Source organism: Hevea brasiliensis, chromosome 11 (genome assembly GCF_030052815.1).
Source record: "Hevea brasiliensis isolate MT/VB/25A 57/8 chromosome 11, ASM3005281v1, whole genome shotgun sequence".
In the NCBI taxonomy this organism is placed as follows: Eukaryota; Viridiplantae; Streptophyta; class Magnoliopsida; order Malpighiales; family Euphorbiaceae; genus Hevea; species Hevea brasiliensis.
Genome location: NC_079503.1, coordinates 72,711,287 through 72,836,312, shown reverse-complemented (window position 1 = coordinate 72,836,312; position 125,026 = coordinate 72,711,287). Strand labels below are relative to the sequence as shown.

The following is a 125,026-nucleotide window of genomic DNA, read 5'->3' as shown; positions in this document are numbered from 1 at the left end:
ACGCTTCTAATACTGGCGTCCATAGCTCGGGACACTACTAATAGTAGAGTGCAGACCTTAACGACTTTTCTCTAGCACATGGTCAGGTGCACTTTGGGACGCTTCTTATATTGGTGTTCAGAGCTCGGGACGCCACTAATAGTAGCGTGCAGAGGTCACATCCCTTCATGTCACAGTTGACCAAGCTTGCGTGCTGATGTCCTGGGACGCTACTTATAATCGCGTCCGAAGCTAGTTCATATTTCCCGCCCCACCTTCATCGTCTCTCTCACTAACCCCTCTCATCCCTGCGATTTTCTCATCCCTCTCATCCCTGTGATTCTCTCATCCCTCTCTTCTCCATTGTCCCTCTCCATTGTCGTGTGGAGTGCTGCTCGTTGAACCAGGTGGTGGAGTAAGCTTTTGCTCAATGGACCAATAACCAGAACGGAACCGTGGTGGACCAGCAAGATAAAAAAAAACTTTGTGCATTACCACAAATAGGTACATCGTACATTATTTATAAAAATAAACGTGTGTTTGTTTTAAATATGTTGAATTTTTTGAATTAAGTTGATAAAAAATTTTTTGTTTAAATGTTTTAGTGTGTAATTTATCTGTCTTAGTGTGTTATATTTTATATGTTTTTGTTATGTTTAGTGTGTTATATTTAGTGTCTTATATTTTAGTGTTTTAGATATGCTAATTTGTTTAAATATTTATCTGTTTTAGTATGTAATTTTTTTTTATATATTTTAGACTATAAGGTAATTTTTGTATACATAGGAGTAAAAAAGAAATTTAGTTTATAGGTTACTCGAAAAATGATAGGAAGTAATGTTAATAATATAAAAAAAATAGAAATATGTATATATATATATATATATATATATATATATATATATATAAGAAATATAGTAAATAGTTTGATAATTAGTAAATGTTATTAAAAATCTAAAATATATAATAGTAAACAATTTTGAGAAATTATAAAATGATTTCATAATATGAAGATAAAATTTTTAAAAAATAAAAAAATATAAGCTATGGACGACAATAAATTTAATCAAAATTAGAGATATAATTTTAACAAAATAGTTAGTTTAATGTAAAATAATATTTAATTTTCAAAAATTAGTAAAAGGTTAAGGAGCGAAATTACACTAAGTTAAAATTAAAAAATTATAAATAAATGTCCGAAAATAAAATTTATATTAATTAAAATGGAATATTTGTCATAAAAAAGTAAACAAATTAAGGCCAAAAATAACCCTTATATATATATATATATATATATATATATATTTATATATATATAGTAATTACATAATACTTTGAAAAATAGTAATAGATATATTAATTAAAATGTAATATTTGTCATAAAAAAGTAATTAAATTATGACCGAAAATAAGTTGTATATTAATTAAATTCTAAGTTTCATATAACATTTTAGTAAGTTAAATAAAAATATTTGAATATTTGTAGTAAACCCCACCGAATCTGAAAATTTGGAGTTGTAATATGAAATCAAACTGGATATTTAGTTTTCCAACAAATATAATTGAATGCTTTTTGTGAAGCCAATTGTTGATGTCGATAGTTGTAGCGATTCAAACCTACTGTGAAAATTTTGAGTTTTAATCTTAAATCGAATCGCATCGAATCGAATTGGATCGATTAATTTAAAATTTTTTTGTAGTAACAAATATAATGTTAAACAGAACTAGATCTTCATTTCGATCCTTTTTGTTTTTTTAGATGTTTAGTGAATACTATTAATGATAATTTTTTTGGAATGCCATTTAAGTAATTGAGCTTGTTCTTTGATCAGAAAATGTCAATTCCGTCTTTTGCTACTGTATATTGTGATGGAGATATTATTATGGATGACGAAGGCTATGACTATTGTGGGGGTTCATCAACAGTCATTACTATATGTAGACGTATGGATTTTGGTAATTTAGGTATGAAAATAGTCAAGGGATTTGGCCTTAAAGCTGGATGTGAATTTATATCGAGTATATGTTTCAGATAACCCATTGTAGGAGATGGTTCTGTCAAGTTGGAGTGCATGGGTTTGGCTAACGATGATAATGTCAACATTATGTTTAATTTTATTGATCAAATTGGAGGAATGTTATCGATTGAACTATATGTTGACATTTTTCGACCGAATGCATCCGCATGCGATGGTGATGAAGTGGGACCATCAAATGCTGGTTCCACTGATGCATATAATTGTCAAAGTCAATTGGAGAATGATTCAAAATCTACTAAAACTGATTATTGTCCAAATGATGATGAGACTGAAGATGATTGTGATGAGGACTGGATTGATAGTGACAACACGAACGTAAATGAGGATGCTGATCATGAAATTGACATGGTATTATATTTGCCTTTGTACTATAACACTCATATTACGAACCCAATAATGCCTGTTGTCCCTCCTCCACCTTACTCTAAAATAGATTTTTCATTATTGACGGTTGATCCATGGTCAAAACCGCCATGTACGTCAATGTGGGATCCATCAAAGGAGTTTGAAGTTGAAATGATATTCCCTTTTAGAGATGCTGTCCAAAAAGCTGCCAAAGAATATCATTTACTGAGGCAGCATGAGTTTTGTACCGATGAGACAAAGAGTAAAATATATGCCATCAGGTGCAAAGATACAAGGAGCAGTTGTAAGTAGAGAATGCGTGCATCACGATGGCAAGGATGTGATATATGAAAAATTACTAGATATGATGAACCCCATACATGTGTTAATCTATCACTGTCACAAGATCATGTGCAATTGGATAGTAGATTTGTATTCGAGTTCATCCAAGCTATAGTACGCAAACAACCAAGTGTCAAAATAGTTGCGTTATAAGCTAAAATTAAAGATAAGGTAGGATATATGCCGAGTTATCGGAAGATATGGAAGGCTAAACACGATGCAATTGTTAAGATCTTTAGTGGTTGGGAGGAATCTTATGGAAGATTGCGCCAATTCATGAATGCCTTGTGCAAACATAACCCTGAGTACTCGTTTCTGATTGAAGATGATCCTCTTTTTGTTAATAATAAGTTAAATCCCGAATATCGACTTTTTGATAGAATGTTTTGGGCATATAAACAAACAATTGAATGATTCAAGTACTGTAGACCGATTATTTTCATAGACTCGATATTTTTATATGAAAAGTACAAAAGGTGTTTTTTTGTGTGCAACGGTTCTAGACGATAATAATCATATTTTTCCAATTGTATGGGCAATAGTTGATTATGAAAACACAAGGAATTGAGATTGGTTTATGTCTTGTTTGAGGGTTTTTGTGACAGATCGGAAAGGTATTTGTGTTATATCAGATAGGCATATTGCTATAAAAAAGGTAATGTAGCAAGATTGGTGGCAGCCTCCAGATGGACATCATCGATACTACTTAAGACATATCCTCAGTAATTATAACACAAAATTTAAAAATACTTACATAAAAGAAGCTTTCCGAAAGGCAGGTTAGTTGTGTAAGATTATTACTTCTTTTCATTAACATTGAATTATCAATGTTATGTACTATAAACAATTGACATTGTTTTTTTATACAGCCCATAAAATTCAGAAAAAGAAATTTTATGAGGCCATAGAGACAATCAAGAGCGAGCATTCAGACACATATGAATGGGCCTTAAAGATACCATTGGAAAAATGGACACGTTCTCATGATGGGGGGAAATGGTATGGCTCGATGACAACCAACTCCGTTGAGTCAGTAAATGGAATGCTAAAGGGGATCCGTGCATTACTAATAACTGTTATGGTTGAGAAAATATTTTTCCAGTGTGTCGAATATTTTGAAACATTTTGCACGGTGTTCCGTGAGCAACTGAAACTGCAACTTGGCTTTAAATTTACACCAGCATGTCGTCAAGTTTTAATTGAAAATTTAAATGTAGCAAACTCACTTCATGTCCAGTTATTTAACCACGATTGTGGTGAATTTGAAGTTTGGAAGGGTGGATCTGGAAACAAGTATGTAGTGAAACTTGATGAAAGGACATGCACATGTGGAAAGTTTTAAGAGTATCAAATTCCATGTGGCCATGTGATTGCAGTATGCCAATCAATGTCTATTGATTATGAACAATATGTTTCAAATTATTATACATTGGAACGAATGCTTAAGTCATATGAGTGGAAATTTCATACACTTGGACATCATGATGATTGGCCGACAGACAATAATCCAATTCTAGTACCTGATCCAGCACATAAAAGGCCAAAAGGAACACTGAAGTCATCAAGAAAGAAGAATGAAATGGATTGGATGGTTAGTGGAAAAGTAGGAGAGACTTCTAAAATCAAATGTTCGCTCTGTCTTCAATAAGGGCACACATAAAAGAGTTATTCTGTGGGACAAACCACCAATAATTAATTTTACATTGTATTGAACAAATCATCTCATTATTTGTAATTTCCCGGTTATTTTGGCACAAATTGTTTATTGTTATGTTTTCTTTGTATGTGTGTAAATGTAACAGGATTAATGCAAAGGAAGATGAATTGTGTATCATCACATGAGAGACATCCAAACACTTGAAATAAAAAATCATATGAAAATATTGTGGACAAATATATAGACCCTAATGGATGCACATGGTATGGTCATAAGAGAACTTTTGTCAATCAAAAGTATTATGCATGTCTGTAACAAGGATTCGCAAATCATATATTTATAGGTAAGCATTCAAGGAATATTTCAGATTTCAGAAAAGTTAGAATTGCTGAAAAGCATGAATGGGATAGATTATGGGAGACACATTGTGAATTGGAAGCATATTGTATATTTCATGATTTACCCATCTAAGTTCGATCAGCTGAGATAGAAAGGAATTCAACCGATGGTATCCATAAAGTTAAAGCACAACTGTGTGTTGAGAATGAGATAATGAATAATCATCTTAACGTGTTTCACAAACAACAAATGGCATTCATAAATATGGATGAATTTAATATCATAGGTGAAGCTATCTTAAACATTGAGGATAATGACATTTCTGATTTCAGTGACGATGACGATAGTGATTTTATACATTATCTCCCTCGTTGCTTACTCCCTTGTTGCTAGGTATGGTACAATTCAATGTGAACTTCATCTTTATAATTTCTAATTGTGACATAATGTAAGGGATTTTTAATTATTAATTGTTTACTTTTGATGTATTTGTTTTTTTTATTGACTGTTAGTAATTTATTTATTTTTTTATTTACGTCTTGCAGTCGTGTTACATTAAATAATGGCTCGTATAATGCAAACTCCTAAAAGGATAGTCAGTCGAGCACAACGGGCAAGGGTGCATGCTATGATTAAGAATTTGGTTGATCTACCTATGGAAATAACAATCTCAACCACAGGGGATTACCTACTTTTCCTTGTGATGCATATGATAAGGGTGAACGAGCTAATTCAACAAATTATATGGAAAGGAGAGCTATTAACAAATAAATCTAGATATTTGGCTTTGAAGTTAGCTTTTAGTTCTATTCAACATAAGGGTATACTCGATCATGTATGGTGAAAATTGGAAGCGAACCGTACCCCATCATATTTACTACTACTTAGACACTTTGTGAAAGAGTATACTACTTGGGTTGCCAACAGGACTATGTTTCGGTCCACTAGTATAAAGATGCGTTATAGTAACAGATATAGTCTAGTGAAGCCTATGTTATCTAAAATCGATTATAAATTAGACAAAGACCTTTATGATGAACTAATTAAATCATGTCTAATGAAGAAAATAGTTAGACTGACCTAGTTAGTTATAATATCATGAACAATATGTACATATTTTGTTTATGTATGAAACTATATTTTTCATCTATGTTTGTATTACCTATGTATTGAATAGTTATAATTAACGCACGAAGTAAAATGTTTGTTTATAAAATTCCTTTATTAAATGTTTGAAACATTGTGCAATAGAAATATATGCATTGTTATAGTTGTGAAATTCTATATTTTTAAATGTATATTTGCCACAATGAATAGGTATAGCAAGAGAACAAGAAAGGAGAGATTACATAATGCCAGGTCCAATTGATCCACAACTTCTTCGTCTCCAGTCACAGCACCGTTCTGAAGCAATTTGGAATGGTAAACTTGAGCATGAAGTGCTTACTTGCAGGAGGCAAGGGAACATCTTACATGCTAACATTGATAATAGAATAATTCCCCATCTAACAAATTCTGGATTTATTGGAATTGCTCAACTAGGATTCTTCACTCTTGACTAGCACCTAAATAGTGCCTTTGTAGAGCGATGGTGACCAGATACCCATACATTCATGATGCCAAATGGTGAGTGTACAATCACTCTACAAAATGTAGGCATTATTTCTAGTTTGCCAGTTGATGGTTCTCCAGTTACTGGGAGGTGAAGGGCCGACTGGCCAGCAGTTTGTGAGATGCTTTTGGGCGTTAGACCACCCCGGCTATGATTAGAGGGCATACACTAAAATTATCATGGTTAGTTGATGAGTTTAGAGATATTCCACAGTTTGTAGATGACTTAACTGTTTTATGCCATGCACGAGCCTATATATTACGACTCATCGGTTCCATTTTTCCTAATAAAACAAACTCACGTGTGAACTTGATGTTCCTTCTGCTTTTAGAAGACTTGAGGGAAGCTGCAACATATAGTTAGGGGGAGAGCATGCTTAGCCTTTCTTTACCAGGAATTATGTCGTGCTGCAGTCATTGAAACAAAGGAGATTTCAGGGCCACTATTCCTGTTGCAGATCTGGGCTTGGGAGAGATTTAAAATAATATCTCCATCATTAAGAGATCCATCAACACCTGATGATGCACTACTAGGTGCTAGGTATGTCCCTATACTTTTATATTAATAACAATTAAGAAATGTTTCATTTCATTTTTATTTCATTACATCTAAATTTTTCTTTTCAACTAACAGGTGGAGTCGGGTTGGACAAATTACTGAAGTGACAACCCATTTACTACCACAAATCCAGTGCAACCTTGACCGGATGCGCCCTCAAGATGTAAACTACACTTCCATAATTATAGTTAAAACATTCGTTTGTTATATTTTTTCTTTACATTTATCCTTACTTAATGTGTTGTGACCATTAACTTGCAGATTACATGGGAACCATATACCAATGAATTGTTAGATGAGCTTCCAGACATTTGTGTTTAAGGCTATCCCATCTGGAAGGCAGTGGTGCCATTAGTTTGCTTTCATATTGTTGAATAGCACTAGTCTGATAGGGTGCTTCACCAGTTTGGATTGGTTCAACCTATTCCACGGCCACCGATGCAAACAAACGAGTTGCACAAGATTACTCTCTGATTGAGTGAGAGTAATTGGGAGCACCACTATGCCACCTACATTAATCGCTAGAATAGGCGACAACAATTTATTATTAAGGGGGCAACAAATGGTACAACCACTCCACCATCATTTTGAGCATATGGAGTGGTACTGTTGAGTTGCTAGACGTTGGATCTCAATCAGTGGAGTTGCTATTGGTTCTGCGATAATATTTTCAAACACATGTTACTATTATTCATTAAATAATTTTGTGCAATAAAATTTTATTTATTATATATATGTTTTTTTTTTAACAGGAGGATGAAATTGAGGATTGTTTGCTAAAATTATAGAACTCATTAACTAAAAAAGTGGAGGAAGTTAGGCATACACTGAGGAATATGATGAATGCTCTAGAGCAAAAAAGTTGCCTTTGTCAGATGTCTCCTCCTCAGCCTGCACCTCAAGTAGCAACTTTCATAGATGAATTAGAAGAGGAGCAACCAGTTGAGCAGCCTGAGCCCTCACATAGACGACGTCGATCACGTTCAGCTCGACGTCGACAATAGCCAGTTCATCCACAATTGGCACCTCGTGATGTTTTGCCCCCACCTTTTGCATTCCACCCTTATTGCCTTGATCCTTCTGATCCAGTTCCCATGCCACCTGCACCATCTGATCCTGGTCCGTCCACCATTTTCTAACCATATTCAGAAAGTATCCCAACACAATACAATGGTTGGGTGTCTGGCCCATCAGTCCCTAGCCCAACAGCTACATGGATGCCATACCAATCTCACATGCACAGTAAAACCATATTTGACTTCATTGAGAGTCAACAGCCGCAAACACCACCTAGCGGCTTATTTGCTCTTTTTGGCAGACCATCTAGTATTGGCCCATCATATTATATTTTCCCTCCATTTGGTGCATATGGTTCAGAACAATACTTTGCACCATATCACTCTGGTACCTTAGGCCATATTCCTTCTAGTGCGGGATTACTTGGAAATTATGAACAAAGTGGTTTGCATTCTACTGCAGGGGGGGAATCATCAAGACGAGAATAAGGAGAACCTAACCAACCCCAACATGCACAAGGTGATCCACCAGATCAGGAAGAAGGGGGACAACATCGAGTTCTTTGACCGAGTGACATATAAGGAGACTTGGCTGTGGAACATGACTTATTTTTATACTTGTCTTATTTAATATATTAAATATGTTGCTACTTTTATTTTTGTTTTATTATATTACATTTTTTAAACATTATGCTATTTTATATATTTCTCTTAATTTATATCTTCAATTTTTCTTTTATATCCATAACATTTGCTTCTTACTCGTACAATATGATGATGAAAATATTATTATTTAATAGTTGCAACTTATACAAATGTTTTATGGGAACGCTATTAAAAGTCACGTGCAGAACATATTGTGCAGTGTACCTAATTTGGTGTATGCAAAAAATTTAAATATTAAAATTTTCATTTATCATACTAAAATATTGAAATTTTAAAATAAAAAATATTCTTCATAAAAAACATACTGATTTTAATGTTATATATTTATATTTTTATTCAATAGAGAAAACATATTTTAATAATATTTAAAAATTTTCCCATATGTTAATAAGCCATTAATCTTTTTAACACAATTTTTTTTATCTGTAAATCTTTTTTTTAACAATATATAATTATACTTCAGAGATGTTATATTACCATTTAAAAAATAAATAATTATTAAAAAAATTGAAATACATATTTTCACAAATTTAAATTCAAATAAATATATTTACAATACGTTAATAAGCCATTAATCTTTTTTTTTTATCTATAATTTTTTTTATAATGTATAAATACAACATTTCACGAAAATATAATAAAAAAATTTTAAAAAATTTAAACCACCGGGACGTGTTTTACTGGAGGGACTGGAAAGAAATTTTGCAACCTGGGATGCTAATATCATTAGCGTCTTCATCTCACGAGGCCATGGAATTTGGCAGCGGACCTAGGACGTTACTTATAGTAGCGTCCTGCCTTTTGGACGCCACTATTGGTGGCTTTTTGGCACGGGAGCAGCTTTGGGACAACCAGGACGTTACTTATAGTAGTGTTCCTGTTCTGGACACCACTTATACTGGCATTTTTATGTCAATGCTCATCAACGCAGAATTTTTATCTCTGGACGCTACTAATACTAGCATTTTACTGTCCTCCCTTTTCATGTCATCCACATTTACACCGTTTTAATAAATAATTGAAACACAACACTTTTTTAATAATTTATTTGGTAGAATACCTTGTGTGGTCAATTCCCTTGTTATTCATTGTGCAAGATTCTCTTGTTTATTAACCATTAGTGATTTTCACACTTTTGGTCACTTTCTTTTCCTTTCTATATAACAAAACGAACACTAACACAAAACTCTGATTCTCTCATCTGTCTCTCTTTCTCTCTCTTGCGCACACCATGATCATCAACTTTCATGCTTCTTCTTCTTCTTCTTCTTCTTCTTCTTCTTCTTCTTCTTCTTCTTCTTTCTCTCAGCATCCTGATCAAAATCACTTGTTTCCTTGTTCTTCTGCTCCCTGTCATAGTTTCTAGTGTGTGCACATGTGACTTTTTTGAAGAAGCACAGCAAGAAGAAGGCCAAGCACTCAAGTATAAACTTGGTTCAGTAGCATCTATTCTTGTTGCTGGCGCCTTTGGTGTTAGCCTCCCATTTTTGGCAAACAAAATTCCAACTTTAAGACCTGAAAATGACATTTTCTTCATGATAAAGGCATTTGCTACTGGTATTATTCTGGCAAATAGGTTCATTCACATTCTGCCTGAGGCATTTGATGATCTGACATCTCCTTGCCTTGAGCAAAATCCATGCAGGAATTTTCCATTCACTGGTTTTGTTGCTATGATGTCTACAATTGGGACATTAATGGTGGATTCATTCACGACGGGTTTTTATAAGAGGCTTCACTTCAACAAGAATAAACATGCAAATGAGGATGAAGAGAGAGCTGAAGAAGATGAACATTCTGGTCATTTACATGTTCATACTTATGCTATTCATGTCATGCCCATGGTTCTGCTTCCCTTTCTAAGGATTTAGGTTTGCCACAGCTGATCAGACGCCGGATTACATCCCAAGTAAGCTTATTATTATTATTATTATTATTATTATTATTATTATTATTATTATTATTATTATTACTTTTGTTTCTCATCTAGATCAATTCTCTTCGAAATTCAAAAATGTGGGATGCTTGGTGCACTGATCATCATTTTTAATTTATGAAATGATAAAAATTGCAGGTATTGGAGGTCGGGATTGTAGTTCACTCAGTGATAATTGGAATATCTTTGGGTGCTTAGACTCCTGAAACTATAAAGCCTCTTTTGGTAGCCTTGTCTTTCCGTCAGTTCTTTGAGGGGATGGGACTTGTTGGTTGCATATTTGAGGTAGGAAAAATATGGATTTTTTTTGCCCCATTAAATTCACTTATTAAATACACCAAGTCTTATATAATTGTGCCTTCCATGAATTTAGGCATAGATATATATATAAAAATTCAAATTGAGGACTTATTTGTAATTTAGTCTTCATTTCAATTATTACAAATCCTCTCAAACAAAAAGAAGCATATATAAATGGATTAGGTACATTTCAAGATATATTATATAGAATTGGAAGTGTTGACACAGTGACAACATCCTGTTCTTTAATCAATTTAATTGCAAGAAATGCCAATTATATATAAAAAGCCCTATAATTAGGGTAGATCTACTAAAATATATTAAAATGATCTTTTCAATTTTTTTTTATTTTTATCCTTCTTTTAATTGCTGGAAATGTTATTTTTTTTAAAGAAAGGAAAATCTAAAGCACTATTAATTTTTTTTTATTAAGCTTAAGATATGGATGAACAATTTTTTTTTCTTGTTTAGGCAAAATTCAAATCCAGATGTACACCAATAATGGCAACATTTTTCTCTCTCACAACTCCACTAGGGATTGCAATTGGAATTGGCATATCAAGTTTTTACAAAGAGAATAATCCCACTTCACTAATTGCTGAGGGAATCTTCAACTCAGCCTCAGCTGGGATTTTGATTTATATGGCACTTGTTGATCTTCTAGCTGCAGATTTCAAGAGCCCAAGAATGCAAAACAGTTTCAGAATTCAATTAGGAGCTAATGCTTCTCTTTTCTTAGGAGCTGCTTGTATGTCTTTTCTAGCCGAATGGGCTTGAATTCTTTTGTATTTTATTGAATTACAATAACTCCTGGAGATTGCATATAAAGAGGATTTCAAGTTTTTTTTTTAAGGTTAATTTTGATATATTTTAAAGATGATTTCATTATCGTTGAATGGCACCAGTCTGATAGGGTGCTTCGCCGGTTTAGATTGGTTCAACCTATTCCACAGCCACCGATGCAAACAAACGAGTTGCACAAGATTACTCTCTGATTGAGTGAGAGTAATTGGGAGCACCACTATGCCACCTACATTAATTGCTAGAATAGGCGATAACAATTTATTATTCAGGGGGCAACAAATGGTACAACCACTCCACCATCATTTTGAGTATATAGAGTGGTACTGTTGAGTTGCTAGACGTTGGATCTCAATCAGTGGAGCTGCTATTGGTTCTGCGGTAATATTTTCAAACACATGTTACTATTATTCATTAAATAATTTTGTGCAATAAAATTTTATTTATTATATATATGTTTTTTTTTAACAGGAGAATGAAATTGAGGATTGTTTGCTAAAATTATAGAACTCATCAGCTAAAAATGTGGAGGAAGTTAGGCATACATTGAGGAATATGATGAATGCTCTAGAGCAAAAAGGTTGCCTTTGTCAGATGTCTCCTCCTCAGCCTGCACCTCAAGTAGCAACTTTCATAGATGAATTAGAAGAGGAGCAACCAGTTGAGCAGCCTGAGCCCTCACATAGACGACGTCGATCACGTTCTGCTCAACGTCGACAATAGCCAGTTCATCCACAATTGGCACCTCGTGATGTTTTGGCCCCACTTTTTGCATTCCACCCTTATTGCCTTGATCCTTCTGATCCAGTTCCCATGCCACCTGCACCATCTGATCCTGGTCTGTCCACCATTTTCTAACCATATTCAGAAAGTATCCCAACACAATACAATGGTTGGGTGTCTGGCCCATCAGTCCCTGGCCAACAGCTACATGGATGCCATACCAATCTCACATGCACAGCAGAACCATATTTTACTTCATTGAGAGTCAACAGCCGCAAACACCATCTAGCGGCTTATTTGCTCTTTTTGGCAGACCATCTAGTATTGGCCCATCACATTATATTTTCCCTCCATTTGGTGCATATGGTTCAGAACAATACTTTGCACCATATCACTCTAGTTCCTTAGGCCATATTCTTTCTAGTGCGGGATTACTTGGAAATTATGAACAAAGTGCTTTGCATTCTACTACAGGGGAGGGGGGGGGGGGGGGAATCATCAAGACGAAAATAAGAAGAACCTAACCAACCCCAAAATGCACAAGGTGATCCACCAGATCAGGAAGAAGGGGGACAACATCGAATTCTTTGACCGAGATGACATAGAAGGAGACCTGACTGTGGAACATGACTTATTTTTATACTTGTCTTATTTAATATATTAAATATGTTGCTACTTTTATTTTTGTTTTATTATATTACATCTTTTAAATGTTCTGCTATTTTATATATTTCTCTTAATTTATATCTTCAATTTTTCTTTTATATCTACAACATTTGCTTCTTACTCGTACAATATGATGATGAAAATATTATTATTTAATATTTGCAACTTATACAAATGTTTTATGGGAATGCTATTAAAAGTCACGTGCAGAACATATTGTGCAGTGTACCTAATTTGGTGTATGCAAAAAATTTAAATATTAAAATTTTCATTTATCATACTAAAATATTGAAATTTTAAAATAAAAAATATTCTTCATAAAAAACATACTGATTTAAATGTTATATATTTATATTTTTATTCAATAGAGAAAACATATTTTAATAATATTTAAAAATTTTCCAATATGTTAATAAGCCATTAATCTTTTTAACACAATTTTTTTATCTGTAAATCTTTTTTTTTTTTAACAATATATAATTACACTTCAGAGATGTTATATTACCATTTAAAAAATAAATAAGTATTAAAAAAATTGAAATACATATTTTCACAAATTTAAATTCAAATACATATATTTACAATACGTTAATAAGCCATTAATCTTTTTTTTTATCTATAATTTTTTTTTATAATGTATAAATACAACATTTCACGAAAATATAATAAAAAAATTTTAAAAAATTTAAACCACCGGGATGTGTTTTACTGGAGGGACTGGAAAGAAATTTTGCAACCTGGGACGCTAATATCATTAGCGTCTTCATCTCACGAGGTCATGGAATTTGGCGGCGGACCTAGGACGTTACTTATAGTAGCGTCTTGCCTTTTGGACACCACTATTAGTGGCTTTTTGGCACGGGAGCAGCTTTAGGACAACTAGGACGTTACTTATAGTAGCATTCCTGTTCTGGACACCACTTATACTCGCATTTTTATGTCAATGCTCATCAACGCAGAATTTTTATCTTTGGACGCTACTAATACTAGCATTTTACTGTCCTCCCTTTTCATGTCACCCACATTTACACCGTTTTGATAAATAACTGAAAACAACACTTTTTCAATAATTTATTTGGTAGAATGCCTTGTATGGTCAATTCCCTTGTTATTCATTGTGCAAGATTCTCTTGTTTATTAACCATCAGTGATTTTCACACTTTTGGTCACTTTCTTTTCCTTTCTATATAACAAAACGAACACTAACACAAAACTCTGATTCTCTCATTTGTCCCTCTTTCTCTCTCTTGCGCACACCATGATCATCAACTTTCATGCTTCTTCTTCTTCTTCTTTCTCTCAGCATCCTGATCAAAATCACTTGTCTTCTTGTTCTTCTGCTCCCTGTCATAGTTTCTAGTGCGTGCACATGTGACTTTTTTGAAGAAGCACAGCAAGAAGAAGGCCAAGCACTCAAGTATAAACTTGGTTCAGTAGCTTCTATTCTTGTTGCTAGCGCCTTTGGTGTTAGCCTCCCATTTTTGGCAAACAAAATTCCAACTTTAAGACCTGAAAATGACATTTTCTTCATGATAAAGGCATTTGCTGCTGATATTATTTTGGCAAATGGGTTCATTCACATTCTGCCTGAGGCATTTGATGATCTGACATCTCCTTGCCTTGAGCAAAATCCATGCAGGAATTTTCCATTCACTGGTTTTGTTGTTATGATGTCTACAATTGGGACATTAATGGTGGATTCATTCGTGACGGGTTTTTATAAGAGGCTTCACTTCAACAAGAATAAACATGCAAATGAGGATGAAGAGAGAGCTGAAGAAGATGAACATTCTGGTCGTTTACATGTTCATACTTATGCTATTCATGTCATGCCCATGGTTCTGCTTCCCTTTCTAAGGATTTAGGTTTGCCACAGCTGATCAGACGCCGGATTACATCCCAAGTAAGCTTATTATTATTATTATTATTATTATTATTATTATTATTATTATTATTATTATTATTATTAGTTTTGTTTCTCATCTAGATCAACTCTCTTCGGAATTCAAAAATGTGGGATGCTTGGTGCACTGATCATCATTTTAAATTTATAAAATGACAAAAATTGCAGGTATTGGAGGTCGGGATTGTAGTTCACTCAGTGATAATTGGAATATCTTTGGGTGCTTAGACTCCTGAAACTATAAAGCCTCTTTTGGTAGCCTTGTCTTTCCGTCAGTTCTTTGAATGGATGGGACTTGTTGGTTGCATATTTGAGGTAGGAAAAATATGGACTTTTTTTGCCCGATTAAATTCACTTGTTAAATACACTGAGTCTTATATAGTTGTGCCTTCCATGAATTTAGGCATAGATATATATATAAAAAGTCAAATTAAGGACTTATTTGTAATTTAGTCTTCATTTCAATTATTACAAATCCTCTCAAACAAAAAGAAGCATATATAAATGGATTAGGTACATTTCAAGATATATTATATAAAATTGGAAGTGTTGACACAATGACAACATCCTGTTTCTTTAATCAATTTAATTGCAAGAAATGCCAATTATATATATAAAGGGTAGATCTACTAAAATATATTAAAATGATCTTTTCAATTTTTTTATTTATTTTTATCCTTCTTTTAATTGCTGGAAATGTTATTTTTTTTAAAGAAAGGAAAATCTAAAGCACAATTAATGTTTTTTTTATTAAGCTTAAGATATGGATGAACAATTTTTTTTTTCTTGTTTAGGCAAAATTCAAATCCAGATGTATAGCAATAATGGCAACATTTTTCTCTCACAACTCCACTAGGGATTGCAATTGGAATTGGCATATCAAGTTTTTACAAAGAGAATAGTCCCACTTCACTAATTGCTGAGGGAATCTTCAACTCAGCCTCAGCTGGGGATTTTGATTTATATGGCACTTGTTGATCTTCTAGCTGTAGATTTCAAGAGCCCAAGAATGCAAAACAGTTTCAGAATTCAATTAGGAGCTAATGCTTCTCTTTTCTTAGAAGCTGCTTGTGCGTCTTTTCTAGCCGAATGGGCTTGAATTCTTTTGTATTTTATTGAATTACAATAACTCCTGGAGATTGCATATAAAGAGGATTTCAAGGTTTTTTTTTTGGGTTAATTTTGATATATATATATATAATTGATTGATATGATTTATTTTATTAAAATTAAATTATAATCAAACTATAAAATTAAATGGATGAGTAAAATATTGTAGAAGTTACTCTTATATTTTAAAATTATCGAATGCTTTCTCAAATTTAATGTGTTATGCATCAATTAATAGTCATATCTTATAGTAAACCTTATTTAAACATTTAATAGTTAACATAAATATAAATATGGTATGTGGACATATTTTATGACTTTCCAAAAAACATGTCATCATACTAAATTTTTTAAAAAACAAGTAAATTATAATTTAATTCTTAAGTTTAATAAAATCTATAACTTAATCCCTATATTTTCAAAACCATGCAATTTAAGTTATGAGATTTGATAAAACATACACTTTAATCCCAGTTATCATTAATTCTAACAAAAATGATCAAAATACTCTTAATTCTATCTTTAATTTAAAAATAAATTAATTTTAAAATTTTATTTTATTAGCAATTTAATCTCTGAAATAAAATGATGAAGTTTCATTTTATTAAAAATAAATAGTCAATTAGATGGAAAAGTTCAAACCTTTTCATATCTATGTTTGTAAATCACAACCCATTAATTATGTGTGAGTGTGATAAGACGCATTTAAAATTGAGAGAGTTCAAATAATTTTATCATAATTTTGTTTCATCATTTATAGCAAAATTTTGGGGTAAATATTATATTTATCAAATTAATAAAGAAACAAAGTCCAATTTTGCCTCTGAATTTCTGACTATGTTTAAATATGTCCACTTATAAATTTTTGTTCCAATTAATTTACAACTTCTTATTTTTTGCTAAAAAATTAAAATAATAATTTTCTAATTAGTTTTTATATTTTTACATTAATAATAATAATAATAATGTTTAATAAAAATATATTAATATTTATTATTACAAAATTAGAAAAATTATTACGTTAATTTTTTTTAAATTGAGCCTATTTGAATTTAAACAAAAAGTTATAGGTTAATTGGAATAAAAACTTAAAAAGTTGACATATTTAAACATAAGTTAAAAGTTCAGAATCAAAATTAAACTTCCTTCCAATTAATAAATTGCACAATATGATAATTTTATTTATATAATTTCATAAGAAAATATCCCATTCACACTATTTTGCTTTTTGAAATGCCAGTCACACTAATTTTTATTTTAACTATACAATGACAAATTGGGGTTTCAGTTGAAAAAACAGATGAAGAAAGAGCTATCATGCAACTTTATTTTATTTGCATGATAGCCCCTTTTTATATTGTGCAATTTATTAATTTGATTAATACAAATAAAAAAATAAATAGTATATTGTGCAATTTATTAATTTATTAATACAAATAAATAAACAAATATTATATTGTGCAATTTATAAATTTGATCCATATAATATTTACTTGTAAGATTTTTAGATAAATCATGAAATATTATGGTAAAATTATTTTGGCCCTCTTAATTTTAAATATGTATTATCACACTCATAAATTTTTAATGGTTCTATAAATTACAAACGTAAACACAAAATAAGTTTGCAATACGATATAAATATTTTAGCATAATTATTATTGAAAAAAACAAAGACACAAGACACAAAAGATATGTTAATAAAAATATATTTATTATATTTTAGACATAATATATGTATATATTATATTTTAAATACAAAATGTATAATTATTTAAAAATAAAATATATTTTTATTTAATTATAAAATTTGAATGGAGCTAATGACCATTTTGTTAATAGAATAAAATTTGAGAGTTGTAATTATTTTCAAATTGAATGGCGCAAAAAATTCAAATCTTTGCGAGTTTTAGCTTTTTAATTCAATTCTTCTAATTTTGAATCAAATTTTAAAAATTTGTTCAATTTTAAAATTGAGATTGGGAGAGTATTCCTAATTTGATATGGCAGCGACATAGCAGCATAGGTTTATTTTTTTTATTTTATATTGTGAGACCCGCATGACACAAGAAAAAATGTTACCATTAAATTTGTTATTTTTCATTGTTATACATTAGTATCCTTCACAAATGGTGAATCCACAAACGTAAACACAATGTTATCCGGTATTACAAACCTTTCGGGTTGCAAGGACGAGAACCTTGACCTTTTTACCCTGAATATGAAGCAAATATGTACTGTGAGATTGATAAAAGAAAATGATCACTGACTGCATTTCTAAAATAAAAAATAATCCATATATTTCCAAAATCTTTGTACTTTGGCAACAGCCATAAAATCCTCTGTTTAGGAAAGGATGATGACAAGTAATCATCATCCCGCTCGTTGAAGCCACAACCTTTGGTCGTTTTGAGAGCCTAGAGAGATGAAGAAAAACCTCTGATAATTATAGACTCGTTGGAGTGTGGATTGTGAAGAAGCTTAAGGTAACAGGAATGTTTGATTATTTGCAACTGGAAGGAGAAATGTTTGATTATTTGCAGCCGGAAGGAGAACTAAGGGGAAAAGAGAGAGGAGAGGGGAGACAAATTTGAAGTTGAGGAGAGAGAGAGAGAGAAAGAGAATTGTTATGTGGGTCTCACAATATAAAAACAAAAAAAAAAGGCTAATTATTAGGTGCACCCGGTGCACTAAAAAATAGTGCTCCCTCTCTCACAGAAAGTGGGTCCTTCCTATTATATAGGAAGTGGATCCTACATGATTGTGAGAGAAGGTGTATGTGCACCGGGTGCACCTAATAATTCCTCAAAAAAAAAAACCACATAAACTGCCATGTCACTACCATTTTAGATTGAGTACATACACTCCCCTTAATCTCATTTTCAAAATTGGATAAAATTTAACTAAAATTTTCAAAATTTGGTTAATTGATCCAAAATTAGAAGAATTCGATTAGAATGCCAAAGCTCGTAAAAGTTTGAATTTTTGGTGTCATTAGACTTAATAAATATTATTTTAGTCATTTAACATATAAATAATGACAAATTATATCAAATTAGGATGAAATTACCATTTCGTTTATAGAACAAAAATCTGAAAGACACATTTATTTCAAATGAAAAAAACGTGATTAACTTGTGTTTTTTGACAAACCCAAAAGTCTAACTTATAATGTACCCTTATAAGAATCACTTTAAGTGGAAACTAAAATGGTAAGCTTTTTGGAATGATGATCTTTCTTACATTAAAGGCTAAAACCAAGTTATATGGTGCTACTTTATAATTTCCCTTGAAACTAAATTTTGTTTGACCTAAGGTGTAGAAAAATCACCTATTCATTACGGTAGTTTAAGGTGGCATAATGGATTGCCCATCAATCAATTCTCAAAATCATATCAAAATACATCATATTAAATAGAAACCAAATATGTTGGAAGATCTCCACTCCCAACACATATGAGACATGATAAAGACTATCTCAACCTCTAAAGGCATACATAAAGGATGAGTAGCCACACACAATAGGTACTCCAACTTGGATGAGGGTTTGTCATGCCTCCAAGCAAAGGCGTGATTAATAATAAAATGTGTGGGATTGGGATTTCCTAGCACATATGCCTCAAGTCAACACACAAAAGGGATTTATCAAATAAAAGCACTAGAAGCATACATGTTTATATTGATGAGTTAGAGTGAACTCAAACTTGTCATTGACTTGACTAACCTAATCTTAGATAGAGATGACAATTATTTTTGAATCCAATGCAATCCGTTATAAATTTAATCAATTTTCTTTAATTTTGTCCTAACCTTAATTTTATGCAAGGTAGGAGTGGAAAGACTTCTCTTTACTCTAAATTCTTATAAATTACCCTACACAATAATATATTATTATTTTTATTAAAAATAATTTATTTTATGCATTTAAATATTATAATTTTAGTAAAAATATAAATATATTATTAAAATTATGTTTAAATTTTACATTTTATTTTTAATAAATAAATTTATATCATATAATAATAAATTAAAATGAATTTAAAAAGAAAGAAAAGTTTTTTACTTGAAAATCCATCTCGCCTCACTCCCATCGAGGAAATCCCTACCCTGATTCTGAACTTTTGTGAGATAAATACAGAGAGCAATCACCCTAACCCGCTCGTTGCGATTCATAATCTTAATTATGTCCTATGCCTCGTGCACCTTTATCTACAAAACATTGGCCTTGTTGGTCATTGAATCGATCACCTTCGTTTTTTTTTGGTATAATATGAGGATTCGAATCTTGAACTCTCAGGTTATTACAATAGTGCCATAGCCGTTGTATTATGTCCACTCCCACGTTTTTTTTTTTCAAAGGCAAAATAAACCATGCCGGATTGCCTTATTGAGATGCTTTAGGTGGGCTATAAGTGTATGGGCTTGACAACACTAACCATAGATCCTTGAGGATATGCCCTAAAACTAGAGATGGCAACGGGTCGAATTTTTATATGTATCTGATCCGATCGAACCCTAATAAGATGAATTTGGGTAGTATATAATCGGATTTGGGATGAATTCGAATTTTAAATTTAATAACCATGACGGATTCGGATTTTATATGTTGAGTATCTATTACCCGAACCTGTTTATATAAATATTTAATTAAATATAAAAAATATATATATTTTAATAATATTTATAAATTTTTATATATTTTATTTTATATAAAATAAAATTGAAAAATTTTATGAAGTTATTAAAATTTTAAAATATAAATTATTAATAAAAATAATTTTTTATATGGATTATTAATTAAATATATAAAATTAAATGGGTTCGAGTATTTTTTGGGTAATAATAATCGGACGAGTTCGGGTAGTTGAGAATAAATTTTAACTGGGTTTGAGACGGGTTCGAGTTTTGAGAATATTAATCGAATTCAGGTAGGGTGATTTTCGCAAGTACCTTACTCGTTGTCATCCCTTCTTGAAACTAATGGATGTCCTTGGAGAAGTCATCTACTTTTCCGCATTTTACTTTAAATAAGCTTTTGAAGCTAATAAGGAAGCAAACATTTTAATATTGCCCACACACTGTGTACTATTTTCTACTGTGCCCCAAAGTATAAGCTAGCTATTGCTTCAATACTAAACCTGACATTTTCTCTAGTTTTCTTTTATCCACCTATTAAGCCACCTTGCTCTAAAAATGTATTTTAAATTATTATAAAGTTAAATAATAATAATAATAATAATAATAATAATAATAATAATAATATGGAGATACCCTTCTTGTCCCACTTCCATTAATAATTTTTTTCTCTATCCAAATATATGATGAGATTATAAATATGAAAATAACAAAATATGCCCCTGTTTTATTTTATTTTTATTTCTATTATTGAATTAAAATTTATTATACATCACCAATAAGTGTTGGAGTGATAAAATTCATTATATTATTAAAAAGAAAACTCATAAAATTTAATTATTATAAAAAATATTATTAGAAAGGGCAATCACGAATTCAAAAAAATTAATTTTCTTTAAATCGTAAAATGGATATAAAGAAATATCTAATGAATTAAAAACTAATTCATTATTTGCCACCTTTACATATAGTTCATACGTTATAGGTGTCTAATCTAATTTCAATATCAACCAATTGAAAGAGTTCAAGGATACATTAAAATTGTGCTGGCTTTGTATCGCTTTATTGAATTATGCTCAATATTGCTACCTCATTTATTTATTATTATTATTATTATTATTATTATTATTATTATTATTATTGTTATTATTATTATTGATTTGATTCAAATTGAAATTTTAATTAAGAACCTAAAATTTTAAAGATAACTCCAAAATCATTGGATAGGAATAGCACTACCCAATTGAGAACTCATCCCGATCCCTTGTTGAATCCATAATCATGATATGTCCTGTTAGCCTCCCTGCCCTGACCCATTATCATCTTGCCCTGATTTTTATTTGATAAAAAATATAATATATTTTTTTTAAGTTGTAATATTATAGTATGCACTCAAAACATTAAAAAAAATAATATCTCTTATAAATATATAAATATAATTATTTCCTAAATTAAGAAATAGTGAGTCGCATAAGAAAGAAAGCATGTGCTTCAAAAGCACACAATAATTTATCACAATATTAAGTTATTTAAATAATAACATTTTATTTTATAAATATATTTGTATTATTTTTTTTATTTTCTTACAACTTAATAACATTTAAATTTAATATAAATATATATTATTTATGATAATATATAAAAATATATTTAAGCTAAAATTGGATATTCATTCTTGTCTCTCTCAAATCCACATTTGTTTTTAACTCTACTCAAATACTTAGCAAAATAAAGACGAAAATATCAAAACTTGACCCACTCCGTTTTTATTTTTATTTTTTTTATAATCTATGCAATTTTACTAAATTATGGTAAGAAAAAACTTAACATGGAAGCTTATAACTAAATCCTAGGGATGGCAATAGATCGAATATTTATAGATTTTTTATTCAATTAAACTTTAATAAAATGGGTTTGACACGGATCCAAGCAATTAAACTTTAATAAAATGGGTTTGAGACAGATTCAAGTTTGAGGAATACTACCCGTGATGGTTCTGGTTTGCGTTTTGCATGTAGAATACTTATTCCCAAACCTATTCATATAAATAATTAAAAAAATATATAATATATATTTTTATAATAATATTTATATTATATATATATTTATATATTATATTTTAAATAAATAGAATTTAAATATTTTATAGAATTATTAAATTTTTAAAATATAAATTATTAATTAAAAATATTTTTTTATGTAGAATATTAATTAAAATATATAAAATTAAATAGGTTTGACTATTATTCGAGTGATAATAATTGGGATTGAGATGATTTTGAATAGTATGTATATTAAGCGGGTTTAAGTTCAAGTATGATAATTTTCATGAATACCGTACTTGTTATAATTCTTACTAAACCCCGGTCAACAAACATCCGTTAAGAATTCAATCTAAGAAGCATCGTGTTAAGTGATGAAGCCTAACAGAGATCGAATCCATCACTCCATTTTATCATAATTTCTGTCATTGAACCAAAATTCATTGTGCCCGAAAATTATATAATGTTGTAAGAGCAAATAAGAATAATGGTTCCTCTCTTATAAAAATATGGATCTCCTCTCTATATCTATATCGTAGAAAGTAGACACTATATAATTGTCCAAAAAATAATATATGTGTATCAAGAATATTGAATAATCTCTTTCCTTTGTGTGTTCAACCTAATTTTAATATCAACCAAAGGAAAGAGAGGAGACTAAGGATACATGTGTCTGAGAGAACGAGAGAGAGAGAGAGAGAGACAGAGAAGGGTAAAGGGTTTGAGTGGAAATCAAGCAAAACCAAAAAAAATAAAACTAACACTTCGATTTTTCCCAATATGAAGGCAAGCATATATGCGATATATAGTGCATATGATCCAAAAAGACATAAGATCGTCTTTCATTCCATTCTCCATAAAATAAACCCACTCATTGCACCTTTTAACCCTTTTAAGCATTTCTTCAAGTGCACATCTCTAGGCAAAGTGACTGTGTAGCAAAGTGAAGCTGCTAAAGAATCAATCTTTATGTCCAACCCTAACCCACTTGTTCTTTCGTGCTTGCCCTGCCTTTCAACTATTCTAGGGCTTGTCCGAGGCTGTCCTCCTTCTCTATCTATATGTATATAAGCTTCTGCTTTGTGTCTTCTCTGGTGTTGTCATCCACATTCACTAAGCTAGCTTTGAGCTGCTTCTGGTTTCTTTCATAGCCATGGAAAGTAACATTCGCTTCTACTGCAATAGAGTTTGCCTTGCAATATTTCTGCTCCATCTTTCTCTTGCTGCCAATAACTGTGGTAAGTTTTTCTTTTTTTTTTTTCCCTTAATTTTTTCCTTATATTGTATTGCCAAATTACATTAAAAAAAAACTGAATAACACAAATTTATGGCCATCATGAATTCATATAGGAAATTCTTATATACGCTCGGTTCGTCATAGATTTAAAATATAATATATCCATATATTTATATTTTTTATGATGAATTAAATTTTTCCTAAATTATTACTCTATAAAATATATAGAATATATTAATCTTATTATTATAAAAATCTAAATGGGTATGCAACTATTTACGTTGTTGCCAATTCCTTCAAGTCTAAGCATAGTTATTATATATCCCATGACCTTTTCTTTTTTTTTTTATATATATATATATATTTCACTGAATATTCACCATTATTATATTTGTGTAGTGCTCTTTAGATTAAACAAGGCCATTAAGTGACAAGTAGCCTCATGATTAAGCAAATGATACTCCTAAACCCATCAAAATATTAAAACATTTAATTCCCTTTCAAAATGTGATTTCACCAATAACTTAGCCTCATAATATTTATGAGAAATGCATATTCTAACATTGTTTTCTTTTTAGAAAATTTTTTTGATTATTATATAATAATGAGTAATGCAATTAATATTGAGCAATCATTATATATTGCATGCATGATACTGACGTAATTTTATTTGAGCAGAAGCAAGAAAATCTATGCATCTACTTAGAGGTCCAATGCACCCAACAAGTTCAATAATCCAACACCTAAAAAATTTCAAAGTAACAAAGCATTTTGATTTGGCTTCATTACTTGTCCAGAAAGAAACTATGAATCCATCTAACACTGACCCTTATGTGAGTTCACCATTTTCTTTGCCACCTTATGATTCCTTGTCACCAAATCCATTGCCCGAAAATGCCCCTCCATTTTGCATTTATCCCCCAAATACCCCTCTTCCCCCTTCCACAACAATTCCAACTCCATCAGGATCAACTCCTAATTTGCCACCCCCCTCACCCTTCTCTTATATACCACCTACTCTTCCAATTCCAAGTCCACCTCCAGGCCCAATTGGTGTGGTACCGAGCCCACCGGAAACTACACCTATCCCAAATCCACCTGAAATAGTCCCTAGCCCACCCACCCTCATTCCAGGCCCACCAGAAACTGTACCCAGTCCAATAACTTATATGCCAAGCCCACCAGGGTCAGTTCTGAGCCCACCTTATCCCGAGTTTAGTCCACCAACTTTTGTTCCATCTCCAACAGGCTATGTTCCGAGCCCTACAATTTTTCTACCGCCGGTGGTATATCCGCCACCAATAGGGCCACCACCTCCGAGAACAGGCCCACCACAGGCCCTTTGGTGTGTAGCAAAGCCTTCAGTGCCAGACCCAATCATTCAAGAAGCTATGAACTACGCTTGTGCATCCGGTGCTGATTGCGACTCTATTCAGCCAAATGGGTCATGCTTTGAACCCAATACATTGTTTGCACATGCTTCCTATGCTTTTAATAGTTATTGGCAAAGGACAAAAGTGGCTGGTGGCACTTGTTCCTTTGGAGGGACTGCCATGCTTGTTACTGTGGATCCAAGTGAGTTTCTAAATTCGACTAAGTCCTTAAATAATTTTAATATCATTAAGCAAAAATTAATTATTTTAATTGTGCTAAAATCCACTCTTTTACATCTTTTTACAGGTTATGATGGTTGCCATTTTGTATACTCTTGATGAGATCATGACAAAACTTAGTCTTTTGGAGAAGCTAAGAGGACAGTCCAGAAAACGGATCTCCATTTCTTTTCATAAATTAATAAGAGAGATAGATTTATTTTTTTTCTCCAAAATCAGTCAAGCCTAAAAATTTTGCAAGTAAATATTCATAGCCACCCACCCTTCTCTCTCTCTCTCTCTCTCTCTCTCTCTCTCTCTCTCTCTCATGAAAATTGTATAAGCAACATTTGTTGGATCATAAATGAGATATTAAGAAAGTTTATGTAAGTTGCTTTAGGATGCAAGAAGTGAACACAAATTCTATATTTATATTATAATTTTTTTTAAAGCAAAGTTAATTAATTGTATTTTAAAATCAAAATTATTTTAAGTTTATGTACTACCAACTCAAAACTCACATATGTAATGTATTTATTTAAAACCCAAAATTTTTAACTTATTATGTTAAGATGGAAAGAGTGATGGAAAGGGTCACCGAACCTCTCAATTTTTGTATTTTATATTATAATTTAAGGTCAAATTTGTAAATTTTGTTGGCCAAACTTGTTTAGACAGGTTTATTACAATTTAACCCCTCTTTTTTAGTTACCTCTCTGAACATTTCACTACCTTTAAGTTTTCTTTCCTTAGGAACTTTGAGGAATGTTCTGTCCCCAAGTATATATCTGGCTACTCTAGGTAAGGGGTATTACACCTATGTCTCATTCAGTATGCCAAAAAACTGTTTGTTGTGAAACAATAAGCTAGCTAATAGTTTAAATTTTATTGGTATGCTAGATATTGGGTCTATCAATCATTTTATTAGGCTCTCCAACTTCCGAATCAAACGAAAAGGCAACTATTTACATAGTTTCGCCATAAAACTTTATGTTCAACTCACAATAAATGCAAACTGAAATTGAAAATGATTATATGAATTGAAATTGGATTGATTGATTGCTGAGAACATAAAAAAAAGGCTTGAAAATTGAAATAGACTACTAAAAATAAAGACGAGGATTTGAATTGAAAATAACAGGATAATTGACAGAAGTTTAGTCTTGAGTTGTTGACGTTGATTGGTTGGGGGTCTTTTACATTTATAGTACTTCTTCTTTCATATGCTCTCATGAAAGGTTCTGGATCCTCCATTCCTTCACTTACGCGGTGATAGTTACTTCTTCTTCTAGTAACTTCTTAACTTCCTACTTTTATTTTAATTGCTCCCTTTTTCTCATCTCTAAATAACTATCCATTAATTAATTTAATCACTTTAGGCCTCTTAATTTAATTAATAAAATAACATTAATATTACAAAAATAATTTTTTTTTTTGCATAAGTTAATTTTCAATGACCCTAAAAAATTATTTTTAGTGAAAATAATTTCAAATTAAAAAGAAATGATACACTTAATTTATCCTAATTGCGCCATGTGTCCCATATCAATATTTGAAATATGTAAAGGAGGGAAATATTCAATAGCATTCTCACATGACATTGAGGTAGTCCAACAAGTATACTCCCCAACTAACACTCTGTTTGGATACGGACAAAAGAGAGGAAAGAAAATAATTAAAAGAAAATGAATTGGGATTAATACTTTTTTTTATTTAGAAATAAAGGAAAAAAAAGAGAAAGGAAGAAAATAATTTTTATTATTTTTTATTTAATTTAAAGAAAAAATAATAAAAATGTGAGATTATATATTAAAATTATAATATTATTTTTTTAATTTTTTTTAAATATATAAAATAAAATTATAAATTTATTATATTTTTTTCTTTTTATTTTTTTATTTAAATATAAATAAAAAAAAATAATAAAAAAATATTTTTTTATTTTTTATTCTTTATTTTTCTTTTTCCCTTAAAAATTTGTAGAGGAGGAAGATCACCTATGGGAGGTGGGGAACTGCTCTCCTACGACCCTTTAAGGACCCACGTCATTTAATGCCTCAGAGGACTAAGGAGGTGTTTGGTTTACCTGTTGAGTGCAGTTGATAGCTGATAGATATCCAAACAGGTAAATTATAGTGTTTGGCAAGCTTAAAAAAATAAAGTTGATAGTTGATGGGCAACTGATATGATACCCATCAGCTGCAGTTTATATCAGCTCTATTTTTAGAGCTGTTTCTCATCAGCTGATAGCTGATTTGGTTTTATTTTTTATTTTGACCATATTATCCTTTTTTATTTAACTTAAAAATTAATATTATTAATATTTTTATTTTTTCATTTGTAATTTTAACATTTTAATTAACGTATTTCAATTTTGATAAAATATTTTTTATTAATAACATAAAATATAAAATATTTATTTATATCTAAAAACTTAAAATTAATTATAAATTTTTCTATTAACAATAATAATTATTTTATTATTTTATTTATATTTTTAAAATTATTTAATTATCTTAAAAAATAATTATTTTCTTATTTCAATAATAAAATAAATGATATAATATAAAAGATTAATGATTATATATTTATTTAAATAATATAATATATTAATTTAATAATTATATATTTAATTTAATAATAAAATAAATAATATAATATAATAAATTTATAATTTTATATTTATTTAAATAATAAAATAAATTATATAATATATACCCTTATTAGTTATTTCACATAATAATAATTAAATATAATTTATTGAACACTTAATATATCAGTTAACAGTAATAATTATTAACTATTTATCAATTATATTCAACAAATATTTTATTTATATTCAATAGTTCATTGTGTATGCTAAACCCTATTAAAGAAAGAGCTAATTAACTTGTCATGTCTAGCCGACCGATGCATTAAACACTCAACTGCCCACCACACGCAACGTGGCAATTCCAATACCTTTGACCACCACATTCGGATATTGTGGTTTTTAAGTACATGTCCCTTAACCATCCAAACAAGGTTTTATCTCTGTCAACTGTAGTGGTTGATTCATAATGCATTAGCAATACAGGGCCCTTCTATTTAGCATATACACGTGGTGTAAGATTATTGAACACATATAATATCAATTTCCGTCAGTACTAAGTTCTCAATTCTAAAACGTATATTCCGTGGTTACTTAAATCCTATTTCACATTGAGTTGGAGAGTTTAAAATTATTTTTTTAATAAAAATATAATTTTAAATATTATTAAAAAAATAATTAAAAAAAAATTATTTTATTATTTTAATATTTTTATAATTAAAATTAATTAAATTTAATTTTTAATTATTTTTTAATATTTTTTAATTAATATATTTAAAAAAATGATTTTTTCAACAGTAGTTTCAACAATAATACTAGACAGATCTTTAATTTTTTAACTTATGATCTGATTGTCATTATTATTAAAATTACTGTTAAAAAAATTATTTTTTTTAAATATTAATTAGAGAATATTAAAAAATTATTAAAAATTAAATATGATTAATTTTAATAAAAATATAATTTTAAATATTATTAAAAAAAATAGTTTGAAAAAAATTATTTTATTATTTTAGTTAGCAGCAATACTTCTGTGGAGTTCTGGTTGTAATGCTTCTGGTAAAGAGGCAATATAGGTATGCCTGAGGTTGACATCATTGTAACCATTAAGTAGATAATAGCGTTGAGTCATGCGCTGATAGTGTCTATCAATGTCTGATCTTTTTAATTATTTTTTAATACTCTCTAATTAATATATTTAAAAAAGTGATTTTTTCAACAGCAGTTTCAACAGTAATGCCAAACAGATCCTTAGTTTTTTAACTTATAATCTGATTGCCATTGCTATTAAAATTACTGTTAAAAAAATTATTTTTTTAAATATTAATTAGTGAGTATTAAAAAATTATTAAAAATTAAATATGATTAATTTTAATTATAAAAATAATAAAATAATAAAATAATTTTTTCTAAACTATTTTTCTCAACGGCAGATAAAATGATGTTTTTATTTAAAAAATAGTTTCAGGTACGGGGGAGCAGAATTCGGTTTAATCTGAAAAATCGAACCGAGTCAATTCGGTTTAATCGGTTCGGTTTTAAAATAATTTCGGTTCGGTTCGATTTATAATTTTTGATAATTTTGATTAATTGGTTTGATACGATTATTTTTATAAAAAATAAAAAAAATCGAACCGAACCGAAATTATTAATATATATATATCAAGAAAAATCAAAGAAAACCGAACCGAACCCTAAGATTTTTGAGTTTTGATTTTTAATTTTTTTTGTTTTTATGTTTTTGTTATTTAGATTTAATGTTGAAAATATGAAATTTTATAAAATTCGGATTGATCAATTTAAAATCGAACTGAACCGATATTTATCAATTTGGTTCGGTTCGATTTTCTCTCATTAATCGGTTTGGTTTGATTTTTAAAATTTTTTATTTTTAATTTTTGGTTTTTTCGGTTCGATTCGATTTGGAATCGACTCGACCGTTTGCACACCCCTAGTTTAATTTACTTTTTATTTTTATAAAATATAATAAATATTTATATAATTTTTTAGAGCTAATATTATTATTTCATTCTTAATTAAATTAACTATTTGTCACTTTGATATTCATTTCTTCAGATTTCTAAGAAAGAGTAATTAAATAAATTATTAGTATTTTTTTTTATAAAAATGCAGTTATCCAATCATTTTTTTAATTACTGTAAGAACTCTAGATGTGACTATTTTTTATGAACAGAGCAAGTAGATTATTACTGAAAAAAAAAAAAAATCCTGAGGCCGAGTCTTTCTTTCCAAAGCACACCATTCCACCACGTGGCAGTCATCTGTATTACCATAGGTATCCAACTTATAAAAAAGATATGGGAATTAATTGTAAATTTGGAAGGAGTGATCATTTTGTTGACAGAATTAAATATAGAATAATAAATTATTTTTTATAAAAAAAAACAAGAATTAACTTGTAATTTTTTTGTCATTTTAAGGATTAACTTATAATTTACTCAACTTTAAACTATAAAATTAAATAAATTAAACCCATAAATTTACAAAGTATGTCAATTTAGCTCAAATTATAATACACATTACAAAAATGAGAATCCTATTACATTATTACACATATAAATTACTATTTAGTTCTTCAAATTTTACTAAAGTAATAAATATTTTTATATATTTTTCATGAATTTTTTTTAAAATATTTTTTTCAAAGAAAGTTCTTTTAAATAATATTTTGTTGTTAAAATTGTTGAATATTTATTAATTTTTAATTTTGCAGTAAAATTGAGAGATATTAAAATAAATTGATATTACATGGGGAAAAATAAGTCAATTTATACTCTCTTCGTCGATAAATAATAGCAATATTTAACTTTTTATTTTATTTAAAATTATTTGTCACATTTAAAAGACTAAGAAAATTTAAATATTTTTTTCTAATTTTACCCTTTATCTCTATAAAATACAATAAATATTTATACAATTTTCTAGAACTAATATTATCACATCTTTCTTAATAAACCAACTATTTGTCACTTTAATATTTATTTCTTTAAATTTTTAATAAAGGATAATTAAGTAAATTATTAGTATTTTTTTTATGAAAATGAGATTATTTAATTATTTTTTTAATCACCATAAAAATTTTAAATATGGCTATTATTTATAGATAGAGAGAGTAGATTATTACTGAAAAAAAAAAATCCTAAGGCTGGGTCTTTCTTTCCAAAGCACACCATTCCACCACGTGGCACCCATCTGTATCCCGTAGGTATCCAACTTATAAAAAAGATATGGGAATTAATTGTAAATTTGGATGCAGAGAACATTTTGTTGATAGAATTAAATATGGAACAATAAATTATTTTTTATAAGAAAAATACAAGAATTAACCTGTAATTTTTTTACATTTTAAGGACAAACTTATAATTTACTCAAATTTAAACTGTAAAATTGAATAAATTAAACCCTTAAATTTGCAAAATTTGACAAAATATGTCAATTTAGCTCAAATTATAATACACATTACAAAAGTGAGAATCCTATTACATTATTACACATATAAATTACTATTTAGTTCTTCAAATTTTACAAAAGTAATAAATGTTTTTATATATTTTTCAAGAAGTTTTTTTTAAAAAATATTTTTTCAAAGAAACTTTTTTTAAATAATATTTTGTTGTTAAAATTGTTGAATATTTATTAATTTTTAATTTTGCAATAAAATTGGGAGATATAAAAATAAATTGATATTACATAGGGAAAGAGGAGTCAATTTATAACTATTTATAAATTTTTTGGGGGCAAATTTGTAAATAAGGTTAAATTAAACTTTGTATAGGTTGGATTGAATTGAAAAGTGCGGGCTTAGCCAGTTGTCATATACCCAATGTCCATATAAAATCTGATCTTTTTGTTTTAGCCATTTTCCTTCCCTCCATATTTTGATTCATTCCAATGAACCCTAGTTGAAAAAGCTCTCTACAGTGCCACCGCCACTGCCACGGTCACTGTTCGCGCCACCCAAAAATGACCGTAGAATTAGAGGACGGTTATGCTGCGGAGAAGCTCTTTAACCAGGGTTACTCATACACCTACGATGATGTTATCTTTCTTCCTCACTACATCGACTTCCCCACCGACACTGTTTCTCTCTATACTAAGCTGTCACGGAATGTTCCTCTCTCTATTCCTTGTGTATCCTCTCCTATGGACACAGTCACTAAATGTTACATGGCTACTGCTATGGCTACTTTGGGAGTTATTGGTATTATTCATTCTAATGTGCCTCCTTCTCACCAAGCTGATATGGTTAGATTTGTTAAGTCTCGCCGCGTTCCTATTTTTTCTAATCCTATTTTAAAGTCCCCTGATTCCATGATTCTTGATCAGTTCGATGATGATAATTTGTGTAACACCCCCTACTTGGTCTACAGTATAGCAGAGCAAGACATGCTACATTCGGTGTCGGAATACCATATCTTATCTTACTTTATTCCTTTAATAATTTGTTCTCGTTATATTTTAAAAATAAATTATATTTCTAAAGGAGAAACTAACGGAATTTCCCCTATTTATTTTCAGTTGGCGTATTTCACTATTTACCTGCTTGAAAATTTTAATAACATTTTACAATAAAAATCTCTTCCATATTCATCATAATCATTTCATCATTTAGAATATTATCTATATATTTCAATTTCACATTCATTTTCGTACATTTCCATTCATGCTCAATTCATGTATAATTTTTTTTTCTCAAATTTCCTTAATTTACATGATTTACACACTAATTACATAAATTCATAATTTACATGATATACAATTTAATTACATATGAAAGAGTTAATTTATTAATTTACATCACATACATATTAAATATATTTTCATAACTTACATTACATTTGTCACACCCTACTCTTCTGTAAGATGTAACATGATCCCATAGCACATCTAATGAATTACCGTACTTCGCATACCGATAACCCATTAGATATACTACAAGAAATTTTAAACAATTTTTGTGAAACTTAAATCATTGATTAAAATCTGGTGTTATAAATTTTTTTTTTTTAAAATTTCGGCAGAGTGCCGGCTGTATTTTTAGAAAACAGTCCTTTAAACCTGAAAAGGAAAACACTCCCAATATGTTTTCTCAAATATAACTCTAATAACTTCATTTCAACTCACAATTCAAATCTCAATAATCAAATCAATTCATTTTCAATTCATTTTCAAACCAATCTCATCATAAAGAACATTTTATTGATTACAAGACTCAACATTTATATCACAATAATTTACATTTAATTACATACCAAAATATTTTACAAGAGTTTTTATATAACTACTCAAATAATTTACATACATATTATTACATGTATACATCAAAACTTGTGTAAATGGGTATACTTGGAGCTGCTATGTTCTTTTCACCTGCGACAGCATATAGAGCTATCGCTGAGTGGTGAACTCAATGGTGCATAACTATAATTTAAAACATAGTACAATATACCTTAACAAAAATTACAGCAATTAATTTGGAAATCTGGATACTCATCAAATGCCAAAACTCAAAATATTCATTGCCAATAATATAAATCATTTGTATAAAATGACTTTCATCACGAAATTCAATTTATCAAATCTTAACTAACCATTTAAGGTAATTCCAACAAAATTAATTATACATAAATCATAATTGAAATCACAATTCTTTACTATTCAAAAGCCATTCTTTATCTCAAAAACCATTCTTTATCTCAAAAGCCATTCTTTATCTCAAAAGCTGTTCTTTATCTCAAAAACCATTCTTTATCTCACTAACTATGCAAGACTAATCCGAAAGGGCCATCTTTTGGGTGATTCTAACTCTCTATGGTCGGGGAGGTCAAATCAGATTCTAACTCCCTATGGTTGGGGAGGTCGAATCATCGTGCACAGTACACATCACAATAATGAATCTTCCGAAAGGGTCATAACATAAAAACTTAGATCTAACCTCTAATAAGAGGAGAATCTAAGCCTGTGCACGTACCATGGTAATCAAAACACAACTAACTCCATTGTCTTCTCAACAAATGAGAGAGACGGGTAATAACCTAGTCAAACATCTATAGTGAGATATAAAACAATATCACAATCCTTTTAGTAAGCATAAATCACAATACAATTCGATTCAAATTCAATTCCAATATCCAATAATTTTTATGCTCATCACAATTCAAATAATAAATTTGCATTTTTCCATGCAAATTTCCCATCACAATTCAAAACATGTTCTATCACAATTTTCCAAAACATAATTTATTCAATCCACAACAATGCTTAATACTTATGGAAATACCATTTCACAAAGCTAAATTCATACATACTATAACAATTTCAATAATCATTGAATTAAATCCAATGCTTGTTAAACATAATACATAAGAAAAATATGTCATTTAATTATATGAAATATTCAGAACAAAATCAGTTAAAAACTAGTTGTGCACAAACCTGATTTGAGTCGCTCCTAGGCCTTGACTCAATGTTCTTTATGCTTCTCAATATCCTTATCAATTGAAACACACAATTTAAAGTGTTTCAGTACTCAATGAATTTGTTTCTAACCATAAAATCCAATATTTAAATTTTCTTGGTACTATTCCCTTCAATTCATTTCATTAGTCAACCTATAATGTTGACCCTTGATGCACTCTAAGTGAGTCAATTCTAATGTTACCAATACGTCACATTTTTTAGCCCTTTAGTGTTGGTATATGTTACCAAATTCATTTTCAAGTGTATTGCATTTTATTGTAATTTACCGGATTTCGGTGTACTATTTTGATCTAGCCGGATGACCTAGTTTCCTTGGTTTTTGGATTTTGGTCCAAACTACAAACTTGTAGGTCTATGTCTTATTAGGTCATTCTAAGTTGTGTAGACCAAGATATGGTCAATTTACTAATGCTGGACAAAATGCACTAAAATGGTAGGCTTAGGTCATTTTCACTTCGGCCAGTTTTGGTACCTGAATTTGTGCAAGCTATTTGGCTTGGTTCTATCCATTTCTGGGCTTTGATGTCTTCATAAGAATTGTAGATCTATGTCTAAACTATTCATGGTAAAAATTTTAGGTCATTTGGACCTGTTTTGAGTAAGTTATGGTCAAAACACTAACTGCTACTCAAATGGTCAATTTTCAGGCTTTCAAGTCACTAATCCGGATTTGGTCATTTTTCAAGTCACCTTCTAGGCAGAATTTAGGTAAGCTTCCTTCATGAAAGTTGGCACATTTTGTGCCTGGTTTCATCTCCAATTGGTCTCATACCAATTGGAGTCACACACTTAAGATTCTAAGCTAAAATGTACACTGCCCTATTACACATTGTTCATCACTTACCAATTACACATTCAAAACTTACCAAGTTAATCTTTCATGCCAATTCTGATTTGGTACCATACTATTAGCACACTTTACATCACATTTTGGTCATTTTGGACAGCTTGTAACCATTCTCAATATACACAATATAACTCAGAATTTTCAAAGTCCAATTACAACAATTTAACCACATGAACATACCTCATTTACATGTCTAAATCCAAACAATTATACACATACACATGCTGCCACCATAAGCACCATAATTCAACAAACCATTCCATGAAACTACACATTTCTAACCACACTTTAAAGTTGCCAAATTACACATCTCCTTCAAATTGCTTCCAAGCTTCCAAAACCAAGTGCACTATCACACATACACTTAGTATACATTATCCAAATTATTTCTATACACATAAACACTTATACCAACATCTTAAACTACCATTAACAAGTAAAAACAAGTTACAAATAGTTAATTTCCATGGTTGCCGAAATGGTGGTTCTCCATTAATCCATCAAACTTTAAAATTTCTTCCACAAAACAACTCCCTACAACATCCACTCAAAGTTTAATGAAGCAAGATTGAAAAATACTCACTTACCTCTTATGGACTTTCCTCAAAACTCCACCAAAACTTCCCTTTCTTGCTCCCAAAATGTTGCCCAAGCTGTATAAAACAACTTTAGTGAAGGATAATGGAAGAAAATTGGCTTGGATCATGGTGAGAGAGAGCTTGGCCATGGATGAATTTGAGAGAAGAAAAGGATTTGGCCACTTGAAGATTTGAGAGGAAGAAGGAAATGAAATGGTGATACACCTGTCCCTTAGTGTTTTTAATCTGTCCATAGTGCTCCACTAACTCCTACTTATCATTTAAAAAATGCAAATCTTTCTCTAATTGCAGTTATGCCCCAATTTTTCACTATTTGCATTATATGTAAATTTTCTTATTTTCATGATATTTTCCAAGTGTAATATCATTTATTTTTAATGGACACTTAGGTCAAAAGGCAACTCAAGATGTCAAATGACCACAATGCCCCTATTCAGGTTGCATTCTCGATTTTTCGGTAACACCGAGTTTTGTCGTTTTCTCGATTTCTCATTTTTCTTTGTACTAATTAATTAATTTTTCTTTGATATTTCTAAGGACATTTATACTTCAATAAGTCTTTAATTATGTCTCGAAACTAAATTCCAAGGGTTCCCTGCAGTCTTGGGGTCGGCTATTGCCTGCGCCATAACTTCCCCGTGCAGTCACCCATCGCTGCTGTGCTAGCTCGTTTAACTTAGTTTCATTTCATTGCTATTATTTTTCCTTTGTTTTTCTTGTATTTTATTTTCTTGTATTTCATTATTTTATGTCTCCTCACTAACAATTAAATATAGTTCTAGGCATCCTAGCTGTCCGGACCGATACTGATCACCGGAACAGTAGAATGCACTACCGAACATAGGGGTGTTGCAACATTACAACATGATAACTATTTACAAAATACAAAATATATTAGTATGGCCTATATGGGTCCTATCTACATACATTGCTGAGGAGGTGACAACCTTAGACACTTTGTAGATCCGGACTCCAAAATCCCAGTCTAATGTCCACTGGGCTATGTCTTCAGTACCTACGTGAGGAAACAATCTGTTACACTAAGCATTTCTGCTTAGTGGTGCAATAATACAACAAGAAAATAATATACAAATAAAGATAAAAATAAAGCCTAATTCATGTAGTCAAAAATTATTTTGATTTCATATAGAATTTTAATACTAAATATGTTTTGTCATTCTTGACATTCTTTGGAAGCGCTTATCTCTTAATTTCACAGTATATGTATATATATATATATATATATATATATATATATATATATATATATATATATATATATATATTATACAAAATTAATTAAAAATATTAAAACTTATATTCATAGTATTATAGGAGATGCATTTGTAATATTTATTTAAGTTAAATTTATTTTACTAATCTTTTTATCGCTTTATTTCACATTTTCTATGACATCCTTACTTTAGGTAGTCCGTACGTTCTACTGTTTCGGTGACTAATGTCTGTCTAGACAGCCAGAATGTCTGGAACTGTATTTAAATTAGAGTGAGGAGTCATAAATAATCCAAACAATGACAAGAAAAATCAAGGAAAAATTTTAGAAATGAAATGCACTAAGGTTAAATGAGCCGTAGCTCCAGCGATGGGTGACCCTATCGGGAAACGACTGTGGATTCAGTTGCCAACCCCAGACGCATGAGGAACACTGTGAGATAATTATTTAAGACTTAATTGAAGGATTAATGAGGATTAATGACAATAAAAATGTCAATGAAATGCAAGAAAATTTATGCCAATCGGTAAAGACAATTATAACCTGAAAAACACAATGAAGGACATTTTGGTCATTTCACTGGAAGAGGTGATTTTTGACTAAAATGTTACATAAGCTAAATGAAATTTAAAGTATTGAAATGGACTTTAGTTAAGTGGAAAAGAGTATGTATAAGAATGAAAATAATAGATGAAAAATTAAGAAACTTAATTACAAATTTTAAATTAAATGGAAATTGCCTAATAAGACAAATTAGTTATTTAACAATTAAATAAACTTAAATATCTAAAAAAAATGAGAAAACATTCAGAATTTGTTCCTTTCCCAACCTGCCGTTTTCCCCTTTCTCTCAATTCTCTCTCAAAATACTCCATTAAAGCACATACTAAAAGCTTGAAAATTAGGTCTTCCACCATGATTTCTTTGGGAAATCATTAGAAAACCCTAGATGGAAACTTGAATTGCATGAAGCACTCAAGAAAACACAATAAATTGGAGGCTTAGAAGAAAGCAAAATTTTGCCAAGGTGGGTTCAATAAGGGGAAGTGGAGTTTGATGGAACTAAAGGGTGATTGAAGGTTGAGTGAATCTAAGGAACAACGTTAGTGCTATCAAATCCCTTGGATTTTGAAATTATACCAAATTGATTTAGGGTTTGCTAAATTTGAGAATTTTAATTGTTGTGTTCTAAATGATGTAATTATGCCTAAATTTAGTTAATTTGAGACCCAATTGTTGATATGAATTAATGAGATGACCAAACTATTGAGTGGGTGTGATGTTATGTGTTGAGGTAGAATATGGACCCTTGAGTCCAGCAGGTTTGGATGGCCATAAGTAGAGCTAGATAGCTCCAATTGGTGCAAGGCCAATTGGAGGTGAAATTAGACACATAATGAAACATTTTTGGTGAAGAAAACCTGTCTAGAAAAACAACCTAACTTGACCTAAAAATTGCCTCAATCTGGGCAACACACAAGCTGTCTCTGGAAAATGACCAAATGAACAGTGTTTGTTCAAATGGTCATAACTCAGTGTAGAAATGTCCAATTGATCTGATTTTTATATCAATAGAAAGCTTAGACAATTTAGAACAACTTTCATGAAGAACACAAACCTAAATTCTAACCATAACTTAATGGAATTGTCCACCAAATTCAAGACACCAAACCTGGCAGAACCAATTCTGCCCAGAAATTCTGGGTACAGGTCAATCCGACCAATTATGGTAGAATGACCATAACTTGAGCTAAAAAACTCCAAATGAAGTGATTCAAAAAGGAAATAAAAGAAGACACATAGAGGAACAACTTTGATGAAGAAAAGTTTGCTAAATTATCACTGTAGCTTAGACCAATGGAACAGTAAATATAGGATACAAAAACTAAATTTTTGAAAATACTTTTAGGAGGCTTTGAATTGCAATTGGCAATCAATGCCAACAAACTTAGAACCCAAAATGTGGTATAAATATGTATCAAACATTAGTGTACATATTATGAATTAAAAAGTCAACCTTTGAAGGGAAATGGTCAAGTGAATGGTAACTACCAAAAACTTAAGTTGCTAATGAGGTCAATGGTACCCCACTTAAAGGATTTAATGTATACCTAAATTATGAGGATAGGTAGATGGGAATTGTATTCTCATCACAAATGGAATTTAGGAGACATTGTTAAAATATTTTGAAATATGATTTATAAATGACTATAAATAAAATATTAAAGGTATAAAGGATGCGCAAATAATATTTGAGACTTAGATTCCTTTTATGAATACAAATGAATATGTTTGAATCTAGGTACATATAAATGAAATTTGCTTAAATCTAGGTAAATATAATTTGGTGTGTTAAATTAGATAAGAAATTGTAAGTGATAAATAGATAGTGAGATAGATAAATAGTGAACTATATAAATGAATTATATTAAGGTACGAATGAGATAGTAATTCTCATTATTGGAGAAAGGAAATATACTTTGAGTACAATGGGACATAAGGATAATTGATGTGAATTGCGATCAAATGAATGTATAAATTATGAAATTTGTGATGAAATAATAAAATCATAAAACATAATATATATTAACATTTAATGGTACTATGTGCCCATGTATTGCCTAGACACGTGTGTCAGATTGGATAGTTTGGCATGCCAATAGGATATTATTTTAGTAATACTGTGTAAGGCTTTATGCCTGTATTCATGGCTTTATCCAGTTTAGTCAGCCAGTCATAGGTTACCTGGGCAGTGTAAATTATTGAAATTATTTAAGAACATTAGTAATTAAAAACATCAAAAAGTATTGAATGAAATGAGAAAAAAGATTAGCAATGGAAACATAACTGAATCAAGTAGTATAAATGAAATTTTCAGAATTGTAGGAACAAAAAATATAATACTCATAGAATTAATCTGTATATCGAATATTATTATTGTATAAACTCAGCACTTTCAAAGAGGGACAAAATAGAATATAAGATAGTTGATATTAGAAATATCATACCAAATTTAATTTATACCCGAGAATCTAAATTATACTTTAGAATTATACTTCAATCTTTCTTATTTGTATATATTATTTTATTGTTATATTATTACACCACTAAGCAGAAATGCTTAGCGCGTTGGATTTGTTTTCTTCGCGCAGGTACTGAAGATAAAACCCAGTGGATATTAGATTGGGACTTTGGAGTCCGAATCTGCAAAAGTGTCAGAAGTGTTCAAGTTGTCACCTCCTTAGCAATGCATGTAGATAGGGCTCACAAAAGTTATTTTATGTATTTATAATTAGTTATTAATTGTAATGTAAATTATGGTATTGTAATTAATTTGTACATCATGTAAATTATGAATTTATGAAATTAGCTTGTAAATCATATAAATTATGAAGTTTGAGAATTTTCATATATAAATTGAGTATGAATGGATATGTATGCAAATGAGTTGCAAGAATTGAACGTGTGATGAGATGATTATGAAAATAACTGATGAGATTTTATTGTGAAAATATTGTTGAAATTTCAAGCAGGTGAATAGTAAAATACGCTAAATGATAATAGAAACAGAAAAAACTCCGCTGGTTTCTCTATAGAAAAATAATTGATATTAAATGTAACACCCCTATGTTCGGTAGTGCGTTCTACTGTTCCGGTGATCAGTGTTGCCCGGACAGCTAGGATGCCTAGAACTACACTTTGTTATGAGTGGGGAGACATAAAATAATGAAATACAAGAAGATAAAATACAAGAAAAATAAAGGAAAAATAATAGCAAAGAAATGTAACCAAGTTAAGCGAGCCGGGAACCTTAGCGATGGGTGACCGCACCGGGAAGTCACGGCGTGGACCGTTGGCTAGCCCTGGACTGCGGGGAGCCCTGGAAAATATTTTTAGGACTTAAAGAGACATCAATTGAAGTATAAATATCATTAGAAATATCAAAGAAAAATTAAATAATTAGTATAAAGAAAAGTGAGAAATCGAAAAACGGACAAAACCCGGTGTTACCGAAAAATCGGGAATGCAACCCGAACAGGGGCATTATGGTCAATCGACATCCTGAATTGTCTTTTGACCTAAATGTCCATTAAAAATAAATAATATTACACTTAGAAAATAAAATGAAAAATTAATTTGGGGGTACCTAATGTAAATAGCCAAAAGTGGAGTGAAAATTGTGTAAATAACACATTTAACATATAAAATGGTTTAATTGAAGTAAGTGGACCACTATAGAATAAATTAAAAGCTAAATGGGGCAGGTGTAAGTCCATTACACAATCTGCACTTCATCTTCTCCAAATCCTCTCATCCATGCCGACTTGAGAAGATTGGAAAACTCCATTGCCGTTTTGCCTTTAAGCTCCATTAACCTCTTCATTTCACCTCTAAACACTTAGGTTTCTTCATTAAGTTTTATCCCCACATCATAAGGAAGAGCTTGATAACAATTTCAAGAAGTTTAGTCAAGGTTTAGCAAGTCCCAACCATAGGTAAGTTTGTATTTTTGAATATTGCTTTATTAAACTTTGTATACATGTTATGGGTGTTTGATTTGTGAAGAAAATTTTCAAGTTTGAGGAGTTCTTGATATATCTGATTTTGGACAGCCATGAAGTTGTATATTTGATGGTTTATTCATACATATATTTGATGGGAATTTATGTTGAGTAGGGTGATTAATGTCCTAGTAGTTAATTCCACATGTATATGGTGATTGTGCACTTAAAATGGAAGTTGACGAAATTATGGACACTTTGGCATTTTGGAGCATTTCTGCAGCCTTGGGACTTCTTGATGAGTGTTTAAATTCATGAAGATATTGGGTGAATTATGACATTGAGGATTGATGAACATGTATGTAAATTGATTGTGTAAAGCGTATGTAAGAATTAGTAATGTTTATGTGTATATGTGATTGTATTTGGACTTTGTAAATTAGAGTTTTAATTGGTGTATTGAGGATATTTGTAATCTGCCCAAAATGACTTTAAAGTGAAGTGATATATGGTTTTGGTAATGTACCAAAACAGAATTGGGTTGAAGAGCGGATTTATGGCAAGTAAATATGCAATTGATACATGTATAAGCAATGTATTTAAGGGCAGTATGCATTTTAGCCTATAACTCTAAATGTATAACTCCAATTGGTATGAGACCAATTGAAGGTGAAACTAGGCACAAAATGTGCCAACTTTCATTAGAAAGCATACCAAAATTCTGCTTGCAAGGTAGCATGAAAAATGACCAATTCGGATTGAGTACAATTGAGGCCTGAAAATTGACCAATTGGGCAGCAGTTAGTGTTTAGGCCATAACTCACTCAAAACAAGTCCAATTGACCTGAAATTTTAACCATGAATAGTTAAGACCCATACCTACAAGTCTTATGAAGACACCAAAGCCCATAAATGACCATAAGCAAGTCAAACAGCTTGCACAAGTTCGGGTCCAAAAACTGGCCGAACCAAAGTTGACCAAATTGACCTAAAATGACCTAATTTGATGCCATTTGACCAGCAATAGTAAAATGACCATAACTTGGTCTACATAACTCGGAATGACCTGAAATTTTGCTCCGCGTGCAATAAGACATAGATCTACAAGTTTGCAGTTTTGACCGAAACCCGAAAACCGAGGGAACTAGGTCGTCCGACTAGGTCAAACTAGTATCCCGGAATCCAGCAAGTTGCATTAAAATGTACTAAACAAGGAAATGAGTTTGGTAACACGTACCAACCCTAAAATACTATCGAATGTGACATATTAGTAACGTTAAAACCTAGTTTACCTAGAACGCATCGAGGGTCGATATGTTGGTTGATTAAGCAAATAAGGGTATTCAGTGAATTATTTATCAAACATTATCGCTAGAAATAGTTTAAATGAATACTGAAACACTTCAAATTGTGTTTCTCAGTTAGCAAAGACTCAGGAAAAGGGAAGGAAACACTGAGTCCAGACCAGGAGACAAATATCAGAGGTTTGTGCACAACAGTATTTCTTTTGAATTTTCAATTGAAATAAATATTGACTATTTGTATATTATTGTTTTAAATTATGGAAGTGTGTTTGAATGGATACTTATTTCTTGAAAAGCATTGTAAATAGTTTGAAATTGTGAAAAACTATTTGAATGATATTGATGGATACTTATTGCTTGAAAAGCATTGTAAATGGTTTGAAACTGTGAAAAAATTTGATTTAGTGTGATTTGTGGAAATTAAAGTTAATTATGAATTGTGTTGCCATTTTGTGAATGAAATTTTAACTTTAGAAATTTATTGGATTCTCACGAATCATTTGAATAAAATGTTTGGAATTGATTTTATGTTCACACTTAGCATGACAGTATCATATCATTCCTTCTCCATTTATGGGGTTGTGATCGTTTATTTTCCTTCTCCAATTATGGAGTCGTGATCGTTTATTTTTCTCCCTCTCTGGTTTACCAGTTGAGGTGATCGGATGAGTACTCATTATATAGCTAGCTCCCTTATTGATTTAGATTAGTGGGGTTGTGATTCCTTTGTCGTGGTGTACAACGCGGCATTGATCGGAAATTTGTGTCATGGCTTAAGTTGTGAATGAATTGGCAACACTGTATTCTTAAATTACTCGACTAAATTGTGTTATTATGCGATTTGATAATTTGTGAAATGGAGTTTAAATTCTTATTGACATTCACTGTCTTTCGAATTTAATTATGTTTTGATTACTGAAATTTATTGTGATATTGTGTTAAATTTCTTATGAAATTATTGTCTTGAATTTAACTATGGTTTTTAAGTATCCACTATTTATTTGAATTTTAAATTGTGATTTAAATTTGTAATTGGTTAATGTTGTGCACCACTGAGACATTGTCTCAGCAATAGCTTTTTATTGCTGTTGCAGGTAGACAGACATACAGGGAAGCAGACTAGGCTGCTAGTACCTCCAGCGAGAGATTACCGGGTATAATGTGTATACCAACATTTTGCATTTTGTACTGTAATGTATGACCACTATATGTACATATTGTTTTTGGTTTTGAGCAGTTGTAAATTAAAATTGTACATTAAAGTTGTAAAATAATTATGAGTTATTTGACTTGTAAAAATTATATTATATTTCTTGTATCTCAATCTTTGAAAAATCACTGTTGATTTGAGTTGAGAAATATGTTGTGTTGAGAAATATGTTGGAGTTGAGATTTGGAAATATATCGAAGTGCTTTTTACAGGTTTTCTGAAGAACTGTTTTATCCAAAATACAGATGGCACTCTGCCAAAATTTTTACAGAAATTCCAAATAATTCAAATGTGTTAATTCTATCACTTCAGTTCAAATAAAGTTTTTAACACCTGTAAATAATGCTCACCACTGTAAAAGAAGTAAGAAAAGTTTTTAAAATCCCTTGTAGTGTATTTAATGGGTTATCAGTAGACGGAGTTGGTAATTCATTAGGTATACTACGGGATCATGTTATGCCTTACAGAGGGGTAGGGTGTGACATTAAAATATAACGAGAACATAATTTTTAAAGGAATAAAATAAGATAAAATAGGGTGCTTCGGCACCGAATGTAGCACACCTTGCTCGGCTATACTGTAGACGGATGAGGGGTGTTACATTTTCTTATGTTTTAGATCATTTCATGATAAATAAAATTTTATAGCTATTCTAGTTCATTTCAAGTATCTCTTACTTATTTATTTAATTTCTAATATTATTAATTCCTAATATTTTTAACTTATTTCACTGCCTAAGTGACCTATGACAAGTTGACTAAAATGGATAAGCGGGTCCTTGGCACTGGACACCGTAGTGTCTCGGGCCGTTATACAATGGGACGCAAAACGTCAACCACGTATGCAATCAATATAGCTGACACAGGGCACCGCAGTGCCTCGAGCTGTCATACCATGGGACATGAATACACAAAATGTAAATCACGTATGTAATCAATATGGCTAAGAAGCTATGATAACAAATAGTCGGGCATACAAGCCATAAATGTAGGCATAAAAATATAAATACAGGCATAAAGTCTTACGCAGTATTGCTAAAACAATCCCCTATTGGCATGCCAATCTATCAAATCTGACACACGTGTCTAGGCAATACATGGGCACACTAGTACCATTAAATGTTCATAAGTTTTATTATTTCATTATATGTTCTATTTATATTTTATAACATTTTTAATTCTAGTTATGATGGAAGCATAATTTCCAAATCACATTACTACATAATTTATATATTCATTATATCATCCATATCGATCACAATTCACATCAATTGTTTTCATGTACCATTGTACTCAAAATATTCTTCCTTGCTCTCATGATGAGAACTAATGTCCCATTCACACATTCATGTGATTCATTTATTCATTATAATATTTACATGAATTCATAATTCAAGAAGTATTTTACTTACTAAGTATTTATGATTCACTTTAATTCCTCTCATGTACCATTTATTGTACAAAGTGTTATTATCTTATTTGTAATAGAAACATAAGTCCTAATGTTAACTTCATCTCATTTATACTTAACAATCCATTTAGGTTAATTTCATTTCATATTTTAAGTTGTATTAACTATGTCCTATGAGTTCTACTAGGGATGGGAATTCAAATCCTAACTACCTATTCACATAACTTAAATGTTCATTAAGTCATTTAGGTGAATTACCATTCCTATTCCAAGTAATCCATGAACATTTCATGGATTCCAAATTTCATACCTTAATTTCCTTTAGCAATTTAGTTCTTGCATTTTGTGTCATTATATTTACTATTGTAACACCCCTATGTTTGGTAGTGCGTTCTACTGTTTCGGTGACCAATGTCTGTCCGGACAGCTAGGATGCCTAGAATTACATTTAAATGTTAGTGAGGAGACATAAAATAATAAAATATAACAAAAGAAAATACAAGAAAAATGAAGGAAAAATAATAGCAATGAAATGTAACCAAGTTAAACGAGCCGAAAACCATAGCGATGGGTGACTGCACTAGGAAGTTGCGGCGTAGACCGTTGACTAGCCCTGGACTGCGGGGAACCCTAGAAAATATTTTTAAGACTTAAATAAATATCTATTGAAGTATAAATAGCATTAGAAATGTCAAAAAAAAAAATTAATTAGTACAAAGAAAAACGAGAAATCGAGAAACCGACAAAAATCGATGTTACCGAAAAATCGAGAGTACAACTCGAGGAGGGGCATTTTGGTCAATTGACATCTAGAGTTGAATTTTGAGCTAAATGTCAATGAAAATATGTGGTATTACATTTTGAAAATTTAATAAAAAATGAAATTAAAGATAAAATGTAATTTAAGAGAATTTAAGGCCATAATTGCAATTATTGGAAACCTTAGTTATTATAATGTTTAATTAGGATGAGTGGAGCACTAAGTGAGATTATATAAACTATATAAAGACTGATTTTTCCACTAACACTTCATGAATCTTCTTCTTCCTCAAAATAACTTCATTTGGCCAAATGAAATTTCTTCCCAAAGTCCACCATTAACATCCACCTTTGAGCTCTCTCTCACTATGATCCAAGCTTCCATTTGTTAAAGTTCCTTCATTAAAGTTGGAGTACACATCTTGGGTAGCATTTTGGGAGCAAAAAGGGAGAGATTTGAAGAGGTTTGACAAGTTCCATTTGTGGTACATGTCCCATTTTTCTTTATTTCTTTGTTAAAGTTTATGTTGGTGTTGTGGTGAGTTGATTTATGGAAGAAATTTGAAGAAATGGTTGAGTTATGGGACTGACCATTTTTGGTAGCCATGAGAGTCAAAGATGTTGAGCTTTTCTTATACTAGATTTATGGGTAATGAAGTTAATTAGGCCAATTACATGTATTAGTAATTTAATGTTATGTGTATGCTTGAATTAGGTATTTGAAGTGAGGTTGTGAATTGAATATGGAAATTTGAAACATATGTACAATGGGCAGTTTTGATGTATGTAAGAGAGCTTTAATTTCATGTATATTACTCTTGATTATGAGTTAATGGAATGTACATTAGTGGTTTTGATCAATGGATTAGGGTTTGAAGGTTTGTATAAGAGTTGGATATTGATTTCATTGAATTGAGTGTAATAGATGTTTACTTAAATAGAATAGCTGCTAGATGTTTAAGTGAATTGAGTATTGTTGGACATTTCATTACATTAAACTGAGTTATTGCTGGAAAAATTGACAAATTGAGTTGTGGTTGGAAAATTGACCAAAATGAAATGTGAATGGTGTTCATTAGAAGTGCCAATTTTCAATGCAAAGTATGGTTAGTAAAAACAGTATACATTTTAGGTTATAAATGGAATTGTGTGACTCCAATTGGTATGAGACCAATTGGAGGTGAAACTAGGCACAAAATGTGCCAACTTTCATGAAGGAAGCTTACCTAAATTCTGCCTAGAAGGTGAGTTGAAAAATGACCAAATCCGGATTAGTGACTTGAAAGCCTGAAAATTGACTATTTGGGCAGCAGTTAGTTTTTTGACCATAACTTACTCAAAACAGGTCCAAATGACTTGAAATTTTTACCATGAATAGTTTAGACATAGGTCTACAATTCTTATGAAGACACCAAAGCCCAAAAATGGCCAGAACCAAGCCAAATAGCTTGCACAAGTTCAGGTACCAAAACTGGCCGAACCAAAAGTGACCTAAAAATGACCTAAGCCTACCATTTTAGTGCATTCTGTCCAGCATTGGTAAATTGACCATATCTTGGACTACACAACTCAGAATGACCTGAAAATTTGCCTCGCGTGCAATGAGACATAGACCTACAAGTTTGTAGTTTGGACCAAAACCCGAAAACAGAGGGAACTAGGTCATCTGGCTAGGTTAAAATAGTACACCGAAATCCGATAAATTGCAATAAAATGCAATACACTTGGAAATGAAATTGGTAACATATACCAATACTAAAAGGCTATAAAATGTGACATATTGGTAACATTAGAATTGACTCACTTAGAGTGCATTAAGGGTCAACATTATAAGTTGACTAATGAAATGAATTGAAGGAAATAGTACCAAGAAAATTTAGATATTGGATTTTATGGTTGGAAACAAATTCATTGAGTACTGAAACACTTTAAATTGTGTGTTTCAGTTGATAAGGATATTGAGAAGCATAAAGAACATTGAATCAAGGCCTAGGAGCGACTTAAATCAGGTTTGTGCACAACTAGTTTTTAACTGATTTTGTTCTGAATATTTCATATGATTAAATGACATATTTTTCTTATGTATTATGCTTAACAAGCATTGCATTTAATTTAATGATTATTGAAATTCTTATAGTATGTATGAATTTAACTTTGTGAAATGGTATTTCCACAAGTATTAAGCATTGTTGTGAATTTAAAAAATTATGTTTTGAAAAATTGTGATAGAACATGTTTTAAATTGTGATGGGCAATTTGCATGGAAAAATGCAAATTTATGATTTGAATTGTGATGAGCATAAATATTATTGGATATTGGAATTGACTTTGAATCGAATTGTATTATGATTTATGCTCACTAAAAGGATTGTGATATTGTTTTATATCTCACTATAGATGCTTGACTAGGTTATTACCCATCTCTCTCATTTGTTGAGAAGACAATGGAGTTAGTTGTGTTTTGATTACCATGGTATGTGTACAGGCTTAGATTCTCCTCTTATTAGAGGTTAGATCTAAGTTTTTTTTTTTTTTTTTTTTTTTTTTTTTTTTTTATGTTATGGCCCTTTCGGAAGATTCATTATTGTGATGTATACTGTGCACGATGATTCGACCTCCCCGACCATAGGGAGTTAGAATCCGATTCGACCTCCCCGACTATAGGGAGTTAGAATCACCCCGAAGATGGCCCTTTCGGATTAGTCTTGCATAGTTAGTGAGATAAAGAATGGTTTTCGAGATAAAGAATGGTTTTGAATAGTAAAGAATTGTGATTTCAATTATGATTTATGTATAATTGATTTTGTTGGAATTACCATAAATGTTTGGTTATAATTTGATAAATTGAATTTCGTGATCAAAGTCATTTCATACAAATGATTATGTTATTGGCAATGAATAATTTGATTTTTGAAATTTGATGAGTATCCTGATTTCTAAATTGTTTGTTGTAATTTTGTTAAGGTATATTAAACTATATTTTAAGTTATAGTTGTGCATCACTGAGTTCACCACTCAGCGATAGTTTTGTATGCTGTTGCAGGTGAAAAGAGCATAGAACAGTTGAGTAAGCTTCTTTGAAGACACATTTAGATCAGCTCCAGGTATATCATAGGTATACCCATGTACATAGGTTTTGATGTATGCATGTGATAATATGTATGTAAATTATTTGAGCAGTTGTATAAAAACTCTTGTAAAATATTTTGGTATGTAATTAAATGTAAATTATTGTAATGTAAATTTGAGATTTCATTTACCTGTATAGTTTTGTAATATTAATTTTTGAGTCTTGTAATCAATGAAATGCTTCTTTTATCATTGAGGTTGGTTTGAAAATGAAATGATTTGATTATTGAGATTGAATTATGAGATGAAATGAAGTTTATTGGAGTTGTATTTGAGAAATCATATTGGAAGTATGTTTCTTTTCAGGTTTGAAGAACTGTTTTCTCAATTTTGCCTAAATTTTGCCTAAATTTTGCCTAAATTTGCCTAAATTTTGCCTAAATTTGCCTAAATTTTGAAAAAATTTTATAACACCAGATTTTAGTCGATGATTTAAATTTCACAAAAATTGTTTTAAAATCCCTTGTAGTATATCTAATGGGTTATCAGTAGGAGAAGTACGGTAATTCATTAGGTGTACTACGGGATCATGTTATATATTACGGGGGAGTAGGGTGTGACAACTATTCACATTACTATTCATATAAATATTGACTATTTAATAAATAATAGGATTACAAATTCGAATTTCATAATAATACCACATTTTGGGTTTTAAATTTGTTGGCATTAGTTGCCAATTACAATTCAAGGCTCCCTAGGATTATTTTCAAATTTTCAGATTTTATCACCTATGTTTATTGTTTTATTGGACCATTCTACAGTGGGATTTTGGCTAGCCTTTCTTCACCAAAGTTGTTCCTTAATATTTCTACTTTAATTTTATTTTTGAATCACTCCATTTGGAGTTTTGTAGCTCAAGTTATGATATTTTTACCATAACTGGCCGGATTGGTCAATGTCCAGAATTTCTGGGCAAATTTTGGTTCTAGCAAATTTGATGAGCTAATTTTGGTTAGCAATTTGATTAGGTTATGGTCACAATTCGGGTTTCTGTTCTTCATGAAAGTTGTTCTACTATGTATAAGCTTTCCATAGGTTTAAGAATCAGGTCATTTGGACCTCTCTACAGAAAGTTATGGCCATTTGAACAATCACTGTTCATATGGTCATTTTTCCAAGTCCAGATTTTGGTTACCTAGATTCAAACAATTTTTGGGTCACTTTAGGTTATTTTTCTTGGCAGAGTCTCTTCATGAAAAATGTTTCATTATGTCCTAAGTTTCATCTCCAATTAGCCTCACACCAATTGGAGTAACACAACTCTACTTATGGCTATCTAACCTTGCTGGACTCATAAGTTCAGAAATCTTGCAATGAAACAACACTCCCAATACCACCTTTCCAGACTACTATCAACCTCAAATCATATTCCATGCACTTCAAATAGTCCATAATTAATCTCATCAGCATCAATTCAGCAACAATTTAACAAATCCCCACTTTTCTCCTCAAAACCCTAATCACAATTCATATAACACATGCAATTTAACATATCTTTCATGTTTATCACACCATCAAAGTTAGAATTAATGTTTAATATCAATTAACAACATCAAACCCTCAATACTAAGGACTAGCCAAAATTTAAATTTTTAGTTTCATGCATGAATTTCAACTTTTCCCTTGTAATTCATCCATACTTAACCTTAATTTCAACTTTAGAAAGAAAGAGAAGAGTGAGACTAGCACTAACCTCAATTGAAGAATTTCCAAACTTTCCCTAACTTCAAAATTTCCACTTCTTTTTGCTTCTAATCTCTTTAGCAAGGTAAATTATCAAGTTTTAGTGTTTGAAGTTAGGCGAAATATGGAGAGTGGAGCAAGAAAATTGGAGTTTGAAAGCTTGGTAATGGTGGAATGGTGGAGCAAGGTGGTTCGGCCAAATGAAGATGGGAAGAGGAAGATGACTTCCTTTTGTTTTTATGTGATTTTGTCTCATTTTACATATTTATTTTCAACTTAATAAAGTTAAATTTTAATTACATCAGCATGACATCATGCTTATGTAATAAATATTATTTGAATTTCATTTCTTTTATTTTCTTTTCTTATTTTCTTTTCTCATTTTTAATTAAATTTTTAGAAATATTTATTCATATTTAGGACATGGATCTCACTTATTTAAATGGACAAGTTGATAAAAAATCATCCCTGAAGGTGAAAAGACCAAAATGCCCTTCGTTTTACTTATTGAGCTAAAATTATCTGTACCGATTTACATAATTTTTTTTTATATATTTTCTTGGCATTCTATTATTATCTAAGCCTAAAAAATCCTTCACTTGAGTCCCAAAAATTATTTCACAGGGTTTCCTACGAGTCTAGGGTTGCTAACTGTCTTCACAGTCGCTTCCTATTAGGGTTACCCATCACCGTGGAATCGACTCATTTAACCTCTTTGCATTTTATTTCTTAAATTTTTTCTTAATTTTTATTATCAATATTTGAGTTATTCATGACTCCTCACTCTAGTTTAAATATAGTTTCAGACATTCTGGCTATCCAAACAGACATTAGTCATTGGAACAGTAGAACGTACGAACTATCTAAAGTAAGGATGTCACAATTTGCCTTGTGTTGTAGTTACTAAGTCAAGTACTCTGCTTGATTTTTTATTTTGAAAATTTGAATTTTATGTCTATGTACATTAGCTGGTTACTTCTTTGTTGGTAAATGAAACATGCAGTTTTGAATTTTTTTTTCTTTAGCAATTTCAGTAATATTTACTGAGTTTTCCTTGTCTAATTGAATCTAATTAGGTATTACTAAGTCCAAGCTTTTAGGCTATGTCCTCAAGTATAATTGGATGTCTCTAAGTGATAAAGATGCTAAATTGGTTGATTATATGCGCACTGCTGATTCAAAAATCTGTGTGCCATGGAGTTATAACTTGGCACAGCCGCACAGGTTGGTGCCTATTTAAAACAAGTATAAGGTGATTTTGTGCTTTTGAAGAAGGAGGGTGGAGAGGTGCTGGATGTGATCACCAAGCAAGAGGTGGAAAGGGTGAAGGGCTATCCCAAATTAGGGAAGAGGACAATGGGGTCTTATGACGCCCTCACCTTAGGTAGTTCCGAATATTCTACTGTTCCGGTAAACTAACATTTATTTGGACAGTTGGAATGTCTGGAACCATCCTTAAATTGAAGTGTGGAGTTATAATTTAAATTATATTAAGATTAATTAAGTCAAAAGTAGTCAAAAGAAACAGATTGAAATCAGTTAAATGTGCTTTAATTGTAGCGATGGGTGACTAGCTTGGGAAGTAACTGAAGTCAGTATTTTGAATCTGCCTTATACTCTAATTAGTGTGGGACTTTGTGAGACATTTAATTTAGACTTAAATAAGGAATTAATGAGTTAAAGAAATGGAAAGGAGGACATAAGTTACATAAGAATGCAAAAAGGGACTTGTCGGGTATTATGGAAAAGATGGACAAAAACTTGGTAAGAGTAAAATTTGGTCAATTAAATTTAGAGATCTAACATTGACAAAAAATGAAATTTGTTAAGTTAATGAAGTGAGATTAGCTTAACTAAATATGATTAAGATAATGAAATTATTAGTCAAACCCAATGATTACTAATGTCTAAATAATTACAAGTTTTCCATTCCTTATAATTATAAAACTTACATTAATACAAAATTATATTACATAGGTTTCAAATATACATGATAAAATAAGAGTTTAATTACAAAACTTACAAAAACCACAAAATACAAAATGGGACCTAGTGTCCTACCAATGCACTGTAGTCTGTGAGGTGACACGGACACTATGCAGAACTATGAACGACCTTACCCAGTCTGTGGTCTACTGGGCTCTCTGTCCAAATCTTCAGTACCTACGCGTTGCAAAAGCGACTCGCTAAGCATAAAGCTTAGTGGTGCCAATAATATAAGAAAATATAATATGCAAATAAAAGTAAAAATTTTCTAGTTATTGTGTTCATAAGAAATGAATATTTACTAACTTATTGTTTAGTCGAAGGTTAATTACATTTTATGATATTAACTCCTTCATGCATTTTGTTAATCGTTTTCTTGATGATTTTGAGTTTCTTTATTTTATTGTAATAATTCTTGATCTTTATCTTGATATTTAATTTCCTTATTTTCTTTAATAATCAATTCAATTATAATTATACTTTTTCATGCCCAAATAACCTATGCAAATTGACCGGACTGGATAAACGGGTAAACTAGCACTAGGTACCAGGTACCTCGGACCGTCACACCAACGGTCACAATGTGTCTCCCAGTGTACAAACAGAATGACTAATAAGCCATAAAAGCAATAAGGCATAAAGCCAAGTATAACATCCAGTATAACATCACCATTCTGTGATGATAGCCATAGGCTATCATCACAGAATGGCATGGAGCCATACATCATACGCAGTACTACCATCAGAACCCTATTGGCATGCCAACCTATCCAAACCAATCACATTAGGCCTACTAGGGCATATTACAAAGTCATTTCTTGAATATTTATACTTTATATGTAAGGTTACTATTCATTTCATTAGTCAACTAAAATGTTGACTTTTTCATAGATAATAGGTATATTGGTTCAAATACACCAACATACCACATTTTGCATTCCAAAGTTGTTGGCATTGCTTGCCAATTCCATTTCAAAGCTTAGTGTTAGTTATTTACAATTTTCAGATTTCAAGCACTAAGTTTACTGTTCCATTGGTCATTTGTACAGTAGGAATTTGGCAAAATTGTCTTCATGAAAGTTGTTCCTTATTGTGTCTAGTTACATTTCTTTTTTTGAATCACTAAATTTGGAGTTTTGTAGCTCAAGTTATGGCCTAAACACCATAACTGGCCGGATTACAAATTTTCCAGATTTTCTGGACAAAACCAAATCTATAGTGGTTTGTACCCTGAATGCAGGTCAGTTTTTGAACATGTTATGATCAAAATTTGGGTTTATTTTCCTCATGAAATTTGTAGGTCTATGTCTCAGCTTTCTTCTGGTAAAATTTCAGGTCAATTGGACCTTTCTACACTGAGTTATGACCAAATGAATTAACACTGTTCATTTGATCATTTTGCCCAAGCAAAATGCAAGTCACCCGGATTAGGGCAATTTTTAGGTCAACTTGGTTTGGTTTTCTGGGCAGGGTTTCTTCACCAAAGTTGTGCCATTATGTGTCTAATTTCATGTCCAATTAGCTTTGCACCAATTAAACCTATACAACTCCATTTATAGCTGCCCAAACCTGCTGGACTCACACTCAGTTCTGCAGGTCACCAAGAGCAGTATGCCTAAGTTCCACTCCAACATCATTACTCACTTCAATTCCTCCTCACACACATTCAAATGGTCACTAATTGACTATTACAAGGTTAACATACCATTACATGACCAAACCCTAATGTTATTCAAATGTCCAAGTTCTCATGTTCATTCATGCACTATACTTGCATTTCACTTACACAATCATGTTCAAGCACTCATCTCATGCTATGGGCAGCTCATAAACACTTTACTTCAAGTAAATTCATCAAACCCTAACCACCCCTAGGCTGTTGAAATTTATAGGGATGGATACACATAATTTTTATTTTGTTTTTCTTACATTTTCTACTTATCTCATGGCGTTAAGCATGAATTAAGTAAAAGTGCTAAGAGATTGGACACTAACCTCTTTTGCTCACTCTTCCAAGTCTCCAAAACTTCCTTCTTTCTTCTTCTTTTTGTTGGCTAGAGGTTGTTCAAGATGCAGGATCACTTTTTTGTGAAGCAAGGTAGTGGTTTCAAGGTGAGATGAGGTGAGGTTTGAAGCTTTCATTAAGCTTCCATGGAGGAATGGGTTTGGGAAAGAGAAACGTCTGGTTTGGGGTGAGGAAGAGCAGATTGTGTTTTGTAATTTTGACCTCTTTTTAATTGGTTTTTAATAAGTTGTTCAAATGTGATTGGTGGGAGCACTTTTAATGACCTCATGGTGATGTCATAGTTGACATTTTTCTCATTTTCTTTTCTTTGCTTTTCTTCTCTACTCATTTTCAATTTAATTTTTAGCAATATTTATTTACATTTTATGTCATAATAATTATTTACTTAATTGGACAAGTCGGCCAAAAATCATCTCTGAAGACAAAATGATCAAAATGCCCTCCATTTGGCTTAACAGACCAAAATTATCTATACCGATTGAAAAATTTTTCTAAGCCTTTTCTTGGCATTCTAATGTCATAGAACTCTCAATGACTCTTCTCTGGAGTCCCAAAAATTATTTTATGAATTTTCTCATGGGTCTGGGGTTGGTAACTGTTTTTACCGATACTTCCCCGTACGGTCACCCATCGTTAGGGCACCAGCTCATTTAACTTGGTTGTATTTTGTTTCTAAAATTTTTCCTAAATTTTTCTTATTAATATTTGAGTTAATTATGGTTCCTCACTTTAGTTTAAATATTTTTCCAGACATTCTAGCTATCCGGACCGATACCGATCACTGGAATAGTAGAATGTACAGAATGGTTACAGTGAGGGTGTTACAACTCTTCCCCTCTATTTTAAATTTTGTCCTCGAAATTTACCTGACTTAAGTAATCATGGAGTTGCTACCTCCTTGCTTCTTCACTTCCTAGTATCGCCTCATCAGTGTCTGGGTTTGGCTCCTCCTGAGCTTCCATAGCATATACCTGTGGTGCCACCCTGACTTCGGGCCTTTCGACTGTCTTAGAAACAATCTTCTGTGAAATGTCAGCTGTCTCTACTCTACCCGATCTTTTACCCCTTTGAACTGTAGGGGTAGGTCTATCAACTTGTATCGGAGCTATTGAACCACTCCTTTGAGAGCAATCTCTTATGAAATGATCTATAGCCCCACACTTGAAACACTCTCTAGTTAACAGTCGACACTCCCCTCTATGTCTCCTACCACAGTGCATACATTCAGGCACTGGGGCTAATCCTCTTGTTATTGTGCCCGGAGAGCTAGCTATAGATATTCCAATCTGGCCTATCTGGCCCTGTGTCTGATCTTGTGAATCAGAACCTTTAAACTTCTTACTATCAATAGGTATATTTAACTGCCCTGGTCCAAATTCCCTCTTACGCTGCCAATCTCTCCTATTCTGTTCACTTACTCTGACCCTTTCCACTTTCAGTGCGGTTTCAACTAATTTTGTGAAGTTCGTAATCCCCAAGGTAGTGATCATTATTTTAATATTGTCATTTAGTCCCTCTTCAAACCTTCTGCACCTCTCTACTTCTATGGGGATTATCTCTCTTCCGTAGCGGCTTAGCCTGATAAACTCCTTCTCATACTCTGCTACTGATGGCTGCCTCTGCCTCAGACTAATAAACTCTCTTCTCTTGTCTTCTAGGTACACACTTCCCACATACTTCTTCTTAAATTCAGCAAGGAAGAAATCCCAAGTTATCAACTCTGGCCAGAGCTCACTAGATATAGTGTCCCACCACTGATAGGCATCATCTTGAAGTAGGGACACAGCACCCTCCAAGTTCTGCTCTGGGGTGCAATGCAGTTGCTTCAATACCCTTATGGTACGGTCTAGCCAATTCTCAGCCGCCACCGAGTCATCTTCTTTCTTACCAATGAAGTCCACAGCCCCAAATTTTCTTAGTTTTTCCATATGGGATTTCTGCTGTGGAGGTAGTGGTGGTGGCATAACCCCAGCCATCTATTTGAAGAATTCAGCCATTTGCTGAAACATAGCCGACGGAGGCTGTGCAGGCACTGCTGGTGCGGGTGGAGCAATTTCTCCCTGGCCCCCAGTCTCAGCTGCAGGTGGAGCACGACTCTCCACTTCCTCATCTAGTGCTCTCTGTGACGTGGGGTCCATATCCTAATCAAAATAAGAAAGAAAAACAGATCTGCATTAGTGTCACCTCGACTCTTACAAATGCAATGCATGGTATAGACTCTATCTGGACCCAGAAATGCCTAAACCGTGCTCTGATACCACTAAATGTGACACCCCTTACCCGTCTACAGTGTAGCCGAGCAAGATATGCCACACAGTGTACCGGAACACCACATTTTATTCCAATCATTTTTATCCTTCCTTAATTTATTTCTTCATGGATATGAAGTGCAATTTGTGAAATTTAACTCATTTAAGTCATTTATTGAATTTATAAATTCATTTGGGCTTCCAAAAATTTTATAGAAAATCTGGCGGAGTTCCGGCTAAAAATGGATAAAACAGTTCTTTGAAACCTGTGTGTAACACCCCTATGTTCGGTAGTGCGTTTTACTTTTCCGGTGACCAGTGCTGTCCGGATAGCTAGGATGCCTAGAACTACACTTCGATATGAGTGAGGAGACATAAAATAATGAAATACAAGAAGAGAAAATACAAGAAAAACAAAGGAAAAATAATAGCAAAGAAATGTAACCAAGTTAAGCGAGCCGGAAACCCTAGCGATGGGTGACCGCACCGGAAAGTCACGGCGTGGACCGTTGACTAGCCCTGGACTGCGGGGAACCCTAGAAAATATTTTTAGGACTCAAATAAATATTTATTGAAGTATAAATATCATTAGAAATATCAAAGAAAAATTAAATAATTGGTACAAAGAAAAGTGAGAAATCGAAAAACGGACAAAACCCGGTGTTATCGAAAAATCAGGAATGCAACCCGAACAGGGGCATTGTGGTCATTTGACACCTCAAGTTGTCTTTTGACCTAAATGTCCATTAAAAATAAATGATATTACACTTTAGAAATGTCATGAAAAATTAAATTAGTGGTACCTAATGTAAATAGCAAAAATGGGAAGCTTAATGTGGGAAAATAAAATCTTTGATTAAACTAATGTTATTTCTACATTAGTGGACCACTAACACTTTGTAAATCAATTAAAATCCTGTCATCTTCCACTAACTTCTACAAAGCCATCTTCTTCCTCAAACTTTCCCATGGCCAAACCAAAAAGCTCCCAAATTCTCCCATGACCGTCCAAGCTCCAACCTCCATGCGTCCATGATCCAAGCTCCCAATGGTTAAGGTTTCTTCATTAAACTTGACCACCACACCATGGGCAGTAGATAGGCAGCAAGAAGACCAAGTTTTGGAGAGATTTTGAAGAGTTTTCAAAGTGGTAAGTTTGAGTTTTTGGTTAGTGCTTCATTAAAGTTAGTAAGGAGGTTATGGGTACTTGAATTGTGGAAAGAATTTTGGAGTTTAATGTTCTAAGGGAGATGTTTATTTTTGGCAGCCATGGAAACACCATGAGGACAGCTTATTCTTGCTTCTGAATGGTAGATTAAAGGATTGATTAAATGTATATGTGTGTAGGATATTATTTGGGTGATGTATACTTAGTATATATGGATGTGTATTTGAAATTGAAGCTTGGAAATTAATGGAGTGTGATGTATGAATTGGCAGCTTGCATTGTGAACCAAAAAAATGTTATTTCATGGGTTGGTTTATGAAATTACATGGTTGAATTATGGTGCTTGCTATGGCAGATTGTATATGTGTACAAGGGTTTGAGTCTAGGCATGTAAATGAGCTTGTTATGTAGTTAAATTGTGTGTAACTTGGACTTGGTAAATTCTGCACTTTATGGTGTATGTTGAATGTGATTGTAAGTTGCCAAAATGACCTATAATATGTTGTGAACTATGTTTAGGTTATGGTACAAACCAGAATTGGCTTGAATGTTGAGTTTGGTAAGTGTTAAAAGTGGTCTTTGATGTGTATGAAGGAAATGTAATAAGGCAGTTTGCATTTTGGGCTTAGAACCTTAAGTGTGTGGCTCCAATTGGTATGAGACCGATTGGAGGTGAAACTAGACACAAAATGTGCCAACTTTCATTGAGGAAGCTTGCCAAAATTCTGCTTGCGAGGTAGCTTGAAAAATGACCAAATCCGGATTAAGTGCAAATAAGGCCTGAAAATTGACCATTTGGGCAGCAGTTAGTATTTAGGCCATAACTCACTCAAAACAAGTCCAATTGACCTGACATTTTAACCATGAATAGTTAAGACCCATATCTACAAGTCTCATGAAGACACCAGAGCCCAGAAATGACCATAAGCAAGTCAAACAGCTTGCACAAGTTCGGGTCCAAAAACTGGCCGAACCTAAAATGACCTAAAGTGACCTAAAATGACCAATTTTGATGCAATTTGACCAGCAATAGTAAAATGACCATAACTTGGTCTACATAACTCAGAATGACCTGAAATTTTGCCCCGCGTGCAATAAGACATAGATCTAAAAGTTTATAGTTTTGACCGAAACCCGAAAACCGAGGGAACTAGGTCGTCCGGCTAGGTCAAACTAGTATCCCGGAATCCAGCAAATTGCAAGAAAATGTAGTATACACGGAAATGAACTTGGTAACATGTACCAACCCTAAAAGACTATCGAATGTGATATATTAGTAACGTTAAAACCTAATTTACCTAAAATGCATCGAGGATTGATATATTAAGTTGATTAAGCAAAAAAAATAGCATTCAGTGAATTAATTATCAAACATTATCATTAGAGACAGTTTAATTAAGTACTGAAACACTTCAAATTGTGTTTCTCAGTTAGCAAAGACTCAGGGAAAGGGAAGGAAACACTGAGTCAAGACCAGGAGACAGTTATCAGAGGTTTGTGCACAACTAGCTTTTAACTAATTTTGTTTGAATATTTCATATGATTAAATGACATACTTTTCTTATGTATTATGTTTAACAAGCATTGGATTTAATTCAATGATTATTGAAATTGTTATAGTATGTATGAATTTAGCTTTGTGAAATGGTATTTCCACAAGTATTAAGCATTGTTATGGATTGAATAAATTATGTTTTGGAAAATTGTGATAGAACATGTTTTGAATTGTGATGGTAATTTTCATGGAAAAATGCAAATTTATGATTTGAATTGTGATGAGCATAAAAATTATTGGATATTGGAATTGACTTTGAATCGAATTGTATTGTGATTTATGCTCACTAAATGGATTGTGATATTGTTTTATATCTCACTATAGATGCTTGACTAGGTTATTACCCGTCTCTCTCATTTGTTGAGAAGACAATGGAGTTAGTTGTGTTTTGATTACCATGGTAAGTGCACAGGCTTAGATTTTCCTCTGATTTGAGGTTAGATCTAAGTTTATTTTATCGTTATGGCCCTTGCGGAAGATTCATTATTGTGATGGTACTGTGCACGATGATTTGACCTCCCCGACCATAGGGAGTTAGAATCTGATTCGACCTCCCCGACCATAGGGAGTTAGAATCACATCGAATATGGCCCTTTCGGATTGGTCTTGCATAGTTAGTGAGATAAAGATTGATTTTTGAGATACATAATGATTTTTGAGATACAGAATGGCTTTGAATAGTAAGGAATTGTGATTTCAATTATGGTTTACGTATAATTGATTTTGTTGGAATTACTTAAATGGATAGTCATGATTTGATAAATTGAATTTTGTGATCAAAGTCATTTATACAAATGATTTACATTATTGGTAATGAATATTTTGAGTTGTGGAATTTGATGAGTATTCAGATTTCTAAATTATTTACTGTAAATTTTATCAATGTATATTGTATTATGTTTTAAATTATAGTTGTGCATCACTGAGTTCACCACTCAGCGATAGCTTTGCATGCTGTCGCAGGTAAGAAGAGCATAGAGCAGTGAGTAAGTTTCTTTGAGGACACTTTCAGATCAGCTCCAGGTATATCATAGGTATACCCATGTACATAGGTTTTGATGTAAGCATGTAATAATATGTATGTAAATTATTTAAGCAGTTGTATAAAAACTCTTGTAAAACATTTTGGTATGTAATTAAATGTAAATTATTGTAAATATAAATTTGAGATTTCATTTACTTGAATAGTTGTGTATTATAAATTTTGAGTCTTGTAATCAATGAAATGTTTCTTTATGATGAGATTAGTTAGAAAATGAATTGATTGTTTATTGAGAATTGAATTGTGAATTGAAATGAAGTTATTGGAGTTGTATTTGAGAAAACATATTGGGAGCATTTCTTTGCAGGTTTTGAAGAACTGTTTTCTCAAAATACAGCCGGCACTTTGTCGAAATTTTAAAAAAATTTTATAACACCAGATTTTAATCGATGATTTAAATTGCACGAAAATTGTTTTAAAATCCCTTGTAGTATATCTAATGGGTTATCGGTAGGCGAAGTACAGTAATTCATTAGATGTACTACGGGATCATGTTACATCTTACAGAGGAGTAGGGCGTGACATGTTTTGTGGTATTAGAGCAATGGTTTTAAAGTAAATTTCGAACTGTGAATTTGAAATCTTTTTGTCGGTAACTACAACTGCTCAAATGTTTGATACATATAGTACATTTACATCATAAATATGAACTAATGGAGAGGAATCTCCTTATGTTGGTTGTACAGGAATAGAGAATCTTGTGAAAAGATATGGAAGAGAAAAATGAGACAATAGAACAGTCTGTGATGGCAGAAGAACAAGTTGAGGCCCCAGCTCCACAAAATGTCGAAGGCCTGACTGTACTAGTTTTACAGGTACTAATTACTGCACAAATGGCCCAGCAAATGGCCACTTTCTTCCAACAAATGGCTGATAATCTATTAGCCCAAGCCCAAGTACAGACCCAACCCCCACAAGGGCAACATGAAATAGAAAAGAGGGAGAAACCTATGGGTCAGAGCTCGAACAGTAATTTGAGAAGAGAAAAGAATTTGAGGAACCCCGAGCTCAGGGATACGATAGAGGTGGATCATTAAGACAGAGACCACCAAGGTCCAGTCGTCGAACAACTAGAAGTTCCTACCCTCCCCGCCAATGTGAAACTTGTGGAAGATATCATGGTGGGATATGCTATAAGGCTATTGGAACCTGTTATAACTGTGGAGGCACAAGACACTTTGCCAAGGACTGCACCAGTACTCGCAGAGTTGGACCACCTCCTACTACTGCAGAAGGGTCAGTTCAGAGCCCTGTCACTAGAAGTTCACAACCACCCAGCAGAGGTAGAGGCAGGGGTAGAGGTAGCCCAGCAGGCAGCCAAGGCACAGTAAAACATTCAGAACAAGATAGTGCTCCAGTCAGAGTCTATGCAATGAGACAGAGAGAAGAGGCCGAGACATCTGATGTTGTGGCTGGTACCTTCTCAACTTTTAATCAAGATGTGTTTGTGTTATTTGATCCGGGTTCTACCCATTCTTATGTGAGTGCTAGCATCATTGATTGCATTGTTGTTCCATGTACAAAAATGGACTTTGAGGTGCTAGTAACAAGTCCGCTAGGACAGGAGGTCAGGGTTAATAAAATGTATAAGGATGGTGATAATAAGTGAAATTAATTTGGAAGAGTTTATCGACGAAAAGTATTCTTTAACACACCATAAATTATAAAGCTAATTGACAAGCCTACTTAATGTAAGGCAAGAGGACCTAAAAGTAAGTTACAGTAATAGAATTGCTCTAGATGAGGGCAAAGATGTTACTGTTAGTAATTATTAATGGATATTGTAATCATAATCGGTTTAGGATATTAGTGGATTCGAGAAAGATAAGATGTTAGAAAACCTAGCCCATGAGGTTATAACGTAGTGACTATATAATGTTCTCGATGTTTGTATTGTAAGCTGCAGATTACAGTACCGACACGGGATTATTGTGTAGAGCTACGTGCTTCCTCGTGGTACAATAAATTAAGAAAATTTGTAAGTAATCTATAAATTGATACAGTTGCACCCGAATAGAGTACTATTACTGGAAATAAATGTGAAAATTTTAGTCAGAAATTTAAAAGTTCAGAACTAGCCTATCAAACGATTAGATTTGTAAGGTAGCTAGAGTCAGTGACTCGGTTACATTAATGTGAATTACCTGTACCACAGTAATTGCTATAAGCTTAGAGATATCAGTACGACTTATCATCCTCAGACGGATGGACAGTCGAAATAAGTGATTCAGGTAAATTTTGAAACTCATTGAGTTTCTATAAATAATGAAATGAAATGATAATAATAACCTGTAAAATGTAATAAACCCTCGAGAATATACTGAGAACTTCTGTCCTTGAATCTGAGGGAGATGGGACAGATACATCCCACTAATAGAATTTGTATACATTAATAAGTGTCAAGCCAGCATAGAAGTGGCACCCTGTGAAACATTGTAAGGGAACAGATAACTATGGATTTGTGATGAGATTTCCGAGGACACAGAATAGTCGTGATGCAATATAGGTTATAGTTGATAGACTAACCAAGTCTTCTCACTTTTTGCCAGTTTAAATGGACTATAGCCTGGAAAGATTGGCCAGATTATACATATATGAGATTGTAAAACTGCATGGAGTGCCAGTATCAATTTTGTCTTACAGAGATCCTAGGTTCACTTCTAGATTCTGGGGTAGTCTTCAGAGAGCCCTAGGAACTAGATTGAACTTCAGCACAGTATTCCACCCACAGACAGATGGCCAGTCTGAGAGGGTTATTCAGATATTGGAGGATATGCTACGGGCTTGTGTGATTGAATTTGAAGGTAGTTGGGATACACACTTGCCTTTGATTGAGTTTTCTTATAACAACAGCTACCAATCAAGCATTGGGATACCTCCATATGAAGCTTTGTATGGCAGAAAGTGCAGAACTCCCCTATGTTGGGATGAAGTAGGTGAAGGGAAGATGATTGGGCTAGAAATTGTTTAGCAGACAGAGGAAAAGATCAGATTGAACAAAGATAGACTCAAGGCTGCATCAGACCGTCAGAAGTCCTATGTTGGTCTGAAGAGAAGAGATATTGAATATGCAGTGGGTGATAAGGTATTCCTCAAAGTTTCTCCTTGGAAGAGGATTATGAGATTTGGCAGAAAGGGGAAATTGTTGGTATTGGTTGCCAATACCATTTCTAAGCTTAATAATAGTTGTTCAAAATTTTCAGATTTCAAGCCTTGTATTTACTGTTCCATTAGTCATTTTTTCAGTGGGAATTTGGCAAAGTTGTCAACATGAAAGTTGTTCCTTATTGTGTCTAGTTACATTTTTTTTGAATCACTCCATTTGGAGTTTTTTAGCTCAAATTATGGCCTAAATACCATGACTGGCCGGATTGCCAACTTCCCAGATTTTCTGAACTGACCAAATCTATAGTGTTTTGTACAGTGAATGCAGGTCACCTTTTGAACATGTTATGGTCAAAATTTGGGTTAGGTTTCTTCATGAAAGTTGTAGGTCTATGTCTCAGCTATTTTCTGATAAAATTTCAGGTCAATTGGACCTTTCTACACTGAGTTATGACCAAATGAATAAACACTATTCATTTGGTCATTTTGCCTAGGCAGAATGCAGGTCACCCGGATTAGGGCAATCTTTAGGTCAACTTGGTTTGGTTTTCTGGGCATGGTTTCTTCACCAAAGTTGTGCCATTATGTATCTAGTTTCATGTCCAATTGGCCTTGCACCAATTGAACCTCTACAACTCCAGTTATCGCTGCCCAAACCTGCTGGAGTCATGCCCAGTCCTGCAGGTCACCAAGGGTAGCAACACTAACTTCAATTCCCACTACACAAACCACTTTATTTCTCATTCACACATAACCAAATGGTCACTAATTGACCATTAAAACATAACTTTCACCATTGCATGATTAAAGTCTCAATTTCATGCTCAAACCCTAACCCTACTATCTCCAATCATGCATTTACTTTCCTTTCATTATCCTAAACAATATGTTAATGTTAAAGGCAGCCACAATATCATTTTAATTCTAAGAAATCTTCAAAACTCAACCAAGTTCAAGGCTGCCAAAAATTTTGGATGGGCATACACATGATGGTTATCAAGTTTCTTTATAAATTTACACTAATTTTCACTCCGCCAACATGAATGGAAAGAGAAAGATCAAATTTAGTCACTAACCTCTAATGGAGCTAATCCCAAGCTTGTAAGAACTCTTCTTTTTTTACTTCTTTTTGCTCCCAAAAGCTTCACTAAGATGAAAGAGCAAGATTTTGTGTTGGGAACTTAGGCTTTAATGGGTAAAAAACCAAAGAAATCAAGCTTTGGTAAGCTTGACAATGGTGGACAATGGAAGAGAGGTGGTTCGTCTTGGACAAGGTTGAAGAAGCTTTTGATTTTTTTTTTTAATTTTTCTACCCATTAAGTCTTTTTAAATAAATTAGTGCCATGTGTCAACATTTGATTGGGTGGGAGGATTATAATGACATCATAATGTTGTCATAAGTCTAATTTCTCTTATTTTCCATCCTTTTCTTGTCTATTTAATTTCAATTAAATTTTTTTAACAATATTTATTCACATTTTATGTCATATAAATTATTTATTTAACTGGACAAGTTGGCCAAAAATCATCTCTGAAGACGAAATGACCAAAATGCCCTTCATTTGGCTTAACGAGCTAAAATTGTGTGTACCGATTGATTAAATTTTTCTAAGCATTTTCTTAGCATTCTAATGCCATAGAGACCTCAATGACTCCTCTCTGGAGTTCCAAAAATTATTTTATGAATTTCTCCCAGGTTTAGGGCTCCTAGTTGCAAGGACCGCAACTTCTCACTGGGTTACCCATCGTTAGGGCACCGGCTCATTTAACTTGGTTGTATTTTATTTCTAAAATTTTTCCTATATTTTTCTTTTTATTACTTGAGTTAATTATGGTTCCTCACTTTAGTTTCAATATTTTTCCAGACGTTCTAGCAGTCCGGACCGACACCGGTCACCAAAACAGTAGAATGTACAGAATTGCTACAGTGAGGGTGTTACAACTCTTTCCCTCTAATTTAAATTTCGTCCTCGAAATTTACCTGATGCAAACAGTTGAGGGAACTGTTGCCTTATCGTCTCTTCACTTTCCCAAGTTGCTTCCTCGGTGTTGTGGTGCCTCTAAAGCACTTTCACTAGTGGAATCTGTTTATTCCTTAATTCTTTCATTTCCCTAGCTAGGATCCGTATGGGTTCTTCTTCATATGTCAAATCCGATTGTACTTCAATTTTTTCCATGGAGATGACATGTGAAAGATCTGAACAGTATCTTCTTAGCATAGACACATGGAATATATTATGGATCTTGTCCAGCTCTGGTGGTAAAGTTAGCTGATAGGCTATTGGTCCCACACGTTTAATAACTTCATATGGGCCAATGAACCTAGGGCTTAACTTACCCTTTCTTCCAAACCTCAGTACTTTCTTCCATGGTGAGACTTTGAGAAACACTTTGTTGCCAACTGCATACTCTATCTCTTTTCTCTTCAAGTCGGCATAAGATTTCTGTCTATTTAAGGCAACCTTCAAATTTGCTTTGATTATTTTCACTTTCTCCTCAGTCTGTCTCACCAGGTCTGGTCCTAGCAGCTTATCTTCACCCAATTCAGTCCAACATACTGGGGTTCTACACTTCTGCCCATACAGTGCTTCATGCGGGGCCATTTGAATGCTAACTTGGTAGCTATTGTTATATGCGAATTCTGCCAGTGGTAGATATCTATCCCAACCCCCTCAAACTCAATAACACAACTCCTCAGCATATCCTCAAGGATCTATTACATAATTCATATTATTACTATCATTTCAATTTATTAGTTGTAAAAAAATTCAATTAGTTTTTAGGTTTACTAGGATTACTCGTTCTGACTGTCCATCCATCTGAGGATGAAAAGCTGTGCTAAAGCGGAGTTGTGTGCCCAAGGCTTCTTGCAACTTTTTCCAGAATCTCAATGTAAACCTTGGGTCTCGATCAGATATGATGGAAAGTGGGATTTCATGTAGTCTAACTATTTCACTAATATACAATTCTGCTAGCTTCTCCAGTGAGTAGTTAGTCCTAACTGGCAAAAAATGTGCTGACTTCGTCAATCTATCCACTATCACCCATACTACATCATGCTTCTTCTCGGTGAGAGGTAGACCACTAACAAAATCCATAGTGACCCGATCCCATTTCCATTCAGGTATGCTTATAGGCTGTAGCAATCCTGATGGAACTTGATGTTTTGCTTTAACTTGCTGACATGTCAAACACTTAGTCACATAGTCTACTATATCCCTCTTCATACCAGACCACCAATAATGAGGCTTCAAATCATTATACATTTTTGTGCTTCCTGGGTGCATAGCATAAACACTAGTGTGTGCTTCTTTCAGAATACTAGTCTTCAGTTCCCCATCATCTAGTACACACACTCTTCCTCTATAGTACAGATACCCATCTGCTTTCACCTCATAATCAGTTTCATTTCCCTTTGGAATTTTACCCACAATAGTCATTAATTTTTCATCTGCCTTCTGCCCATCTTGTATCTGCTGTAGCAGGTATGGCCTCACTTGTAACTCACCCAAAATAGCTCCATCTTGAGCTAAGGACAGACGGGCATTTAATGATCTTAAAGCTATGATGGACTTCCTGCTCAAGGCATCAGCAACTACATTTGCCTTCCCAGGATGGTCTATCACACAATCATAGTCCTTCAGGAACTCAATCCATTACCTTTGTCTAAGATTGAGCTCCTTTTGGGTTGGCAAGTATTTCAGACTTTTGTGGTCTGTATAGATGTAGCATTTTTCACCATATAAATAATACCTCCATATCTTCAGTGCGAAGATAATTGCTGCTAACTCCAGGTCATGAGTAGGGTAGTTCTATTCATGTGGCCTTAACTGTCTGGAAGCATAGGCGACCACTTTCCTCTCTTGCATCAATACACACCCTAACCCATTATGCGAGGCATCACTGTAGACCACAAAGTCTTTTCTTGACACTGGCTGTGTTAACACTGGTGCTTCTGTCAACATAGCCTTCAGCCTCTCAAAACTGGCTTGACACTTATCATTCCAGCCAAATTTCACATTCTTGTGTAACAACTTGGTCATTGGAGCAGCTATAAGAGAGAACCCCTTCACAAATCTTATGTAATACCCAGCTAGCCCCAAGAAACTTCTGACCTCAGTTGTATTTCTGGGAGGCTTCCATTCCATCACTGCTTCTATCTTTTTGGGATCCACTCTAATCCCCTCAGTTGATACTATGTGTCCAAGGAAGGAGATTTCACTCATCCAGAAGTCACACTTAGACAACTTAGCATGCAACATCTTTTCTCGCAGGGTTTGCAGAACAATCCTCAAATTTTCATCATGTTCTTCCCTAGTCTTAGAATACACTAGAATATCATCAATAAAGACCACTACAAACCGATCTAAATATGGATGGGAGATACAGTTCATAAGGTCCATAAATGCTGCTGGTGCATTTGTTAATCCTAACGGCATCACTAGGAATTCATAATGCCCATACCGGGTTCTGAATGCAGTTTTTGACACATCTGCATCCTTTACCCTTAACTGATGATACCCTGATCTGAGATCAATTTTTGAAAATACATCGGCTCCCTTTAATTGATCAAACAGATCGTCAATTCTGGGCAACGGATATTTATTCTTCACAGTTACTTTGTTCAACTGCCGGTAATCAATACACAATCTCAAGGTTCTATCCTTCTTCTTCACAAACAGCACCGGAGCTCCCCATGGTGACACACTGGGGCTTATGAACCCCTTATCAAGCAACTCTTGTAACTGAATTTTTAACTCTCTCAATTCAGTGGGTGCCATCCTATAAGAAGCAATAGAAATTAGTGCTGTACCTAGCATTACCTTAATAGCAAATTTGACTTCCCTTTCTGGTCGTAAACCAGGCAATTCTTCAGGAAACACATCTGGGAAGTCTCTTACTGTGGGTATATCACACAGGTTCGGCTTAGCCTGCCTAGTATCAACCACGTGTGCTAGGTAAGCTTCACAGCCTTTTCTCATCAATCTTCTTGCAACTGTAGCTGAGATAATATTGGACAGGAAATCTGTCCTTTCACCCACAACAGTAATCTCATTACCCTTAGAAGTTTTCAGAAAAATTCTCTTCAATTTGCAATCAACTATTGCCTGATGACGTGAGAACCAGTCCATTCCCAAATTCACGTCAAACTCGTGGAAGGGCAATTCAATTAGTTCTGCCGAGAATTCATACCCCTGAATCCTCAACGGGCAACCTTTATACACCTTATTCATTACCACACTGTGGCCTAGTGGATTTATGACCAGAATGTCTTGATCACTCTCCTCTACTAAAACTCCCCCCTCTGCGGGTAGTTTGATGCAGATGTATGAATGAGTTGATCCTAGATCCACTAATGCATGCACAAATGTGTTGTAGAGGGAGAACTACCCCTGATAACATCTGGGGCATCTTGCTCCTCTTGGGCTCTCATGGCATAGGCTCTAGTAGGTACTCTGGCCTTTGGCCTCTCAGCTAACTCAGATATAGGCCTCAGTGATGGACCAGCTGCCTCAGATTTACCGGGCTTCCCACCCCTTTGTGGTGCAGGAGCAGGTCTGTCTGTTTGTGTTGGAGCAGCTGTAGTATTCCCCTTCGAATAATTTTTGATCTGATGTTCTGTAAATCCACACCGTAAGCATGCACCAGTCACTCGCCAACAGTCCTCCTTGTGCCACTTCTGGCAGTATGGACAGGCAGAAGATGTTGGGGCTGGTCCCCTGAACACCGTCCCTAGAAAGCTACCCATTGATGGTGTGGACTGGCCTCTCCTAGGTGTAAACTGTGGTCTGGGCCCCTGGGACTGACCCTGACCTTGTGGTCATCCCGAACTCTAAGCAGGAGGACCTTTACTCTTCTTACTGGGAGCAGAGAATGAACTGGACTGACCTAGACCCCTCTTCTGTTGTCTTTCCCTTCTATTTTTCTCATTTATTCGGACTCTTTCTACTTTCGATGCAACATCTACTAATTTGGCAAAATCCGTGATCTCCAATGCTGTTATCATGACTTTGATATTATCATTGAGCCCTTCTTCGAACCTTCTGTACCTTTCTGCCTCTGTAGGGACTATCTCCCTCCCATACCGGCTAAGTTTGATGAATTCTCGCTCATACTCTACCACTTATAATTGCCTCTGTCTCAGACTGATAAATTCTCTTCTTCTCTCTTCTAAATACACTTTACTGGCATACTTCTTCCTGAACTCTGTGAGGAAGAAATCCCAGGTGATCTGATCCTATTGCACCTCACTGGTTACTGTGTCCCACCACTGATATGCATCATTTTGAAGTAGGGACATAGCACCCTCCAGGTTCTACTCGGGGGTGCAATGAAGCTGTTTTAACACTTTGATTGTTCTATCCAACCAGTTTTTCGCTGTCATAGGGTCATCTTCCTTCTTTCCAAAGAAATCCATAGCCCCATGTTTTCGCAGTTTCTCTAAATGGGACTTTTGTGGTGCTGGTGGAGGTTGTGGCTGTGGTTGTAGTGGTGGAATTGCCCCCATCATTTGCCAGTAAAATTCGATCATTTGTTGAAATAATGCAAATTGAGGTTGAGCAGGTGCCTCAGGTACTGGTGGAGCAGATTCTCCTCTGTCTCCAGATTCAGCCCTTGGTGGAGCATGACTCTCCACCTCTTCATCAACTGCTCTTTGTGAAGTAGGATCCATATCCTAATCAAAATAAGAAAACAAACAGATGTGCATCAGTGCCACCTCAACACTTACAAATGCAATGCAATGGTATGCACTCTATCTAGGCCCAGAAAAGCCTAAACCAATACTCTGATACCACTAAATGTGACACCCCTTACCTGTCTACAGTGTTGCCGAGCAAAATATGCTACACAGTGTGCCGGAGCACCAATTCATATTTCCATTATAATTTACCCTTTTTAATTCATTTATTTACAATTTTTGATTAATCTGATTTTTTTGCAAATTTTATAGAAAATCCGGCAGAGTGCCGGCTGTAAATTGGAAAAACAGTTCTTCTGAATTTGTTAAAAACGCTTCCAATATAATCATAATATCAATCTCAGTTAACCACTAACATATTTTCAACAATTTCTCAAATGACTTCATTATCTCAAATTTCAATTCATTTCATATCACACTCAAATTTATTACTGAACATGGTTCATAAATAATTACATCAAAAGCATAATTACATGAGTTTATAATATACATTACAAAAGTTTACAAAATACAAAAGACCAAAAGTAGCCTAATGTCCTACCAATGCACTGCAAATGTGAGGTGACTCTGGACTCTGTGTGTAGATCTGAAAGCTCACCCGGTATGAGGTCTGCAGGACTTCCCAGCTATGTCTCCAGTACCTGCGCGTGGCAAAAGCGACGCGCTAAGCAATTTTGCTTAGTGGTGACAATATAAAATAAAATAACTAAAATAAAATAAATATGCAGAATGTATGTTTATATTTTAGATAGACTTAATTTTTGGCATTTATTGCAGTATTATTCGATTAACATTTGGTAAGATTTATTTTCATTGCCCGAGTAACCTATACTAGTCGACTGGACTGGATAAACGGGTAAACTCGCACTGGGTACTAAGTACCTCGGACCATCACACCATCGGTCACATTGTGTCTCCCGGTGTGTAACAGAACAATTAATAAACTGTAATAATTATCGGGGATAAAACACAAGTATAACAACTCAATCAACATAGCCCAAAGGCTATTATATCATAGAATGACACGTGAGGCCATAAAATACAGAATGGCATGAAGCCATATGCAGTACTACTAACAGAACCCTATTGGCATGCCAACCTATCCAAACCAATCTTACTAGGTGTACTAGGGCATGTTACACTCTTAAATTGTACAATTCTTGAAATTTAAGTTTAGATGTTACTATTCATTTCATTAGTCAACAAAAATGTTGACTTTTGCACAGACAATAGGTACATTGGTTTTAATACTCCCAATATACCACATTTTGCATTCTAAAATTGTTGATATTAGTTGCCAATACCATTTCTAAGCTTAATATTAGTTGTTCAAAATTTTCATATTTCAAGCCTTGTATTTACTGTTCCATTTGTCATTTTTGTGGTGGGAATTTGGCAAAGTTGTCAACATGAAAGTTGTTCCTTATTGTGTCTAGTTACATTTCTTTTTTTGAATCACTCCATTTAGAGTTTTGTAATTCAAGTTATGGTCTAAATACCATGACTGGCCAGATTGCCAACTTCCTAGATTTTTTGAACTGACCAAATCTACAGTGTTTTGTGCAGTGACTGCAGGTCACCTTTTGAACATGTTATGGTAAAACTTTGGGTTAGGTTTCTTCATGAAAGTTGTAGGTCTATGTCTCAACTATTATATGATAAAACTTCAGGTCAATTGGACCTTTCTACACTGAGTTATGACAAATGAATAAACACTGTTCATTTGATCATTTTGCCCAGGCAGAATGCAGGTCACCCGGATTAGGGTAATCTTTAGGTCAACTTGGTTTGGTTTTCTGGGCATGGTTTCCTCAACCAAAGTTGTGCCATTATGTGTCTAGTTTCATGTCCAATTGGCCTTGCACCAATTGAACCTCTACAACTCCAGTTATCGCTGCCCAAATCTGCTGGACTCATGCCCAGTCCTGCAGGTCACCAAGGGCAGCAACACTAACTTCAATTCCCACTACACAACCCACTTCATTTCTCATTCACACATAACCAAATAGTCACTAATTGACCATTAAAACTTACTTTCACCATTGCATGATCAAAGTCTCAATTTCATGCTCAAACCCTAACCCTACTATCTCCAATCATGCATTTACTTTCCTTTCATTATCCTAAACAATATATTAGTGCTAAAGGCAGCCACAATATCATTTTAATTCTAAGAAATCTTCAAAAATCAACCAAGTTTAAGGCTGCTGAAAATTTTGGATGGGCATACACATGATGTGTATCAAGTTTCTTTATAAATTTACACTCATTTTCACTCCTCCAACATGAATGGAAAGACAAAGATCAAATTTAGTCACTAACCTCTAATGGAGCTAATCCTAAGCTTGTAAGAACTCTTCCTTTTTTACTTCTTTTTGCTCCCAAAAGCTTCAATAAGATGAAAGAGCAAGATTTTGTGTTGGGAACTTAGGCTTTAATGGGTGAAAAACCAAAGAAATCAAGCTTTGGTAAGCTTGACAATGGTGGACAATGGAAGAGAGGTGGTTCGGCTTGGAGAAGGTTGAAGAAGCTTTTGATTTTTTTTTAATTTTTCTGCCCATTAATTTTTTTTAAATAAATTAGTGCCATGTGTCAACATTTGATTGGGTGGGAGGATTATAATGACATCATAATGTTGTCATAAGTCCAATTTCTCTCATTTTCCATCCTTTTCTTGTCTATTAATTTCAATTAAATTTTTTTAACAATATTTATTCACATTTTATGTTATATAAATTATTTATTTAACTGGACAAGTTGGCCAAAAATCATCTCTGAAGACGAAATGACCAAAATGCCCTTCATTTGGCTTAACGAGCTAAAATTGTGTGTACCGATTGATTAAATTTTTCTAAGCATTTTCTTGGTATTCTAATGCCATAGAGACCTCAATGACTCCTCTCTGGAGTCCCAAAAATTATTTTATGAATTTTCTCCCGGGTTTAGGGCTCCTAGTTGAGAGGACCGCAACTTCCCACTGGGTTACCCATCCTTAAGGCACCGGCTCATTTAACTTGGTTGTATTTTATTTCTGATATTTTCTTATATTTTTCTTTTTATTACTTGAGTTAATTATGGTTCCTCACTTTATTTTCAATATTTTTCCAGACGTTCTGACTGTTCGGACTGACACCGGTCACCGAAACAGTAAAATGTACAGAATTGCTACAGTGAGGGTATTACAAACATACCACATTTTGCATTCCAAAGTTGTTGGCATTGGTTGCCAATTCCATTTCAAAGCTTAGTGTTAGTTATTTACAATTTTCAGATTTCAAGCACTAAGTTTACTGTTCCATTGGTCATTTGTACAGTAGGAATTTGGCAAAATTGTCTTCATGAAAGTTGTTCCTTATTGTGTCTAGTTACATTTCTTTTTTTGAATCACTCCATTTGGAGTTTTTTAACTCAAGTTATGGCCTAAACACTATAACTGGCCAGATTACAAATTTTCCAGATTTTCTGGACAGAACCAAATCTATAGTGTTTTGTACCTTGATTGCAGGTCAGTTTTTGAAAATTTTATTGTCAAAATTAGGGTTTGTTTTCTTCATGAAAGTTGTAGATCTATGTCTCAGCTTTCTACTGGTAAAATTTTAGGTCAATTGGACCTTTCTACATTGAGTTATGACCAAATGAATAAACACTGTTCATTTGATCATTTTGCCCAGGCAGAATGCAAGTCACCCGGATTAGGGCAATTTTTAGGTCAACTTGGTTTGGTTTTCTGGGTAGGCTTTCTCCACCAATGTTGTGCCATTATGTGTCTAGTTTCATATCCAATTGGTGTTGCACCAATTGAACCTGTACAACTCCATTTATAGCTGCCCAAACCTGCTGGACTCACACCCAGTCCTGCAGGTCACCAAGAGCAGCATGCCTAAGTTCCACTCCAAAATCATTACTCACTTCAATTCCTCCTCACACATATTCAAATGGTCACTAATTGACCATTACAAGGTTAACATACCATTACATGAGCGAACCCTAATGTTATATACTTGCATTTCACTTACACAATCATGTTCAAGCATTCATCTCATGCTATGGACAGCTCATAAACACTTTACTTCAAGTAAATTCATTAAAACCTAACCACCCCTAGGCTGCTGAAATTTATATGGATGGATACACATAATTTTTATTTTGTTTTTCTTATATTTTCTACTTATGGCATTAAGCATGAATCAAGTAAAAGTGCTAAGAGATTGGACACTAACCTCTTTTGCTCACTCTTCCAAGTCTCCAAAACTTCCTTCTTTCTTTTTCTTTTTGTTGGCTAGTGGTTGTTCAAGATACAAGATCACTTTTTTATGAAGCAAGGTAGTGGTTTCAAGGTGAGATGAGGTGAGGTTTGAAGCTTTCATTAAGCTTCCATGGAGGAATGGGTTTGGGAAAGGGAAACGTTTGGTTTGGGGTGAGGAGGAGCAGATTGTGTTTTGTTAATTTTTACCTCTTTTTAATTAGTTTTTAATAGGTTATTCAAATGTGATTGGTGGGAGCACTTTTAATGACCGTATGGTGATGTCATAATTGACATTTTTCTTATTTTCTTTTCTTTTCTTCTCTACTCATTTTCAATTTAATTTTTAGCAATATTTATTCACATTTTATGTCATAATAATTATTTACTTAACTGGATGAGTTGGCCAAAAATCATCTCTGAAGACAAAATGACCAAAATACCCTCTGTTTGACTTAACAGGCCAAAATTGTCTGCATCAATTGAAAAACTTTTCTAAGCCTTTTCTTGGCATTCTAATGCCATAGAATTCTCAATGACTCTTCTCTGGAGTCCCAAAAATTATTTTATGCTCATCGCTAGGGCACCGGCTCATTTAACTTAGTTGTATTTTATTTCTAAAATTTTTCCTAAATTTTTCTTATTAATATTTGAGTTAATTATGGTTCCTCACTTTAGTTTAAATATTTTTCCAAACATTCTAGCTGTTCGGACCGACACCGGTCACTGGAACAATAGAATGTATGGAATGGTTACAGTGAGGGTGTTACATAACCTATCCAAATTAACTAGATAAAGTGAGTCCAGAAATCTGATTAGATTCTGGAATAGCCCTGAAACCTGAGAAATTGTCACCTGAACAGTTTTGGCAAAATGACCATAACTTAAGCTACAAAAATGCAAATTGCATAATTTCAAAGCCAAAATACATATAAGACATATAATTATAACTTTCATGTTTTGACCTAGACCTAGATGTAGGGGCAAAATGGTGAAAATGTTAGAGTAAGTCAGAACTTTAAAACTGAAAATTCCTGCAACTCAGCAATTCTGTCCTGTGACCTCCGTGTGGTTAACATGACATATCTTCCTTTATATATCTCCAATTGAGGTGTTACAAAATGATTTGGAAACTTAAGACAAAGGCCTAAAACTTTGCTTTGGAGACTTGATACAAATTCTGACTATAAAGTGCTTGGATATGAAATGCAAATTTAGGTGAAAATCTGGAAAACCTAAGAATTATAGGGTAAGACACCCAGGAGCAGTACCTAATATTTTGGCCATAACTAGTGACCCAAACCTCTAAATTGAGTGATTTAAAATGATAATTAACGCTAAAATATAGAGGAACAACTTTCATGGAGATCACTTTGACAAATTATGATTGGAACTAGGTTGAAATTGAGTTTAAAAGGCATGTTCAAAGGCTGCCCTGAAATATGAAAAAGAGAGAATGTGTAATAATCTTAGGAATTTAATTGGTTAGCTATTAGTGGAAGTTAGAATGAGTATTGAAACTTTTGAAATTATGTATTTTCAGTGGAGAAGAGAACTTTGGAGCAAAGAGAGAATTAAGACAAAGTAAGGAGATTAAGATAAGGTTTGTGCACAACTTGAATTTCTCTTGTGTTTTAAATTTGCAAATGAAACTAATGTGAATTTCCTCTGTATTTGAGAAATATTTACACTATTTTGAGAATATTTTGAATGTTGAAAAGAATGTATTATTGTGATGAAAAGGTAGACGTTTGGCCATTGATTTTTCTGTAGCAAGGGGGTGGCCGGATTGAATGTGTTTTAGAAGTGCCTTTTGAAATTGGTGTGTTGCCAAACCTATATGTTGAATTGTGATGATTTGAAATGTTGTTGTTGGAATGGAAATTATTTTGAACTATTTTAAAACCACTGTTGGCATGGCAAACTTTGATTACTTCCCTCATTAATAACGGTTAATGGGGTTGAGATTGATTATGTTACCTTCCCTCTTTGGCTTGCCAGTTGAGGTTGAGATTGGATGAATGCATTTATATTTGCTAGCTAGCTTTACTTCCCCCAATAGTAATGGCTATGGGGTTGAGATAGCTTTGTCGTGGTATACAACTCAGCATTAATCGTGAAATTTTGTGTTATAGCTTAAACTGTGTGATGTTGGCAATACAAATGATTTTAGTTGTTTTAATAAATGTGCTGTAAAAATAAATGATTTGTGAATGCCAATTTATTGATGTTTAAAAACATTATTACTGTTTTCATATTTCATAGAAGTTTGAACATCTTAAATACTTTATTTTGGTTTGATATTTTATGTTTTATGATGGTTTTAAAAATTTGATAGTTGTGCACCACTGAGTGATATACTCAGCGATAGCTATTTTTATGCTGTCACAGGTAAAGAAAAAGAAAAGATAGCTGAGTGAGTATAGTAGAAACTGTAGTCTTTTTGACCAGCAGGGTATTACCCTTTTGAAATTTATTTTGATGTAAATATGAACTATATATATATGTAAGAATCATTTAAGTAGTTGTACAAAATTAATGTAATATTATTTCATTGTAACCAAATGAATGTAACTTTGTAAGAATTATTCCTTTTGGTTGTGAATAAAGAAATTCATTGATGAAATGTGGATTTGATGATTTGATGGATTGATGATATTCCCTTATTGCTACAGGTTTTATTTAATAGGTTTTAAATTTTTTTTGATAATTGTATTTTTAGTCGTCACCACGCTAGTTTTTCTCCAAATTTCTTAAAGTTTTAAAAATACTTGTTTCTTATTTTAAATAAATTTCATGGTACTTTTTTAATCTTAAAATCACTAATAACCCTGAAATTGACAATTTTAAATTGGAAAATGAATTTGAAATTGTTTAAAATCTCTTGTAGTATGTTTAATGGATTATCGGTAGACGGAGTTCGATAATTTATTAGGCATATTACGGGATCATGTCATATCTTATGAAAGGATAAGGTGTGACGGGTCTGCCTGGAAATGGATGGTATGTGCAACAATTGGGACTGGGAAGTCTGACAAAGAGAGACTGGAGCATTTGGTGAAAGCAAGGATAAATGTAATGGTTTTGGATAGCTCACAAGGGAACTCCATATATCAAATTGAAATGATAAGTATACAAAGCGAACCTATCTAGAGTTAAATGTGATAGGTGGGAATGTGGTGACTATGAATCAGACACAAAATCTTATTAAGGCAGGTGCAGATGGACTAAGAGTTGGGATGGGATTTGGTTCTATTTGCACCACCCAGGAAGTTTATGCAGTTGGGCGAGGACAGGTAAAGCTGTAACAGCCCTTACCCAATCTACAGTATAACCGAGCAAGGAATGCTACATTCTGTGCCAGAGCACCTTATTATATCTTGCTTTATTCATTATTAATTTTAAGTCAATTTTTACATTTAAATCAATTATTTTTAAATGGAGAAACTGCCAGAGTTTCCCCTGTTTTACTGACATTTGACCTGTTAAGATAGTTACCTGTTTAAAATTTCATCAATATTCACAATTTCCAACTCATAATCTCATATTCATATCCATATCATCATTTTTATATTCATTCATATCATTAAGCATTTATTTAATTCATTTACAAGATATACATAATTGTTTACATAAATGTACAAAGTATTATACAATTCAGAATTTAAATTACAAGCTTGATATTAAATTACAAAAAGTATGATCTATGGGCCGTTGATCTCTACCAAATGATACATGGAGGTGATGACAATCACTATTGTAGATCAGTCCCCAAAATCCCTGTCCAATCTCTATTGGGCTTTATCTCCAATACCTACACAAGAAAAATCCATCGCACTAAGCATTTCCACTAAGTGGTGCAATAATAGAATGAAAGTAAAATATACAACAAAAGTAAACATTTCAAGTTTATTGTAACATAAAAGAGATGCAATTTCTATTAATTATGAGTTATTTCACATTTTGTTGATCTTTAGAAGCAATTGTTTCAGTTGGGATCTTTTCCATTCATTTGTTTATTATCCAACACTCTTAACTCTTTTCAATGCCTAAGTAACCTTTAATAGAATTGACTGAACTGGATACGCGGGTTTTACTAGCATTGGATACTCAGTACCTCGGGCCATCATACCATTGGACACATAGTGTCTACCAGGTATGCAATATAGTAGCTTAAGAGCCAAAGTAGTCATAAATGTGGAATAGTCATAACTAGCACTAGACACTCGGTGCCTCGGGCTGTCATACCATCGGACACATAGTGTCTATCAGGTATGCAACATAATTAGGCTTAAAAGCCATAGGCAATACTGCTAAACTCGTTCCTTCTTGGCATGCCAATCTATCCAACCCATACATTAATGTCTAGGCATACATGGGCAATTTAAAATCTTTAGTTATTTGCTATTCTCATTATTTCATCACATGTATTATTTATTCTTCATGGCATTATCATTCCATTCATAGTGGGAACATAGGTCCAATCACATATTCATATGATTTATGTGTTCATCAAACCATTGGTGTTAAACACAAGTTACAATTCAAGTCATTTTGTGAAGTTTTCATGGATTATAGAATTGATACTTTAATTTTCCTCATAGATTTGGCCAAGATGCAAAATCAATTTGGCCATACTTTCTTCATGAAAGTTGTTCCTATATGTCTTAGCTTTAATCCCCTTTTTGAATCACTCAATTTGAAGTTTTGGATCCTTAGTTATGGTCAAAAGGCTAGGTACTACTCCTGGTGCTTAAGGCTGCACCTTCCTAGTTTTCTAGATTTTCACCTAATTTTACATTTATTATCCGTGCACTTTATGCTCAGAATTTGAACTAGATTCCTCAAACAATATTTTAGGCGTTTGTCTTAAGTTTCCAAATCATTTTGAATCACTTTAATTAGAGTTTTGTAGAGGAAGTTATGTCCTCTTAACCATTCAGAGGTCACAAGGCAAAATTTCTGAATTACAGGAATTCCAGCTTTGAGATTTCTAAATTATTCTAACATTTTCCCTAATTTTCCTTAAGAACTGGGTCTAAGTCAAAACATGAAATTTGTAGTTCTATGTTTTATAAGTATTTTAGCTTTGGAATTACTAAATTTGCTATTGTGTAGCTTGATTTATGATAATTTTTCTAAAACTGGTCGGATAACCAATTACTCAGATTTTCCAGTTTTAGTCCAGAATCAGGGTAGATTTATGGACTTACATTTTTCTAGCAATTTAGGTCAGTTATGGTCATAATTTGGCTTTATGATCTTCATAAGAATTGTTCCCCTATGTCTCAAGATTACACAAGTTCAAGAATTACTTAATTTGGAGTTTCTTAAAGTGAGTTATGCTCAATTGATTAGGTACTGTTTATTTGGTCAATTTTTATTCAGGTTCATAATTGGTAATCCAGATTCAAGCCCTAATTGAGGTATCCTATGGTTATTTTCTGGGCATGTGTCCTTCATGAAAGTTTTAACATTTTGTCTTAAGTTTCATCTCCAATTATTTCACACAATTGGAGCTATGTAGATAAACTTATAAGCATCTAAGCCTACTGGACTCAAGCTGTCCAGAATCAGGTTTCACACACACCTCTACAATCAGTCCACAATTCTACCAATTCATCAATATATTCCCAACATTCATACATCCAAGAGTTATAATATGTGTTCAATTGTATCAAATAGGAGTTAAGTAAAGAAAACCTTAATTTATACCAAAACCCTAACTAATTGCCAAACTTCAAAATTTGCAAGAGTTCACAGCACTAACCTTGTTCCTTAGCTTCAAACAACTTCCAATCACTCTTCAATTCAATCAAACTTCACTTCCCCTTAGTGTCCACTTCTGGCCAAAATTTTTGCTTGCAATTTTGGTGTGTTTTCTTCACTTTAAGGATGGATATGGAGGTTTCTCTAAGTTTCCAATAAAATTAATGAAGGTAGGTAAGTGTTTGGAAGCTTGAATGGTGGTGTTCTAATGGTGGAAATGGAAAAATGTTGAGAGAAAATGGAGAGAGAGTGGACGACAACTTGATGGAAGAAGATGAAGACAATTTGGATTAACATAAAATAGGGAGAAGGAGTTGTCTAATATTCATTTGATTATAGATTTTTATTGTGTCATGCTTAGGTCATATTTATGTCATAATTGTAATTATAATTTCAAATTTTCATTTCTTTTCTTTTCTTCTTTCAATTACACATCTCTTTTTGAAATTTTCATCAAAGTTTCTTTATATTTCAATACATTAATCTCACTTAATTTAAGTGACATTTCGATTAAAAGTCAACTCTTCAATTGAAATGACCAAAATGCCCTTCATCGGGTTATAGTCTATCTTTTTCCATAATACCGATTAAGTCCATAACTCGATATTCACTTCAATTTTTATTCTGCTTATTTCAATTAATTTGCATCTCATTTTAGTCATCAAGCTGGCTTTGAATAGTACTATTCATGGACTGAAAATGGTATTATTTAGAGCTTAGAAATTTTGGGATGTTATAGCTCTTCCCCTCTAAAAAGAAATTTCGTCCTCGAAATTTACCTAGTGTGAACAATTGAGGGTACTACTGCCTCATCGTCTCTTCACTTTCCTATGTAGCTTCCTCTATATTATGGTGCCTTCATAGTACTTTCACCAATGGAATCTGCTTGTTTCGCAGTTCCTTGACTTCCCGAGCTAGGATCCTCACTAGTTTCTCTTCATATGTCAAATCTAGTTGCACATCAATCTTCTCTGCTAATATGATATGTGAAGGGTGTGATCTGTATCTCCTTACCATTGAGACATGGAACACATTGTGGATTTAGTCTAGCTCTGGTGGTAAAGCTAGCCTGTAGGCTACTGGACCCACACGTTCAATAATTTCATATGGACCAATAAACCTAGGGCTTACCTTACCCTTCTTCCCAATTCTCAACACTTTCTTCCATGGTGATACCTTGAGGAACACTTTATCACCCACTTCATACTCTTTATCTTTTCTCTTCAGGTCTGCATATGATTTTTATCTGTCTGAGGCAGCTTTCAAACTAGCTCTGATCATTTTCACATTTTCCTCGGTCTTTTTCACCAGTTCTGGCCCCACAATTTTGTTTTCCCCTAGTTCTGTATAGCACAATGGTGTCCTACATTTCCTCCCATATAGTGCTTCATAAGGAGCTATCTTAATGCTGGTCTGATAACTGTTATTATAAGCAAATTCTGCTAGTGGGAGATATCTATCCCAACTTCCTCCTAATTCCATAACACAACTCCTCAACATATCCTCCAGTATCTAGATTATCCTTTTTGACTGTCCATCTGTTTGAGAATGAAAGGCTGTGCTATAGTGCAGTTGTGTAGCCAACGCTTCTTGTAGCTTCTTCCAAAACCTGGAGGTGAACCTCGGGTCTCCATCTGATATAATGGACATTGGGACTCCATGTAATCGAACTATCTCACTTATGTACAATTCTGCTAACTTCTCCAGTGAGTAGTCGGTCCAAACTGGTAGATAATGAGCTGACTTCGTCAATTTGTCTACTATTACCCACACTACATCGTGATTCTTCTGTGTGAGGGGTATACCACTAACAAAATCCATTGTAATACGACCCCATTTCCACTCAGGTATAGTTATAAGCTGCAGCAGACTTGATGGAACTTGGTGCTCTACCTTTACTTACTGACATGTTAGGCTTCTAGTTACATAGTTAGCAATATCTTCTTCATACCAAGCCACCAATAATGGGACTTCAAATCACGGTACATCTTTGTACTTGCTGGGTGCATAGCATAAAAACTACTATGTGCCTCTTTCAGAATGCTTTTCTTAAATTCTTTATCATCTGGTACACACATTCTCTCTTTGTAGTATAAGCACCCATCTCCCTTTATCTCATATTCAGTCTCCTTCCCCACTTGAATTTGGCTTATGATGGTTATCAACTTCTCATCTTGTTTCTGTGCCTCTTGTATTCGTTGTAGCAAATTTAGCTTTACTTGCAACTCAGCCACAATAGCTCCATCCTAAGCTAAAGACAGGCGAGCATTCGAGGATCTCAAGGTTGTTATGGACCTCTTGCTCAGAGCATCTGCCACTACATTCACCTTCCCAGTGTGATAATCAATCACACATTCATAATCTTTTAGAAACTCAATCCATCTTCTCTGCCTCAGGTTGAGTTCCTTCTGGTTTGGCTAATATTTAAGACTTTTGTGATCTGTGTAGATGTAACACTTTTCACCATATAAGTAATGCCTCCACATTTTTAATGCAAATACAATTACTGCCAATTCAAGATCATGGGTAGGGTAATTCTTTTTATTTGGTTTTAGCTGCCTAAAAGTATAAGCTACCACCTTCCCTTCCCGCATCAATACACACCCAAGCCCATTATGTGAGGCATCACTATAGACTGTCGCCAGGGTTTTGCGATTGCCGGACGATTCTCATCGAAGCAGAGAAAGTGAGGAGTCGCTACTTTAATTTTGAGGGAAATTAAAGAAAACCATTTGTAGAAATAAGATTTATGAAAATCACTTCTAAAACAGAGATTCTAGGTTGGGGTCCATATACGGATGGGGAAAGTGTTAGGCATCCCATCTCGTCCCTCAACAAGGGTAAGTAGATTTAACGATTTGCTCTTCATAATCAAAGATCGATAATTTTTGGGGTTAGAATTATAATGTCGGTCCCTGTTATTGGTGAAAGGAACGTTTAATATTTCACCATCTTGGGTTTCTCAGGAACACAAGTATATGGGGTGGCCCTATATTGAATTGATGTTGTGTTTATTTTATTTGTTATGTATTTATTAAGTTCCTCCCTCTTTGAATTAGGACTCTAATTTTGAAGCGGTGTTATTTGGTTCCTGAAGATTCATAACGAGTGAGGAGGACTCTTGGCTCACACATTATGTACTTTATCATTGGCGTTTCGAATAACTGAGGGTACAGTGTGTGTAATGAATTTACAAGAACTGATATGAGTATAGATTTTCATCCCTCTTAATTAAGACTCTAATTCAAAAGGGATGCGTTAATTGAAACCTAGAGAGCTCCTTTCCTTAATGAGGACTCTTAGTTAATGGAGGGAGGTCTCATCATCGGCAAATCTTTACCCATATCATTTCATGCAAAATTATTTAATGTCTTTTTTTTTAATAATAATATTTCATTTAACTAAGTTAATCTGGGGGAAAAGATTCTTCCTTGGTAATAAGGAGACCTTTAGAAGGACTCTCCATCGGGTTTCAAAAATTTAGGGTTCTTGGAAGGACTCTCCCGTGAACCAAGCATTGAAATGTGTTTGATAAGTTATATCGAAAATAAGAGTTAGTAAGATATCCATAAAAATAAATTTAACATTGGGAATTTCAGGGAAAGGAGTCTCCCGATTTCCCATAATGTGCTTTTTGTAAAAAGGCGTAAAAATAGTGGGAGTTTCCAGGAAAGGACTCTCTCCCGATCTCTCCCACTTTGTATTGGAATTTTAAACTAGGGATTCAGGAACAGAAATTTTCCTGATCTTTTAATTTAACATTAGGGAAAATTATCGAAGACACAGGCAGTTCCAGGAAAGGACTCTTTCCTGACCCCTAGGATCTGGAAAATGTGAAAGGGAATGCGTGGGTGTTGAGCCGAACTCTTTGCCAAACTTCCACGTAATTTCTCGATCTCTTGGTTGTCTGATCTTTCTTGATTCTGGCCTCCTAATGCTCTATCCGAATTCTTTGGCTTCGAATTTCGCGTCTAACAGTCTAAGGTCGTTTCGGGTTTCTAATGGTCTATTTGTTATTCGAGCTGGTCCTGATTTTCGATCTTACAGCTTATCATCCGAGCTTGTTTTGGGTTTCGATCTCATGACTTGCTTGTTCAGCCTAGTCTCAATTTTTGACCTCTCCACTTGTCTTAATCTTTATATATCGATCCTATTCTCCCCATTATTTTCCCCATTTGTTACAATAAAAAAAAAATTTCGTGTCATTGTTTCCATCCGCATTCCTTATGATATTTACGGGATCAATAGCCTTTGTATCACTCGAACTCATATTTACAATAGAAAATAAAAAGGTAAAAGGTGACAATGATAAAAAAACAAAGTTCACGAATGTTACGGTATAAAGTCACAAATAACATTAGTAAAATTAATTAAATTTGGCATTGTCCTATTCTGAAAGCACTGCATGACATAGTAACTCAAAGATTCTTATGTCATGAACACTAGCTAATCATGCTCGAGTGGTAAAGTTGGAACGCTTATTTGTGGAGAGCTGAAGCAATGGAGGAGCGAATACTAACATCCCACGAATCTGGAGAGATTAAGACTGAGACAATGAAAGAACTTGAGCTGCTAAAAGTGATGAAGGCAAAAACTTGATGACGAACTGAGATTGAATTTCCAGGGTAATGCACGAGTATTGAAAATATGGATCACAGGACTTGTAGCTCTTCAGATGAGATGCTTCAGAAACCTTATTTCTACAGTTTCTAAAAACTTTAAGAGCCTTTTGTGTGACACCCCTTACCCGTCTACAGTGTAGCCGAGCAAGATATGCCACACAGTGTGCCGGAACACCATAATTCATCTATGTTATTTTTATCCTTTCTTAATTTATTTATTCATGGTTATGAAGTGCAATTTGTGAAATTTGACTCATTTAAGTTATTTATTGAAATTACAAATTCATTTGAGGTTTCAAAAATTTTATAGAGAATCCGGCAGAGTACTGGCTAAAAATGGATAAAACAGTTCTTCAGAACCTGTGAAAAACACTTCCAATACATTTCCAATCATTCTCAAACTCCATTTGTATCAACAAAATCTCAATATTCTCAATCATTTCTCACAACTTCTTCTATTTGGCATTGATTTATTTCACATGATAATCATGTTCAAATCATAAATAAATACTAAATTTTCATTTATAAACACAAATTATAAATATTTGCATTAATACCAAAATATATTACATGAGTTTCAACTATATATGAGAAAATAAAAGTTTAATTACAAAATACAAACAGTACAAAATACCAAAACGGGACCTAGTGTCCTATCAATGCACTGAAGTCTGTGAGGTGACACGGACACTATGTAGATCTGTATACAAGTCTCACCCAGTTTGTGGTCTGCTGGGCTCTCTGGCCAAATCTTCAGTACCTACGCGTTACAAAAGCGACGCGCTAAGCATAAAGCTTAGTGGTGCCAATTGTGACACCCCTTACCCGTCTACAGTATAGCCGAGTAAGATATGTCACACAATGTATCGGAACACCCTATTTTATTTTAATCCTTTTTATCCTTCCTTATTTATTTTTATCATAGCTACGAAGTACAATTGGTGAAGTATAATTTATTTAAGTCATTTATGGAAAACATCAATTTATTTGAGGTTCCGCAAATTTTACAGAAAATCCGGTAGAGTACCGGCTAAAAATGGAGAAAACAGTTCTTCAAAACCTGTGAAAACACTTCCAAAATTTTCAATCAATCAATCCCAAACTCCATTTCATCAACAAAATCTCAATATTTCTCAAATATACTCCCATTTTTCATTCATTCATTTCATATGATATTCATATAAAAGTCATAAATAAATATTCACTTTTTCATTCATAAACACAATTTTCATTATTTATATTAATACCCAAAATACATTATATAAGTCTTAATTACACATGAGAAAATAAAAGTTAATTACAAAATACCAAAATAAAACCTAGTGTCCTACCAATGCACTGATGATGGTGAGGTGACACGGATACTATGCAGAGCTGCAGAAGGTCTCACCCAGTCTGTGGTCTACTGGGCTCTCAGTCGGTCTCTCCAGAACCTACGCGTGGCAAAAATCAACGCGTTAAGCAATAATGCTTAGTGGTGCCAATAATAGAATAAAAAGAAATAACAGAAAATAAATATGCAATGCATGTTCTGATATCTTATGCAGACAGTTTTTCAATCATTATTGGTAATCTTATTTATTTTGTACTTGTTATATTCATAATTTCATTAAATTTATCCACTTCCATTTTTAGTTGCCCAAATAACCTATACTGGATGACTGAACTGGATAAACGGGTAAACTGGCACTGGGTATCAAGTACCTCGAGCCGTCAGTCACATATGTATCTCCTGGTGTGCAACAGAACAACTAATGAGCTGTAATAAATATTAGGCACAAGGCCAAGTATCATCACGATGTCAGAATGGCTAAAAGCCATAAAATCACATAATGGCATAATGCGATGTGCAGTATTGCTAACTGAACCCTATTGGCATGCCAACCTATCCAAACCAATCTTGCTAGGTGTACTAGGGCATGTTACACTTTTAAATTGTACAATTCTTGAAATTTAAGTTTAGGTGTTACTATTCATTTCATTAGTCAACTAAAATGTTGAATTTTGCATAGGCAATAGGTACATTGGTTCTAATACTCCAAACATACCACATTTTGCATTCTAAAGTTGCTGGTATTGGTTGCCAATACCATTTCTAAGCTTAGTGCTAGTTGTTTAAAATTTTCAGATTTCAAGCCTTGTGTTTACTGTTCCATTGGTCATTTTTACAGTAAGAATTTGGCAAAGTTGTCAACATGAAAGTTGTTTCTTATTGTGTCTAGTTAAATTTCTTTTTTTGAATCACTCCATTTAGAGTTTTGTTGCTCAAGTTATGGCCTAAACACCATAACTGGCCAGATTGTAAACTTTTCAGATTTTCTGGACTGACCAAATCTACAGTGTTTTGTGCAGTGACTGTAGGTCACTTTTTGAACATGTTATGGTCAAAATTTGGGTTAGATTTCTTCATAAAAGTTGTAGGTCTATATCTCACTTTCTGCTGGTAAAATTTCAGGTCAATTGGACCTTTCTACACTGAGTTATGACCAAATGAATAGACACTGTTCATTTGGTCATTTTGCCCAGGCAGAATGCAAGTCACCCGGATTAGGGCAATTTTTAAGTCAACTTGGTTTGGTTTTCTGGGCAGGGTTTCTATACCAAAGTTGTGCCATTATGTGTCTAGTTTCATGTCCAATTAGCCTTGCACCAATTAAACCTCGACAACTCTAGTTATAACTGCCCAAACCTGCTGGACTCATGCTCAGTCCTGCAGGTCAGCCAAGGCAGCTCACCCACACTCAAATGCCAAGCCTCAACTCACTCATTTCCTCATCATACACATTTAAATGGTCACAAATTGACCATTACAAGGTTAATGAACCATCACATGAGCAAACCCTAATGTTGTTCAAGTGTCCACATTTTCAAGGTTCATTCATGCATCACACTTGCATTTCACTTACTCTTACATGTTCAATCACTCATCTCATGCTATGGGCAGCTCATAAACACTTTACTTCAAGTAAATTCATCAAACCCTAACCATCCCTAGGCTGTCCAAATTGTAGGGATGAATATACATAAGTTTTATTTTGTTTTTCTTACACTTTTCCACTTATCTCATGCCAATAAACATGAATTAAGTAAAAGAGATAGGAGATTGGACACTAACCTTGACTTAGTCACTTTCCATGTCACACCTTACCCCTCTTTAAGGCATAACATGATCCCGTAGAATACCTAATGAACTACCGAACTTCACCTACCGATAACTCATTAAGTACCCTACAAGGGATTTTAAAACAATTTTCTTATTTTTGACAAGTGGTGAGCATTTTCTAATAGGTATTTAAAACATTTAGTAAAATTAAAACTAGTTAATATTTTTGATCCATTTTAGTTTTTCGCAAATTTTATAAAAATTTTGACAGAGTTCCCTCTGTATTTTGAGAAAACAGTTCTTCAAATACCTGTAAAAAGCACTTCTAAAATTTTTTCTCAACAACTACTTCAATTTCACAATCAAACTCAATCCATTTCAACAACTCCACAATCATTTCAATTAATTTCTCAAGTTCAAAATTTAATAATCATCAAAATACTAGCAATACATTTCATTCAAATTAAATAAAATAGTTTCATTCATATTTCATTAGAAGCAAAACAATTTATATACATCATTACAAAATTTACATTAAGAGAATTTCAAACTACAATATATATTACAACTTTATAGAAATTTTATATAAACTGCTCAAGACCCATTTTTACATGTCCATACATTTATGTGCAATATATACATCAAAAGAAATATTTACAGTTAGGGTATAAATTATACCCGAAGACTTTAAGCTGATGGCTCCTCACACCTCAGCAGCTCAGTCTGCTGCTCCTCTAGTCTCTGTATCTGCGACAGCAATAGAAGCTATCGCTGAGTACTAGGACTCAGTGGTGCACAACATACTAAAATAATCTTTATGCAAAACTTAAATCACATTTATTCAAAAATTTGGCTGAACATGAGAATTAAATACAAATCATGCATTATGAAATTTTAAATGCAAACCAAGTTCATTTCAAGGTATCAAAACACGTTTCATAAAACCCACAGTTATATCATGCCATTCGAAACAAATATAATCTTAATAGCCAGAGGCTAAAGAGAAGTCATATCACAAGGCTAGCTAGCTCAAATATATGGATATCCATTCACATCCTCTTCTACTGGCACAGCTCAACACTTCTCCAGAGAAGGAATCAAAATTCGAAACTAATTACCTCCACTAGTCGTGCTAGTGAGGTGTTCAAATATATGGTCATGACACTGTGGTTTCAAAACTTATCTTAACAATTTGCTAAACATTGTCATTTCAAATATACACAATAACTTTCACAATTTAAATCAAAACATCATAAATAAGGTCACAATACTTTCAACAATTCAAAGCAACAGTAAAATGCATATTTCAATATTTCACATTATTCAAAACAGTATGCAGAAAATAATTATAAAAGTATACGTTGTGCACAAACCTCAAGCGAGTCGCCTCTTGGCCTCGACTCGGTTCCTCGGGTTCCTTCCCGGTATTCTTTTCAACTGAAACACACAATTTTACAATGTTTCAGTACTAGAACTTAACATAAATCCAAAATAAATTTAGCTTCACAATTACTTAGCTCTAACGTGCTAAATTCAACGTTCTTTAAATTTTGTGTTTTGGGTTACTATTCACTACACTATTCAAGTCAAATAGTTGACTTTCTAAGGCTTAATAGGTATGGGAACTCCAACTTCACCCCCATACCAGATTTTGGTCATTAAACTTGTTTGTTTTGGTCATTTTCTCAAAGCTTAGGTCATTTTGGCAAAATTGCCAATTTTCGGTTTTGGTGCACTTAGTTACACTGTTCCATTGGTCGATCTACTGTTGGAATTTGAAAAAACTTCCTGCATAGAAAATGTTCCTTATCGTCTTAAGTGTATTCTAATTTTTGGATCACCTCAATCGGAGTTTTGTAGCTCAAGTTATAGCCAAAATAAATTTCATCGCTCACGCAATCGCTCATACTGGTATCTGGGTTCTGGCAGATTTTTGATCCAACTTTGTTCAGTAATTTGGTCAAGTTAAGTTCATAATTTGGCCTAAATTTCTCCAAATGAAATGTTCTACTATGTCTTAGGTTTCCATCGGTTCAAGAATCGCCTAAATCAGAGTTTTCTAGAAAGAGTTATAGCCATTGGAACTTTATTGCTCAATGGCAATTCTGCAGAGTTGCAGGTTTGGTAACTCAACTTTGATCAATAATTTGAATGGGTTAATGGCCAAATTTGGATTTGCGTTCTTCATAAAAGTTTTAGATCTATATCTCGTCTAACCCCTGGCCAAATTTCAGGTCAATTTGACCTGTCTAGCTCGAGTTATGACCAAACGAACAGTTACTGTTCATTTGGTCAGTTTGTGCAGTGGCGGCCTGCTCTCATTTCACTTTGGTCAATTGGTTTACCAAGTTTTAGTCAGTTTTTGGCCATGGTTCCTTAATGAAAATTGTGCTATTTTATGTCTATTTTCATCTCCAATTGGTGGCATATCAATTGGATTTGTAAAATTTGATTTTTGGTCCTTCAAAGTGTGTTTGGTCATGCTGCCAGCAGCATGACCATTTGACCTACGAATTTGGTTTTCATTCCAACAATTCCCACACATCTCTTTTGGTCATTATTGACAATTTTTTATCTCATAATAGACCAAAGCCATCATTTAAGCATTTCTCCAAAATTTTGGTTCACAAACCCTAAGTGCCATAAACCCTAATTTCTAATTTATTAAAATTCATCAAATCAAAGTGTGCCAATCACATCTACTTGCTCAATTAGGCTTGTATACACATTTACTTGAACTAAAACATATCAACACTTCACAATCCCATGGCTGGCTGAAATTTACATCTTTGTTCTCATACATAATTTTCTCAATTTTTCATGTTATTCTATCCATTTCTACTCTAATTCAAACATTTTTACTTAAAGAAAAGGTTGGATCAACTTACTTCAATAGAAGTTTTTCCAAAAGCTCCAATTCTTCTAATTTCTTCTTTCTTTTTGTTCTCAATAAGCTTATCAAGATTCAACAATAAGATTTACATAAGAAATTTGTGGGATTTATGGGGTTGATTCAAGCTTTAAAAGCTTGATTTTTCATGGCTATGGAGGAACAAAGGAGAAAAGAGAGGGAGAGAAAGTGTGGACGGGAATGAAGGAGTAATAATTTTTTTTTTCTTTTGAGTATTTTGTCTTTAAGAAGACCATAAATTCCAATTTAATTAATATTTAATTAATTTAGTTATGACATCATGCATGATGTCATCACCTTTGACTTTTCCATCTTCTTTCCTTTTTTTTTATTTATTTTTTTCTATTAGTTCTTTAATTTAATTCTCGATTCCAAAATTTTCTGTTCTTCGATTTTATTTGACAGTTAGGTCAGGAGTCAGCTCTCGGGGTCAATTGACCAAATTGCCCCTCGCCGGTTCATCCCGGTTTACAAATAATTCCATATTTCTTCCGGCTCCCTGACCTAATTATTTGACTGGCTTAACAGTTCTTTTTTGTGATTTTCTCTTTTCCACTGTGTTCATAAGGGTCCTAAGGACCGTAGCGTCACTTTTTACGGCTCGAAATTTGAGTTTAAAATGACTTCGTAGTCATTCCCGAGAAGGTCACCCATCGCTGTGACTCTCGGCTAATTTAACTTCTTCTGTTCTGTTTTTCTTATTTATACTTAACTAATTGAACATTACTAATTATTTGTGTTTGTGGCTTATCTAGTTGTCTTAAGTGTGGTTCTAATCCCCTTAATTGTCCGGATCAACACCGGTCACCGGAACAGTGAAATCTACCAGGCTATGCAAACGGGGGTGTTACAATTCTCCCCCCCTTAAAATAAATTTCGTCTCGAAATTTTACCTGGTACTAATCTCTGAATAGCTGTGGGTACTGTCTCCTCATGTCCTCTTCTCGTTCCAAAGTAGCCTTTTGGCCCGAATGATGGTTCCACAGCACTTTTACCAACGATATCTGCTTGTTTCATAGCTGCTTCACCTCATAAGCCAGAATCTCTATGGGTTCTTCTTCATATGTGAGGTCTGGATTTACTTCAATTTCCTCTACTGGTAGTACATGAGATGGGTCTGATCGATACCTCCTCAACATAGACACATGGAAGACATTATGTATCTTTTCAACCTCTGGAGGTAGTGCCAACCGATATGCCAAAGGACCCACTCTTTCCAGAACCTCATATGGCCCAATGAAACGAGGACTCAGTTTTCCCTTTTTGCTGAATCTCATAATTCTCTTCCAAGGAGAAACCTTGAGGAAAACTTTCTCATCCACTGCATACTCAATATCCCTTCTCTTCAGATCAATGTAGGACTTCTGACGGTCCGATGCAGTCTTAAGTCGATCTCTAATCACCCTAATCTTCTCCTCAGTCTGCTGAACAATTTCGGGTCCAATCATCTCTCTTTCACCCACGTCATCCCAACATAACGGAGTTCTACATTTTCTGCCATAGAAAGCTTCATATGGAGGCATTCCAATGCTTGATTGGTAGCTGTTGTTGTAAGCAAACTCAATCAAAGGCAAGTGTATATCCCAACTGCCCTCAAATTCAATCACACAAGCCCGTAGCATGTCCTCCAAGATCTGAATTACCCTCTCAGACTGGCCATCTGTCTGTGGATGGAATGCAGTACTGAAGTTATATGTAGTTCCTAGGGCTCTCTGAAGACTACCCCAGAATCTAGAAGTGAACCTAGGATCTCTGTCTGACACGATGGATACTGGCACTCCATGCAGTCTCACAATCTCATCGATGTATAACTTGGCCAATCTTTCTAAACTGTAGTCCATCTGAACTGGCAGAAAATGAGCAGATTTAGTGAGTCTGTCAACAATGACCCAAACTGCATCATAACTCTTCTGTGTCCTCGGAAGTCCCATCACAAAATCCATCGTTGTTCTCTCCCATTTCCACTCTGGTACTGGTAGTGGATGTAACAACCCAGCGGGTACTTGATGCTCTGCCTTTACTTGCTGACAAGTTAGGCATTTAGAAATAAACTCTGCCACATCTCTTTTCACACCCATCCACCAGTGATGCTCCTTTAGCCCTCTATACATTTTTGTGCCACCAGGGTGCATGGCAAAAGGAGACTCATGTGCTTCCTTCAAAATGATCTTCCTCAATTCAACATCATTAGGAACACATATTCTGCCTCGTGTAGCAAAGAGACCATCATCTCTGATTGAGAATTCTAGTTTCTTGCCCTGCCGAACTTCTTCCAACAGCTTCTGATACTTCTGATCATTCTGAGCAGCCATTCTAATCTGATCAATCAACACTGGCTGTACATGCCATGCAATTGCTGTCTGCCCATCATCATTAATCTCTAAGCTGGCATGTAATGATCTCAACTCATGTACCAAAGACAAAGGAGTAACCCGTAGACTTGCCATAGTCTTGCGACTTAAGGCATCAGCCACAACATTAGCTTTCCCTGGCTGATAGTCTATCAGACAATCATAGTCTTTTATCAACTCTAACCATCTCTTCTGTCTCAAATTCAAATTTCTTCTGGTGCCCAAATACTTTAAACTCTTATGATCTGTGTAGATGTAACACTTTTCCCCATACAAATAGTGCCTCCAGATCTTAAGAGCAAACACAATAGCTGCAAGCTCCAAATCATGTGTTGGATAATTCCTCTCATGCGGTTTTAGCTGGCGTGATGCATAGGCAATGGCATTTCGATCTTGCATCAATACACAGCCTAACCCATTGTGAGAAGCATCACTGTAAACTGTGTATTCTTTACCCGGGGTAGGTAAAGTCAGGACGGGAGCTTCAGTCAAACATCTCTTCAATTCATCAAAACTTTGTTGGCATTTATCCGTCCACTGAAATTTTACATCTTTTCTAAGCAGCTTGGTCAATGGAGATGCCAACAAGGAGAATCCCTTCACAAATCTACGGTAGTATCCAGCTAGACTCAGAAAACTGCGAATTTCTGTGACATTTCTGGGTGGCCTCCAATTAAGAACAGCTTCAATCTTACTTGGATCTACCTTAATGCCCTCTTCTGATACTACATGCCCCAAGAAAGATATTTCCTTCAGCCAAAATTCACATTTCGACAATTTGGCATATAGCTGTTTCTCTCTCAAAGTCTACAGTACAATCCGCAGATGTCTATCATGCTCTTCTGCATTCCTCGAATAGACCAATATATCATCTATGAATACCACAACAAACTGGTCGAGGTATGGTCTGAAGATAGTGTTCATCAGATCCATAAAAGCAGCCGGAGCATTAGTTAACCCGAATGGCATGACCAAGAACTCATAATGGCCATAACGGGTTCTGAAGGCAGTTTTAGGAATACTTTGCTCTTGTACCTTCAGCTGATAATAACCTGATCTCAGGTCAATTTTGGAGAACACAGCTGCACCCCTTAACTGATCAAACAAGTCATCAATGCGGGGCAATGGATATCTATTCTTTATTGTCACCTTATTCAACTGCCGATAATCAATGCATAACCGGAGAGTGCCATCCTTTTTTTTTACAAATAACACTGGAGCTCCCCAAGGTGACACACTAGGGCGGATAAAGCCCTTGTCAAGCAATTCTTGCAACTGTACTTTCAACTCTTTTAATTCTGCAGGTGCCATTCTATATGGCGTTATGGAGATTGGGTCCACACCAGGCATAACATCAATTTCAAACTGCACCTCTCTTTCTGGAGGTAATCCTGGCAATTCATCAAGAAATACATCCGGAAAATCACATACAGTAGGGATGTCCCTTAGTGCTGGACTCCCCACTTGGGTGTCTATTACATGTGCCAAATATGCTTCACACCCTTTTTTGATCATTCTTCTGGCTAATGCAGTCGAAATGATGTTTGGATGGCAATAAATGCCTCGCCCCATGTATTACCACATCACCGTATAGAGGGAGACCAAAAATGACTGTCTTCAGTCTACAGTCAATCATGGCATGATGCCTGGCTAACCAATCCATACCCAAGATGATATCATACTCTCTGAAGGGCATTTCAATCAAATTTGACAGGAAAACATGTCCTTGGATCACCAAAGGACAGTCTCTATAAATTCTGTTGACCCGGACCTCTTGTCCTAATGGACTAGTTACTAGCACTTCAAAACCCATTTGCACACATGGAACAGCAAGTGAACTGACTATGCTAGCACTAACATATGAATGGGTTGAACCCGGATCAAACAATACAAATACTTCTTGATAAGAGATAGAGAATGTACCGGCTACCACATCAGAAGTCTCAGCCTCTTCTCGCTGTCTCATTGTGTAGACTCTGGCTGAAGCACTTCCTTGTGCTGATTGACCAATCAGACTTCTGATCGTCAAGCAAGGTCTCATCGCCTCTTCCTCTGCCAAATGACTGTGAACCTCTGGGAGCAGGACCATATCTCGAAGACGGAGCACTAGTGCAGTCTCTTGCTAAATGACCCTTGCTTCCGCAATTAAAACAGGCTCCAGTGGCCCAATAGCATTCCCCCCCATGAATCTTGCCACAAGTCTCACAGGGGCGGGCAGAATGTGAACCCTGCTCAATCACGACTGCACCTAGGGGGTCTCTGTCCGGAAAATCTGCCCCTACCAAATCTTCCACCTCGACCCCTGCTGGGTCCACTAAACTTCTTCTTCTTCCCAGAAGTACCACCAGAACTTGGCTCTACCGACTTTTCCCCTTTGTCTTTTTCTGATTTCTCAGCTTTCTCTAATTTTTCATTCACTGGGATTGCTTCTGATTCTATTCTTTCCAACTCAAGTGCTTGAGACATGAGCTTTGAGAAATTGCTGTGTCGAAATCCCACAACTTGCATCCTTATGCTAGGCTTTAAACCCGTCTCAAATCTCTTGGGCCTTGCCTTGCTGGTGGAAAGGAGACTCTCAGCATAATGACTTAAGCGGGAGAACTCCCTCTCATACTCTGCCACTGATCGATTTCCTTGTTTCAAACTCAAAAATTCTTGCAGTTTCTGATCAACATATGCATCTGGGATGTATTTCTGTCTGAACTCTCTGATGAAGTCATCCCAGGTCATCACTGGTGGTTCAGCCAACCTGTGGGGGATGGTCTTCCACCAATCATACGCATCCCCTTGCAGTAGTGACACAGAATATTCAAACCTCAGCTCATCTGGGCAGTGCAGTTTCTTAAACACTCTGTCCATTCTTTCAAGCCATTGCTCTGCCTCTAAAGGGTCCACTGTACCCTTAAATTCTGTAGCCCCATACTTTAGTAATTTATCATACTGTCTGGCTGGAGGCAGTGGTTGTGCCACAGGTGGTTGGGGTGGAGCTTGAACAGGCATACCCCCAGCCATTTGTTGAAACATCGCAGCCATCTGCTGTGCGAATTGTGCCCGGAACTGCGGCATTTGTGGGGCTGGTGCTGCTGACCCACTGACGTTCTGCAAAGCTGGGGCTTCCCCTTGTGCCTCAGCTTTAAGAGACTGCTCAACTGAGCGATCCGCTTCTTCCATAACAGTCTAGAGTAGGGTATCTCCTGAACAAGTAACACAGGGAGATTTCCCTCCGTTAGTTCATATTCATGATGTAATGCACTGTATGTAACAATTATGGACATTGAGCAGTTGTACTTAACAAAGAAATACACATTCACAATTTAAAACATACTTCAAAATTTGCTCTGATACCACTAAAACATGTCACACCTTACCCCTCTGTAAGGCATGACATGATTCCGTAGAATACCTAATGAACTACCGAACTTCACCTACCGATAACTCATTAAGTACCCTACAAGGGATTTTAAAACAATTTTTTTATTTTTGACAAGTGGTGAGCATTTTCTAATAGGTATTTAAAACATTTAGTAAAATTAAAACTAGTTAATATTTTTGATCCATTTTAGTTTTTCGCAAATTTTATAAAAATTTTGACAGAGTTCCCTCTGTATTTTGAGAAAACAGTTCTTCAAATACCTGTAAAAAGCACTTCTAAAAATTTTTTCTCAACAACTACTTCAATTTCACAATCAAACTCAATCCATTTCAACAACTCTACAATCATTTCAATCAATTTCTCAAGTTCAAAATTTAATAATCATCAAAATACTAGCAATACATTTCATTCAAATTAAATAAAATAGTTTCATTCATATTTCATTAGAAGCAAAACAATTTATATACATCATTACAAAATTTACATTAAGAGAATTTCAAACTACAATATATATTACAACTTTATACAAATTTTATATAAACTGCTCAAGACCCATTTTTACATGTCCATACATTTATGTGCAATATATACATCAAAAGAAATATTTACAGTTAGGGTATAAATTATACCCGAAGACTTTAAGCTGATGACTCCTCACACCTCAAAGAAATCTGCTTCCTCTAGTTCTCAGATCTGCGATAGCAATAGAAGCTATCGCTGAGTACTAGGACTCAGTGGTGCACAACATACTAAAATAATCTTTATGCAAAACTTAAATCACATTTATTCAAAAATTTGGCTGAACATGAGAATTAAATACAAATCATGCATTATGAAATTTTAAATGCAAACCAAGTTCATTTCAAGGTATCAAAACACGTTTCATAAAACCCACAGTTATATCATGCCATTCGAAGCAAATATAATCTCAATAGCCAGAGGCTAAAGAGAAGTCATATCACAAGGCTAGCTAGCTCAAATATATGGATATCCATTCACATCCTCTTCTACTGGCACACCTCAACACTTCTCCAGAGAAGGAATCAAAATTCGAAACTAATTACCTCCACTAGTCGTGCTAGTGAGGTGTTCAAATATATGGTCATGACACTGTGGTTTCAAAACTTATCTTAACAATTTGCTAAACATTGTCATTTCAAATATACACAATAACTTTCACAATTTAAATCAAAACATCATAAATAAGGTCACAATACTTTCAATAATTCAAAGCAACAGTAAAATGCATATTTCAATATTTCACATTATTCAAAACAGTATGCAGAAGATAATTATAAAAGTATACGTTGTGCACAAACCTCAAGCGAGTCGCCTCTTGGCCTCGACTCGGTTCCTCGGGTTCCTTCCCGGTATTCTTTTCAACTGAAACACACAATTTTACAATGTTTCAGTACAAGAACTTAACATAAATCCAAAATAAATTTAGCTTCACAATTACTTAGCTCTAACGTGCTAAATTCAACGTTCTTTAAATTGTGTATTTTGGGTTACTATTCACTGCACTATTCAAGTCAAATAGTTGACTTTCTAAGGCTTAATAGGTATGGGAACTCCAACTTCACCCACATACCACATTTTGGTCATTAAACTTGTTGGTTTTGGTCATTTTCTCAAAGCTTAGGTCATTTTGGCAAAATTGCCAATTTTCGGTTTTGGTGCACTTAGTTGCACTGTTCCATTGGTCGATCTACTGTTGGAATTTGACAAAACTTCCTTCATAGAAAATGTTCCTTATCGTCTTAAGTGTATTCTCACTTTTGGATCACCTCAATCGGAGTTTTGTAGCTCAAGTTATAGCCAAAATAAATTTACTGTTCATGTGCACTGTTCATACTGGTATCTGGGTTCTAGCAGATTTTTGATCCAACTTTGTTCAGTAATTTGGTCAAGTTAAGTTCATAATTTGGCCTAACGTTCTGCACATGAAATGTTCTACTATGTCTTAGGTTTCCATCGGTTCAAGAATCGCCTAAATCGGAGTTTTCTAGAAAGAGTTATAGCCATTGGAACTTTACTGCTCAATGGCAATTCTGCAGAGTTGCAAGTTTGGTAACTCAACTTTGCTCCATTATTTGAATGGGTTAATGGCCAAATTTGGATTTATGTTCTTCATGAAAGTTTTAGATCTATAACTCCTCTAACTCCTGGCCAAATTTCAGGTCAATTTGACCTGTCTAGCTCGAGTTATGACCAAATGAACAGTTACTATTACTATTCATTTAGTTAGTTTGTGCAGTGGCAGCCTGCTCTCATTTCACTTTGATCAATTGGTTCACCAAGTTTTAGTCAGTTTTTGGCCATGGTTCCTTAATGAAAATTGTGCTATTTTATGTCTATTTTCATCTCCAATTGGTGGCATATCAATTGGATTTGTAAAATTTGAGTTTTGGTCCTTCAAAGTGGGTTTGGTCATGCTGCCAGCAGCATGACCATTTGACCTACGAATTTGGTTTTCATTCCAACAATTCCCACACATCTCTTTTAGTCATTATTGACCATTTTTTTATCTCATAATAGACCAAAGTCATCATTTAAGCATTTCTCCAAAATTTTGGTTCACAAACCCTAAGTGCCATAAACCTTAATTTCTAATTTATTAAAATTCATCAAATCAAAGTGTGCCAATCACATCTACTTGCTCAATTAGGCTTGTATACACATTTACTTGAACTAAAACATATCAACACTTCACAATCCCATGGCTGGCTGAAATTTACATCTTTGTTCTCATACATAATTTTCTCAATTTTTCATGTTATTCTATCCATTTCTACTCTAATTCAAACATTTTTACTTAAAGAAAAGGTTGGATCAACTTACTTCAATTGAAGTTTTTCCAAAAGCTCCAATTCTTCTAATTTCTTCTTTCTTTTTGTTCTCAGTAAGCTTGTCAAGATCCAACAATAAGATTTACATAAGAAATTTGTGGGATTTATGGGGTTGATTCAAGCTTTAAATGCTTGATTTTTCATGGCTATGGAGGAACAAAGGAGAAAAGAGAGGGAGAGAAAGTGTGGACGGGAATGAAGGAGTAATAATTTTTTTTTTCTTTTGAGTATTTTGTCTTTAAGAAGACCATAAATTCCAATTTAATTAATATTTAATTAATTTAGTTATGACATCATGCATGATGTCATCACCTTTGACTTTTCTATCTTCTTTCCTTTTTTTTTTCTATTTATTTTTTTTATTAGTTCTTTAATTTAATTCTCGATTCCGAAATTTTCTTTTCTCCGATTATATTTGACAGTTAGGTCAGGAGTCAACTCTCGGGGTCAATTGACCAAATTGCCCCTCGCCGGTTCATCCCAGTTTGCAAATAATTTCATATTTCTTCCGGCTCCCTGACCTAATTATTTGACTGGCTTAACACTTCTTTTTCGTGATTTTCTCTTTTCCACTGTGTTCATAAGGGTCCTAAGGACTGTAGCGTCACTTTTTACGGCTCAAATTTTGAGTTTAAAATGACTTCGCAGTCATTCCCGAGAAGGTCACCCATCGCTGTGACTCTCGGCTAATTTAACTTCTTCTGTTCTGTTTTTCTTATTTATACGTAACTAATTGAACATTACTAATTATTTGTGTTTGTGGCTTATCTAGTTGTCTTAAGTGCGGTTCTAATGCCCTTAATTGTCCGGACTGACACCGGTCACCGGAACAGTGAAATCTACCAGGCTATGCAAACGGGGGTGTTACAATTCTCCCCCCCTTAAAATAAATTTCGTCTTGAAATTTTACCTGGTACTAATCTCTGAATAGCTGTGGGTGCTGTCTCCTCATGTCCTCTTCTCGTTCCCAAGTAGCCTCCTTGCCCGAATGATGGTTCCACAGCACTTTTACCAAAGATATATGCTTGTTTCGTAGCTGCTTCACCTCATAAGCCAGAATCTCTATGGGTTCTTCTTCATATGTGAGGTCTGGATTTACTTCAATTTCCTCTACTGGTAGTACATGAGATGGGTCTGATCGATACCTCCTCAACATAGACACATGGAAGACATTATGTATCTTTTCCAACTCTGGAGGTAGTGCCAACCGATATGCCAAAGGACCCACTCTTTCCAGAACCTCATATGGCCCAATGAAACGAGGACTCATTTTTCCCTTTTTGCTGAATCTCATAATTCTCTTCCAAGGAGAAACCTTGAGGAAAACTTTCTCACCCACTGCATACTCAATATCCCTTCTCTTCAGATCAATGTAGGACTTCTGATGATCCGATGCAGTCTTAAGTCGATCTCTGATCACCCTAATCTTCTCCTCAGTCTGCTGAACAATTTCGGGTCCAATCATCTCTCTTTCACCCACGTCATCCCAACATAACGGAGTTCTACATTTTCTACCATAGAAAGCTTCATATGGAGGCATTCCAATGCTTGATTGGTAGCTGTTGTTGTAAGCAAACTCAATCAAAGGCAAGTGTATATCCCAACTGCCCTTAAATTCAATCACACAATCCCGTAGCATGTCCTCCAAGATCTGAATTACCCTCTCAGACTGGCCATCTGTCTGTGGATGGAATGCAGTACTGAAGTTCAATCTAGTTCCTAGGGCTCTCTGAAGACTACCCCAGAATCTAGAAGTGAACCTAGGATCTCTGTCTGACACGATGGATACTGGCACTCCATGTAGTCTCACAATCTCATCGATGTATAACTTGGCCAATCTTTCTAAACTGTAGTCCATCCGAACTGGCAGAAAATGAGCAGATTTAGTCAGTCTGTCAATAATGACCCAAACTGCATCATAACTCTTCTGTGTCCTCGGAAGTCCCATAACAAAATCCATCGTTATTCTCTCCCATTTCCACTGCATCGTAGTGGATGTAACAACCAATGGTACTTGATGCTCTGCCTTTACTTGCTGACAAGTTAGGCATTTAGAAATAAACTCTGCCACATCTCTTTTCACACCCATCCACCAGTGATGCTCCTTTAGCCCTCTATACATTTTTGTGCCACCAGGGTGCATGGCAAAAGGAGACTCATGTGCTTCCTTCAAAATGATCTTCCTCAATTCAACATCATTAGGAACACATATTCTGCCCTGGTGTAGCAGTAGACCATCATCTCTGATTGAGAATTCTGGTTTCTTGCCCTGCCAAACTTCTTCCAACAGCTTCTGATACTTCTGATCATTCTGAGCAGCCATTCTAATCTGATCAATTAACACTGGCTGTACATGCCATGCAACTGCTGTCTGCCCATCATCATTAATCTCTAAGCTGGCATGTAATGATCTCAACTCATGTACCAAAGACAAAGGAGTAACCCGTAGACTTGCCATAGTCTTGCGACTTAAGGCATCAGCCACAACATTAGCTTTCCCTAGCTAATAGTCTATCAGACAATCATAGTCTTTTATCAACTCTAACCATCTCCTCTGTCTCAAATTCAGCTCTTTCTGGGTGCCCAAATACTTTAAACTCTTATGATCTGTGTAGATGTAACACTTTTCCCCATACAAATAGTGCCTCCAGATCTTAAGAGCAAACATAATAGTTGCAAGCTCCAAATCATGTGTTGGATAATTCCTCTCATGCGATTTTAGCTGGCGTGATGCATAGGCAATGGCATTTCGATCTTGCATCAATACACAGCCTAACCCATTGTGCGAAGCATCACTGTAAACTGTGTATTCTTTACCCGGGGTAGATAAAGTCAGGACTAGAGCTTCAGTCAAACATCTCTTCAATTCATCAAAACTCTGTTGGCATTTATCCGTCCACTGAAATTTTACATCTTTTCTAAGCAGCTTGGTCAATGGAGATGCCAACATGGAGAATCCCTTCACAAATCTACGGTAGTATCCAGCTAAACCCAGAAAACTGCGAATTTCTGTAACATTTCTGGGTGGCCTCCAATTAAGAACAGTTTCAATCTTACTTGGATCTACCTTAATGCCCTCTTCTGATACTACATGCCCCAAGAAAGATATTTCCTTCAGCCAAAATTCACATTTCGACAATTTGGCATATAGCTGTTTCTCTCTCAAAGTCTGCGATACAATCCGCAGATGTCTATCATGCTCTTCTGCATTCCTCGAATAGACCAATAGATCATCTATGAATACCACAACAAACTGGTCGAGGTATGGTATGAAGATAGTGTTCATCAGATCCATAAAAGCAGTCGGAGCATTAGTTAACCCGAATGGCATGACCAAGAACTCATAATGGCCATAACAGGTTCTGAAGGCAGTTTTAGGAATACTTTGCTCTTGTACCTTCAGCTGATAATAACCTGATCTCAGGTCAATTTTGGAGAACACAGCTGCACCCCTTAACTGATCAAACAAGTCATCAATGCGGGGCAATGGATATCTATTCTTTATTGTCACCTTATTGAACTGCCGATAATCAATGCATAACCGGAGAGTGTCATCCTTCTTCTTTACAAACAACACTGGCGCTCCCCAAGGTGACACACTAGGGCGGATAAAGCCCTTGTCAAGCAATTCTTGCAACTGTACTTTCAACTCTTTTAATTCTGCAGGTGCCATTCTATATGGCGTTATGGAGATTGGGTCCACACCAGGCATAACATCAATTTCAAACTGCACCTCTCTTTCTGGAGGTAATCCTGGCAATTCATCAAGAAATACATCCAGAAAATCACATACAGTAGGGATGTCCCTTAGTGCTGGACTCCCCACTTGGGTGTCTATTACATGTGCCAAATATGCTTCACACCCTTTTCTGATCATTCTTCTGGCTAATGCAGCCGAAATGATGTTTGATGGCAATAAATGCCTCTCCCCATGTATTACCACATCACCGTACAGAGGGAGACCAAAAGTGACTATCTTTAGTCTACAGTCAATCATGGCATGATGTCTGGCTAACCAATCCATGCCCAAGATGATATCATACTCTCTGAAGGGCATTTCAATCAAATCTGACAGGAAAACATGTCCTTGGATCACCAAAGGACAGTCTCTATAAATTTTGTTGACTCGGACCTCTTGTCCTAACGGACTAGTTACTAGCACTTCAAAACCCATTTGCACACATGGAACAACAAGTGAACTGACTATGCTAGCACTAACATATGAATGGGTTGAACCCGGATCAAACAATACAAATACTTCTTGATAAGAGATAGAGAATGTACCGGCTACCACATCAGAAGTCTCAGCCTCTTCTCGCTATCTCATTGTGTAGACTGGTCAAGCACTTCTCAGCCGATTGACCAATCAGATTGACCAAGCGTACCAAGGCGGTTTCATCGCCTCTTCCTCTGCCAAATGACTGTGAACCTCTGGGAGCAGGACTCTGAATAGATCCCTCGGAAGTAGTAGGAGCTGGACCATATCTCGAAGACGGAGCACTAGTGCAGTCTCTTGCTAAATGACCCTTGCCTCCGCAGTTAAGACAGGCTCCAGTGGCCCAATAGCATTCCCCCCCATGAATCTTGCCACAAGTCTCACAGGGGCGGGCAGAATGTGAACCCTTGCTCAACTGCTGACCAGACCTAGGGGGTCTCTGTCCGGAAAATCTGGCCCTACCAAATCTTCCACCTCGACCCCTGCTGGGTCCACTAAACTTCTTCTTCTTCCCAGAAGTACCACCAGAAATTGGCTCTACTGACTTTTCCCCTTTGTCTTTTTCTAATTTCTCAGCTTTCTCTGATTTTTCTTTCACTGGGATTGCTTCTGATTCTATTCTTTCCAACTCAAGTGCTTGAGACATGAGCTTTGAGAAATTGCTGTGTCGAAATCCCACAACTTGCATCCTTATGCTAGGCTTTAAACCCGTCTCAAATCTCTTGGACCTTGCCTTGCTGGTGGAAAGGAGACTCTCAGCATAATGACTTAAGCGGGAGAACTCCCTCTCATACTCTGCCACTGATCGATTTCCTTGTTTCAAACTCAAAAATTCTTGCAGTTTCTGATCAACATATGCATCTGGGATGTATTTGCATCAATTCTCGATGAAGTCATCCTGTGTCAAGATCGTGGTTCAGCCAACCTGTGGGGGATGGTCTTCCACCAATCATACGCATCCCCTTGCAGTAGCGACACAGAATATTCAAACTTCAGCTCATCTGGGCAGTGTAGTTTCTTAAACACTCTGTCCATTCTTTCAACCCATTGCTCTGCCTCTAAAGGGTCCACTGTACCCTCAAATTCTGCAGCCCCATACTTTAGTAATTTATCATACTATCTGGCTGGAGGCAGTGGTTGTGCCACAGGTGGTTTGGGTGGAGCTTGAACAGGCATACCCCCAGCCATTTGTTGAAACATCGCAGCCATCTGCTGTGCGAATTGTGCCGGGAACTGCGGCATTTGTGGGGCTGGTGTCTTGACCCATCGACATTCTCAGAAGTCGGGCTTCCCCTTGTGCCTCAGCTTCAACAGACTGCTCAACTGAGCGATCCCCTTCTTCCATAATAGTCTAGAGTAGGGTATCTCTTGAACAAGTAACACAGGGAGATTTCCCTCCGTTAGTTCATATTCATGATGTAATGCACTGTATGTAACAATTATGGACATTGAGCAGTTGTACTTAACAAAGAAATACACATTCACAATTTAAAACATACTTCAAAATTTGCTCTGATACCACTAAAACATGTCACACCTTACCCCTCTGTAAGGCATAACATGATCCCGTAGAATACCTAATGAACTACCGAACTTCACCTATCGATAACTCATTAAGTACCCTACAAGGGATTTTAAAACAATTTTCTTATTTTTGACAAGTGGTGAGCATTTTCTAATAGGTATTTAAAACATTTAGTAAAATTAAAACTAGTTAATATTTTTGATCCATTTTAGTTTTTCGCAAATTTTATAAAAATTTTGACAGAGTTCCCTCTGTATTTTGGGAAAACAGTTCTTCAAATACCTGTAAAAAGCACTTCTAAAAATTTTTCTTAACAACTACTTCAATTTCACAATCAAACTCAATCCATTTCAACAACTCCACAATCATTTCAATCAATTTCTCAAGTTCAAAATTTAATAATCATCAAAATACTAGCAATACATTTCATTCAAATTAAATAAAATAGTTTCATTCATATTTCATTAGAAGCAAAACAATTTATATACATCATTACAAAATTTACATTAAGAGAATTTCAAACTACAATATATATTACAACTTTATACAAATTTTATATAAACTGCTCAAGACCCATTTTTACATGTCCATACATTTATGTGCAATATATACATCAAAAGAAATATTTATAGTTAGGGTATAAATTATACCCGAAGACCTTAAGCTGATGGCTCCTCACACCTCAAAGCCTCACCGCTCCTCTAGTCTCTCAGATCTGCGACAAAGAATAGAAGTTATCGCTGAGTACTAGGACTCAGTTGTGCACAACATACTAAAATAATCTTTATGCAAAACTTAAATCACATTTATTCAAAAATTTGGCTGAACATGAGAATTAAATACAAATCATGCATTATGAAATTTTAAATGCAAACCAAGTTCATTTCAAGGTATCAAAACACGTTTCATAAAACCCACAGTTATATCATGCCATTCGAAACAAATATAATCTCAATAGCCAGAGGCTAAAGAGAAGTCATATCACAAGGCTAGCTAGCTCAAATATATGGATATCCATTCACATCCTCTTCTACTGGCACACCTCAACACTTCTCCAGAGAATGAATCAAAATTCGAAACTAATTACCTCCACTAGTCGTGCTAGTGAGGTGTTCAAATATATGGTCATGACACTGTGGTTTCAAAACTTATCTTAACAATTTGCTAAACATTGTCATTTCAAATATACACAATAACTTTCACAATTTAAATCAAAACATCATAAATAAGGTCACAATACTTTCAACAATTCAAAGCAACAGTAAAATGCATATTTCAATATTTCACATTACTCAAAACAGTATGCAGAAGATAATTATAAAAGTATACGTTGTGCACAAACCTCAAGCGAGTCGCCTCTTGGCCTCGACTCGGTTCCTCGGGTTCCTTTCCGGTATTCTTTTCAACTGAAACACACAATTTTACAATGTTTCAGTACTAGAACTTAACATAAATCCAAAATAAATTTAGCTTCACAATTACTTAGCTCTAACGTGCTAAATTCAACGTTCTTTAAATTTGTGTTTTGGGTTACTATTCACTGCACTATTCAAGTCAAATAGTTGACTTTCTAAGGCTTAATAGGTATGGGAACTTCAACTTCACCCACATACCACATTTTGGTCATTAAACTTGTTGGTTTTGGTCATTTTCTCAAAGCTTAGGTCATTTTGGCAAAATTGTCAATTTTCGGTTTTGGTGCACTTAGTTGCACTGTTCCATTGGTCGATCTACTATTGGAATTTGACAAAATTTCCTTCGTAGAAAATGTTCCTTATCATCTTAAGTGTATTCTCATTTTTGGATCACCTCAATCGGAGTTTTGCAGCTCAAGTTATAGCCAAAATAAATTTACTGTTCACGTGCACTATTCATACTGGTATCTGGGTTCTGGCAGATTTTTGATCCAAATTTGTTTAGTAATTTGGTCAAGTTAAGTTCATAATTTGGCCTAACTTTCTTCACATGAAATGTTCTACTATGTCTTAGGTTTCCATCGGTTCAAGAATCGCCTAAATCGGAGTTTTCTAGAAAGAGTTATAGCCATTGGAACTTTACTGCTCAATGGCAATTCTGCAGAGTTGCAAGTTTGGTAACTCAACTTTGCTCAATAATTTGAATGGGTTAATGGCCAAATTTGGATTTATGTTCTTCATGAAAGTTTTAGATCTATAACTCCTCTAACTCCTGGCCAAATTTCAGGTCAATTTGACCTGTCTAGCTCGAGTTATGACCAAATGAACAGTTATTGTTCATTTGGTCAGTTTGTGCAGTGGCAGCCTGCTCTCATTTCACTTTGGTCAATTGGTTCACCAAGTTTTAGTCAGTTTTTGGCCATGGTTCCTTAATGAAAATTGTGCTATTTTATGTCTATTTTCATCTCCAATTGGTGGCATATCAATTGGATTTGTAAAATTTGAGTTTTGGTCCTTCAAAGTGGGTTTGGTCATGCTGCCAGCAGCATGACCATTTGACCTACGAATTTGGTTTTCATTCCAACAATTTAACTTCTTCTGTTCTGTTTTTCTTATTTATACTTAACTAATTGAACATTACTAATTATTTGTGTTTGTGGCTTATCTAGTTGTCTTAAGTGTGGTTCTAATCCCCTTAATTGTCCGGACCGACACCGGTCACCGGAACAGTGAAATCTACCAGGCTATGCAAACGGGGGTGTTACATTCCAAGACTTCAAAACTTCACTTTCTTCCTTTCTTTTTGCTATCCAAAGCTTGCTGTAGGTGTGAGGATGAGTTTTAGTGAAGCAAGCTAATGGTTTTATGGTGTGTTTGTATGAGAATTCTAGTGAGAAGGAGGAGAAACAATGGAGGTGTGTGTAGAGAAAGAAGTGTCTCGGCTGAAAGAAGAAGAAGAAAGCAGAATTTGTTTCTTTAATTTGACTTCTTTTTCCCATTTTAAATGAATTTAAGTGTGTTGTTAAATTATAATTGGGTGGGGGCATTTTAATGACATCATGTGATGTCATAATTCCCAATTTCTTTCATTTTCTTTTTCTTTTCTTTTCTACTCATTTTCAATTCAATTTTTAACAATATTTATTCATATTTTATGTCATAATAATTATTTACTTAATTGGAAAAGTCAGCCAAAAATCATCTCTGAAGACGAAATGACCAAAATGCCCTCCATTTGGCTTATTGAGCCAAAATTGTCTGTACCAATCGAAAAAATTTTTAAGCCTTTTCTTGGCATTCTAATGCCATAGAAATCTCAATGACTCTTTTCTGGAGTCCCAATAATTATTTTATGAATTTTCTCCCTGGTCTAGGGCTCCTAGTTACGAGAACCGCAACTTCTCACTAGGTTACCAATCGCTAGGGCACCGGCTCATTTAACTTGATTGTATTTTATTTCTAAAATTTTTCCTACATTTTTCTTGTTAATATTTGAGTTAATTATAGTTTCTCACTTTAGTTTAAATATTATAGTTCCTCACTTTAGTTTAAATATTTTTTCCAGACATTCTAGCTGTCTGGACCGACACCGGTCACCGAAACAGTAGAATGTACGGAATGGTTACAGTGAGGGTGTTACACCAATAATACAAGAAAATATAATATGCTAATAAAAAGAAAAATTTCCTAGTTATTGTGCTTATAAGAAATAAATATTTACTAACTTATTGTTTAGTCAAAGTCTAATTACATCTTATGATATTAACTATTTCTTTCATTTTTCTAATCGTTTTCTTGATGATTTTGAGCCTCTTTTTATTGTAATCATTCTTGTTCTTTATCTTGATATTTAATCTCCTTAGTTCCTTTAATAATCAATTCAATTACATTTATACTTTTCCATACCCAAGTAACCTATACAAATTGACTGGACTGGACAAACGGGTAAACTAGCACTGGGTACCAGGTACCTCGGGCCGTCACACCATCGGTCACAATGTGTCTCCCGGTGTGCAGACAGAATGGCTAATAAGCCATAAAAGCAATAAGGCATGAAGCCAAGTATAACATCATAATCAGTATAGCCATAGGCTATCATATTATAGAATGGCATGAAGCTATACGCAGTACTGCCATCAGAACCCTATTGGTATTCCAACCTATCCAAACCAATCACACTAGGTGTACTAGGGCATATTACACTTTTAATTATGCAGTTCTTTGCAATTGAAGTTCAAGTGTTACTATTAATTTCATTAGTCAACTAAAATGTTAACTTTTTCATAGACAATAAGTATATTGGTTCTAATATCACCAACATACCATATTTTGCATTCTAAAATTGTTTGTATTGGTTGCCAATACCATTGCAAAGCTTAGTATTGGTTATTTACAATTTTCAGATTTCGAGCACTAAGTTTACTATTACATTGGTCTTTTGTACAGTAAGAATTTGGCCAAATGTTCTTCATCAAAGTTGTTCCTTATTGTGTCTAGTTACATTTCTTTTTTTGAATAACTCCATTTGGAGTTTTGTAACTCAAGTTATAGCCTAAACACCATAACTGGCTGGATTGCAATTTTTCCAGAATTTCTGGGCAAAATCAATTTTGCAGTTTTTTGTACACTGACTGCAGGTTAGTTTTTGGACATGTTATGGTCAAAATTTGGGTTTGTTCTCAGCTTTCTACTAGTAAAAATTCAGGTCAATTGGACCTTTCTACACAGAGCTATGATCAAATGAATGAATACTGTTCATTTGGTCATTTTCTAGGGACTGCATATTGGTCACCCGGATTAGGTTAATTTGTAGAGCCACTTAGGTTAATTTTCTAGGACAGTTTCCTCCATCAAAGTTGTTGCATTTTGTGTCTAGTATAACCTCCAATTGGCCTTGCACCGATTGGAGTTACCTAGCTTGAGTTATAACCCTAAGAGCACACTGGACTCAAGTCTAGTATTTTAGTACCTTGAGAGGCAGCATACCAATACACTTCTTAATACCACAACTCACTCCAATTTAAATTCAATTCACCATAAATGGTCACTAATTGACCATTAAAACACTAATTCACCCTCAAAGCACAAATCTCTTAATTTAGTTCAAGAGCCCTAATTCTCAAATTTCAATTCATGCACATACATCCATTAAACATACTAATTCACTATCCATTTTATATCAATAGCTCAAACACCATTTCTAACCCATTTTGAATCCATGAAAACCATAAAAACTACTACACCGATAGGGCTGCCAAATTCCATCCATACCTCTACACAAATGTTTTATTCAATTTCTCACAATTTTCTTACTTAATTTAAGTCCCTAACATGAAAAGAAAGAGAGAGATGTAAAAATAAGCACTAACCTCTCTTGTGACCTAATTTGGACTTGCCCAACTTCAAAATTTCCTCAAATTTCTGATGCCTTATGCTTCCTCAAGGTTTAGGGATAATTTTTTATGAAAGGAGTTTAGGGTTTTGGGGTGGAAAGCTTAGGGAAAATCAAGCTTGAGCAAGAGCTTTCATGGAGGTCTTTTGTTCTCTCTCTCTCTCTCTCTCTCTCTCTCTCTTTCTTGGTTCGGCTCATATGAAGAAGCCGCTGGTTTCTTTTTTTTCTTATCTCATTTTAAGTTCTTTTTTCATCCCTTTTTATCTCTTATAAATTGGCTTGTCAAATTCTAATTGGTGGGAAGCTTTTTAATGATGTCATCCTATGTCATAAATCTAATTAAATTCTATTTTCTTTTCTTTTCTTTTCTACTCATTTTCAATTCAATTTTTAGCAATATTTATTTATATTTTATGTCATAATAACTATTTACTTAACTAGACAAGTTGGTCAAAAATCGTCTCTGAGGATGAAATGACCAAAATGCCCTCTGTTTGGCTTATTAAGCCAAAATCGTCTGTACCGATCAAAAAATTTTTCTAAGCCTTTTCTTGGCATTCTAATGCATAGAAACCTCAATGACTCTTCTCTGGAGTCCCAAAAATTATGTCATGAATTTTCTCCTGGGTTTAGGGCTCCTAGCTATGAAGACCGCAACTTCCCACTCGGTTACCCATCGCTAGGGCACCGACTCATTTAATTTGGTTGTATTTTATTTCTAAAATTTTTCCTAAATTTTTCTTATTATTATTTGAGTTCATTATGGCTTCTCACTTTAGTCTAAATATTTTTCCAGATGTTCTAGCTGTCCGGACCGACATCGATCACCTGAACAGTAGAATGTACGGAATTGCTATAGTGAGTGTGTTACATTTTAGATCAAAGACCACAATCTTTAATTTCAAAGATTATTTTGATAATCACCACCCTCTCTACAGTATTGCATGCAGGTATTTATAGGGAATGGGTACTCAAAATAGAGGGTCAGGATTCCAGCAGGAAGAGATGGAGGGTTCGGATTTAAAAGGAAGTGATTTAATGTCTTAGAATTAAAGAGAATCAAGATTGAGGGTTGGGATTTGGTTCAGAATCTCTGTCCTTTCATTATTTAATCCAACGATCAGGGGTCTTGCCTTACAAAATAGATGCAAGGGCTGGGAACAAAAATTACCAAATCTGTTATATACTATTGATTCGAGGGCCTCAAATCCATCCTTAAAGTTATGATCAGCGGTGTAAGTTGAGATGTACTAGGCTGCTTTAACCGTTTGAAATCCGACGGCGAAGAGTGCATCCTTATAAATGAAATTGGTGGTGAGGGCTAAATCGTACCCAAAATGCTTTAACTGACTCGGATCTGATAGTCGGGGAATTATTCTTATGAATTAAGGGTTATGATTAAAAGTGATTCGGCTCCCCGAGCCCTTCGATCTCCATAAGTCATTCCTCGGTCTACCCGACCTCTCATTGTGATTGAATGAATTAAGGCTTGTTATTCCGATCTCTATCCACTTTTCTGCATCTGGTCTTTTCTTGCTTCCCGATTTCTTCTTATTCCCCGATTCTTTCCCATCTCTCCTTTGTTTTTTGACCTATATTGGTCAAAGCAATAAATTCTTCAATTATCGATGAGCCACTTTGAGTTCTGTAGGCATTAAATGTCAAGGCCCTATATATATGCTGGCGGGGAGCCTGTCATTTTCACACTTACACTCTTCTCTCTTTGGCTAATTTCCCATGTGCTACTTCTCTGATTCTAACTTTTCCGACAAGAATTCTCATCATGACAATCGCTTTGATCTTTTTCCGATCATTTTCTTTGCCCATCATTTGAAAATGGACGACTCTGGTGATCAAAGAATTATGAGAGCATCATTCGATGATGGCGAGAGAACTGGACTAATTTACCAATCAGGGTCCAAAATGACTATCGTGCCAGTCTCCAATAGGTTCACCGGTATGATCTGCGAGCTGATCTCGAACAAGGGGACTGCTAATTTCAATCTTGATGTCGATGACCGCTTCTTAAAGTTCATTTGGCTCCTAACCATGTCAGGGGTCCCAATTGAGGCTCAGTTCTGGTCGATGACATCGACGATGACACCGAGCTTTTCGTAGTCTTTAATATAGTTGACGGAAGCTACCCTCTCGATCTCCACATATCTCTTAAACAACTTCTTAAGATCAGGGGTGATCCGAACTATGAAAGCAAGATAGGTAAAATGTAGTGTAGGGACATTTGTAATTACTGATCTTGAGAGATTGCCCAAATGATGTAATCTGATCCGTTAGAAATGAAATGAAGTATTGTTTATTCAAAGTTGATTCAATTTATTCTTCTTTTCATTATTGCATTGATTATTTTTCTGATCTCTAATAACTGTGTCCGATTTGATCCCTCATCGAATCCCCATCCTACCAATCCCTTTGGTTCAAAACCTTATTCTTTCAGATATATGGTCGATTCTCGTTAGCTGATCTTACTTGTCCGATCTCCTTGCTATGCTTATGGAATTTTCCTTTTCTACGTCATGGAAACGATCAGATCCCGCAAATCGATGCGTCACCTAAGGCCTCGTGAGCATTTATTGCTCGGACGACTATAAATAAGAAGGGGGGGGGGTTAGTCATTTACATACTTACGTTGTTTTCTGATTCTCTGAACAACTTCAACGCTCTCCCTCAGTTCTTATATTTTCCAGTGACGACTTATACTTTGGTAAGAGTTTTGATCTTTTTCCTATCAGATTTATCTTTGTTATTTGAAAATGAACAGCGTCGAAGGTCAGAGAGTTGTCAGCCCTCCTTCCGTCCACATTTCATGGACATCAGATGAAGGCAATGCGGCCAGGCCAAGTTGGTTACCTATACTCACCACAGCCATTATTCTGGTCTATGGTCAACTGGCTAAATCAAAACAAGCTAGGACCTCGGTGTTTGCTGGTTTTGCAACCCCGCAAGTGCACGGATCGCAAACAAGTAATAGAGTAGTGAGTAGAGTATCGTCCCACGAGAAATTTAATTAGTAACTACCAAACTACATAGTGATTTTGACTGTTTAGGCTATCGAATAATGAGGGAATGAAAGTTGTTTATTTTAAACACTAGAATGATAAACTTAAAATGAAATAATCTATTTTGAAATAATTCCATAATTAAGATTTCACACTTGAATCTTACTATGGATGTTATCTTGTTTATTTACTGGATTGAGAATCATTTGCCTTGATGGAAATTAATTCTAAGGTATCCTAAGTCCTCTCTCAACGCACCTAGGGTGTATTTTAATTAACTTAAATCCGACTTTCGTGGCGATCAAATTAATTAAAACCCCTTAAGGTCTTTGACCAATTTTGAAATTCCACAAAGGTAATAAGCCGATGTCTAGGTTAGAATTCCTAGGTTCAAAATTTTGATTATCTAATATTAATCTTTACCTTTTAGTCCTTCAATTAATATCTATAGTCAATACTAAGTGGGTACCAACTCATAGCATGCATTAAGTTCACAAGAAATTAAATCAAGAAACAATTCTCGAATCCAATAAACAAAACTTAATGTTTATCCATAATAATGATTACAAGGTTACTCTCCCAATTCCAGAATATGAAAACTACTCACTCATGGTGAGTTCAGTAAACATCATGATAAAAAGGTAAAGACAGTAAAAAGAAATCCTCTAGAAGAAATAGAACAAGGGAACAAAAAAGGATCTGTAGATTTGATCTTTTGGAACTTTAACTGAAGGCTCCTCTTTGATACTGATGTCCTACTCTTCTAGACGGCTATGAGAAAGTAATGAACTGCTATGTCTGGATCTCTATCTCCTCAGACCTTGGATCTCTTTCTGCTGTTTCTACCTCTTCTCTGTTGTTTCTCTGTCTTTTGCTGTGTGTTTTTTTTTTCGTCCTCTTCTGCATGTTTCTGTAGCTCTTTTTTTTATGAATGTCTTAGGGTTAGGTTTTTTTAGAGTCCCTGAGGTGTTAGGAGTCTTGTTCCCTGTCAAAAACTGCAGCTAGAGTGAAATCAGGAAAACTGATTACAGATAGATACACGACCTGTGTATCACTACACTGCCCAGGGACGTATAACTTGCTGGAGCTAAATGAGTCTGTCTTGCATTGGCACAGATGGTTACACAAGTCGTAGGATGTTACACGGGTCTAAGTACATGGCCCGTGTACTTTTGTTCTTTTGGAAGTTCTTCAAGCTTGGCCCGGCAGAGACTTACACGGGTCTGGGGATATTACACGGGTTGAGGTGCATGATCCGTGTAGTTTGCTTCTTCCTCAGCTCTTTTGAATTTCTTCTGGTAGAATCTTACAGGGATCTGTGGCTATTCTTACATGGCCAGTTTACTTTGTATCAGCAATAATTCTCAGTCTTTTGACCTCTCTAAGCTTCCCTTCGCACTCCTATGCTTTGGGACTTCACCAAAACACCTGAAAATACTGCAGAAACATGGAATTTAGAGCCTGGCATTAGAATTTATAAAAGTTAATGAAATCAATAACTATGAATGAGATTGCTATTCTAAATGCCATGAAATATTATACAAATGTGCTTAAAAACATCTATATAATACAAGTGTATCAAATACCCCCAAACTCAAACTTTTGCTTGTCCTCACGCAAAATGAAACTCTGTTTTAAAATGCATTTCAAGGGATAACTTAGGAATATAACCAACAATTCAATAAGCACATGATTGAACTCCTCCAATCCTTCATACCAATTACCCTCTTTCAAGGCATAAGAGTTTCAATAGCTGCCTGCTTAGGACTTGCTCTCCCTTCATGGTGTTTCAACTAGTTATTCCTCTATGCAAGGCTATTAATAAGTCATAAATAACCTGTTTTATCAAGATAGACTTGAGAAACACTTACTCTCCCAAATTTACCTCTATTGTGGATGATTGTAATGAAGTATTTGAATTCCAACTCCATAGGCATATCTCAATTTCCTATCTCCACTAATGCAGCATATACTTTTCAAAAGATTAAAAGGTCTTTAAAAGGGTTGTAATGGGGCTAAAAGGATAATGACTTGGTTGTCAATGAAAGGTTTTTAGGGAATGCAAATATGAGGGTAGTATGTGTGCATAAAATATCAAGTATACTAAGTTTATTCTCCTGATTTTGTATGGAGAGGAAGGGCTTTTGGTTTCTTATAGTGCCAAGCATGCTTCCATGATACTTATCTTGGGACTCTTTTTCCCTTTTGCTCTTTTCTCTCTCTCTCTCTCTCTCTCTCTCTCTCTCTCTCTCTCTCTCTCTCTCTCTCTCTCTTTTTTGTCCTCTCCCCTAAATTCATTGCTTTTGCTGGGTTAAGAAGGCAGATTTTTCTTTGGTTTCAATTTCACACTTGCACTCTTTCTCGAGTTCTTCATCCTCTCTCCATTTTCCTTTTTGCACTTAATATACTTTTTACTTATGCATTTAGCTTCCTCAAAAGGGTAGGGTAGGTGTTTAGGCTAGGGGTTAGGTAAACATTTGTGGGTGGACAAAGAAACTTGTACGGGTAAAAACACAAGCTCAAGTTGGCTGCTAGGGGTATATATCTCAAATATGAATGGCTAAGGCTTTAGCGAGGCTATATCAAAAAATACCTTAATCATCTCTTTATGAAATATATGCTAAAATTTCACCTTGATAAGTCCAAGAGACATGTTCTAGAGCTTGTGAGGCAAGTTTAGGTTTATTTGTATTTCAGAAATTTTCTCTCGATTTTGCAAGTAATGTGTGACATATTAATAACTATGAAGGGGTTTTAACTAGTCTAGCTCCACTAAGGTGATTAAGTTGTTTCACAGAGAACAAATTAAATCCTCTTTGCCTATCTAGATACATTCATTCCTCATCCCATGGAGTCCAATTATTAGCTTATTGATCATTGAGGTTATAGTTCTAAGTTTTAAAAACTCAAGGTTCAAAATTTACAAAATTTTTTTGGAATTTTGATGCACAAGTATAATATAGATAATTTTAAGCAATGTAATGATATGCAATGCATGGAATGACCATGTATCCCCAAACTCAAAATGGGATTGTCCTCAATGTCAGCACAATATGCAAAATTAAAAAAAAGCACACATAATTATCAAAAAGCATACTATGCATTAAGAAATTAAAAGTTTGGACAAAAAGAACAAGAGTAGGATTAGTGCATATAAATTAGTACATGAAAATACCTATCCTAAGTCCTAGCTCTAAAAAGTCTCCAAAGGTGAGGATGGTCCCTCTCTGTCTAGCCTCTCCATAATCATGTCGAGTTTGTTGTGGGCTTCCTGGAGGCTATCCTCGAGTGCTTACATTCTAGTGTTGAGCGCGGTCTCCATGCGCTGCAGGTGTGCAAGGATCGGGTCTCCAGGTGGTGGTGTATGTGGAGGCACTCGAGTGGGAGACTCGTGATGGAGTGGGTCTTGGGCTTCCTCCTGGGCTTGTGAGGGTTCACTGGGGCCTTCTTGCTCTTCGTCTCTCTGAGGGATGACATTCCCTTTGGTGTCAATCAAGTATCATATTTTACTGACCTTCTTGCATATCCCCATGGATACGCAGATGGTATGATCGATCTTGGAGGTCCCGGCGATAAAGCCCAGCCTGTGATGATTCGAAATGAATTCGAAGTGGAGCACGATGGTGGTAATAAGGCCACAGAGCACAATTTGCCCTGTGGGCTGGTGACAGAGGTGACGAAGATGGTTGCAGAAAAAGAAGCCGGTGCTGCAACGCTGTCCAGTCACCATACACCAAAGGAAAAATAGCTCGTTGGCGTTTACTACACCTAGGCTGTCCCCACGGCCCATGATAGTGTGTACAGCCAATTGGTGTATGTAGCGCAGAGTAGGGCTGGTAATGCCTGAAGATTTTGACTTCCTGGAGTTGTAAGGCTTCATGTTCGGGGCTATAGAACACCAGAAGTTAATGCTGTTGTAGACCATTCGGTTCTGCAGAATTTCTTAGTGTCCGGTGCTGTCAAATCCGAAAATGGCATTGAACTCATCCATGTTCAACATCTGGTTGACACCAAGAAGCCGAAACTCAACCCTTCCTCTGTCCTCCCTATCCGTGGGCCATAATGTGGCCTTGAAACTCCCCAGGAACTCTAAGGTGGTGTCCCGATAGGCAGGAAATTGGAGTTGGGCGAATCTTGTCCACCCAATGCTATCAATGAGGCTGTTGATTTCTTCTCGCAGCCCTATTTGCTCCAACAGCCCGAAATCCATGTATTTCATTGAGATGTTCTTTCGGCTGTGGAGTCGGGTACACAAAGCTCTGTGGGCATCATCTCAAAATCCCCAAGGGATGGAGATTTCTAATTGTGGTGGCTGCTAGGGTGGTGGAGGAGGTGCTTGTGGCTAGGGTTGGGGTTATGGAGGTGGTGCAACCCTTGTTCTTAGGCATTGTGGTGATGGCTGAGGGGGAAAAGGTGAGGATTCTCCTCCTTGACTCGAGGAAGAGCCCACTCTTCTTGCTGGTCACTTTGTAGGAGCCATGGCAGACTTTTGGAGGATGAAAAGCTAGGGTTTGGTGAAGGGAGAGGAGATTTGAGGGGTTTTTATAGACTAAAAGGGGAGGAGAGGAAGGGTTTTTTCATAGGGAGCGGTTTAAGGAAGAAAAGTACATTTAAAGGGTCGTTGTGACCCTTCGTTTCATGCATTTCGTGCCACAGGAATCGCGTCTACGATGAGATACACGAGTCGTGTATCACTACCCAGGTCCCGACATGTAGGGCTATGTAAGTTTCTGCCCGAAAGTTTTATGTTCTATCACAGTACACGGTTGTGTAAATGAGCTCTGAGACCCATATAACTTACTGCCTTTCGAGTTGCTTTGCTGAACATGTTACACGGCCCATGTAAGGTACAAAGGGGACCCGTGTAATCTTCTGTCCTCAAGTTATTCTGCTAGCAACATTACATGGCCCATGTAAATTGGGCTATGGACCCTTGTAACTTCTTATCTCCCTTAGAGTTAGAATTTGAAGAGTTTTACAGACTTTCAGAAAGTTACACGGGGCGTGTGAAACCTATACACGACCCGTGTAATTTTCCGATTCTCCAATTTTTCCCTTATGAAAAATTTTTCTCACCATAATGCATAAAATGGATGTAAAGGTTAGCAATAGAGCTACTTTCCCAGTTTTGTTCAATTTTCTCTTTTGTGGTTTTGACTTAATGATTCCTCTCTTCTCTTGCTTCCAGCTCCTTGCTTTTCCAGAAGGTCCTACAAAATGAAACACTAATGAATATTAAACAAAAATCAAAATAAGAAAGGGAAAGAAGAAAAGTTCAGAAAAATTTTGGGTTGCTTTCCAAAAAGTGCTTGTTTATAGTCTTTAGCTGGACTTTGCTTTCATCTTTCATGGTCTATTAGGAGGGTTTTCGAAGGTGTAATTGACTCCCTTCTCTATGGGTTCTCCTTGAAAGTAAGGCTTCAACCTCTGCCCATTGACTTTAAATGCACCTAAGGTTTTGCTCCACAGTTCTCCTGCTCCATGCTGGAAGACTTGGGTTACCTTAAAAGGTCCAGACCATCTCGATTTCAGCTTCCCTGGAAAGAGTTTCAATCTAGAGTTGAACAACAGGACAAGTTCCCGTTCTTTGATTTCCTTCCTTGAGATGTGCTTATCGTGCCATCTTTTGGTTTTGTCTTTGAAGATCCTGGCGTTTTCATATGCGTCATGTCTGATCTTTTCCAACTCATTGAGCTGTAGATGTCTTTTTCCACCAGTAGCCTTGAGGTTAAAGTTCAGAGTCTGGATGGCTCAATAGACTTTGTGTTCAAGTTCAACGGGTAGGTGGCAGGCCTTCCTATAGACCAAGTGGAAGGGTGTTGTTCCAATGGGAGTTTTATATGCAGTGTGGTATGCCCACAATGCATCATCTAATTCCATGGCCCAATCTTTCCTTTAGCGATTGATTATTTTCTCAAGGATTTTTTTTAGCTCCCAATTTGAAATTTCCACTTGCCCGCTGGTCTGAGGATGGTAAGGTGTGGCTACCTTGTGAGTCACTCCATACTTCTTTAATAGTGTTTCAAACTGTTGGTTGCAGAAGTGACTTCTCCCATCGCTGATTATTGCTCATAGTGTGCCAAATCTTGTGAAGATGCTTTTCTTAAGGAACTTTGTGACCACTCTGGCATCATTGGTCGGTGTGGCTATTGCTTCGACCCATTTAGATACATAGTCGACACCAACCAAGATATACTTGTTTCCCAAAGAAGAGGGGAATGGGCCCATGAAGTCTATTCCCCACACATCAAACAATTCGACTTCAAGTATGCCGTGCAGGGGCATCTCATTCTTTCTTGAAATATTTCCCGTTCTTTGACATTGATCACAAGCTAACACAAAGGATTTTACATCCTTAAACAAATGTGGCCAGTAAACCCTGCTTCTAAGATCTTGGCTGCTATTTTTGAGGTGCCAAAGTGTCCCCCATATAAATGATAAGTGGCAATGTTGCAAAATGCTCTCTATTTCCTCTTCCGGTATGTATCTTTTTATCAGCCATCATTACATCTCTTGTACAGCAGAGGTTCCTCCCATGTGTAGAACCGCACATCATGCAGAAATTTCTTTTTTTGTTGATAAGTCATGTTTGGAGGCAATACCCTGCATACAAGAAAATTAACAAAGTTAGCATGCCATGGAGCTTGGGAGAATGCTAGTAATTGCTCATTAGGAAATGAATCATCAATTGGAAAATCCTCGAAGTCCCCTGTGTACTCCAATTTCAGCCTGGAAATATGGTTAGCCACTACATTTTAAAATCCCTTTTTATCCTTGATTTCAAGGTCAAATTCTTGCAGGAGTAAAATCCATTGAATCAGCCTTGGTTTCGCCTCTTTCTTATTCAAAAGGTATCGGATGGCAGTATGATATGTGAATACAATGACTTTTATCCTAATTAAGTAAGATCTGAATTTGTCCATTGCAAACACCACTGCTAGGAATTTCTTCTATGTGGTGGCATAATTAATTTGTGCGTCATCGAGTGTCTTGCTGGCATAATAAATGGCATGGAGCTTTTTATTTTTCTTGACCCGAGCACCGCTCCAACTACAAAGTCACTCGCATCGCACATCACCTCGAATGGTAGCTCCCAATCTAGTGGCTATATTATTGGTGCTGAGATTAGGGCTTCTTTGATCCTGTCAAAAGAGACAAAGCAATTTTCATCAAAATCAAAGGGAACATCTTGTCTTAACAGGTTGGTAAGTGGCTTAGCTATTTTAGAAAAATCTTTAATGAATCTTCTGTAGAACCTGCGTGTCCCAAAAAGCTTCGCACTCCCTTGACTAATGTTGGTGGTGGCATGTTTTCAATGATCTCAATTTTTGCCTTATCAACCTCAATTCCTCTTTCTGATATCAAATGTCCTAGAACTATACCTTCCCTTACCATGAAGTGGCATTTTTCCCAATTTAGGACCAGGTTTGATTCTTCACATCTTTGCAACACCTTAGATAAATTAGCTAGGCAATCATTAAAAGTAGTTCCATAGATAGAAAAATCATCCATAAAAACTTTAATGATATTTTCAATATAATCAGAAAAAATAGCCATCATGCATCTTTGGAAAGTGGCAGGGGCATTGCAAAGACCAAAGGGCATCCTTTTATATGCAAATGTTCCATAAGGGCATGTGAATGTGGTCTTTTCTTGGTCTTCTGGGTGAATGGGAATTTGGAAAAATCCCGAATACCTATCTAGATAGCGGAAGTAGGGATGCTTTACCAATCTTTCTAACATTTGGTTAATGAAAGGAAAAGGAAAATGGTCCTTTCTGGTGGCACTATTCAATTTCCTATAGTCTATGCACATGCGCCAACTAGTGACTACCCTAGTAGGGATTAATTCATCACTTGCATTTTGAATGACAGTTGTCCCACCCTTTTTAGGTACCACATGAACTGGACTAACCCATTTACTATCAAAGATTGGGTATATAATACCTACATCTAATAGTTTCAAAATTTCTTTTTTTACCACTTCTTTCATGTTTGGGTTAAGTCTTCTTTGATGTTTAATAGTGGGTTTGCTGTTTTCTTCCATAGGTATCCTATGCATGCAAATAGAAGGATGAATCCCCTTCAGGTCTTCAATTTTATACCCTATGCTCTTGCTATGAGTCCTAAGCACCCTTAGTAATCTTTCCTCTTCTGTCTTAGATAGGCTGGCATTGATAATCACAGGATATTTAGAATTTGAGTCCAGGAATGCGTACCTGTGACACCCCTTACCCATCTACAGTGTAGCCGAGCAAGATATGCCACTCAGTGTGCCGGAGCACTAATTCATTTTTCCATTATAATTTATCCCTTTTTATTCATTTATTTACAATTTTTGATAAATCTGAATTTTTCTGTAATTTTTATAGAAAATCCGGCAGAGTGCCGGCTATAAATTGGAAAAACAGTTCTTCTGAACCTGTTTAAAAGACACTTCCAATATAATTTCCAAATCCAGAACTCCATTATACACACATCACAACTCAATCTCAAAATCTCAATACTATTTTCAGAAATTTTTCTTTTCTGTTCACATCATCATTGGAAGCACATTCATAAATATTTCTCAACATTTCATTTTTCAACATAATATACAGAAAATTTCAATAACATGAAATTTCATATATTTACATTATCAAATAATTTCAAGAGTTTATAGTTACAATCCAAAACTAATACAAAATACAAAATACAAAATACCACCCAAAGTCCTAATGTCCTACCAAGTACACTGCAGATGTGAGGTGACTCTGGACTCCGGATGCAGATCTGAAGGCTCACCCTGTATGAGGCCTGCTAAACTCCCCAGCTATGTCTCCAGTACCTGAGCGTAGCAAAAGCGACGCGCTAAGCAATTCTGCTTAGTGGTGATAATATAAAATAAAATAAAATAAAAATAAGTATGCATAATGTATGTTTATATTTTTGGATAGACTTAATTTCTGATATTTATTGTAGTATTATTTGATTAAAATTTGGTAAAATTTATTATCATTGCCCAAGTAACCCATACTAGTCGACTGGACTGGACAAACGGGTAAACTGGCACTGGGTACTAAGTACCTCGGACCATCACACCATCGGTCACATTGTGTCTCCCGGTGTGCAACAGAACAGCTAATAAGCTGTAATAATTATCAGGGATAAAACCCAAGTATAATAACTCAATCAGCATAGCCAAAGGCTATTATGTCACAGAATGGCATGGGAGGCCATGAAACACAGAATGGCATGAAGCCATATGCAGTACTGCTAACAGAACTCTATTGGCATGCCAACCTATCCAAACCAATCTTGCTAGGTATACAAGGGCATATTACATTTTTAAGTTTCACAATTCTTGAATTTCAAGTTTTGGTGTTACTATTCAATTTATTAGTCAACAAAATGTTGAATTTTACATGGACAATAGGTACATTGGTTTTAATACTCCCAACATACCACATTTTGCATTCTAAAATTGTTGGTATTGGTTGCCAATACCATTTCTAAGCTTAATGTTAATTGGACAGAATTTTCAGTTTTCAAGCTTTGTGTTTACTATTCCATTAGTCATTTTTGCAGTGGGAATTTAGCAAAATGATCAACATGAAAGTTGTTCCTTATTTTGTCTAGTTACATTTCCTTTTTTGAATCACTCCATTTGGAGTTTTGTAGCTCAAGTTATAGCCCAAAAACCACAACTGGCCGGATTATAATTTTTCCAGAATTTCTAGACTGACCAAATCTACGGTATTAGGAGCAGTGACTTCAGGTCACTTTTTGAATATGTTATAGTCATAATTTGGGTTAGGTTTCTTCATGAAAGTTGTAGATCTATATCTCAGCTTGTTGTTGGTAAAATTTTAGGTCAATTGGACCTTTCTACACTGAGTTATGACCAAATGACTAAACACTATTCATTTGGTCATTTTGCCCAGGCAGAATGCAGGTCACCCAGATTAGGGCAATCTTTTGATAAACTTGGTTTGGTTTTCTGGGTAGGGTTTCTTCACCAAAATTGTGCCATTATGTGTCTAGTTTCATGTCCAATTTGCCTTGCACCAATTGAATCTCTACAATTCCAGTTATTGCTGCTCAAACTTGCTAGACTCATGCCCAGTCCTGCAGGTCACCAAGGGCAGCCACACCAAACTCAAATCCCACTACACAATCCACTTCATTTTTGATTCAAACAAAACCAAATGGTCATTAACCATTAAAACCTACTTTCATCATCACATGATCCAAGTCTCATTTTCATCCCAAACCCTAACTCAAACATCATCAACCATGCATTATCATTTGCATTTCATCACTCCACTCAAGAGATGCATATTGAGGGCAGCCATACTACCATTTTAACTCCATAAAAATCATCACAATCTTACCCCAACCAAGGCTGCCGAAATTATGGGATGGCATACAAATGGTATTTCATAAATTTCTTTGAAATTTGCACTCATTCATAGTCCTTAAACATGAATTTAAAGTGAAAACCAAGGTTAGGTCACAAACCTCTAATGGAGTGAAATTTTCACTTGCTAGGGTTCTTCTTTTCCTTTTCTTTTTGCTTCCAAAAGACTCAGCAAGATGTAAAAACACTTTTTTGTGTTGGGAATATAAGGTTTAGTTGGTTAAAAGCTATGGAAATCAAGCTTT

The 125,026-nt window shown here is 34.5% G+C and overlaps 1 protein-coding gene, 1 long non-coding RNA gene and 3 pseudogenes across 2 annotated transcripts; all 5 read left to right on the top strand.

The window, feature by feature from the left end:
* The first annotated feature begins 5,933 nt into the window (after positions 1-5,933).
* LOC131170444 (uncharacterized) lies at positions 5,934-8,563 on the top strand. The gene is made up of 3 exons (XR_009141191.1): positions 5,934-6,853; positions 6,947-7,034; positions 7,133-8,563. It is a non-coding gene; the product is annotated as an uncharacterized LOC131170444 (long non-coding RNA).
* Positions 8,564-9,757: 1,194 nt separating this feature from the next.
* Positions 9,758-11,637, top strand: LOC131170443 (zinc transporter 1-like; annotated as a pseudogene).
* Positions 11,638-14,237: 2,600 nt separating this feature from the next.
* LOC110658525 (zinc transporter 1-like) lies at positions 14,238-15,981 on the top strand (annotated as a pseudogene).
* A 7,783-nt stretch (positions 15,982-23,764) lies between these two features.
* On the top strand, positions 23,765-25,734 carry LOC110658477 (pollen-specific leucine-rich repeat extensin-like protein 4). Its single transcript, XM_021816103.2, has 3 exons — positions 23,765-23,907; positions 24,585-25,481; positions 25,587-25,734. The coding sequence occupies exons 1-3, from the start codon at positions 23,823-23,825 to the stop codon at positions 25,616-25,618; spliced, it is 1,014 nt and encodes a 337-aa protein (XP_021671795.1). The 5' UTR covers positions 23,765-23,822; the 3' UTR covers positions 25,619-25,734.
* Positions 25,735-32,072: 6,338 nt separating this feature from the next.
* Positions 32,073-78,651, top strand: LOC110658524 (inosine-5'-monophosphate dehydrogenase 2-like; annotated as a pseudogene).
* The last annotated feature ends 46,375 nt before the right edge of the window (positions 78,652-125,026 follow it).

Bases quoted from the DNA above. Each gene is read 5' to 3' on its own strand.
- LOC110658477 (XM_021816103.2), top strand. From the start codon at position 23,823: ATGGAAAGTAACATTCGCTTCTACTGCAATAGAGTTTGCCTTGCAATA. The intron at 23,908-24,584 runs GTAAGTTTTTCT...TTATTTGAGCAG, and splicing joins TCTTGCTGCCAATAACTGTG to AAGCAAGAAAATCTATGCAT. The intron at 25,482-25,586 runs GTGAGTTTCTAA...ATCTTTTTACAG, and splicing joins GCTTGTTACTGTGGATCCAA to GTTATGATGGTTGCCATTTT.